Raw genomic sequence first — 144,179 nt, 5'->3', positions numbered from 1 at the left:
GAGGTAAGAAGAAAATGAAAATGTTGAGTAAAAGAGAGCGACAGAGAGAGAGAGAGAGAGAGAGAGAGAGAGAGAGAGAGAGAGAGAGAGAGAGAGAGAGAGAGAGAGAGAGAGAGAGAGAGAGAGAGACTGTGATGGTGTCAGCACCTGCTAAGGGTCCGTTGGCTGCCAGTGAAACAAAAAGAAAGATGGAGTATGATTTGCTACCCCCCTACTCTTTTTAATAAAGCCTCTTTAATAAGAGACTGACCCCCTCTGAACCATTCCCTGCATCTGGATGTGGTTGTGGCGTGTAGCACCTTGCCAAGGCTGGAGAGAGAGATGTAAACGCATGCTGATCTCTCGCCATGGTTTCTCTCAGTGCTAACAGAAGCCCATGCCATGATGGGAACAAGTGGACCAGTACCTCTTCACACCTTTTCTCCCTGCTTAATAGATACACACATGTACACTGAATGAAAATATAAACACAACATGTCAAGTGTTGGTTCCATGTTTCATGAGATGAAATAAAAGATTCCAGAAATGTTCCATACGCACAGATTTGTTTACATCCCTGTTAGTGAGCATTTCACCTTAGCCAAGAAAATCCACCTGACAGGTGTGGCATATCAAGAAGCTGATTAAACAGCATGATCATTACACAGGTGCACCTTATTCTGGGGACAATAAAAGGCCACTCTAAAATGTGCAGTTTTGTCACACAACACAATACCACAGATGTCTCAAGTTTTGAAGGAGCGTGCATTTGGCATGCTTACTGCAGGAATGTCCACCAGAGCTGTTGCCAGAGAATTGAATATTAATTTCCCTACCATAAGCCGCCTCCAACGTCGTTTTAGAGATTTTGGCAGGACGTCCAACCGGCCTCACAACCGCAGACCATGTGTAACCACGCCAGCGCTGGGGAAGTGTGCTCTTCACGGATGAATCCCGATTTCAACTGTACCAGGCAGTGTGGCGTTTTGCTGATGTCAACGTTGTGAACAGAGTGCCACATGGTGGCGGTGGGGTTATGGTATGGACAGGCATAAGCTACAGTCAACGAACACAATAGCCTTTTATCGATGGCAATTTGAATGCACAGAGATACTGTGACGAGATCCTGAGGCCCATTGTCGTGCCATTCATCCACTGCCATCACCTCATGTTTCAGCATGATAATGCATGACCCCATGTTGCAAGGATCTGTACACAATTGTCCTAGTTCTTTCATGTCCTTCACACTCACCAGACATGTCACCCGTTGATCATGTTTGGGATGCTCTGTATCGACATTTACGATGGCGTGTTCCAGTTCCCGCCAATATCCAGCAACTTCGACACAGCCATTGAAGAGGAGTTGGACAACATTCCACAGGCCACAATAAATAGCCTGATCAACTCTATGTGAAGGAGATGTCGCGGTGCATGGGGCAAATGGTGGTCACACCAGATACTGAATGGTTTTCTGATCCATGCCCCTACCTTTTGTTATTTTTTATTAGTTGTGACCAACAGATGCATATCTGTATTCCCAGTCATGTGAAATCCATAGATTAGGACCTAATGAATGTATTTCAATTGATAGATGTCCTTATATGAACTGTAACTCAGTAAAATCCTTGAAATTGTTGCATGTTGCGTTTATATATTTTTTTCAGTGTATATTCACATCTATTTAGAAGAATACAAATGTTATTTTTTTTGTGATGCACTAGATCCATGCAGGTGATGACATAATGGTGGTTATATGGCCAGGAAGAGACGGAGATTCAAATCCTGTTTGAAGTATATGTTATTTTTGTAGATGATGAAGATTTAAAACAATCTTAGCTTAGTATGTCAGTCAGATGCATTTTTTTATTGAGCTATATTCAAACTCAATCACGGGTAATGGCAATGAGACCAAAAAGACAGACATTTTTATTAAATCAATATAATAATATAGCCTACAAAAATGATAGTAACATATTTAGTAAATGGAGTTTCATGCAGTCAGAAAAATATATATAAATAAATAACAACGTGCAATGAAATGGTGCTCGCCCACCCTGATTACAGTACATGAAACATTATTTAAGATTGGTTGAGTCGAGTCGCTATCCTCAGCAGACAGACCTCCCTCTCTTCCCATTGGTTCCCTCAGAGTCTGAACTTCCTGGGTCAAGGGCTGATCCCTGTGTCCTCTTCTGGGTGACCCTTGTCACACTGTCACTGTCCGAATCTGACCTGATAATTAGAATACATGTAATTTTCATTGATTTTCAAGTCTTCCAAGGAAAACATAAAAGCACAAAAGCAAAACAAAAAAAACACGGCAAAAGATAGAATACCTCTTCCCTTTCAATCAGGATGTGCTGCTAAGGTCACGCTCTTTATTTCTCTTGCAGGGGACCCATGGTGGCACCACAGGGCTAAGGAAACTCTTTGAGTCCTCTGATCCTCTCTTCCTCTTGGAGGGCTGGTCCTCTGGCTGAAAGTCTCCTGGACAACTAGAAGAGGCTGATTCTCTGGCCCTCTGGCTGAAAGTCTCCTTGACAACTAGAAGAGGCTGATTCTCTGGCCCTCTGGCTGAAAGTCTCCTGGACAACTAGAAGAGGTTGATTCTCTGGCCCTCTGGCTGAAAGTCTCCTGGACAACTAGAAGAGGCTGATTCTCTGGTCCTCTGGCTGAAAGTCTCCTTGACAACTAGAAGAGGCTGATTCTCTGGCCCTCTGGCTGAAAGTCTCCTGGACAACTAGAAGAGGCTGATTCTCTGGCCCTCTGGCAGAAAGTCTCCTTGACAACTAGAAGAGGCTGATTCTCTGGTCCTCTGGCTGAAAGTCTCCTTGACAACTAGAAGAGGCTGATTCTCTGGCCCTCTGGCTGAAAGTCTCCTTGACAACTAGAAGAGGCTGATTCTCTGGTCCTCTGGCTGAAAGTCTCCTGGACAACTAGAAGAGGTTGATTCTCTGGCCCTCTCATGGGAGACTCTCCACACCATTGTGGCATCTTCAGCTGATCTCTCCTTGGAGGTTCTATCCTCTGGCTGGAAACCGTAAGTCACTGCTTTGTATGCCTCCCTGCTTCTTATCCAGGCAACCCATGATGGTACCACCACAGGCACAGGCCCTCTGGTGATCTCAAGGCTGGAGTTTTGGGGCTCCACATGGTGCTTTCCCACCATGACCCCCATGACCTTCAGGCCCACATGGGCCATAGTCTGGTCCACTGGCTGTTCCAACTCAGCCCAGTTCAGGGCATCGTTCCTGGCCACTGGGGCTCCACGGCCCTGGGTCTTTGGCGAGAGGCACCAGCAGAGGATGTCTGGGAGGGCGTGGGTTCTATGATGAGGCTCACCTCTCTGGACTCCTCTGACTTGTCTTGTTACTCGAAGTTACAGTCAGAGACGAAGCCACACTCACAGTCCGAGTCAAAGTTAGAATCATTGTCTTCCTTTTCAGACTGATAGTTGGAGTCAGACTCCTTATCAAAGTCATTGTAGCTCACCTCTCCGGAAACTTCTGACTGCTCATCTGACTCAGAGTCACCTTCAGACACATATCCATAGTCGACCAAGTCAGAGATAGAGTCAGACTCTTCCTTGTCAGACTGAGAGTCAGACTCGTAGCCTAAGTCATAGTGACGTGACATTTTAGCAATCCAAAGTTATTCAGTGTCTCAAAACAATGTGTCTTCCCAGATGGCGCCGGTTGTTTATGAGGAGACTCTTGAATATGTCTGTAGAATGTTGGGATGTACAATGGCATAGATGGATTCCATGGCAAACTGAGCTGATTTCCTTGTGATGAACTAGATCCATGCTGGTGATGTCATAATGGTGGTTATGTGGCCAAGGAGAGATGGAGTTTCATTACATTTACATTACATTTAAGTCATTTAGCAGACGCTCTTATCCAGAGCGACTTACAAATTGGTGCATTCACCTTATGATATCCAGTGGAACAACCACTTTACAATAGTGCATCTAAATCTTTTAAGGGGGGGGGGGGGGGTTAGAAGGATTACTTTATCCTATCCTAGGTATTCCTTAAAGAGGTGGGGTTTCAGGTGTCTCCGGAAGGTGGTGATTGACTCCGCTGTCCTGGCGTCGTGAGGGAGCTTGTTCCACCATTGGGGTGCCAGAGCAGCGAACAGTTTTGACTGGGCTGAGCGGGAACTGTGCTTCCTCAGAGGTAGGGGGGGCCAGCAGGCCAGAGGTGGATGAACGCAGTGCCCTTGTTTGGGTGTAGGGCCTGATCAGAGCCTGAAGGTATGGAGGTGCCGTTCCCTTCACAGCTCCGTAGGCAATCACCATGGTCTTGTAGCGGATGCGAGCTTCAAATTTCAAATTTCAAGTTTCAAATCCCCCCAAAATTTAACTTCCAAATCAAATATTTTTTTTGTCCCGAGAGGTAACTTCTTGTGTGGAGTTGTTCATACAACAAAAACACACTACAGACAGTAAAGGACAGGACATATATTACAAAACAAAACTTAAAAAATGTAGAACTCACACCCGGTACATAGTAATACTGTCTTTTTCAATCAACATCCCTCTCATTTTCAAGTGTGCATAGTGATATTCTACTCATACGAGTAAGATGTTTGATTCCCATTCTCCAGTGTTGTGATATAATACTATAAACAGAGCATTTAACATCTTTCAGTGCCATTCATGATGATTTTGCACATTGTAACAAACATATGGAGCAAATAAATGGTATTTTACTGTGAAGCTCGAGGAGTATTATTGACAGTCTGGAAGTTTTATTCTCCCAAAGACAAATCCCAAGTAATGTCCATAAAACCCTTGAACCGTGTTAGATTTACTACCAGACGTTTCAAACTGATAACAACATTCATAAAGATTGATGTGTGTTTGAAGAGTGGAATGTTTGCTTGACATATTGTTGTCAATGGGTCAGTTGTAATATTGATTCATAGTACTCTCATGGACAAAAATATAGTAAAATGTTTTTGATGAATGTATCTCAGACTACCCCCAAAGACACACACACACACACACACACACACACACACACACACACACACACACACACACACACACACACACACACACACACACACACACACACACACACACACACACACACACACACACACACACACACACCACTCTGTAAAGAAGGCAGAAATAAAGAGGAAAGCCCAAAATGGTTCTCACGAGGCATTGAGGAGAGACCACCATGTTTCCAGGGGTCTCCTTTTGGAGAGAGCCTGGTCGAGAGCTCTTTGAGAACACTCGCTGCCCTCGTCATTATTTCTCAATCTGTGCCTATTTATAGTGTAAGAATGTGGTACTTTATACAAGCCAGGATGGGGTGTAGCGTACACCTTGGCGTTTTTGTGGCTTGTAAAAATGTGGTCCTCGGTACTGTGTACTGGTACTGTCCACCTGTGCATGCTGCTTTTTGTTCCAGTCTGACTTTGTTCAGTATATTATTCAGCTGACGGTATTATTGTGGTGCCAAATGGATCGTTAAGTTTGAGCATGATGCGAACCACATCAATATGAGTGTTCATATTACATGTATTTATTTAGTATAGAAGTATCTGCCAAATGACCGTATTATTATTTCTAACTGACCAATGATGGCAATATAATTAAAGGTTAAATTAGGACTTAAACTTGGCCCTGAAGTTGGTTCCTTGGTTTGTTTTCAAAACAAATCTATCATAGGACCATTGATGGCAGGTGTTGATCCTATGCTCCATTGGGTTGGGTGTGACCTTGCTCGACAGAGCCAGAACCTTTTATGTTGGGCTTTTCCCACTCACTACCACTCTCTTTCTATCCCTCATTCCCTTTCTCCCTCCCTCTGTTGGCCTCCTCTCTTTCTCTGTGACTGGGGAGCTCCCGATCGAAACATTGCGTGCGACCATGGTGCTACAGGCTATGGTGAAGCAGTCCAATAGCAATTACATGGCTGGCTCAGTGTGTGTGTGTGTGTGTGTGTGTGTGTGTGTGTGTGTGTGTGTGTGTGTGTGTGTGTGAGAATGTGCATGCATGCGTGTGTGTGGGTTATTTTATGTAAGTGGTTGTGCGTTTGCGTGTGTGTGACTGATTGTGTGTATACTTTAATGTGGCTTAAAGCACTTTACCATCTGGCAGCGCCACTTTACCCAGCAGCTTCAACGTTGCTGTTGGTGATATGGCTATCCCTCTCCAGCAGCAACTTGGTCCTGACGGCCTATAAACAGAATTCCTGCCTGATTTTACAGTTCTTTCCTTCTCTCGGCATTCCTCAACAGAATTTGGATAAGGAGGGGTGGTAGGATATTTGGGATCTGGGCTGAAAAGTGGAATGCACCCTTACTCCGTTATGATCGGCTGATACTGATCTGGACAGCACAGCCACAACAAGAAGAACCCTGGCCCAGCATGACTTCCTAATGTGGATGCAGTGCACCAGTCCCGACAGGACTTCCTAATATGGATGCCGCACACCGGTGATTCTATCAGAATCGGTCCATTTCTTTGAAGTACATTTAGCACAAGGGCTAATGGAAATCCTGTCATACCCAATACTTAGCGTATATCATCGAAAAGGCGTATAAACAGAAAGCCACCCAAACTTTAGGTAAACAGCAGATGGCAAGAGAGTGTGGATGTTTTAAAGAACAGAGGGGTATGGATCAGTCTGCCAATTCCCCTCTCATCCCTCACCAACCATTTCACTGTAACAATCATTAGGAACTCACTGTTAGTACATCCATCTATTCATCTTCTAGATATAAAAGGACACCACATAAATATTGAATGGTGCTCCCAATTCCATATGGTCACATTGTTGGTCTTGGGATTCCGTGAGAGCAAGGGAATGGGTTTGATTGGCCGGTGCCCTGCTGCGACCCTGCAGAGCTGGCTTTTTATTGGAGGGTTTTTGAGGGGAAGCAGGAAGTTCCTGTGGATGCTATAAAGGCTGCTCATATAAAAGGGTAATCCCTAGATAATTACAGGTGGGCTGCTGGGTACAGAGACTCAGACTGAGGGGGAGGACCCTAAACCCAGCCTCGCCCCTCCTCAAAGGACGCATGGTAAAATGCTAATTGGCGAGAGCAGTGATGTAGTGGTAAAAAAATAGGTGGGTAAACGCTGACAGCCATTCATGCTGATTAAAGTAATGCTCCTTCTAATTTCAATGCAATAGGTGGGTAAGTGCTTGCGCCAAAAAAAGGTGCATAAAAGGCGTGCATTTACCCTCCCCGCTGGGCGAGAGATAAGCTAACACGCTACGGTATGGCTAGCTGACTCTTGCTATGGCTAGCTAACACATATTATGTCTAGCTAATGCATGCTAGAGCTAGCTAACACGCTAGCTAAGTAGAGACTGATCCCACATTCAGCTTAAAGTTAAAAAGTTAAAATGCTCATGTTTGACTGATTTACAATCTAGCCTACCTCCTCAAAGGATAGATTTAGCAGTTTCAGTTGATAGGTTGCCTTTTCGGTTGATGTTTTCAATCCCAGCGTAGCTGACATGAGTCGGTCATGGTCACGTGACGAGGTAGCCCCGCCTGATAACTTTAAAACCAGTGTCTGCCATCGGCCCCATAGGGAATAATGGTCTAAGACGTTGGTTGCTCCCGTGGGAGACCCAGGTTCGTATCTCGTGTGTTACAACGGCACCCAACGTGGGGCGGTCTCTAATGGGGGGGGGGTGAATGTAGTGGATTTGAGTTGGTCACGGTCACGTGATGAAGTAGCCCTGCCTGCAAATGTCAAAACCAGTGTCTAGCCATCTGCCCAATAGGGAATTTCCTAATGGCCTAAGATGTTAGTTGCTCCCATGGGAGACCAGAGTTTGTATCCTGCATGTTACACCAGTCTATGATTTGATTTTATGCTAATGTCCCTCCAGTTGGTGGTTTCACTCATTTTGCCATTAATAGTGTTTCTCCCTGTACTTTTCAGACTAGACATGTTGATATGGTCAGGCCCACTCCTCCTTTGTGACCAACACACTGTGCATTTCTCAGTTGTGGTGAGCAAGGGAAGTTCCCCACCATACCACACAGTAACATAATAGGAGAGGAAACACCCCCCATCTTCCACACACACACACACACACACACACACACACACACACACACACACACACACACACACACACACACACACACATATGAACGCATGCACACCACACCACAGGAGGCTGGTGAGGGGAGGACTGCTCATAATAATGGCTGGAATGGAGTGAATGGACTGGGATCAAACGTGTTTGAAACCATTCCATTTATACCCTTTCCATCCATTGCTATGAGCCCGTCCTCCTCAATTAAGGTGCCACCAGCCCCCTGTGACACACACACACACACACACACACACACACACACACACACACACACACACACACACACACACACACACACACACACACACACACACACACACACACACACACACACACACACACATCCCCCATTCTCTAGAAACTATAGAGGGTGAATTGTAATACCGTTTGCACAGGTGCAGAGGAGGGGTATGGGACTGAGGGGGCTGGGACAATGGGGACAGGTATTGAGGTATGTAGCTATGGTACACAGGCTGGTGTGAGGGGTTTCCGGTGCACAAGCCATTTACAGGGGGGTTGGTGTGTGGGCAGAGGGGGATGTGTCACACATGGTAAGGGTCTGGGTTGGCTGTGACACTTGTGGCAGGTGTCAAGCAGGGGGGTATGAGTTGTGAGACTTTATGTAGGGCAGCTGTGTGTTTGTGTGTGTGTGTGTGTGTGTGTGTGTGTGTGTGTGTGTGTGTGTGTGTGTGTGTGTGTGTGTGGTGTGTGTGTGTGTGTGTGTGTGTGTGTTTAACTATTCTTGTGGGGACCAGTAAACAAACAGAAAGTTGGTCCCCACAAGGTCAAATACTATTTCTAGGGGGTTTAGGGTTAAGGTTAGAATTAGTGTTAGAATTAGGTTTAGGCTTAGTTTTAGAGTTAGGGTTTGGAGATAGGGTTAGGTTTTTGGGTTAAGTTTAGGGTTAAGGTTAGAGTTAGGATTAGGGTAAGTGTACGGGTTAGGGTTAGGGGTTAGGAAAAATAGGATTTTGAATGGGACTGAATTGTTTGTGTCCACAAGGTTAGTTATACAAGACTGTGTGTATGTGTGTGTGTATGTGTGTGAAAGAGAGATATATATATAGTGTGTGTGTGGTGAATGTGTGTAGTGTTGACAAGCTGGTGAATGTGCTCTCACACCTTACAGGCTCAGCCCTAACCCTAGATGATTTACTGAGGACAGTGGTGTACGACTGTCCCTGCGGTTGGAACAACTGGGATCATCCTTCATAAAACCACGATTCTAATGTAACACACGTTTTAGGTACTGGGATGTGGTTGGGTATGGTACTATATATATCTGTGGACATTTCTCTTGCCACCCAAAATCACAGTTATATCACACCCTTACTCACAGTGTCTGAGAGTAGGAGTGATCTAGGATGTTTGCCTTTTAAATGATGATGAATAAGAGGGGAGATCTGATTCTAGACCAGCACTCCTACTCTGGCTCTGTTTAGACAGGCAGCCCAATTCTGATATTTTTTCCACTAATTGGTCTTTTGACCAGTCACATTATTCAGAGCTGATCGGATTGGTCTAAAGACCATTTATTGAAAAAATATCTGAATTGGTCTGCCTGTCTAAACACAGCCTCTGAGACGCTTTATGAATACAGGCCTGGTATCTAATCTTAAGTGCTCTGACCATGTCATCTAAATTGCCCTGAGGGGACCAATAAAGTTGTATTTAATTGAGTTGAAAAGGATCTAGAAATATTGGGGAAATAACTGAATGCTAGACTGGTTCCATGTTGGGGGGAAAGTAGATTCCGATAGATAGGAGAATACATTTTCTGTCCAAGTATTCCCAAAAAGTACTGGAGGCCAAGTGAAATCGACTCTAATTCCCTGGAATGCCGATTCCGCCTGAATACGCTGAAAAAGAGAGCTTAATTGTGCTAGTGGGAGATTGGCCTGGTGGTCTCAGGTAGGAATAATTAAAAGAAAACTGGGAGAGTTCCCAAAGGACAGGCTCACCTCCCACCAACCACCCACAGTTCATTACCACTGACTGACACAGGCTATGTCCCACATGGCAGTCCCTTTATAGTGTACTACATTTGTCCAGGGCCCATAGGGCTAGTGCACTATACAGGCGTAAGGGTTAGATTTAGGGTTAGGGTTAGAATTAGGGTTAGGGTTAGTGGTTTAGGGTTACGGTTAGGGTTAGGGGTAAGGTAAAATAGGATTTTGAATGGGAATAAATTGTTTGGTCCCCACAAGAATAGTAAAACAAACATGTTTGTGTGTGTGTGTGTGTGTGTGTGTGTGTGTGGTGTGTGTGTGTGTGTGTGTGTGTGTGTGTGTGTGTGTGTGTGTGTGTGTGTGTGTGTGTGTGTGTGTGTGTGGTGTGTGTGTCTGTGTCTGTGTCTGTGTGTGTGTGTATACATTTAGGTGGGCAGAGAGGAATATTTAGACAGAAACAAGTGGAAATTCAGGGGAAGGGGAAGGAGTAGATAATGAAGGGTTTGGAAGAGAGAAAGACAAAGTGGTGTGTGTATGGGTTGGGAAGGGGGCGGGTGACCTACAGACAACCAAAGTCAAAGGTCACGAAGGGGGGACACATAACGGAGTGGCGCGGTGGATAGTAGGATGTATGTACATGACAGACACAGGGTCATAGACACAGGGTCATAGACACAGGGTCATAGACACGGGGTCATAGATAGAGAGAGAGACAGTGAGAGAAACTGAGGTGGACTTGGGAAGAGGGGGAGTGAGGCGGTGGTGGTGGTGGGGGGGGGGGGGGGGGGGTGATCGTGGAGGGGCAGGAGAGTAACTAGGAGAGGAAGGAGAAAATCCAGCCTGTAATAAGGACTGAAGCGGCTGAAAACAGAAAGGCAGCTGCACGAGCCCTTTCCAACCGGGTTTTTTTACGAACCGGCTCAGGTGTGCCTCTCTTAAGGGTCTTTACAGGCCTGAAGATGCATTTAATGAGTCCCCCCCACCCTCCCACACACCCCTCCCTCCATTTGGGGGTGAGGAGGTGGGGAGGTAGAGGTTCTGGGAGATAAAGAGAGCAGTATCATTGCAAGAAGGGACAGAAATATCTAAAGATCAACTGGAAAGAAAATGACAGAGCTTAAACTGTCTCCTTCACTAGATGTGGTCATAGCCTCTGTACTAAACAGAGCATAGCTCTACAAGTCATTGACTTACTACATGGATGAGAAATCTTCAGTCTTCCTGTTTAATAAAGTAATGAATATAATGTTATCATGTTACTGTGGCCAATTTACCCAGGACTTTCATCTGAATATATACTTAGAGAAGATAGTCCAAATAGAGATATCAATTTGATTCATATTCATCTGTTACTAGTGGGAAGTCTGGGGGTGAATGTGGAGGTTGTGTGAGCTCATGCATGCGTGTAGACCATCTGGTAATGTCATAGAGTATAGAGCAGTGGGTGAAGGACCCTGGGTGACTTTCACTGCCTCTCTGAGTTGCCACCTGGGCTGCAGCTGTCCGGGGGCTGGTGCAACGTTGTGGTAGCGTTGTGTTCGCGATCGCGTTCCTGCATTCGACGGGTGAGGAAAGGCAGGCAGGTGGTGGTGGCAACAGCAGCAGGAGAAGAAGGAATGTAGTCTCTATCTCTCCCTCTCTCTGTATTTGTGATCCCGGTGCTGGGTAGCCCACAGGTATGTGTGCGGCTGTGGGGCTGATATCCCCCTCCCACTATCGTGGGAGAAAGGCTCTGAGACAGAGACAGCAGCAACCCTTGTGGTACATGATATTACAGACAAATAAACGTGGGCAAGAAGGAACCCATCTAACAATTATAGGGAGAGATAACAATTTTGTAACGTTACCCATAATGTTCCCCGGGTGTTTGAGCATCCAGTTTTCTGTTAGTTAGGGAAACATTGTATGTACACTATATATACAAAAGTATGTGGACACCCATTCAAATGAGTGGTTTTGGCTATTGCAGTCACACCTGTTGCTGACAGGTGTATAAAATTGAGCACACAGCCATGCAATCTCCATAGACAAACATGTGCAGTAGAATTGCCTTACTGAAGAGCTCAGTGACTTTCAACATGGCACCGTCGTAGAATTTCCAACAAGTCAGTTTGCCAAATCTCTGCCTTGCTAGAGCTGCCCCGGTCAACTGGTGCTGTTATTGTGAAGTGGAAACATCTAGAAGCAACAACGGCTCAGCCGCGAAGTTGTTTCATGAAATAGGTTTCCATGGCCAAGCAGCCATAGGAAGCCTAAGATCACCATGCGCATTGCCAAGCGTCGGCTGGAGTGGTGTAAAGCTTGCCACCATTGGACTCTGGAGCAGTGGAAATGCGTTCTCTGGAGTGATAAATCACGTTTTACCATCTGACAGTCCAACAGACGAATCTGGGTTTGGCGGATGCCAGGCTAACACTACCTGCTCCAATGCATAGTGCCAACTGTAAAGTTTGGTGGAGGAGGAATAATGGTCTGGGGCTGTTTTTCATGGTTCGGGCTAGGCCCCTTAGTTCCAGTGAAGGAAAATCTTAACGCTACAGTATACAATGACATTCTAGACAATTCTGTGCTCCCAATTTTGTGGCAACAGTTTGGGGAAGGCCCTTTCATGACAATGCCCCCGTGCACAAAGCGAGGTCCAAACAGAAATGGTTTGTCGAGATCAGGGGTGAAGAACTTGAATGACCTGCCCTAACCTCAACCCAATCAAACAGCTTTGGGATGTATTGGAATTCCGACTGCGAGCCAGGCCTAATCACCCAACATCACTGCCCGACCTCACTAATGCTCTTGTGGCTGACTGAAGCAAGTCCCCTCAGCAATGTTCCAACATCTAGTGGAAAGCCTTCCCAGAAGATTGGAGGCTGTTATAGCAGCAAAGGGGGACCAACTCCATATTAATTCCCGTGATTTTGGAATGAGATGTTCGACGAGCAGGTGTCCACATACTTTTGGTTATGTAGGGTATGTTAGAATGTTTTGTTGTTAGAGTTAGGAGAACATTCCGTTAAAGGAAAATTCCACCCAAAACCACTCATTCCTATAATTTACAGTGTTACATAACACTAGTATGTGAGAACAATATTTTTTGTGAACAAATGTTCCATTTTGTCGTTATAATAAGGTTGGTAGCAAAATGTGAAAATTGTGGAAGTCTCTTGCAGCGCAAGTTGACTACAAACCCCACAATGCAATGCTCTCTCTATGGGCTGGCTGCCTACCTAGCAACTGTAGCTAGGTAGCTAGCTAGCAAACGTAGCTACACACAATAACACCAAAGTCAATATCAGCATGTGAAGTAGCTTAATCAATCGCTTAAACAAACTACACAATCAATTTAGGCGTCTACAATCTCACCATGTTCAACCTGCAGATCGATGCGCCTCGCAGAGCGGAGTATGACATTTGCAATGGCACCATGCAATGCACCCTGGACTGAAGAGGCAGACAAATAGGAGAAATGTGTTAGACCCTCTGTTAAATAAAGAAAATTATTGAGGTAGGAATATCGCAAAAATATGATCAATGGCTCATTCGAGAGAAGACAACTTTTGACATCAGCCAGTATTGAAATGACATGTATGATAAACGTTTTCGCAATCTTAAAGTCTTATTCCTAGTAGCCTTTTCATGACCTAGTGGCCTCATTGGTGGAATGTTATGAATGTTTTTCCTAATTTCCTAATTAATAAACCTTTTTGTTATGCAAAAAAAATCACAAAATCCTGTGTTTCTATGTCAAACAGCTTTGTTATTTTTCAGTCTTCTGTGATGTATATAAAGTGTAATATTGGGATGCAAACTCAAAATGGAATACATAGTGTCTTCTTTTATAGGTGTCTTCTGTTTTATAAGCCCATAACCATGTGTGTGAGATGCTTTTGTTTCAAAGTAGATTTGTTTAAGACTACTGAAAAACACTCTGTGTGACCGTGATTTAACCCACTGCAGTAAAGGTTAACATTACTATTTTATATTCTGAGAACAAGGCAACCACGTTCTGTGTATGTTTGGCGTGACGTTGATGGAGAAATTCTCCTAACCCTCAGAAAACTGGACACATGAACGTTCTTACAACGTCCCATGAAATGTGTCTATAAAGTTAATATCTTACTGTATATGTTTAGATAATGGCAACCATGTTCTGTGTATGTTTGGTGTGAGTCGGTGACGTCGATGGAATATATTCCTAACCCTCAGAAAAATGGACACCTAAATATTCTTGCTACGTTCCAATGAAACGTGTCAAGAACATTAATATTGAATATTTTGAGAACGTGTTAACCACGTTCTGGGTAAGTTTGTTCGACATTAAGGGAATGGTCTCTGGGAAACAGTCCTTCCACATCACTAGTACATTCCTATTAAGACATTAGGCAATGACCTAATGAGACTTAAGGGAGTGTTCTCTAAAGTTGTGGGAATGTTTGTTGTTAGCTGGGAAGGGACTGTACAAAGGGTGAGGTGAGAAGGTTGTTGAGCTAGGTACTGAGGATTTCTAATGGTGTTGTTAGGTCTCCAACTCAAACGTCAATTAATTGAAGATATCGCAGACCAATAATAATGAAATCAATGGTAATATTACATTTGAGGTGATGCAACATTTTTTTACGAAACTGTTTCCCTGGCATGAGACAGGAGAAGTATGTTCCTGTGCTGAACATATAACTTTTTTAGTACTGAAATTCATCGTCTCTGTCATCTAAAGTTTTGTAATGGTGTCTAACCGTTCCAAGTCAAACAAAATCACTCCAAGCAAATTACTTTCCCTCTCTCTCTCACTATCCCTCTCTCTCTCTATTTCTCTCCCACTCTTTCTCTCTACCTCTCTCTCTCTCTGTCTCTCTCTCCTTCCCTTCAAGTCTCTCTCGCTATCTCTCTGGAGTCCCAGGCTCCATCAAATGTCTGTCCTCCTCAGGGAGATGTTACCTCTCAGGTATAAAACTGTGGGTGTGCACGCTCTTGTAACTTTCCATCTTTTTGGGTCCATCGGCGGAGAACCAGATGGCCCCGTAATTGAAAGCATGTGTCGGCAGTTAAAGACGATGAGAAAAATGAGAGAACACATGCATTACGCCGAGAAGAAATGTAAAAATAGTCTGCCGACAAAGGCATGTGATTATACTTGGCTAATCTCTTGTTTTCGGGGCATTAGCAATACACATCCATAATGGCAAGAGTATACACTAACAGGAACAGTTGATGGGGAAATGGTCGGAATCCACGTTTTTTTTTGGGGCCCCTGAGATGTCACACTGATTTGTGTTATTGGCAACGGGATGTAATGTAGTAAAATAATAACGGGTCATTAAAAGACAGGAATAAGGGTGGAGGAAAGGGATTTTTTCTTGATTTGCAATAAATGCACACTCATTGCTAGTAGATAAGGTAAGAGATAAATGACTGCTTACTAATAATGTAGCCAAAGGGCCTACTCTGAATGATAAATGCTTGCATGTAATTGTCATTCCGTTCATTCCTTGAGAACTGCTAATTCACTATACAAGAAGCAGCAGAATTTGAGATAAAAACACAATTTTTTAATGTGAAATACAAGGCTGCTATGTAATCATATCAGTTGAAACAGAAGTCTATTCAAATGCTGTTGCTAAATCATTCTTGAATTGAATCCCATGTACCTCCGCCTCCCATCCGACACGCTGTAGGTTTTCCTTGCAACTGATGAAAGGTGCTAACCACCGGGGTTATTGTAGCCCTGGCGTTAGCTCTGTTGTAGCTCAACACCTTCCTCTTGCCATCGGCCTGTTCTACCCCACCCTCAATGTAATACTACAGTATACTCCTGTGTCCGCACCACAAACTAATAGGTCTTTGGGGAAGTCTGAAATGTATCCTTTCGCTGATTTTAGTTAGGCAGACTCACCTGACCCCAGTGCAAGACAGATAAGGAGGGTAGAAGAGGTCCTAGTTTAGATGAAAAGACAGACTACTTGGCCAGAGAAACTACAGTCTGTTGACAGAGGCAGAGGACTCTAACAGATCTGATAGGCTAAGAGCGAAGTTGAGCACGGCCCTCGGTTCAGTAGATCTGTTTTTGCGTGCAACGATCATTCTCAAGAGGTGAAGTACAGTTGTGACCTTTAAAAAAAGCGAGTAAACAATAATGCATTTCAATCTCTTTCTCCTCTTTCTCTCTCTTTTCCATCTTTCTAATCTCTTGTTTTTAAGAATCGGTCACATTCCACGGGGCTTACGGAGCTCTTCTCACCTGGTTGTTATTACACACACACACACGCGCACGCACGCATGCACGTACACACGCACGCACGCACGCACGCACGCACGCACACACACACACACACACACACACACACACACACACACACACACACACACACACACACACACACACACACACACACACACACACACACACACACACCTCCCCTCTCTTCACCTCTCTCCTGAAACAATAAACATAACTTCTTCACGGCACCATGGCACACATTCCTAATGCCTGAGCCAGGCAGGAGGGCTGGGGGTGATTGGGAGATTGACCTCCTAAGGTAACCATCATTTGTAGAGGTCTTTTGGCAAAATGGCGGCTGGATAGAGGTTGAATGGCAAAGTTAAGTGTTTCTTCATGTTGGTATAGTATGCCGGTGAAGGTTGGAGTGATTTTGATGACCTATAAGACTGCCTCATCTCTGTGACAAGTGACTTTCTTGCGTCAATGGGATACATAAACATCTGAGACGGGGTATGAGTATGTTACCATGAAGTAGGTATCCTTCTAACCTCAAGGCAAGTGTCCCGGAGAACCTTAAGGTACCAGCCCATAACACTGCTGGCATTCTGAAGTAGCACATGTAAACACTCCCAAGCCATCAAATTCTCCTTATTCTGAAGAATAATCTATGGTGCTTTCTTTCTTTCTTTCTTTCTTTCTTTCTTTCTTTCTTTCTTTCTTTCTTTCTTTCTTTCTTTCTTTCTTTCTTTCTTTCTTCTTTCTTTCTTTCTTTCTTTCTTTCTTTCTTTCTTTCTTCTTTCTTCTTTCTGTCCTTCTCTCTCTCTTTCTCTCTCTTTGATGATACAAAGACTTCTCCTCACACCCTCTCTCTCAGCCACCTGGGCGAGAGAAGCCCCCCCCCATCCCTGAGTCTGGTATTGCCGGTACAGGTGTGCTGTGCTCTGCTGGGGCGGCCATTCACAGATTCACTTGATTGCTTCTTACTGACAGTCCCATGGCTCAGATAGGAATATTATTTGTGTTGTATTGTGTGGATTTTTTTTTTGTGCCTGCATTTTTATCATTTCTGCTTTTTTTCCTCCAATGTGTGAAGTCCACTGGTCATCTGGCCAGTAACATCAAAGCAAATAGTTTAGGCTGAAGAATCCATTGCGGTCGTAAGTGACTCGGGGGTACTGCCCTCTTGTTCACAGGCCCAGCAGACTCCAACAGAACCCAAGCCGAATGAAAACACCCCAAACTAGCCAATCGCTTGGTGTAATGAGAATAATTAGCAATGATTAGGGAAGCTAGTGTCATCAATCCCCAGTACGCCGTAACAAAACTCCCAACAAAAACCCACAACCCCCATTCCTTACCTAAGTCGAGCTTCGCTTCCGACGTGCAAAAGAAACCTTCGCAGATTCATTAAGTTATTATGGAAACAATATGCTGGTGTGGAATAAAGTAGGATCAAACTTCCCGAGCACTGGGCCCAAACCTCAGCATTAAAAAGAGGAAAAGCTTTAAAAGTCTGGTTACGAGTGCTGGCCGCGCCGAGGTCTCTGGGTATTGATCGTTCGACCAGTCGCGCGTGTTTTCACAATGAGGTACCTGTTTTCCCTGCGCTTTAGGTCCTCAAAAGTAACGATTTACCGGCACAGCGCACCGGTCCAAAACTCATCAACCTTTTAGCCTGCAGGAATTTCTCATTATGGCCACTCAATGGGAGAGAGGGAAAAGGGCATGGGCCGCGCCAAGGACGTTCAGGCTGCCAGTCTGGCTTGGTCTCTGGTTCCGAGCAGCTGGCGGTCGCAGCTGGCACAGCTGGCAATGTCTTGGTGTGGCGGTTGGAGGCTTGAGTGCCAAGCTAAACCTGAGGCCTTCCTTCCTCTGTGCTCTGGGCCTAGGGGTTGTAGAACCTAAAGCCGCGGCCCTTAATGTGGCCTGGCCTGAGGGAGACACAAGCCAAACAGGGAGGAAAAGAGGAAAAGGGAAGGGGAGGAGGAGGAAACGGGCTTTCCACTATTCCACTGCAGTGTGTCGGACAGTGTGTCCACCATGCTCCAGCTGCTGGAAATTACATACTGTACACAAGTTACAACAGTCTGCAAACCACCCTTAACCCTTAAACAAATGAGCTATTATGTCATGAAGTCAATGTTAGCTTAAATCAATGCTATCATTCACACTAAGTTGTGGTTAAATGACGAATGACTGAACGGTCATGTTAGCGGTGTGAGAAGAGCTTTGTTAATGGTGTGACACGTGAATCAGCTAAGCTACAGCTAGCATTAGCCTAAATGTAGCATCTGTGTGTGGAGAGACGGAATGCTCGGACGCTACAGTGTGAAAAAAAAAACTAGCATTAGCATCGCTAGCACTCTCCACCTCCCATCCTGCCAGCGCTGTATATCCTGGTTTATTGGCCTCGGGCGCGACCAGCGAGTGGCATCTGTCATCAAAGTGCGCCCCCTCGCTCCGCGCCAAGGTGGGTTTATTTGGTTTGATACGTTGGTGCGCCGTCTGTATTTTCACAGGTGCCCATGTTGTTGCACCTAGAGCCTGACTCCTGCTTTCCCTGGCACACACAAGGCCCACAGTTGTCCAGGACTTCCTCTGTTGAAAGGGGGCATGCTTCTGGTCCCCCTGGGAAACATTCCCTTTAAAAATGTTCCTCTCTCACTCTCATCAGGCCTGCATCTGCTCCACCATTGATTATTTGGATTAATTATTGCGTTTATAAATCCAGGACTGAATGTGTTTGTTGTCACTGTCAGTGCGAGATATATTTGATGTCGATTTTGACTTCCTCTTCCCTAGTACTTCTGTTTTGACTCACTTTCGGTTGACTTACAGTACTCTCCCAGTGTCAGTCAGGGTTTGAACGATTAAGTCCATAACGTGCCATAGAAGAAAAAAAAAACGCTCTCACTACCTGGACATGCGAACTGGCTGTTTTAAACATTACATCGGCATATTTGTGTACCACAGTCCCATGTCCGATCTTGGCTCGGTGGAAGAGTAATGGGGCGGCAGCTCCCATTAGTAATGATGGGACTCTGGGTATACTATAGTGGTATAGGGCTGGATAAACTGACAGGCCTGGAGCAACAGGCCCCAAGCCAAGTCATGTCTGCTGTTCAGCCCCAAGCGGTTTGGGTTGATGTGGGTTAGCTGAGAAGAGACTTACTGCTTGGCGTGGAGCTCTGACTGAATGCAGTGGTCTTCCTATGGTGGTGAAGGGACGAGAGAGGACGTTGCCCTTAGCCACTGATCTCAGGACAGTTTAGCCATTTTCTAACCTTAATGGTTTAGGTTAGGATTTAGAGAGGGTAAGCTGATCCTAGGTCTGTGCCTAAGGGTATCTTACGCATCTTTCTGGTTTTTCGGGGCGAGTCTGTACAGTGTTTCACAGGAAGAGAGGCTTTACTGAGTAGAGTGCAGCACACACCATAGGATTCCTCCACGAAGAAGGAACTACCCCCGTGAGCTTCTTTATCCATGCGGGCCTCCGTCCGTATGAGTGCCCCCCATTCCTCCGTCTCGCCCGCATGTCGCATGGACAAACTCATCATCCGGATCCTCCCCTGTGGTGCACACTGTATGGGAGAGTCTCCTGGTCTTTGGCTCGTTAAAGGATAGAGGGACTGGGAATTTGGGTATCTCAGAGGCCTGAAGTCAGAGATAGCGTATTGTTCCCATCTGTGTGGTCGTCCATGATCCCAGCCTGCTTCTAGACTCCCAGACAGACAGACACGTGACTGAGATGGTCTCAGAGGAGCGCCAGATGAGATATCAGTCTGCTCTCATCTCTCTGTCTCAGCTATATCTGGGAGATTAAGCTCAGTCCCTTAACAAGGAACCTGAAACGGCACAGGTCATGTTCTACTCTCTTTTATGAGTCTCTGTCTCTGTCTCTCTATCTCTTTCTCCTTTTTCTTTCATGTCATCTGTCTTTTTTCTTATTCTCTCCACCTTTCTTTCTAGCCCTCTTTCACTCTACAGATATGTAGGCATCCCTCACCTTTCACAGGACATCACATGGTAGCAATCAGAGTGGGCTTTGGCAGACAAATTAGCCTGGTTAATGTGGACCGGAGATCAGTTCGGGGGCGGGAGAGCTGCCGGTAAACGCCAACAGATGGGCCTGATGCATGGACCAGCATAGCAAAGCATAGCAAAGCATAGCATAGCATAGCATAGCATAGCATAGCATAGTGTAGCAGATGGAGATCTGTGAAACTCACTCCTCAGCCTGAAGTGTCTACACTTGCGTTGCCGAATAGCTAGCTTTTCGGGGGCGCGACTGGGTAAGATGCTTCCGCAGTTGCGATCATGTGTGTTTGTGAGGCAGAGGTCGTGGGTTTGAACCTCTGTTTGAGCTGAATTAGGAGGAAGTGGTGTGATGTCCTTATCAACGGTGCCCTGACCCAGATCTGGGGTGGGGTGAATGTAGCAGATGGAAATCTGGGACACTCACTCCTTAGCGTGAAGTGTTCCTGGGATCGAGCCTCGATATGAACTGAATCAGGAGAAAGTGGTACTCGCTAAGCAAGCAATTTGATGTTCTTTACAATAACATAGAACAGTCAAGGAGGGATAAAAACAAGGGGAAGCACTTAGGTCAATGTATTTATTGTAAGTAGGGGGTGAATAGTTTAAGAGAGAGAGAGCGAGAGAGAGAGAGAGAAAGAGAGAGAGAAAGACAGCCAGACAGACAGAGAGAGATGGAAAGAGAGAAAGAAAGAAAGGCAGACAGAGACAGAGAGAGAGAGAGAGAGAGAGAAAGAGAGAGAGAGAGAGATGGAAAGTGAGTTGCTTAGAGTGATTTTGTTTGACTTGGAACTGAAAGAGTCAAAGAGTCAAGTCAAACAGGACGAATTGATTAGAAACTTTAGATGACAGAGATATAGTGCATTTGAGCACTGAAGGAGATGTTCGGCACAATTTTGGGAATTGGACAGAAATGTTTTTAGCCTAACTCAACTGCATGGTTCTGATCTAAGATGAGATGAGGCACCACTTTAGAGTTGGATTCCTTTCCCGTGCAGTCATCATGCAAAAGAGGTATTGTCAACACAATTCATCTCTGGCTCTTCTTTACGGAACACCATGCTATCCTTGAGAGCAGAGAAACACGCACGCACTTGAACATCACTCTAGATGTTGCCAAGATGTTCGTCAGATAGAAGATGTCCTGGAGAATAAAGTGTTCGCTCCTACTTTCACTTCTAAAGTGAGTCAGATTTAGTTAGAAATGTCTGTGAGATGACCACGTTTAGTTATTCACTGTTAAATTACACATATGTATCTAAACGTCCTGGCTCCCAGTGGAGGCCAACTAGCAACACTTCCAATCCATCCAACACAAAATGAACCTCCTCCAAATGGTATTATTTATTCTTGTAGTCCACCATTTTGTCTTTCATGATATTTCAAGTATTTGAATAAAACATGGTTTCCGGAGTTGAAGCAAACATATTATCTAAACCTGTTACGTGACGGTTTTTCCATCCTTTCTTTTTGGGTTTCCTCCGTATTTCATTTTTTGAAGTTCCAAGTCACTTTTAACCCTTGGCACCTGATCTGACGGTCAGCTTCACAGCGGAAAAAGTCACAGATCGATTATTTCTCTTTTCCTCTCTCCTTCTCTCTTCTGGTCCAAACCACCTTATGTTTTAGAGAGTGTGAGTGAGTGCAGTCTGTTTGGCTTTGTTTGTGCCTCTCTCTATCCAGAGGCTGGTAGAAACGAAGCCAGGTCCACTCTCTGATCCGGACCCAAATCTTTACCCAAAACAAGATGGCCGCTTAAGCTCTCAACCCTGGATGACCGCTCTCTGCCAAAGCAAACACCCAAAAGTGTTAGAGGGATTAATATCAGGAGAAGTAGAAGTGTGCCCTCACGTACCAAACATGGAAGACCAGTAATTGCAGACTTTCTAACAAACCAAGTTGAGAATTCTCTAACTAGAGCAATTTGTGGATCACAGTTCTGAATAGGCTGTAATAGGTCAAGTAATAGAAATATGACCAGCACAAGTCAACCATTCTGAAAAACCACAGGCATGCAAGTGCACACACACACACACACACACACACACACACACACACACACACACACACACACACACACACACACACACACACACACACACACACACACACACACACACACACACACACACCCTCTAATGTTACAGGCTTTGAAGAGGCAGACTCATCCCCATTTTCAACAGTACCCAATCAAACACAAAGCTGAGGACAGGATTAGGACAGAGCTAGCCTCTGGTATACAATGCGCTTATCAAAACCCTCATAGGACCACACCGGTTTTAAATTACTCACATTTCTCCTCACTTTCACTCACTCAATAGCTCAATAACATTTGTTTCTCTATTAAAAGAGGCCCAACAAAGGAACACAGACTCGAGTTATGTACCCAGAGTCACCTTAATGCGACAGACATTGTTCGGTTGTGTAGGGAAAACTGTCAAAGAGCGATGCCATTATTAGCATGGCTCGCAGGCCCGTGAGGATTGCGTTGGTTCGCTGGGCGGAATGACAGGGTTTTTGAAGGGATGCCTCTGAGAGAAAAAAAGGCATAGAACGTTTTTCAAGGTTTCTGAAATGGAAAGATGGAAAATTGAAGGAGGACAGATGTGTGAACAGAGGTGTGGTCATCGTCATGCATCTTGTCAGTTACAGAGAGAACAAGGGTGTCTTGAGTGGACAGCAGCTGCTTTTACTCAGGGAACAAAGGAAGAGACGTGGATCATGAGAGAGAAAGAGAGAGTGATAGGGAGGGAGGAGACACTGCATATTTATGACTTGGGTCTGTACGGACTTCTCACCACATTTTTGCGGTTTCCAGGGGTCTATAATATTACGTGACCCACAAATACACTTTAATACATACATGCACGTATGTATGCTGCTAACGCACACAAATACACGAGTGCAAGGACGCACGCACACTTGGACACACACACACCCCAAGGACACTGAGAGGGAGAGTAAAGAGAAGGAAGATAGGGAGAAGAAAAAAGGCGAGAGAGCGAGGGGGTAGAGGAAAAGGGGAAGAGAAAGTGGGAGACTGAAAAATAGAATGAAAAAGAGTGAAGGTATAAGTGAAACACACACAGGCACCATGCTGAAAAAGACCATTGTTTGGCTTTGAAGCCGAGTGGTAATGAGGTCCCATTTAAGCCCAATGAAGCTGGTTTGGCAGGTTATGAAAGCGTGATCGGTTAACCCCCCCTCTATGGCCCCCAAGCAGTGTGTGAGGGTGTGTGTGTGTATGTGTCTGTGTGTGTGTGTGTGTGTGTGTGTGTGTGTGTGTGTGTGTGTGTGTGTGTGTGTGTGTGTGTGTGTGTGTGTGTGTGTGTGTGTGTGTGTGTGTGTGTGTGTGTGTGTGTGAGCAGGGGGAGATTTGGCATGAATCCGCCTAGCACCGTTCCCCCCTCTAAGAAGCAGCAACCCTCTCCCACACCAGAGTGTCTGGCCTCACTATGCAGTCACCCACTTAACGTGGGTTTTTCCCAGGGGACCCTCTCTCCTCCAGCCCACCTCCTAACCTGGCGAACAGTAAGGTGGTCTTCCAACATGGAACACTAAGGTGGTCTTCCAACATGGAACACTAAGGTGGTCTTCCAACATGGAACACTAAGGTGGTCTTCCAACATGGAACACTAAGGTGGTCTTCCAACATGGTGTAAGAGTGTATTCACTGTTTCTTACTTAAAGGGGGACTGCCTTTAAAAAGCAATGAGTCCCTTTGAAAACGGTCTATGTGGCATCGATATGAGTCAGAAACAGTTATTCTAGTGTCAAAATTGACTGCAAAGTGTAAATAGAATAATTTTGTCTCATCTAAAACGGAGTTTGGAACATCTGTGCGTCACACCAGGTAAATGAAGGTTGGGTTTTGATTTGGCAATGTCCATTTGCCCACTAACATGGGGTGAACAACTGCGGTGATTGCTCTCTATCCAATAGCAGAGACAGTGGACAGCAGCTCCGACTGTTAACATAAGACAACACTTAAAAAAAAAAATACTTGAGAAATACTGCACCAAACACCTTAGTTAGATGTAAAATTGCACAACTAAAACATCCTCGGCCAAAACATCAACATTTATTACAGATTTCTCAGATTCATTCTGGGGATTTTGAAGAAATGAAATAGGCGTCTACAGTGTCTTGTGGGGGACAAACAGTAACCAAATGTGGAATTGGTCAGGAAACACACCTCCAGACTGAAATCTTGTTTTTCTAATGAGCAACAGAAAAACACACGCCAATGTTCGGTGTCTCTTTAAATGCTTTACTGCCCAAGATTGCCCAAGATACATTTTAAGAAGAATCAAGCGAAGGTTCTACCTGTCAATGAAGTCGTCAAGTGTTAGTGTCAGGTTGTCAGTGAAAACAAAACAAACATTTCCTGGGTCGTGTTCATAATGTCTCACTGTTTCAAAATGTGTTGCAATGGAAAACTAAAACAAACTTTTATTATTGGACAGGTTCAGATAGTACCTCCCAGTTTCACTCGCTTTTGGACTGCTTTCTTCTTTTTCGTGCCTACTGAATACGACCCTGGGTTACATCTCTGAACAGAATCAAACAGCCAAGGTAAACCTGTGAAATGTTCGAACGCACATACATCCTCCCAACCAACATGACATCATTAACGGAAAGGAAAATAAAAAAATCCCATGTTTTTCTAGCACCTCCATAACTCTCCATTTAACCAACCCCCACACAGGGTTGAGCTCCCCAAATCATAATGACTCCCCTATTCTTAACATTATTAAATTGAGGGGAAAAGAGTAACAGCCCTATTTTTAATCATGTTGCGGGAGCGTTTGCCAAAGTAAGCCAGGTGAACGGCCCTGATGGGGGTCTTGTCAACACATCGCTGTCGAGGGCAGCGGTTTGGACTCCGGGAGCTATTGGGGGCTATTGGGGTTTTTAGCCCTCGACCAATCATGGGCTGCGATTAAGTATCCCAAAGGTCCGGCCTCAAGAAGCCATGTCAGACCTGAGAGATGATGTAGGATTGAAATGGCTGGAGTCTGTAATGATATCAGTGATGGATATAGGATAACCTGTTATTCAATGCTTATTCACTAGTACTTAACAGTTAATAATCCATAGACTAAGCATATATAACCATTTCTATTAATAAGGGTTGCTTCTGGTGAATGTCTAAAACAGTTTCTGGAAGAAAAAAAAAATCAATCAATACACTGAACAAAAATATAAATGCAACATGCAGCAATTTCAAAGATTTAACTGAGTTACACTTCATAGAAGGAACTCAATTGAAATAAATTCCTTGGATCCTAATATTTAGATTTCACATGACTGGGCAGGGGCACAGCCATAGTTGGGCCTGGGAGGGCATACAGTAGGCCCACCTACTGGCCCACCCACCCACTGGGGGTGGGTGGGCCTGGACGATCCCGCAGGTGAAGAAGCCGGATGTGGAGGTCCTGGGCTGCTATGGTTACACTTGGTCTGCGGTTGTGAGTCTCTAAAACGACGTTGGAGGCAGCTTATGGTAGAGCAATTAACATTAAATTATCTGGCAAAAGCTCTGGTGGACATTCCTGCAGTTAGCATGCCAATTGCACCCTCCCTCAAAACTTGAGCCATCTGTGGCATTGTGTTGTGTGACAAAACTGCACATTTTAGAGTGGTCGTTTATTGTCCCCAGCACAAGGTGCACCTGTGTAATGATTATGCTGTTTAATCAGCTTCTTGATATGCCACGCCTGTCCAGGTGGATGGATTATCTTGGCAAAGGAGAAATTCTCACTAACAAAGATGTAAACAAATTTGTGCAAAACATTTGAGAGAAATAAGCTTTTTGTGCTTATGGAACATTTCTGGGATCTTTTATTTCAGCTCATGAAAAATGGGACCAACACTTTACATGTTGAGTTTATATTTCTGTTCAGTATATTTGGAGTACTGTACTTTATGGGGATGTTTTGATGGACCGGCAGTCTCCCTGTGAGAGTGAGAGCAGTGCTCCCTGGGCCCACGCCTTCAGCCCAGCCTTTGGCTCTGTTTCCAGTCAGGGGATTGGCCGGCTGGCCCGCCGGTAGCCAGAGAGGCCAACCAGGGCCCACTGGCGCGTGTCTGAGATGTCATGTCAGGAAAGTACTTCCTGTATGGCTAAGCGAGGTTTCAGCACGTCATTTGTCACCCCTATGGAGGTGGAGAAGGACTGAGCACGAGTCCAAGTCTAGCCAGTCTACCAGCCCTTGGGAAAGCAGCAACAGAGGGGAGTGGGGTTCCTATACCCTTGAAGAGAAGGAGTTCCAGGTAACTCCTTTTTGGAACACCACAAGTCCAACTTCTCTTGGAGTGGGAAAGCACAGGGGAAGCGAGTTGAAAAGAGGGGGGAGAGCAAGGGAGGAAAGGAGAAGATAAACAAGAGGACAGGAGAGGAGAGCGGCCCAAATATACCTCCAAGTAATACCTCCTGCATTCCCTACTCCCTTCTTCACCTCTTGGAGGACTGTCTGATCTCAGCCCTATCCCAGAGGGCCGTGCCTTCTGCGAGTAACAGGAGCTGGAGACTGATGGGGCGGCCGCAGGGTAAGGTGGGATGGACATCCGTCACAGATGCAGACGTGCCGCAGTGTGGCCGGACCTAGAAACACTCTTTCCACGCTACGATACAGCTACGACTGGAAGTCACTTTTCCGTAGCAGGTTACAACTTACGCAGCAGGTTAGGAGTATTAACGTAGCAGGTTAAGAGAATTCAGGTTAAGCTTAGGAAAATGGTTTCCTAACCTCCTGCAAAAATCACTTCCAGTCATAGCTGTATCGAAGTGGCGTGAAAAATAGTCTGTCCCGTCCGGACCGTCATAGCGTCAGTCTGTCTTCATCTCAGCTCTGGCCCTATTTCTGGTCCAGTGAGAGAAAGTAATGATAAATTACTGCTTTCCTGTAATTAACTAAAAGGATGGCTGTGGTCTGTTTGGTTAGAGGGTGGAGAGAGGAGAGGAGGCTGGGGGAAGAGGAGAGAGGAGGGGGGAGGAGAGAGGAGTTTCCTGCCATGTCCCAGGCAATGGTGTTGGGTTTCCTCTGAGGTGTGGTGGAGGTGGGGGGACTGAGATGGAGGTGAGGGTTGGCGGGGAGCGGGTGCTGCCCCACTGTTTATTTTCAGAGCTTCAGCTCCTGCTCTGCCCTTGGTGGGGAACCACCCAGCCTCCCCGCACTACCTCCCTCCTAGTCTCCCCACCTACTGTAGTCTGGCCCGTCTTCAGTTTGAGTAAAAACACCAGAGCAGGATCAGACTCTCACCCACATGGCCAGCCCAGTGCAGCACCCAAAATCAGAAAGGTTACAATACAGGCCACTTGACTAGCCATGTAGTCATCAGTATAAGAGCACATGCACCAAACACATGGAAACGCACACACACGGACAGTTGGGTCTGGGCCCCGATGGCAGCATAGCAGCCGTTGATCTAGATCTGCTGCATGATCCTCAAAATGACAAACGATACACATATTTCATTAACTAATAATTTATTTGTCATTTACGATTAAAAAGTCAGTGGTCATTGCATCAGAGGAAAATGTACAAGGAAGACTTCATAATAACACGAGTGATGAAGGAAGGTGGGGGGGGGGGGGGGTGCATGGGGCGGAAGGCAACACCCCATCGGCCCTCAGAAGGCAGGTGGACATCGTCTGTGTGAGTGGTGCTCTATAGTGTAACTCTGTGACCAGAATGTCATGAGGACAGGAGGGGGCTTCTGGCAAATGGGGAGACATTTCATAGAATTTTGCCCTTTCAATGCTTTCTTGAGCAAGATTTCACATATTTCATAACACCTGGCAGCAGTAGGTCTACAGTCATTGTTACAATCATTTTGGGCTTTGATATATATTTAAATGTTCTACGTATAATCATTTAGCTTGTCTCTCTGGCTTGTTACTTACTGGCTTTACAAAGACAATGACAGAAAAAGTATTGGCACTTCAGTCCATATTATACCCAATGGGCAGACTCTCTCCTTCAACTCCCTTAACCTTAACTCACTATTCCTCACCGTCCATTTGTGTATATCTCATTATGTTTTTACTTTATAAGGTACTTTAATGATCTCTCTCTCTCTCTCTCTCTCTCTCTCTCTCTCTCTCTCTCTCTCTCTCTCTCTCTCTCTCTCTCTCTCTCTCTCTCTCTCTCTCTCTCTCTCTCCTCTCTCTCTCTCTCTCTCTCTCTCTCTCTCTCTCTCTCTCTCTCTCTCGTGGACGTTATAAATACTGCGGGAGGGGAACAAAGAGGGCAAGTTACGACCCTGGTTCCACTGCCAAGCTGTGGGGCTTGTTAAGTAAAACAACAGGGTGGCTCGCCCTAGGAAGACTACAAAATGCTTTCGAGGGTACGTTTCAATTTCTAAATAACATCTGCAGGGTTTAGTAAAGCTTGTTATCTGTCGTCCAATATTCAGGGTGGCACAGCTAAAAGAGGAAGAAAATAGAGACTGAGGTAAAGGGTGAAAAAGTATAGTGATTTTTGTCTTGCTGGATATTATTCATAGCCTGGTCCCAGATCTGTTTGTGGCCAACTCCTATGGAAAATTACCATAGGAGTTGTAGGAGTTGCCAAGACAGCACAAACAGATCTGGGACCAGGCTATACAGTATGATGAAGTGTCGAGGTTCATACTTGAGCTACTAGGCACTGTAGACAGTGCAGTATAACCCTGTGAGGAAGCGGGTTGGTTCTGGGTTGAGTCTGAGAAAAGGTTTCTGGACACGTAACTTCGACATCCATCAAACCTGCCCATGCTTTCCCCACATACCAGGCCAAGAAATGGTGGCTACTGTAAGACCACCTGTTTGACAGCTTGTCATGGACGGAAATACATAAATAATCAGACGATTTGGTTCTGCATTTTTGTGAAATTCCATCTAGGAATTCCTCTAAGGAAACACTACTTTTACTCGGAAATGTTAGTGGTTCCGTCTGACCTCTTCGCTGTTCTAAGAAATAATGTTACATATTACACCAAAATGTATGGAAAACAACCTAGTTAACTTTGGTCATGGATTGGTTTTGGATTGGTTTTCAGAGCACTGTGCTACGCGACATGTTGAATGAATACTGTATGATGCAAACATTGACGCATATGAGGGAGGACCCACAACTGTTACACATAAAACCTACAATCTAACCAGACAGACCTTCATGTGAACAACTTCTAAATCCATTCAGCGTTTTTTTTTTTAGAATGACAACGCTCGGTCTACATTCTCAGCTTTAACGACATAATCTCATAAGAAAGTACAATCATACCATGTGTCTTTAAGCGGTTTTTACATTTGACATTTTCTCATTTATATACATTCTTTCAGCAAATGAAAACAAGACCTACACCACTGAAGGACTGCGGCTGGCTGCCTTTGTCCCACTACTGTCACGTACACTACATATACAAAAGTATGTGGACGCCCCTTCAAATTAGAGTCCACATACTTTTGGACATGCAGTGTATCTAAGACACAGAAACACACATGTTGCAGAACAGAAAGGAACTGGGGCCTGACAAGAGAGGGAGAGACACACTCTTCTGAGGGGCTTGGAAATGTGACAAACCAAACATAGCACTGCAGCCAACCAACCGCTAGCATGAAATTACTGTCAGCATGCTAACAGCTAGCTAGCATGACCCCTTCACAATGTGTTTACGTTGTTCTATTTTTGAAATCAATCGTAATACGCTTTTAAAACGAACTAAGGACAAAGACAAAACAGCAACTTTTGAGAGCAAACATACGTTCCCTTGTGGTTTCATTTTTGTCCTGATTTTCTCATTTTCTTGATTCAATTTAGAAACAGGCTGATGCATTATTGGCCAACGAAGAGAGGGAAATGTCGGCAAGGCCAATGAGGGGAGATGACTAAGGAGGTTTCCTCTGGATTTGTGATGTTAACATTTGTTAATTCCATGCTCTGCTTACTGTAAATTTTTCACTTCGCATCGGACAGACCAGCCAAACCACAAACATGCAAACATACAAAGACATGAGGATTGAAATAGACTATCGCATCATAATACAATCAGGCAGTGTGTATGTAGCCTAGAACGTTCCGGACTCTTTCGGTTTGTCAATAAGCTACAGTTGAAAAGGTAGAGCTTAATCCAACCTTTGTCTGTTCTTCGTGAAATGGCACTCTTTATTTTGAGCTCTTCTTTCGGCAAGCGATCACTAGCCCGTCATTGGACACTTCGTCGAAAGTGGCAAACATTTAAAAGACAAGAGAAATAATAGAATTGAACCAACAAACGATATCGGTCACACAATGACACCCGCAGGACTTTCTATCAACAAACAGTGGAAGACATGACGCAAAATATCCCCCCAAAAGTTTCCCTAGTATCAAGGGCATTGTTCTGTTCTGAAGCTGGCTACTTTCCACTCTGCTGGAGTCTCGCTCAAGTTTCTTTTTCTTCACATGAGTCAGATAGTAATGCAGGATTCCATTTCCTACTCGTGGTGAGAAGGCTTGTGTGTGGGGGGGGGGGGGGGGGGGGGGTCTTCACTTAGATAGTGAGACAGTGGGGTCTGTAGAAGTATGGGAATCTGAGAGCAGAAGTACATGAATATAGAATAAAAGAGAAACATTATTAGGGTTTAGTGTTTGCCACTGTCTGTCTATGACTGGAGCAGTAGAACCAGTGAGTGAGCGGTGGGGTCACTGTCAACAGCTGTATAGTCTAGACTAGAGTAGCAAATGCCTCAGTCTGAAGTTGTATATATATTGTAATGGCAGTGGTGGTAGAAGTGAGGTTTTGCATTGGAGTAGGCCCCTGTGGGGACAGCCTTTGTTGTGGTTAGAAGGATCCTCTGAGGACGAGGATGCAGCCGTTGTGGGTTCTGGTCCAGAGATACTACTGCAGAGAGTTCATATCTACATATCTTACATACGGAATAGGAGTACAAGACAAAATGGCCGCTCTAGGCCAGTAATCTCAGTTGCGTAGAGAAATATGGGGGTTTAGAGACAGTGAAATACTGGGTGGAGGAGGCAGACGAACTGAGGTTGTGCAGTTTGTCTTCTCCCCTGCATGGGGCACTTTGCTACAACACTAAAAAATCTGTTTCTCTCTCTGATTATCTGAGCTCCATGGATACTCCTGGTAATAGAATGGGAAATGTGAGCTTCGATAGTTTCAAAACACTAAAACATGGTGGCAGGACGGGGGACTGAAGCAGTCTGAATGGGGAGGGGGAATGGGAGAGGGCAGGGGTGTGGGGGAGTGTGGACATTTTTGCTGTCGTTGTCGAGAAAGGGAATGATATCCACTCGTCTACACTTCGTACCCTTTTTAATGGTCCCTTTTTAAGGCAGACCAATAGAAAAAGACAGTCACAGTCCCATGATTAAAACAGAAAATAAAAAGGAAATAATTATACAATATACACAAAGTGGTCCTTAAACAGGCAATATACATGCAGTCTCTGTAATGTGCAGTGTACCCCGTTTTGGGGGGGGGGGGGTCAGGGTTTTTAGGGGGTTAGGGGGGTCATGTTCTATCCTGCGAACTAGCCGAGAGCTAGGAAGGGGTCGTGGGGAGGTAGGAGTAGGGGTGGGGTCATGGGGGGGTTGGCTGAGGATGCGCTGCTCTCTCCCCCATCATGCTTTGCTGCACTTGCCCTTCTTCTCTTTGCGCTGGAACTTCCGGAGGCGCCGCGTCCAAACGTCTCTCCACTGGATGACCAGGCTGTTCTTATCGGCCAGGAGCCCTACGCGCTCTGCTCCTGCAGCAGCCCCAGCAGCCCCTGGTCCAGCCCCGGGCCCCCCGGCCCCAGGGCCCCCCGGCCCGGTCTCGCTGGTGCCCATCACCAGGAAGCGCTTGCTCATCTGGATTTTGGGACACTTGCAGGCCAGGTCCTTCATATGGATCCATAGCACGTTGTCGCCCCGTTTGAGCGGCTCGCCGCGGCTCTTGTAGACCGAGACCACGTTGACCGAGAACTTGGCCCAGTCGCCCACCGTCTCCATGTCCAGCACGTTGACTTGCACCGCTGATGAGGCACACAGACAAACCAACCATTACAACTGATGCAGGTACAGTCCTAACACAACTGTAAACTAACTGAAAATACTATTTAGCAAAAAAAGCCTGTAACATATAGTATAATAACATGTAATACCATATAGCTACTAACAATCAAGTTTTGGATTGATGGGCTGGCAATTTACTGTTATAATTCACTGTTCTAGTATGGGTACTACTTTTTTCATGCTTGATAAATAAATCGGATGCATTCAGTTGTTCAATCGCTCACCATAGTCTTTCTTGCAGTATTTCTTCATGTTGATCTTCAGATTTCCTTTCACTGGTTTGCAATAGGATTCACAATCTGCTGAAAAAAGAAGAACACATTTTAAACACCGGATACATTTTTAGTCTATGCACCACAATTACATGTGTGCGGGGTTTTCCCTTTTTCAAAACACCAGCTACCTGCACACTAGCCAGTCTTACATTTGGAGTCCAACTTGCTGGGAATTACACACTTGGGACAATTACACACATAACAGGACAGATCCACACTTAGGAGAATTACACACATAACCGCACACAGCAGTTACACATTTGAGATGATAAAGTGAACATGATGACATGGTTACATTCTTAGAACAATTACACACTTGAGATGTTTACACACTGTGTTACACACACACATACAGAGAGGTACATAAAAACGCATGTAGCACACGCACATAGCGCACACACACACACACAAATAGACACAAACATGCATGTACGCATGCACGCACATACCTACATGCAAACACACAGGCATGCACACACACATATATACACACACACAGCACGAGTGCCTGGACTCTGAGACAGGCGGCTGGATAGAGGAAATGTTAGGTTTGGTCGGGTTTGCTGGAGTAATATACGACCTTAAACAAATCACACGTAAGCCCCTGCAATAACCGCTGGGGGAGTCGCGGGCGGGTGGAATATTACAGAGGGGGAAAAGTGTTCCGTTTGACATGTCTGCCTGCCTTTTGGGGGACCCTGAGAAAAGACAGAGCGCGGGTGGAAGTGGTCATGGCTGGATGGCTGTGAGTAGCCCACAGCAGCCTCTTAGCTGCGAGACTACGACCAGAGAGAGACCACACAGCTGACCGCTGTACATATGGAGGAGGATGAAGCTGCCCTGTGGTCGATGTGCTTTTCTCTGGGACTTGACTGGTGGGTGTTGGGTCATAGGTGTGTGAACTAGAGCGGTTGAAAAAAACATTTGCAGTAAACGACCGACTGTACATACCGCAATACAGGTTTGATTGAATTGATCCCTTACAGATCCATATAGGACATGAGAAAACACACATGAATGGACACAAAGGAGTGAATAATGTGGGCCAGCCAAACCACAACGTAACACCCAGTGGTGTTGTGGGACAACCCAATGTAAGCTTCTGTGGTAGAACCTCTCCCTAAGCTATGACGGGGAACTCACTATTAAAATGGCCAATTGGCTTTAATGTCACTGCAGTAGGAGTTGTGAGGAAGAGACAAAGGGTCAAACATGTTCATTAAACCACCACTCTACTGTACTTGATTTGGGTTTATAAAACCTTTTTTGGGTTGGATACTTCAATATAGAGCTGGTTTAAAAGGTCACTGAGGGACAGTTGCTGACCAGTCTTGTTTTCTAGTGAACATGCCAGAGAGCCTGGTATCTGATTGAATTTTACTCTGGATTTTGAAGGGGACACGTGCAAAGGTCCCGAAGACACCGGGTTTCGTTTGCCGCTAGAGTGAAATCCTGGTATATGCGGTCTCCCTGGTCTCCCTCTCTAGTTGCCTTCTAAGTAAAATCATTCAGAAGTTGTGCAGGGAAGCGGTCTCCTCCTCCAAAACAAACAAAATAAAAGTGATCGCTCGCAGGAATACTGCCCCCCAAAAAACAGTTTCTGGGTCGGTCGCATGCGAGGAGGGAGCCGTGTTGCTCGTTTCGCTGAGGGTTTGGAGAGAGCCAGAGCAGGCGAGGGCAGGAAGAGGAGAAAGAGAGAGAGGGGGCCGAGGAACCAGTAAAAATGTCAGGGAGGCTTGGCCCGTATATTAGAGTGATGGAGCTTTTATTAGCGACAAGCGGAGAGAGAGGCCAGAGCAGCTGCCTAGTTCCTTTACCTCTCACTCACAGCAGCTTTCAATAAACTTCAGTTAAACATACCTGGGTTAACGTGTGTGTTTGTGCATGTTTCTCTGTGGTGTGAGAGAGAGAGAGAGAGAGAGAGGGGGAATTTGGTGTACGTGCGTGGGTGTGTGAATGTGTGTGGGTTAGGGAGAGGGCGCAATGAATGAATTGATGAAGTAGGCCACACTGAATCAGTCATGGGGAGAGCTGAATAAATCTGTTGAATGTCCATCTATAGGAGTGAAGAGAAAACAGACTGAGTGATATGCTAGAGCAGTTCAACCGGCCAGTCAAGTAGAAAATAACAGTTAATCCTGCTCCCTAGCTTTTACCCATAGGATCTTGGGCTCCAAAGTGTTTTTTTTTTTTTTGTGTACATATACGTGTGTGTGTGTGTTTGTGTGTGTGTGTGTGTGTGTGTGTGTGTGTGTGTGTGTGTGTGTGTGTGTGTGTGTGTGTGAGTGTACGTGTGTGTATGTTTATATATTTGTACATTAGTATGTGTGTGTGTATATACAGTATTTGTGTGTATGCATATGTGTGTGTGTGTGTGTTGTGTGTGTGTGTGTGCCTGCATGGTATCCTGGTACAGTGGCAAACAGTGCAGCCCTCGGTATCAGTGGTGTGTGTTTTCCCATGAAGAGTCACTTACTGATGGGCATTCACCTGGAAAAGACCCCATGAATCGCCCATTGACCCAGAAGAGCCACGGCTGAAAACACACACAATCGACTTGGCGGCTCCGGTTACCCTTGTTCCCCCGTCCCTTTTCACAGTGCCGTGACAATGACAAATTGCGTCCACCGCCCCCCGCACGCACGCACGCACAGATACACACACTTTCAGGTTTTGGGTACCTGAGTCCCCTAAGGAGGAGGAGAGGTTGGTTGTTATATGGGGTGTGGGTTAAAGGAGAGATGGAAGAAAAAATGACCCTGTATGTTGTACACTTGTGTGGGGATGAATTGACGATAAAGAACCTTGTTCTTATTTGTTTCTCACAGTGGAAAAGCCCTTTCCCAGGGATGCAGAAACACACAAAGGAGTGTACTGTGTGTGTGAGGGTTACAAGCCCAAGCAGAGACTGGGTTGGTGTAAGCAATGTGGGGAAAATTCCACCTAGCCTATCAGAGGGCAAGGCGGAGCTGCTAGACCTATCAGTGGGCTAGGTTAGCCGTGGTCTGGCAGTTGATGGTAGTGTGAGCCGCTAGCAAAACTAATAAGGTGACACCACAACGTTCACATCCGAGCTAGACATATTGCAATTCCTTCAAGTTGAGACCCAGTCGGTCTTTGGCTAGATATCAAAGGTCACCAGTCTAAATCCCTTCCTCCCACAAACTCTCCCTCTGCGGTAGGTACATGTTATTCCTTAGTACTGATACAGGATTTTTTTAAAATCCATCCGCCTAATGGTTAAGGTTAGGATTGGGGATAGGGTCATCTGATCCCAGATCTTTAGATATATAGCAAATTCTACATCAAGCACTCCCGCTCAACTCATATGCCCCCCTTCGGCTAGTTTGCATGCATCCCCTGCAGTGTGAGAAGTCCCAGGCCTTACAGAACATCTCTTCTGGCCTGGGCCTTCCAGAGAGGGTCGTGTCTCAGCCGAACCAACTGTGAAAGCTGAGGAGGGGGTGCTGTCGTTGTGGGAGGTACGTCTGTGGTCGCCACGGCGTTGAGTTAAAGCCTGTGATGAATCACCGTTTCCAAATCAACACCGGGCCACAATTCCGCCGGGGAGGCGAAGGCGTTAAAAAACAGGAGGGGAGTAATTGACTGGAGAGAGACTGGATGGAGTGAGGACTGCCAGGAGTCAGAGGCGGAAACGCTCTCCCCCAAAACGACGGTCGCCAACACTCTTTTCACGCCTCGAAAGTTCCCCGCCGAAGTTTCCCCGGGCTAGCAAACTGCAACTAATCACTTCTGTTGCAGCCTTTCCGTTGGCTTTGTGGTCGGCTGGAGTCGGGCTTCAAGCACAGTGGAGCAAAGCTAACTCGCTAAAGGCTAGCAGGCAGACGTCGTGCCAAGAATGCAGGTTTTAAGACAATGGAAAATCTCACTTGGATCCAGAGCAGTCGTTTCTTCACGGAACATCAAAAGAGAGGCCCACCCCCTCCATGAATATTTATTAACCCAGTTTAGAAATGGAGGCCAGAAATATTAAAAAGGTTGTGTTTTTTTTATGTTACCAGGTGTCAGATGTAGGGTGGAGGAGTGACTAACCTGCCGGTTCCTCTGTGCTGCTGCTGACCATGGCTGTAGGGTTCACTACTGGGATCTCTGAAACACACACACACACACACACACACACACACACACACACACACACACACACACACACACACACACACACACACACACACACACACACACACACACACACACACACAGAGAACAACAGAGTTTTAACTAGAGTTTTATGGAAACAATTTATACATTTTATGTAGACATGGTGTAATTGCTGGCCATATGCCTACTCTTTGCATGTGTGGTCAAGCCAATAAAGTATGCCTGAATTAAATCACAGTTATTTGACGTGGGAAGAATGAGAGGGAGGGTGTAGGGTGGAAATATCAACCTAAACACAGCGATAAAGATACTGATATTGGCACACACACAAACACAAACACACTGTAGAAGCATACTTTGTCTGAGCCGAACTCTCTTCCTCTGAAACAGTAGCACCATGGTGCAAGAGATCTATGCATTCAAACAGGGACATGGGGAGAGCCACCTTCAGACAGATGCAAACTCCCTCAATACGCCTGGTTAGCTCAACCAGAACCCCTCGCCAGTCTCCACCAAAGCCAAAATAATTCAATTCTTTAAAGAATTCCCCACACAACGAAGGCCCCCTTTTCAATACAAATGCTAATGCAAAGCGATGAAACGCGAATGCTAACAACAAATCCACTGCCTCAATGATAACAACAACAGGATGATTGGGACGCTGGCTTAGCATCATTAGCGTGCACCCAGAGGGATTTGCCTTTCGACTGGGGAGTTAGAGGGAGGAGGACCGGGTTGGAGTCAAACAAACAGACAAGGAGCTTCCTGGAAAGAGCGTTTTTGAGAGGCAAGTGACAGTTGGCTTGCTTCGAAATTATGGACACCCCTACCAAGAACAACAAATAGGGCATTGAGCTTTGGACTGCTTGGTAAAGGCAGAGAGGAAAGGAGAGCAGCTGGTGAAAGGCACGCCAAGCTGTGGGCTCCTCCTCTGAAGGTGGAGGGTTGAGAGTGGATATTGAGATGATAAAGGGATATTCAGATGAGGGGCAGTGTTATCATACTAATTGGCTGTTAGCACGCCTGGTCTTTGTGTCGTACTGTGTTAGAGGGCAGAAGGGCTTGACCGGGGAGGAATGATAGTACCAATCAAATGGAGGGCGTTTTGGGAAGAGATGCTCTCTGGCTCACAGGGGAAACCTCAGATGGCATGCACATGCATACACACACGCGCTGACACACACACACACTGAGGCCAAGAAACACTCTTTCTCCTCACTGGGTGTCTTTCAGAAAGTGTCTGATTGGTTTTGTCGGCCGCGACCGCTATTGTTTTCTCCTTTTTGCCCTCCGCCATCTGCTCTGTAACACCAATGTGAGTCCAACAACATGGCACCGTGTGGCACGACATGGCATAGCGGGGTAGGGTACGGCATAGCTTGGCGTGGTACACCATAGTTTGGTGTGGTTGGTTCAGGGTTACACAAGCCTAGTGTGTGTGTGTGTGTGTGTGTGTGTGTGTGTGTGTGTGTGTGTGTGTGTGTGTGTGTGTGTGTGTGTGTGTGTGTGTGTGTGTGTGTGTGTGTGTGTGTGTGTGAGTGAGTTTGGATCATTGTGCCAAACCACATGGCACAGCACGATGGCAAGCTGCCCTCTATTCCTCCTGCCCGCAGGCGGTGGACTAGTGATCTAATTCATACACACACACACACTCACAGAGGACGCACACACACACACACACACACACACACACACACACACACACACACACACACACACACACACACACACACACACACACACACACACACACACACACACACACACACACACACACACACACACACACACACACACACACACACTGTACTGGCATGTGACGGTGCTAAAGCCTGAACGGTAATCAGGTACTGGGGTCTCAGGGTGGCACTGATCTACCCCAGACCAGACCACCATGACCTGCCTTCATCTGCGGGACTGGTGCCAGCTAGGAACTTCTCTGTCCCTACCTTTGGTTTACCAGGGCAGGTTAACTGAGAACATATTCTCTTTTACAACCTGCCCAAATAGTGAGCAAATGTTCCTGGGGTTATTGTGTCTAATTCATTATTTTTTAAACAATGGCAGCTGAAGACATTGAAAACTCTGACTTTCTAATCGAACACAGGCAATGGTGGATTTATGGATGGGCTAGCTTACCTCATGCTAACCGAGTGCTGCAGTGTGTACCTGAGTTATCTATCATAATTGGCTTTTAAACTAATGTAAACCCACTAACGGGATAGCTAGCTTGTGACATCCCAGGGAACATGACTCTCCACCATGCCGTTACCTGGCTATAGAAATGAGACGGGGAATGAAGCAGCTGTACCTGCCATGTTACATGTGTGGTTGTAAACCCCTCGTTGGCGCTGGCACATGGTTCATGGTTTCTCTAGTATGCAGTGGTTCCCAAACTGTGGGGGCGAGGGGTCGGCAGCAGGGGAACTCAGTCCGGCATTCAACTTACTCTTGAAAGTTGTAATAGTAGAATGCACAAGGTGTAATTTTGAAATTGGGTAATGCATCATCAGTTTTCCTCTTGTCAAACCAGTCATTGCATACCTTAGAGAGCTATAATGTGTCAGAAATGTCCAGATCAACTAGCCCATGTCAGCTAGGTTTTTAGACCATACATTCTGTTGTAATGTTTGATTCAGTCAAATATCACATGAATGCACATTAGACATGGCAAAATGTATAGAATTGCACAGAAAGGAGCTTTAAAACTGTAAAATGTTCTCTGCACCCCATGACTAAATGTGTAGAATTGCAGGAAATATGCTCTAAAATTGCAAAATTGTATCTCCGCCAACAACAGGGGTGTGAACAGTTTCTGTTATGAACACTGCGTGTTATGAACAGTGCGTGTTATGAACAGTGCTTGTGTCCATAGAAATAGATGTTGGGCTCAGGATGTTCACAAATACTGGTAGACCTGAGTCTGGGAACCCCTGCAGTATGGTACGGTTTCCCTATTATGTAACATGGTAATGGTATTCCATAATGTAACATGGTAATGGTATTCCATAATGTAACATGGTAATGGTATTCCATAATGTAACATGGTAATGGTATTCCATAATGTAACATGGTAATGGTATTCCAGTACGTAACAGGGTAATGGTATTCCAGTATGTAACATGGTAATGGTATTCCATTATGTAACATGGTAATGGTATTCCAGTATGTAACATGGTAATGGTATTCCATTATGTAACATGGTAATGGTATTCCATTATGTAACATGGTAATGGTATTCCATTATGTAACATGGTAATGGTATTCCAGTACGTAACAGGGTAATGGTATTCCAGTACGTAACATGGTAATGGTATTCCAGTATGTAACATGGTAAAGGTATTCCAGTATGTAACATGGTAATGGTATTCCAGTATGTAACATGGTAATGGTATTCCAGTATGTAACGTGGTAATGGTATTCCAGTATGTAACATGGTAATATTATTCCTGTATGTAACATGGTAATGGTATTCCAGTATGTAACATGGTAAAGGTATTCCAGTATGTAACATGGTAATGGTATTCCAGTATGTAACATGGTAATGGTATTCCATTACGTAACATGGTAATATAAATCCATTATGTAACATGGTAATGGTATTCCAGTATGTAACATGGTAATGGTATTCCAGTATGTAACATGGTAATGGTATTCCATTATGTAACATGGTAATGGTATTCCATTATGTAACATGGTAATGGTATTCCATGATGTAACATGGTAATGGTATTCCAGTATGTAACATGGTAATGGTATTCCAGTATGTAACATGGTAATATTATTCCTGTATGTAACATGGTAATGGTATTCCAGTATGTAACATGGTAATGGTATTCCAGTATGTAACATGTTAATGGTATTCCATTATGTAACATGGTAATGGTATTCCATTATGTAACATGGTAATGGTATTCCATTATGTAACATGGTAATGGTATTCCAGTATGTAACATGGTAAAGGTATTCCATTATGTAACATGGTAAAGGTATTCCATTATGTAACATGGTAATGGTATTCCAGTATGTAACATGGTAATGGTATTCCAGTATGTAACATGGTAATGGTATTCCAGTATGTAACATGGTAATGGTATTCCATTATGTAACATGGTAATGGTATTCCATTATGTAACATGGTAATGGTATTCCAGTATGTAACATGGTAATGGTATTCCATTATGTAACATGGTAATGGTATTCCAGTATGTAACATGGTAAAGGTATTCCATTATGTAACATGGTAATGGTATTCCAGTATGTAACATGGTAATGGTATTCCAGTATGTAACATGGTAATGGTATTCCATTATGTAACATGGTAATGGTATTCCGTTATGTAACATGGCAATGGTATTCCAGTATGTAACATGGTAATGGTATTCTGTTATGTAACATGGTAATGGTATTCCAGTATGTAACATGGTAATGGTATTCCAGTATGTAACATGGTAATGGTATTCCAGTATGTAACATGGTAATGGTATTCCAGTATGTAACATGGTAATGGTATTCCAGTACGTAACATGGTAATGGTATTCCAGTACGTAACATCGTAATGGTATTCCAGTATGTAACATGGTAATGGTATTCCATTACGTAACATGGTAATGGTATTCCAGTATGTAACATGGTAATGGTATTCCAGTTTGTAACATGGTAATGGTATTCCATTACGTAACATGGTAATGGTATTCCAGTATGTTACATGGGTATGTTATGGTTTCCCTGTATGGTTGGTTTAGTGTAAAGCCTTTAGTTGATGTGGTGGCAGAGACTGGTGTGGGCATTCTGGTAAAACCCTGATGGGGGGGAAATGAAACCAACCCCTTGCCCTTGGAGTGGGCATGACAACACAGATACAAACAGAGCCCGGGGTTGAGATGGACAGGGAGGTTGAGTGTGTGTGTGTGTGTGTGTGTGTGTGTGTGTGTGTGTGTGTGTGTGTGTGTGTGTGTGTGTGTGTGTGTGTGTGTGTGTGTGTGTGTGTGTGTGTGTGTGAGTGTGTGTGTGTGTGTGTGTCTCTGTGTGCCACCACTGGGGAGGCCTTGCCTTGGTCACGCTCTGGTGCACCCACACACGTCAGCGCTGGTGGATACATTACTGGCCAGGACCACAGCAACACACAGTGTGTGTGTGTGTGTGTGTGTGCAGGCTCGATTCCCACAGGCTCCATGTGGCTACTGATAGCAAAAGCAGTACACTGCCTTCCCCTGGTGACAAGTAAATATGTGCTTCTGTTAAATGCATGTCAATGTGTGTGTGTGTGTGTGTGTGTGTGTGTGTGTGTGTGTGTGTGTGTGTGTGTGTGTGTGTGTGTGTGTGTGTGTGTGTGTGTGATATTCTCAAGGGTCCACGGTTGAGCGGTGTGTGGCTGTGAGTGTTTGCAAGCATGTGTGTGTGTTGGTGTGTGTGTGTTTGTATGTGTGAGCTAGGAGTGTTGTGAGTCTGTGACCTGTTTGTGTGAGTGTGCAAATGTGACCAGCAAGATATGAATGTGAGCGTGTGTGTGAGTGTATCTGTGATCTACTCACTGATGCAGGGGGCCACAGGTGAGCGGCTCTGTTGGTAGCCCTTTGCACAGCGGTTGCAGGTGATGCCCGTCACGCCGTCCTTACAGGGGCACTGGCCCGTCGTCTGGTTACACGTCTTACCTGCCGCACCCACCGGGTGGCAGTCACAGGCTGGAGAGAGGGAGGGAGGGAGGGAGGGAGAGGGGGAGGAGGTGAGAGAGGGACAGAAAGAGACAGAGAGAGCGAGACAGAGAGCGAGAGAGAAAGCGAGAGCAAGGGACAGACAGACAGAGAGAAACAGAGAAAGACAGACAAAGACAGAGAGAGAGACAGAGAGAGCGATAGAGAGAGCGGGAGTGACAGCGAGGGACAGACAAAGAGAGAGAGAGAGACAGACAGAGACAGAGAGAGAGAGAGCGCGAGAGAGAGTGAGCGGGAGACAGAGAGAAAGAGAGAGAGAGTTTCAGAGAAAGACAGAGAGAGAGCGAGAGAAAGCGAGACAGACCGAGAGAGAGAGAGAGCGAGAGAGAGGGAGCGGGAGACAGAGAGAGAGTTCCAGAGAAAGAGCGCGAGAGTGAGAGAAAGCGAGACAGACAGAGAGAGAGAGCGAGAGAGAGAGAGAGAGAGAGCGAGGAGATGGTTAGATGTGGCCATTTGAGAAACATTTAATTCGCCTAAGTCGTTCATCATACATATTCAGTGTCACTTTCAAGGTTTATTTGTGACTCGACTCAAATCAGATGGCATTTTGAACCCTCTTATGAATAGGCTCTGTAGCACAACACATCCTTGTTAATCATCATCTGCCATTGAAGTATCCAACTGTATTCCAGATGCAACAGGACTGAGTGTTCCTTTAGTCTATTTCCTCTATCCTTCACACTCCAGGTCTGGGATTCCTTCTGCTCAATTGGGCTACCCTGCTACTGTCTCCTCCAGGTTTAGGGACCTGGCACTGCCTGGCAAAGATGTGTGTGTGCATATGTGTGTGTGTTTGTGTGTGTTGACAGGGAAGAAAAGCCTCCATTTGTCCGGTCTCTTAGGTGCTACGCTGGTGCCTGTTTGTGTGTGACACCCACTCTGCCGTTTCATCACTTCCCAAAAATCTGCCTGGCGCCCGCTGCGTGCCATCGGCAACACGCCACCCAGAGAGAGTCCCCGTTCCCCAGGTCTTTTATGTGCTGTTATGGTATGCGCCGTCTGTCCGAACGCACCTTGAGCAATACGGGTCTTCTTCTGTTTAAAGAGCTGCTGGGATACAAGACCCGGCCTGTTGGTCAGCTCCTCTCTTACAAGAGCTCTTTACAAGGTGACAGAGAGGAGAGGAGAGGAGAGGAGAGGGAGAGGAGAGGAGAGGAGAGGAGAGGAGAGGAGAGGGAGAGGAGAGGAGAGGAGAGGAGAGGAGAGGAGAGGAGAGGAGAGGAGTGAGAAGAAGAAGAGGAAGAAGAGAGAAAGACATGCAGAGGGGAAGAACAGTGAAAGGGAGAGAGAGAGGGCTAACATGTTCCAAACTTTGCCTCTGGTGTGCTCATCAGCATAAACAAGACTAAATCTCCCTCACCTCACCTTGGCTCAACCCGGCTCAACAAGGAAAACAGACATGTCTTCCTTGGGAAGCCGCACACAGACAAACACACTTATCAAACGTAGAAGATAAACCTCTCCATCCGCACGCTATCAAGTATCACTATTACACGTTACACTGATCAATCTGAGACTATCTTGACACATAAAAACGCACAACTTTAATATCCCCGTAACATTTTACTTTAAAGGGTGTGATTGAACCCTTTGTCTTGGCTTGGAACTGCAGCTCCTCTGTCCAGAGAATAAAAAACAATGCTTTTGGAAAAATTCAACAACAAAAAAAACTCTGCCCCCTCGATTCAATGCTAACATTTAGCATTTTATCTTGTCGATCAGTTCTGGCATAAATAATTGCATTTGGCCAAAAACAACTGGCCCCAAAAAAAGTGCCGACGGGGGAGGACGCCTCCTTCCCTCTACTTTGGGCTTAATTAGGTAGAAAACAAGCTCGCCAAGTTGCAAAATTGCAAAAGCAAACTGCATTACTTAAGTGTAATGTGATAGCTGGTAATTGTCCTCCTGCTTTTATAAAAACAACAAGAAAGGGCGAAACGAGCCTTTGGGGAAAACCCAGTAACCCAACAGTCTCTGATAGGGCTTGCCAAGGAATGGCAGCTGCTAACATGAGGAGTTTTCTTCAGGGCCTTGCTGTGTTGTTCCCTCAGTGTGTGTGAACATGTTTATTTGTGCTGATCATTTTGCCATCACAACTGAGGAGTAAGGACTCTACCACCTGTTGATTTGGGAGGGGTGTGGTGAGGTGGAGGGAGTCTGGACCATGAGAATTAGGAGTGTGGGGGGGGGGGGGGGGGGGGTTAGTGCTTTGATCTTCAGATGCACATGTGGCTGTTCCGTCCGGGTGTCCGGCTGGGGTGTCAAAGTGTGCACGCTCGTTTGAAGCTTGCGCTCGCTTCGTAAATCTGATGGCTCGCGTTGCATGTAAAATCTCCACCACCTGACCCAGCTTCAAACTCACAGAAGGCTTTGATTGGTCGTTGGTTGGCAGTGTTGGTAATATATTAGTAATATACGTTTGCATTGAGTGGGTTGGCGCACAGGGAGGTTGAAAGTCAAATGTGTGTCCGGTCTTCTGGTATGACTTAGTTCCTGTTTCGCTCCATGTCTACCATGTGACTTCTCTCCTGCCAAAATGTCCTTCTCTCCTGCTCTTGTTCCTGTGCCCAGGTGCAGCACGGACGGGGCCGCGGCTCCATTTGGAATTTCTGGCATTCCTGGGATTGGCGCCCCTTTATTCAGTATGTGTTAATAAAACACAGCTGATGAGTCCACTAAAAACCCACAGTTGGAGTCCAGAGACATAGGTTGTAGAACAACACAAACGTCTCTGATTTCATAACACAGCACTACTCTATGCACAATAGCGATATAGAAAGCAATGCTCTTCACTCCAAACAGAGAGACTAGAATAATCTGGTTGTTTATAAAAAGAAATATAGCAAATCATGTAGAAACTGGTTTGCTGTACTAAATGGGGGGACAGAAGTGTAAACTTCCCGTCATTTGATCTGTCTGGTAAAGTCTGTGCCAGTCTGGATGATACCTGCATGCCTAGACTTGTGGGACGGCAACAAACAATCATTTCTGAACCAATCCATTGTTTCGCTGATTGTCTAATAACAAAGGCAACTGATACCAAACGTTGTGTTACTAACACAGAAACAAATAAAGGAGATGTCAGAATATGGCCATCTTATATTGGTACAACCAAAACATATTTATCTGCTTGTTTATGAGTTGAACATAATACCTCATTAAAAGTAAAATATGTTGTTATAATGCAAATACATGTTCATTCAATCCATGTAACCGCTTTAAAATGGGATGAAAGTCCTCTGTACATCTACTGTTATTTATTGTGTTAAAAGTCTGTTAAGCTCAGAAAAACAACAGATGAGTGCCAGGATGGTGTCCCCTCCCCCAGCCACTCTCCTCCGTCCTCACACCGTCTTTCTGAAGTTTTACGCGCAGGGGCTTGGGCTAGTTAAAAAGCTGTAAAAATGTCCTCAGATGTTGATGACTATTTAAGCCTGTGTGACTGAAGGTGTGACAGACAGACACCGCCTTGGGACTTGTAGTCTTTGGACAGCAGGCGTTTGCTCACTCTTGAACTCTGAATAGATCAATGGCGCTCAGTGTGTGTGTGTGTGTGTGTGTGTGTGTGTGTGTGTGTGTGTGTGTGTGTGTGTGTGTGTGTGTGTGTGTGTGTGTGTGTGTGTGTGTGTGTGTGTGTGGTGTGTGTGTGTGCGCGTGTGTGCAGACAGTGTGTGTGTGTGTGTGTGTGTGTGTGTGTGTGTGTGTGTGTGTGTGTGAGTGTTTTAACAAACCATGTGAGTGCGTGTGAGTAACTGAGTAAACGGTCCTTTCAAAAGGGGTCCAAGTATTTCACCTTTTCTAATTGGGCGGTTTGCTCTGTAGACATCTGGCCGATACTGGCATGAACGTTTCGGTTTTGGAATGATTTATCTTGGATTTCCTAATTCCCTTGTTTCTACCAAGTTATTCTATAAGAAATGATTCGCATATGGCCCACTTCAGAAGCTACTTGGAGGACAAATCTTAAATACATTCAGTATAAAGTATATTTGAGGCTTTTTGTTGGCAAGGACTGCTGACATATTCTACGGCCTAAATGTAAATTCCTTTCTTTGACATGAATTCTAGTCGATATAGATGCCAAGACTAGGACATGTTTGGAGACACATAAAGCTCTGACATTGAAGACCTCGTAGGCAAGACTGGTTACACCCGCGCTGGTTATGGCATGCATGTTTCTTTAATTTGCCGGCTGTTATGCACGTAGCAGCGTAAATCCACGGATGGAGAGTGGCAGAGGCCGCTGCCCAGGCCTGCAGGAGCTTGGGACACCCCGAGAGGCACTCGGGGCTGGGGCAGAAGGCCGAGGGCACTGGGGGTGGAGGGGGGTTGGGACATGGGTGTGTTTGTGTGTGTGTGTGTGTTACCTAAGCACAAGGGTGTAACTGGGAACAGATGGGAGTGACGCTGCCACTTGACCCATCCATCAGAGTCTGGCCTGTCCATTAAACTGGCAATCCTTGTAGACTGTGTGTTGGACACGCACTCATGCACGCGTACATACACCCACACCCACACACACACACACACGTGCGCACACACACAGCAGGTCTGACATGGACACTCGTCCACAGAGGAGGTCTGATTGGAAGCAGACATTCCACCCCCCACCCCCCCAACCCTCCAGACCTAACCGCCCATTCCTTAGTCCCATTCAAAAAACACCTGTATTTTATTGCCGTTACTCCATTTCAGACGTGACACCGACCATTTTTGATCCCTGACCCTTCTCCTGGCCCTGTCACAAGAGGAAAAATATATAAAACACTGCGGCAGAAAAAAAAGGTAGAACGAATTGGAGGATTAGAGAGAAGAGATGAGAAGAGAGCATGCTCGGACAGAGAGGGAGAGAAAGTGAGAGAGGAGGAGAGAAAGGGAAAGAGACAGGTTCTAGAAGGGGCTAGGATTGCTCTGATCAATCATGGTGCCAGCCGCCCAGGTTGAGGGCCGTTTCCACGGGAACATTCATTTCCGTCACATCTTGCTATCCGAGAAGAAGGCGATAAAGTTTTTACCGCCACGCGGGTCTGACCCTGAACTGCTCCGCTTTGATAAAAACAGATTGCACAGCCTCCAGGGCCCAAGCACTGCCGCACTCGCAGGCATGGATTGAGTGTGTGTGTGTGTGTGTGTGTGTGTGTGTGTGTGTGTGTGTGTGTGTGTGTGTGTGTGTGAGATGGGTCTTGCAATAGCAACGGGGACATACATTTCGATACAGCTGCTGCCAATATCAACACATCTGTGGGAGTCTTATCTATACATGTGTTACTTGTAATTTGTTAAGGGCAAAAGACTTCTGCTAAAGTCAATTACTGTGTCACATTGCAGGTTGTGCCATGGTCAATTGCTCTGTGAGTGGAATAATAGAATGGGTACTGTTGTACTGTACTACAGTGTGATGAAAAATGATTTAACATGGACAATAGTAACGTGCTGTCCCGTACTTGACTCCTTTTGGTTTAAAAGCTGCTTGGGTTAGCCCTGGAGTGGAAAACTGACCAGGAGTCAAATACGGGAGATTCTCACCATGAAATCGGCAACAAAAGCCCTTCACGGCTATGAGTGTTGGCAGTTCTCATCATCCATGTTGTTTTCAGTTCTCTATAAGCGATCCCTTAACATCTCACACTAACCTACAGAACAGAGAAAGAATGCAGTTTCCCTCTGCTATTGATTTGCATATTTCCCCGAGCAACAAGCGCAGGAAAATTGGGTTGTTCTCCAAAAAAAAGCTCTCGGCGTAAGAACGAGCCAGAAAAATATTCACTGCAAATTCAAAACATTCCACAATTCAAACACCACTTTTTTCACGAGAATTAACTCAATCAGATACTAATTTAATGTGGCTTGTGGTCCAGAGGAATATTTTTTTCTGTGGATTTTTGCAAGAACTGCTTCTGTGACAAATTATTTACTTACAGAGGCATGGTATCAGTTTGGAAGTGAGGATGCCAGCCTAATTCTTAGAATAGCGTTACCATTTCAGTCAATGCTATAGGGTTATATAAAGTACAGTATATATTGCACTTTTTAAAAATAAATAGCAATTTTTTATAATTTTTTTTTTTATGAATCTACTGAATCGACTGAATTGAAAAGGACTATTGACACTACAAACACTATTGTGAAAGATACGCCTATAGAATAAAACCTATTCTCCATACCTTTGCAGGCACGGCGGTGTGTGATGGGCCTGGCCATATCCCGGTAGAAGCCCTCCTTGCAGTAGTGGCAGTGGCGTCCGGCCGTGTTGTGGCGACAGTTCATGCACACGCCTCCGCTCTTCCTCCCCGACAACTTGTACAGCTCCATGTTGAAGCGGCAGCGCCGGGCGTGCAGGTTGCAGTTGCACGCTACGAGGGAGGAATCAGGGAAGGGGAAAAGAGAGGAGGGGAAAGAAAGGTTATACGTCTTGAGCGTTCAGTGAGAATAGGTGCACTTCTTCATAATCAAAACACGTCCGAGGCACTTTCAAACAGGAAAAGTTGAAAAACCTTTGTTAAATTGGCATAGCCACAGTTTGAAAACAAGGCACAACACTATAGGTATAGTGTGGGTATACTTCATACATCAAAATAATTTCCAAAGCACATTTTGAAAACACTCATTCAGACATATGAGCAGTAGATGAAGCATTTACTGTAAGACCTACAGTGTACTTTACCAGTATACCGTGTAGGATGTAGCTTAGTGTCAATACCTTTATGATTCAATCAGAGTAGAGGGTGTGTGCTTCGTGGCTGTTACAGAAGTCATCAATCATGAGGCATATATTTTCAGAGCTCATTTTCCCCATTCCATAATTAATGACTGGACCCGCTCTTGGCACGCTAGTTATTAACAGACCCTTTTAATATCATGAATCACTGATGAGCAGAACTAACCTCTCCCATCTAGTCTAAGACCTCTGTAATCCGATAGAGGAGTAGGAAGGGCCCATGTACTGTAAAGTCTCGAGCTATGTGTCTTATAGCACCACAAGGATTGATCACTGTGGAAACTGTCTGTATGCCAATCAATCACAATATATATTTACATTTAGTCATATGTATTTCATGTATCGGGCGGCAGGTAGCCTAGCGGTTAGAGAGGCGAGCCAGCAACCGGAGGGTTGCCTGTTCAAAACCCGGGTACGACTAGAACATCTGGTGGGAAGTGAGCTGGCAACCAGAGGGTTGCTGGTATCAAATCCTAGATGCCATTCCCTGCCGTGCCCTCGAGCAAGGCACTTAATCCCCCACAAAAACAGCTCCATGGGCGCCCAGTGTGGCAGCCCCCCACACCTCTCCAGAACCTGTATATGTATATGTGTCTTTCGGAGGGGTTCAAATCAAATCTTATTGTATTTGTCACGTGCCCGAATACAATAGGTGTAGACCTTATAGCGAAATGCTTACTTACAGGCTCTAACCAACAGTGCAATTTCTAAGTTAAAAAATATATGTAATAATAAATAAAGGTATTAGCTGAACAATAGGTAAGTAAAGAAATAAAAATAACAGGAAAAAGACAGTGAAAAATAACAGTAGTGAGGATATATACAGTAGCGAGTTTATAACAGTAGCGAGGCTATATACAGGCACTGGTTAGTCGGGCTGATTGAGGTAGAATGTACATGTAGATATGGTTAAAGTGACTGTGTACAGTGAGGGAAAAAAGTATTTGATCCCCTACTGATTTTGTACGTTTGCCCACTGACAAAGATATGATCAGTCTATAATTTTAATGGTAGTTTTATTTGAACAGTGAGAGACAGAATAACAACAAAAAAATCCAGAAAAACGCATGTCAAAAATGTTATAAAATGATTTGCATTTTAATGAGGGAAATAAGTATTTGACCCCTCTGCAAAATATGACTTAGTACTTGGTGGCAAAACCCTTGTTGGCAATCACAGAGGTCAGACGTTTCTTGTAGTTGGCCACCAGATTTGCACACATCTCAGGAGGGATTTTGTCCCACTCCTCTTTGCAGATCTTCTCCAAGTCATTAAGGTTTCGAGGCTGATGTTTGGCAACTCGAACCTTCAGCTCCCTCCACAGATTTTCTATGGGATTAAGGTCTGGAGACTGGCTAGGCCACTCCAGGACCTTAATGTGCTTCTTCTTGAGCCACTCCTTTGTTGTCTTGGCCGTGTGTTTTGGGTCATTGTCATGCTGGAATACCCATCCACGACCCATTTGCAATGCCCTGGCTGAGGGAAGGAGGTTCTCACCCAAGATTTGGCGGTACATGGCCCCGTCCATCGTCCCTTTGATGCGGTGAAGTTGATGCAGAAAAACACCCCTAAAGCATAATGTTTCCACCTCCATGTTTGACGGTGGGGATGGTGTTCTTGGGGTCATAGGCAGCATTCCTACTCCTCCAAACACGGCGAGTTGAGTTGATGCCAAAGAACTCCATTTTGGTCTCATCTGACCACAACACTTTCACCCAGTTGTCCTCTGAATCATTCAGATGTTCATTGGCAAACTTCAGACGGGCATGCATATGTACTTTCTTGAGCAGGGGGACCTTGCGGGCGCTGCAGGATTTCAGTCCTTCACGGTGTAGTGTGTTACCAATTGTTTTCTTGGTGACTATAGTCCCAGCTGCTTTGAGATCATTGACAAGATCCTCCCGTGTAGTTCTGGGCTGATTCCTCACCGTTCTCATGATCATTGCAACTCCACGAGGGGAGATCTTGCATGGAGCCCCAGGATGAGGGGGATTGATAGTTATTTTGTGTTTCTTCCATTTGCGAATAATCACACCAACTGTTGTCACCTTCTCACCAAGCTGCTTGGCGATGGTCTTGTAGCCCATTCCAGCCTTGTGTAGGTCTTCAATCTTGTCCCTGACATCCTTGGAGAGCTCTTTGGTCTTGGCCATGGTGGAGAGTTTGGAATCTGATTGATTGATTGCTTCTGTGGACAGGTGTCTTTAATACAGGTAACAAACTGAGATTAGGAGCACTCCCTTTAAGAGTGTGCTCCTAATCTCAGCTCTTTACCTGTATAAAAGACACCTGGGAGCCAGAAATCTTTCTGATTGAGAGGGGGTCAAATACTTATTTCCCTCATTAAAATGCAAATCAATTTATAACATTTTTGACATGCGTTTTTCTGGATTTTTTTGTTGTTATTCTGTCTCTCACAGTTCAAATAAACCTACCATTAAAATTATAGACTGATCATTTCTTTGTCAGTGGGCAAATGTACAAAATCAGCAGGGGATCAAATACTTTTTTCCCTCACTGTATATATGATAAACAGAGAGTAGCAGTAGGGTAAAAGAGGGGTTGGCGTGTGGTGGGTGGCGGGACATAATGCAGATAGCCCGGGTAGCCAATGTGCGGGGGCACTGGTTGGTCGGGCTAATTGAGGTAGTATGTACATGAATGTATAGTTAAAGTGACTATGCATATATGATAAACAGAGAGTAGCAGCAGCGTAAAAGAGGGGTTGGGGGGGGCACACAATGCAAATAGTCCGGGTAGCCATTTGATTACCTGTTCAGGAGTCTTATGGCTTGGGGGTAAAAACTGTTGAGAAGCCTTTTTGTCCTAGATTTGGCACTCCGGTACCGCTTGCCATGCGGTAGTAGAGAGAACAGTCTATGACTGGGGTGGCTGGGGTCTTTGACAGCTTTTAGGGCCTTCCTCTGACACCGCCTGGTGTAGAGGTCCTGGATGCTAGGCAGCTTAGCCCCAGTGATGTTCTGGGCCGTACGCACTACCCTCTGTAGTGCCTTGTGGTTGGAGGCCGAGCAGTTGCCATACCAGGCAGTGATGCAACCAGTCAGGATGCTCTCGATGTTGCAGCTGTAGAACCTTTTGGGGATCTGATGACCCATGCCGAATCATTTTACTTTCCTGAGGGGGAATAGGCTTTGTTTTGCCCTCTTCACGACTGTCTTGGTGTGTTTGGACCATTCTAGTTTGTTGGTGATGTGGACACCAAGGAACTTGAAGCGCTCGACCTGCTCCACTACAGCCCCGTCGATGAGAATGGGGGCGTGCTCAGTCCTCCTTTTCCTGTAGTCCACAATCATCTCCTTAGTCTTGGTTACGTTGAGGGATAGGTTGTTATTCTGGCACCACCCGGCCAGGTCTCTGACCTCCTCCCTATATGTTGGGTTAAAAGCCATGTGCAATTGACCAACAAAGTGATCTTAATCTTATTCACAAATGCATTTGTCAAAAAGTACTTGCAGCAACCCAAGGCTAAACATCAAGGGCAAGCAGAGGTGGCAGTGGCATGAAAAAACACTCAATAACCCTTCAGCTCCACTATAAACGTTGCTTTGCCATCAGCATCGTGTCAAAGTGAAGTTCTACCTGCTACACAGAGCATGTTGTTGAGAGTAGAGAGGAGCGCAGGGAAGAGCATCTTTATTCTATTTTCCCTTACTGTAGTATACCGTATTCATCGATTGTGCGTAAGTACAATCGTTTTTTTGTCCAGTTTTGCTCAAGTACTCTTTGAATTATTGCTGGTGGTTGTACAAGTAGATGAGGTGTGTACTAAATGATCCTCTAATTACATAAATTGCTTCTTTTTTTACATTGTGAACCTAGCTAGTCAATGTAGCTAGCTAGCTAGTAATAGTAGCTTTTGGACTTCATAAATCTTAGTAAAATAGCCAGTGCTGTATAGGTGAAGCCATATGCAACCAAAATCAACTTTATTTCTCATTACTTCAAGTCACAAGATAGAATGAACCCGCACACCAGCCATCAGGAATTGAACCTCTCCGATTCTTGAGCTTTGACTCTGCCATTGTACGTGACACAACGAGAGTGCAACATGGGCAGTGAAGCAGCTTTCAGTGATTTCAAAGGAAGCATTTCCTCAACGGCTGACAGCAATGCCGGACGCCCGATGGCTATAGCGTAGCAGGGCCGTTAGGAAGAAACATTGAGAGGATCCAAAATGCTCTCTGCCAGTCATTTGGATATGAACACTCTTTGATCTCGAGGGCTGTGTTTGAAATGCCACCCTATTCCCTATATACAGTAGTGCACTACTTCAAGGGTGCCATTTCGTTCACAGGCCAGGTAGGGTGTGGGAGACCTGCCCCTGAGATGGGAGAGACCTGGTCCAAATCCTTAACTCCAGTCAGGTTCAATTCAAACATGAACTCAGATTCCTCCAACACTTGGCCAAGTGTTCAAAGAACATTGCCAGAGCGTTTGGTGCCAGTTCAAAGTGATCCACGGAAACGGTTTGCGAGAAGCAAACAACAACAAAGAACTTGGATCCCAAAAAGTATCAGCAGAGGACACTTCTCTTGGGGGAACAAAATAAATGTAATCAGATGTAATCAGATGTGAGTGTATTGACTGCGGTGAGTCAAAACAGGGTTCTATATCAATGACTGTTTCGTAAGGCGTAGACCACAACAGTCTGCACTGAATAAAAGCATGGAGCCATGAAGTGTTGCCAGTCACAGTGTGTGAGAGAGAGAGTCTGACTGTGACTGACTTCTCTAAGGTCAGTGTTGTAACAACATCCAGCACAGGGATTGCCACCGCGTCAAGCGGTGGAGGGCTTTTCATTTGATAACAAAATGACCTTTGATGGGACCATGAGACACTTGAATGATAATAATAATAACTGGAATTTCAAATCAAATTGTACTGGTCACATACACATGGCTGGCAGATGTTATTGCGAGTGTAGCGAAATGCTTATGCTTCTAGATATGACAGTGCAGCAGTATCTAACAGGTAATATCTAACAATTCCACAACAACACCTAATATCTAACAAATTCCACAGAGCCTAATACACACAATCTAGTAAAGGAATGGGATGAGAATATATAAGTATAAAAAACACTGCTCAAAAAATAAAACATCAATAACACACTAAAATAACACATCCTAGATCTGAATGAATGAAATTATCTTATTAAATACTTTTTTCTTTACATAGTTGAATGTGCTGACAACAAAATCACACAAAAATAATCAATGGAAATCCAATTTATCAACCCATGGAGGTCTGGATTTGGAGTCACACTCAAAATTAAAGTGGAAAACCACACTACAGGCTGATCCAACTTTGATGTAATGTCCTTAAAACAAGTCAAAATGAGGCTCAGTAGTGTGTGTGGCCTCCACGTGCCTGTATGACCTCCCTACAATGCCTGGGCATGCTCCTGATGAGGTGGCAGATGGTCTCCTGAGGGATCTCCTCCCAGACCTGGACTAAAGCATCCGCCAACTCCTGGACAGTCTGTGGTGCAACGTGGCGTTGGTGGATGGAGCGAGACATGATGTCCCAGATGTGCTCAATTGGATTCAGGTCTGGGGAACGGGCGGGCCAGTCCATAGCATCAATGCCTTCCTGTGACATCGGGTGTTGTAGGTGTCCTGGAGGGCAGGCAGTTTGCCCCCGGATGATGCGTTGTACACACCGCACCACCCTCTGGCGTGCCCTGCGGTTGTGGGCGGCGCCTTCTTCACCACACTGTCTGTGTGCGTAGACCATTTCAGTTTGCCGGTGATATGTAACTTTCCACCTTCTCCACTGCTGTCCTGTTGATGTGGATGGGGGTGCTCCCTTTGCTGTTTCCTGAAGTCCACGATCATCTCTTTTGTTTTGCTGACATTGAGTGAGAGGTTATTTTCCTGACACCACACTCCGAGGGCCCTCACCTCCTCCCTGTAGGCTGTCTCGTCGTTGTTGGTAGTCAAGCCTAGTGTCGTCTGCAAACTTGATGATTGAGTTGGAGGCGTGCATGGTCACGCAGTTGTGGGTGAACATGGAGTACAGAAGAGGGCTGAGAATGCACCCTTGTGGGGCCCCAGTGTTGAGGGTCAGCGGAGTGGAGATGTTGTTTCCTACCTTCACCAACTGGGGGCAGCCCGTCAGGAAGTCCAGGACCCAGTCGCACAGGGCGGGGTCGAGACTCAGGGTCTCAAGCTTAATGGTGAGTTTGGAGGGTACTATGGTGTTGAATGCTGAGCTGTAGTCAATGAACATCATTCTTACATAGGTATTCCTCTTGTCCAGATGGGATAGGGCAGTGTGCAGTGTGATGGCGATTGCATCGTCTATGGACCTATTGGGACGGTAAGCAAATTGGAGTGGGTCTAGGGTAACAGGTAGGGTGGAGGTGATATGATCGTTGACTAGTCTCTCAAAGCACTTCATGATGACAGAAGTGAGTGCTACGGGGCAATAGTCATTTAGTTCAGTTACCTTACCTTTCTTAGGAAAAGGAACAATGGTGGCCATCTTGAAGCATGTGGGGACAGCAGACTGGGATAGGGATTGATTGAATATGTCCATAAACACACCAGCCACCTGGTCTGCACATGCTTGGAGGACGTGGCTAGGGATGTCGTCTGGGCCGGCAGCCTTGCGGGGGTTAACAAGTTTAAATGTTTTACTCACATTGGCCACAGAGAAGGAGAGCCCACAGTCTTTGGTAGCGGGCCGTGTCAGTGGCACTGTATTGTCCTCAAAGCACGCAAAGAAGTTGTTTAATTTGTCTGGGAGCAAGACGTCGATGTCTGTGACGGGGCTGGTTTTCTTTTTGTAATCCGTGATTGTCTGTAGACCCTGCCACATAGGTCTCGTGTTTGAGCCGTTGAATGGCGACTCCACTTTGTCTCTATACTGACGCTTTGCTTGTTTGATTGCCTTACGGAGGGAATAACTACACTGTTTGTATTCGGCCATGTTTCCAGTCGCCTTGCCATGATTAAATGTGATGTTACGTGCTTTCAGTTTTGCGCAAATGCTGCCATCAATCCACGGTTTCTGTTTAGGGAAGATTTTAATAGTCACAGTGGGTACAACATCTCCTATACACTTCCTTATAAACTCGTTCACCGAGTCAGTGTATACGTCAATGTTATTCTCTGAGGCTACCTGGAACATATCCCAGTCCACGTGATCAAAGCAATCTTGAAGAGTGGAATCCGATTGGCCAGACCAGCGTTGGATAGACCTAAGCACGGGCACTTCCTGTTTTAGTTTCTGCCTATAGTAGGGGAGCAACAAGATGGAGTCATGGTCAGATTTCCCAAAAGGAGGGCGGTGGAGGGCCTTGTATGCATCGCAGAAGGTAGAATAGCAGTGGTTGAGTATGTTACTCGCTCGTGTACTGCAATTGATATGCTGATAGAATTTAGGTAGCCTTGTTCTCAGATTAGCTTTGTTGAAATCCCCAGCTACAATAAATGCAGCCTCAGGATATATGGTTTCCAGTGTCCAGTGACGTTCCTTGATGGCCGTCTTGGTATCCGCTTGCGGGGGGATATACATGGCTGAAACAATCCGGCAGAATTTGAAACAAGCCGGCACTGGAATTCGGTTTCTCAACTGCTACTCAGCAAAGGGATTTCTGGCACAGAGAGATGGGAACAGAGCTCTTTCTCACTACAGTTTTACAGAGTCGCAGGCTCCAGGAAAAGAGCACATTCACAGACTCCTTCTCTTGGCTATTACGCAGACAATTTGTATGGAATTCTGCAGTTAATTAAATACTAGTTAGGTTTGAATCCCTCTCGGACTTGTCCTTTATCTGTAGCTATGCCGCTGCTGGTGTGTTTTAGGAGGCTGGTGGCACGGGGTCTGGGTTTGACCCTTGACCTCAAGCCATTTTAAGGGTTTGGGGAAGGGTGCACTGCCGCTACCTCACTTTCCAACCATGGTGAAATGTCTGGACCATAGACATGACATTATTGGTCTGGACACTTGGATGGATGGCATCGCGGTACTGTAAGAAGAACTGGGATGGGTGAAACCCACAGTAGACTAAATTATATATTTTTTAAAACAGTATATTAAAATACAGGTATTAAGGTGTGTGTTAATCCGTGTGTGTGTATGTGCACACGTACATGTGTATGCGAGAGTACTGTGTGCGTGTGTCAGTGTGTAAAAACAGCATGTCCAATTTCTCCTTAAGAGGATGTGACAAAGAACATACCCGCTGGAACAAGGGCAGGAGGGTGGTATAGAGGTTGGAAAAAGGAGAGGAGGGGGTGGAGATTGTGATCAAACGCCTCAAACACACACACACACACACACACACACACACACACACACACACACACACACACACACACACACACACACACACACACACACACACGCTGTGAGCACTTGTGTCCATTAACACCTTGTAGTGGGACATGAAAGCAGGGGGATCACTGGCACCCTTTTCTCCAGCCTTAATCCTTTACTGCCACACGGCCCACCTTCATAGCAGATATAAGTGGAGGAATTTAAAGTTCAATTCAATATTAGGACTTTTCTACACAAAGCTGGATCAACAGATGGTCTAAACTGACATTTTGTATATGAATGAATTCAACAATAGAAAAAACGGTCCAAGCGTTCTAGAGTTGCTATCCAACATAAGAGGAGAGATCAGATGTCAGATTAGACCTGTTAAGAAAGAGAGAGTGTGTTTGTGTGTTGTGAATCGGTTGCTTGCACTACCGACTGGACCTGATGCTTCAAACAGGACTTGTGCTCATTATTCCGCCCTCTCTTTAAAAAGAGCTTGGGAAGTGGGGAAGAAAGAGAAATGAGAGAAAGGAGAGGAGAAAGATGGAGAGAGGAGTAGAGGAGAGGAAAACAAGAGAGGAGTGGAGGAGAGGAAAAAGATAGAGAGAGGTTGGAGGAGAGGAGAAAGATAGAGAGAGGTGGGGGGCTGTTAACTTCACCTCAGTGCCTGCTCTAGGATTTGCTGCGGCACTTGGAATGTTTATGGGTTTGTTTTGAAGTGCTGTGCACACAACCACTAACATACACTCACACACACACACACACACACACACACACACACACACACACACACACACACACACACACACACACACACACACACACACACACAGGTACACAAAACATACACGCACGCGCACACAGCAGACAAACTCCCTCTAATTAGGCTCAGCAGGGATAACTGAAAACCGGCGAGGGCCATTTTTCAATTCATTAACACATCAAAGCTCCACTGGAGCTCTCCAAAAACACTCGCTAATTGTTATCTGTTGGAGGAAAAACCGGAGGGGGTTCGAAAGAAGGCTTATGGGGGAAACAGCAGAGGACCCTGGGAGGCAAGGGCCTGAGTGAGCGTTTTTTTATAGGTCAGAGTCGAACGCTCCGAACTAAGTCACTGTTGGTGCTGCTGCTGTGTCAAATTCCACAGACAAACGAAGACAAAGCCTCAGAAAATAGACAGCTGCTGAGACAAAGGATACGGGAGAGGTGTAGGGAGAGAGGAAACTAACAACACAGCAGGAGAGAGAGAGAGAGTTGTCTCATTGCGCCCCTCTACACTGAAACATTTGGGGTGGATCTCCACTTTCTCACTGTTAGTGGTGTCTAGTTCTTCTACTCAGGTCCATTCTGGGATTGGAATCTTACTGAAATATGAAATGATGAAGTCCTGGGTCATTGTCATTAGGCACCAAACAGAAGAAAACAAACTGAAACAAGGAGAGACAACCTGGAGTTATCCAATAAAAAACACTTCTTTTCGGGAGGGCCCTACATTGTGTCATAATGAATACAACTCTGTTGTGTTGGAACACACCTGCCATTGAATAACCTGTAAAAAATAAATATTCATGTGCCTATTCTGTGCTAGATGCTTTCTCCATTATGCTTTCAAGTCCATTATAGAACACAAAGGAACATGAGCAGACGCACGCACTCACAGTGCTTGTTCTGAATTACTGCAAAGTAGCGTGCATTTGTACTCCCCAGGCCTGCTAGTAGTGCTCTGGTGTCCAGTAAATCGGATAATACGTCTGCTGGAGAATGGAGAACTGAGAGACAGAGACAGAGACAGATATGGAGCGGGAAAGAGAGTGAGAGAGAGAGAGACAGATATGGGAGAACAGCTCCCACCATCGTTTTCTCACAGCGGGTCCTAATTGGTTCCACTCATTCCAAACGTGTTATTTCAGTCCGGCATCAGTCTGACTACCATATCAAACCCTACATATCACAATATTTACTCCACTCACACTTCATTAGTAGCCTTGTTAGTTTGGTTTGTTTATGTGCAAAGTACACATAAAGTACATCAACTACAGTTCTGCGTGTCTTAGGGTAGGTAAACCATCAGAAAAGACGAGGAAGTTTGGCTTGTTTTTTTAATGGCAGACGTTCATTGACAAATGGTCCGCTTGCTCGCTGAAGCCGAACTAGAAGGTGTCTACACACAAACCGGTTCAGCCTATGAACAAGTTTATTAAACGTCCCATGGCAAATTGGCTCCGAAAAAAGTGCTATCCTAATAAAACTAAATTGCATTGAGTGTGCAATGTCTCAACTCCAGCTCCATATGCTAGGGATCTAACCTAATGTTTTGGCCCAAGCCAAGCCAGTGCACCCAGCCAATTGATTTTGGATGCCTGTACGAACCCAAATCCCATGGCTAAAATTGGTCCTTGAAAATCGGAGGGCCTCTTGCCCCCCCCCACCACCTTTCCCCAGGCCAGGCCCCCGTCCAAACCTGGAGCCCCCCTGGGGTGCCCTGGGCCTGGCTACCACCGCCCGCTATGTGGGCCCCTGCCATCCACAGTGAGTCTGCCTGTATGTTTATGTGTGTGTGTGCTTGTGCGCACGTCTGTGTGTGTGTGTGTGTCTGTGTGTGTGTGTGGGCCAGGCTGCAGGCAGGTCCATGATTCCCTGGCTGGGGTATGACCACAGGCACGCGCCTGCCTGTGGATGGGCTCCGTGCCGCTTGGCCTGGTCCAACCACCTGCTCCAGAGCACCGGGGGAGCACCGGTTCATTATCTCCTCATTAGAGCCAGGTCCAGTGTACACACTCTGACAGGCACACATACCCACACACACAGATACTCACACACACACACACACACACACACACACACACACACACACACACACACACACACACACACACACACACACACACACACACACACACACACACACACACACACACACAAACAAACACAAAAACATACAGACACACACAGGGACACACATATGCACCCACACTCAGACCAGGAACCAATGACCACACACTGAAGACAAGGGACCGGGGACCGAACACAACTTAACACCAGAAAGCAGCGGGACATGAGACTATATCAGACAACCACAGCGAACCACAATGACCAGAGACTAGAGATGAGGGAAGACTAGATACTGTGAGTGTAGACTAAGGCTACAGACCAGACACTACTAGGGTCTAAAGCCCTGGGGAAACAACAGCCCCATGTCTATCATTTATCTAAGAGAGACACTTCTGGCCCAGTAGCACGAGGAGGGGTTGTGGGCACACACACACACACACACACACACACACACACACACACACACACACACACACACACACACACACACACACACACACACACACACACAATACACGCCTGACGTTTCTCAGTTTCTCCCTCCCTTCCCCTTGACCCTCTCTACCCTCATTTTGCGGTTAGCCACACGCCGTCGGCTTAAGAGCCAGCTCTCGGGAGCCCTTTTGAACTGAGAGTCCCTTAATTCTCCCCCTCTCTCTCTCCCACTCTCTCTCTCCCTATTTCAACACACACCCCTTTCCTTTCGTCCACTTTTTCTCTCTCTCTCCCTCTCTCTCTCTCTGGATGGCATCAACAGGGGGAAGAGTTTAACAAGATTAGGCTGGAGGGACGCCAGATTGGGGCCTGTTGTCAGTTGGAGTCTGCCTAAGCTCTGGTCTTTCTAGTCCACTTCACCTCGCCACGTATAAACATTGTTATCTCTGTCCCCTCTCTCTTGCTTTCTTTCTTTCCACTGGAAAGACCCAGTGGTCCAGGCGGGGAACCTATTACACAATCATGTTAGCACCAGGTAGGACTGATACAGTGAGATGAGGAAGATACCCGTTTTGGAATAGGATCTCTGCATGTAAGCCACTGTATTTGGCATGAGAGGCGAAACTGAATTCTAAGGCTTAAGGTGGACTGCAGTTGCTGTAAATGGTTCCGGAGAGATGGATCATATTGAGAGAGATGAACTGTAGGCTGTGGGTTAGGTGAAGAAGTGAAGGGTAAACTGATGGTTAAAGAGTTGAGGCAAAAGGTAATACTGACATTTGGGGTTAAGTGTTGAGGTGAACCGGAGGTGGAGTGGGTAATAACTATAAATAACTGAGATATTTCACTCTAATGAGGAGAGAGAGAGAAAGTGGAAGAAAGAAAAGAGGTGTGTGTTGAAATTGAGAGAGAGAGCGAGAGGGGAAAGAGAGAGAGAAAGAGATGGGGAGAGAGAAAGAGAGAAGAATGGTACGTTGAAATGGAATTTGACAGAGAGTGAAAGAGGAGAGAGAGAGAAAGTAGAAGAGAGAGAGAGAGAGAGAGAGAGAGAGAGAGAGAGAGAGAGAGAGAGAGAGAGAGACAAACACAGAGAGCCACATGTGTCATTATGGTGGCCAGACCACCATGACCTCCAACAAGCAGATCGCCTGGCCAGATGGCACAAGGAAGAAAGGGGGTACGGGGCTGAAAAACAGAGACAGAGGGAAATGAGAGACAGATAGAGCATTAGATATGTACTTGTCAAATATTCTGCATTAACATACAGCCCTTAAAAGAGCTTAATCCCCCCAAAAATTGTGAAATATCAAAAAATATATATAACCCGTCAATTAAAAAAGACTAGAAGTAGAGAAGGGATTTAAAATACACGAGAGCTGTCTCTGTAGCATTACCCATCTGCCTCCCCATCTCCCCCCAAAACAGAGAGACACATACTAACCCCCAATGGCAGAGGATACGATATTATGACGATACTTTGGTGGCGAAACGATATGTATCGCGATTCTCACAATTCTATATGTTTTGCGATTCAATACTGGGATTTAATTGCGATTCGACGTTCCAAACACATTGCTCACCATATGTCCGCTGCAGCAGGACAAGAGAGAGCCATGAGAATACACGTTTTGATCAGTCATGGAAATAAAAGTGCTGAAAAGAAATTGGCTCTCTTTTTAAAAAGAAGATGGAGAAAAAGCTATGAAGGAAAAATACTGGATTTTTTGGGGCATGCACAGCCAACTAAAATAATAATATTGTGATATTGTCAAAACGATATTATATATCTTCCAAAATAATATCCCGATTTAAATAACTATACATTTTTCCCTCATCCCTACTGGAAAACCAAAAAAATCCAATTCTCAAATGGGTTCAGGTTGAATCTCTTCTGTTTTAAAATTGTGCCTACTGGACTTGACTCTTGTTTGATCTTTTCACAGCCAGTCTGCATCAATCCCTCCTCTCACCTCAACGGCTAAAGATAGACGTACCCCCCCCCACTCCCTTTGTAACATTCGGAGCCTTCAATAAACCAGTCTCTGCCCGTTCCCTTTTCATAGAGACATAGAAAGAGACATAGAAAGCCCTGTAGTAGAGAAAAGAGGAGTCTGGCAGAGGTTTGAGCAGCAGTCAGAGAGAGAGAGAGAGAGAATGAAGAAGCAGAACTGGGTTGGAGTGTCCCAGTGGAGCTGTTCCATAAGGAGGGGAAAAGAGAAGGAAAGGGATGAGTCTTCAGCCTGAAAACTCCAGTGCTCCACATTTAAAAAACCACTCCGCAAATATCTGTAACTGTCCAGTCAGACATGACAGACACACACACACACACACACACACACACACACACACACACACACACACACACACACACACACACACACACACACACACACACACAGCTCATAGGTACTGTATACATCGTTAGAAATATAGATCAAGTATTCTAGAGTTTACTATAGACAGAGTATGTACACCCATACACATAGACCAGATGTGTATACTACAAAGCGGGATCAATAAGTTAGCCATAGCCAGCTAACTTTGAAAAACCCACAGCTAAAGATAGATATGTTTTTTGTTGTTGTCGAGTCGATTAGATGATTTTATGCCCATTTCAAGCTCGTCTTTCTAGAAAATGTTGGCCAGTTAGCTGCCTATCTCAGGTATAGCCCTCAAAATTCAGTTGGTGGTGCAGTAACCGAAAAAGGTTGGGAATAACTGGAATAGGCTATGGAGACACAGCCATACAAAACACGGATGAAACAGGCTCGACAGCAAAGGCAGACAGATGTACGTTTTTCAGACCGATAGACAGATATGCTCTGCTCTCCACATACCCACAGATTCTCCTGCCACGATGAACAATGGCTAGGAGCCCAAACCCACATATTTTTACAGGAACACTTTAAAAGGAAGACTCCGCAGAGACCTCAAACAGAAAAAAATGGCCCAAACTGAAACTGTTATTAGAAATAATGGTACATTTTATGACATTAGGACGAAAAAAAGTTTTAAAACCCAACCTCAGCATAAAATAGTACCCCCTTGCTTAAAGAACATAACTCCCAGAGAGTCAATTCTACGCTGGGGGAGGTCACCGACTTTGACAAGATTCAATTATGGCTCAGAACACCCCAATGGTGGGCACTTCTGGTTGTGATTGCTAACATATGTGGGATGGAGTGAGATGGGGGCATGGGAGTGAGGGCGGGTGGGCACGCTACCTAACTGGAGCCCCAGCCCAGCAGTTTGCCTTGGCACAGTGATGAAACGCCACATCTCAGATCACACACCCAGATTATGCGTGGCTCACACACACACACACACACACACACACACACACACACACACACACACACACACACACACACACACACACACACACACACACACACACACACACACACACACACACACACACACACACGAAATCACACTTACAAACATACAAATGCACAAATATACACACACCATTCCAGTGTTTCCCCTAGGATTTTTGTCAGCAGCGGTGGCAAAGTTAGCGTGGAGGGGCAGGAGACGACTCAATTGGCCACGGCTACTACCACGCCCAGTCTCCTGCCGTAAATGTTAGAGGCCCTCCTCTTGGCCACAGAGACAAAATGTTGCAGTTCTAAAGCTAATATCCTGCAATTCTACACATTTTGCCATGGCTTATGCCATGTTCTTATCCTATCGGAGTGGCTCCAACATTATAACAAAATCAACGGTAGCCCACGCCATGACATTTTTTGAATTTCTAATTCTCCCTGACAGTCTAATTTTTATTCTGGTGGTTGTTAGTTCTCTTATTTAAAACTATATAACTCCATTATCTTTTCTACAATCCTGGTTTTAGTTGTTTAAGTTCACACTGAAAACATTTTACCATCCTGAAAAATGTATTTTGGGGAGTGGCGGCCCACCGCTGCTAAATGAATATAGGGGAAACCCTGCATTACACCACAGGCATTTACAGAAGGTTCCCAGGATTCCAACATTACTCTGCTAATGTTGTGGATATTTTGGTCTTAAAACAATGTTTTTTGTATTTTAGTGTCTTTTCATGCTGCCAGAAGACCCAAATGGGTGGCTAAATAGAAAAAGAAACACTAAGCAAACTGAAATGAATCAGACACAGCCAATCAACAATGGAAACCAATCCTATTGGCTTAGCCAAAGCTGTAGAAACAGGACGAAAAACTACTAAACAAACCAAGACATTGCGATATTGACATACGTCTGCAAAAAAATCTATCACTAACGATAAGGAAAACCAAACCCTTACATGATGCCCCAATCATGATGCACATGCGTACAAGCCTTAGCCACGATCGTGGCTCACGCTAACCACCTTAAAGGCACCATTTCATAGGGCTGTTGATTTTAGAACAACATTCCTCGCCCGTGTAATTTATTTGAAAGCACAGGAGGTTTCGTTTTCGTCCCGTCCCCCCCTCCCCCAGCCCAACTCATTTGGGTGTCACGCTGTAAGTAATTGAAGTGTCGGGTCCCGGCGAGCCCTGGGCGACAGCAGAGGAGGGGTTTGCAGTCAATTAGTGAAAGCAGGAACATGGCAACATACATGTAACAACACAGGTCGAGGCACTCAAAGAAAGCCAACAGTGTCTGTGCTTCTGACACACACACATAAGTTATTCAATTTAATGCGTTATGTTATTCAAATTCTATATGACCTTGCAACCCGAACCGATGTGTGCGTGTGTGAGAATGAAGTAATTTTATGATCTGGTGCCTAAATGTGGTGTGATGAATATGTTGTGGAGAAGGAGAGGAGAGGTGACCTCTCACTGCCCTTGCTAGAAGCTGTGGAAGGATGGGGGGGGGGCATGGCTGTGAAAAGATGGAGCGTTGCTTTGAAATTATAATCAGCATCGCGTAACCATCTGCCCCATGTCAGACAGAGAGAGAGAATGAGAAACAGAGATAGAGAGAGGGAGAGAGAGAAAAAAAGGAAAAGAGAGTTGGATTTTTTTGGCATTTGGGGCTCCTGTGTCCTTCAGTGTTTCCAGAGTTCCAAACAGATCTGTGTGCTTAGGTCTTACAGCTCTGTCCCAGACGATGTGATGCGTGTGCGCTGGGTCTGGGTCTGCCAGAGGTAGAGCCCAACCAGACACTCACACACCCTCCTGGACCGCCCTGCTTTCTCCAGCAACCCATCTGTCAACGCCCCCCTAATTCTTGCTAATAGTTTCCAAAAAAACAGAGGTCTACTAAAAATACTGAGCCCCCTCAAAGGCAGAAGGAGTCTGGCAATGGAACTTCAAAAAAGTCTCTCCTCCATCTCTCCCTTCTCTCTCTATAGAACTCCTATTTCCAAATCAAGCTTGCCTCATTAGCATGGCAGACGTGATCTAATATTGATCTAGAATAGATCATTGTATAAGCATGATATAAGATGTTCAATAATTCAAAGAGGAATTTTTCTGGACAGACTACGTGTATTTAGTCTGTCCAGAACAATGGATGTATCAGTGGAGGCTGCTTAGGGGAGAATGGCTCATAATAAGGGCCCGGAACGGAGCAAATGGAATGGCTTCAAACACCTAGAAACCACGTGTTTGATCCAGGCTGCATCACATCCGGCCGTGATTGGGAGTCAAATAGGGCGGCGCACAATTGGCCCAGCGTCGTCCGGATTTGGCCGGGGTAGGCCGTCATTGTAAATAAGAATTTGTTCTTAACTGACTTGCCTAGTTAAATAAAGGCTAAATTTTAAAAAAAAAATTTAAAATGTATTGGATACCATTCCATTGATTCCGCTCCAGTCATTACCACAAGCCCGTCCTTCCCAATTAAGGTGCCACCAACCTCCTGTGATGCATACTGTACGTACTGTTCAAGTATGTGATGCACTCTCATTATCTCAGCAGCTTTCAGACAAATGCTAGGCACATTGCTGAAGTCATGTGCTTTATGCTCAGTTCATGTGCTTCATGCTCTAAGTATCCAGTCATGGCCTGTCGGGTCCATTAGAGCTGGTGGGGTCTGGCCTGTACTGTGATTCCCAGTGTGGACTTCTGGATTACAGAGGGCTGAGCCTAGCAGAACCCGGCATGGTCTGTAGACTCTAGTCTACACTAATGAGAAGGAATAGCATGAGAGAACAGGCTGGCTGGCCAAAGAGCAAACCTGGGCAGGGTAAGGCCGAGCAGGGCTGACACTGGCAGAGAGAGCCAGGACTGTATGGCCACACAGTAATAAAATATATAGTTATGTAGTCTGACAGTCAAAAGCCACCACCGTACTTGTTAACTGTTCTGTCCGACAAAAACTTTGTGATCAAAGTCAAATTAAACAGTCAACTTCATTATAAGCCGTTGCGTCACACTATAACGTGCCAGTCAGGCTCTCATACCACCATATCATCTCAGTAATGATATAGCTCTGTAACTCTGTACTACCAGCATGCCATAACCATAACACCATCACCACCATCACACTAACGCACCATCCTATCGTAGTAAGTAATCTAACACTTGTTATTCACCTGTTCCCGACCGCATTTTATCTTTTGGCTCTGAATGAGACCAAGCAGACTATTTTTCCATGACATCTCCTTTAGAAAAACAGGCCATCTCAAACTCTCCTATTTTAGCTTCGATTGCAAACTGCTATGGCTCTGGGTTTGTAAACTCGTGTCTGTGGGCAGGATTCATGGAGGGGCGGCAGGGCGGGCGGGGAGCGTGTGTGTGCTGGTTTGTGTCTGCAGACGGTTCCTGGGCCTGCCAAAAACCCAGACAGTAATCTCTGCGAAGCGCATGTCAAACATTAGCGAGACCCGTGAACAATCAAACAGGACTAGAGAGACAGCTCGGCTTGGCTCACACCACCATACAAGCTCTCGACTCAGTTCAGAACTGGGAAGGGGATTAAAAGTATCTTTTAATAATCTCAATGAATGATAACGATTAAGGCAAGAAGGTCAAAACGCTAATGGGGCACGATGCACGTGTTACAAAAACATGTGGACTAAGTTGTGTTTTCTCTTCAGCAACACAGCTGTGCTGGTTTCAAATGGTATCAATGGAAGACATTTTTTGTTGTTGAATATAATATACAATATAACATACACTGAGTACACAAAACATTAAGAACAGTCTCTTTCCATGACAGACTGACCAGGTGAATCCAGGTGAAAGCTATGATCCCTTATCGATGTCACTTGTTGGCTGCAACTCAATATCAGGAAGGTGTTCCTAATGTTTGGTATTTTTTATTTTTTTGTTAGAATATAATAAAACATATATTTATTTAATGGTAGTCAACCCCCCCCCCCCCCCCCCCCCCCCCCCCGTCAGCCCTGGGACCCATGGCCCAGAGAAGGGCTCCGGTGACACCTGGGGACCCCGGCTTCTCCAGCGTGCCAATCTCACACCCTCTCCCAGACTGAATACACACACCTCGGCCCGGCGCCACAGACGGCTGCTGCTGCTGACGCGGTGGTGTCCTACAGGGCTCGTTTGTGCGGCCCACTGCTTTCTGCAGCGCCAGAAAGGAAAAAGCCAGCCGAGGACCAACAAAGGGAGGGGACACTCTTAAGAATGAGCTTCAGTGTGCCGTGGGGACGTTTTTTTTAAACGTAGTCCAGCACACTTTTGAGGACATTTTGGAACCAGCACTGTGGCGGAGTCATTCTAGAATGAGCCCTAAAGGGCCTTTTGGAACATTGTAATTAGGGACATGTTGGAAGGGACCGTGGGTTTGGCGTCCCCTCTGATCTGTGATCAGGTATAGCGTGCAACATGCGTTAGGTTTTGACTGCCCTGTATCAGCGCTGGGATTAGGTCATCAGTGTTGGCCGCGGCACACATGGCATTTAGTCCAAGAGTAATGGACGGAGGTGACATATCAATCCCACTGAGGAGGGATCTACGGGAAGCAGGTGGAACGTTTCCCAAACAGCCACGGGACACATAACAGGAGAGGGGTGGGGAGAGGGGAAGAGCGAGGGAGTTACGGGATAGAGTCGGGTGTGGGGGCGGTGGTAAAGGTTGAGAGTAAGTCAAGCGAGTAAGAGTGTAGGAGAAGGAGCTGGACAACGGGGCGCAGAGAAAGCGAGACAGTGAGAGCGTGAGGGGTGGAGATTTGGGGGAAGTTAGAGAACATAATCAAGGGTAGGAATGGAGGGTGCTGGGGTATGAGGCGGGTGTGACTATAAGGGCACAGGGTTGAGGGTCTGGGGTGGTTGTCAGGGGACAGAGTGAGGGGGGAAATAGAAACAGACCCGCTCCTTGGAGCAGCACTGCAATGGCCCCAGCTATGTTCCTCTGGCCCTGTCACTCTCTTGGCAGATCTGGCACCGCTCAATGCTAAATATGATTTCAGGCCAGCAGCGCTGGCAATTACAACATGTTAGATAAATATACACTGTTTTTCAATGTTTTACTCCTGTTTTTTTCTTTACTCGCCTGTAATTTTATTTAGTTACGGGGAAGGTTAAAAGTGGGACAGTGGCTTCTAATACTGTGTTATTTTCCTATGGCTACACATGTTTATGACAATTAGAATTGACCTGAATTGGGTTTCACCTCCGCCCGTTTTTTAAAGTATCACTACTGACACGCAGTAACTGAATTTGACATATTAAAAAAATCTGTGTTCACTTTATCATACAACGCAGTAATCCCATAAAAAGGTAATCTGATAAAATTACTGCAATTTCACTTGCCAAGCTTTCAGAGAGTGTCTGGATGGTTCTTTTTTGAATACATGTCTTGAAGTAATGGCAATCACTGCCAAATTACATTCTTGGATGACTTAGTTGCCGTGGTGTGCCAACAACTCGAGCTGTTGTCATTCGCTGTTTAGACTTGTTCGTGAGGGGGCGTGTTTACTTCAGAGGGGAGCCCAGAAAACATCAAGTTGGGTTGAGTGTTCAGGAGTCCTGTATATAGAGCTAATAAAACAGAAATCACAAATACTGTTGCTGCGTTTCGGTGTACTGTAAATCTGTTGGGCAATGTAGGGTTGGGGATGGGTTGCATTTGGCATTGGCCACCGGAACATTCCACCCTCATCTTCAACTGTGTCAACAGCAAGTCATCCAGTGTATTCAGGCAGCACACACATCTAGCCTTACTATAGTCAAACTCTTATTTTAAATTTACCTCCAATGCTGGGACCTGTACAGCAACCTCAGAACACAGATTGAGCATTAATCAAACTCTTTAATATAGCTTCAGGGAAAGAGCTGTTGAAATTAGAGAGAAAATGGGGGATTAAAATTAATAATACCAAAAATGACTATTTCGGTTTTAAGCTGAATCCACCCAGAAACACCACCATGTGCTGTTTTCAAATATAAGTTAACGTTACCCATGTTTTGTCCATATTTAAAGGGGGGAAAATGGTATGCTACTTGTCGCATAAAGGAACTGCCACCTGTAATTCAACAATTTGCTCATTATTCACAGGCTTTTGGGAGGATAATGTGGAGAAGGAGGCGAGAGAGAGAGAGAGAGAGAGACACAGAATCCCAGACAGACGTGTTTGTGTTGGGCCCGTCTCGCCTCACAAGCCCACTGATGGGTGGGTGTGCAACAGGGCTCAATCCCTATCCCGCACATTCCCTCATTAGGAATTCTGAGACGCATTCAGGAGCTTGTCACTGGAAGAGAATACCTCCTTCACTCAAGGGTAGGGCGGGGAGAGAGGGAGAGAGGGTGAGAGAGAGAGAGCGAGAGAGAGTTGGAGAGATAGAGGGGGTGCTTGGATATAGAAAGATAAGTAACAGAGTAGACCCTGTTCAAAAAATGTCATGGTCCTTTCAACATGGTGGCCATTGAATTGATGAGTATTCTCACGGACCAGATATTTCTATAATGAGTGATTTGTACTGTTCAAAAAAACAAAGTTGCAGGACACAAATACATGGTAAATCCACTACACAGATCATCAAGCACCTTCCTCTGTTCAAAAACTGCATGAGTACTGAAGAATTCCAATCCATGCTGACACAAACATTTCAAATATCTCTGTGTGTGTGTGTGTGTGTGTGTGTGTGTGTGTGTGTGTGTGTGTGTGTGTGTGTGTGTGTGTGTGTGTGTGTGTGTGTGTGTGTGTGTGTGTGTGTGTGTGTGTGTGTGTGTGTGTGTGTGTGTGTGTGTGTGTGTGTGTGTGTGTGTGTGTGTACGTATGAATTGTCTAACATTGCCATATTAAATAATCAATTTCTAGTTATGAGGTGTGATTGAATTAATGAATCTACACATTCAACAATGCAAATGCAAAGAGGGTAAAAAAATGGTTGAAATTCGCAAAATTGAAAAGAACAGAATCAAAACTGATAGAAAATGCTGATTAGAGCTGTGACTCACGTAGACACTCGTTGGCCTCGCGGGCGCTGGCCCTTTGCCATGGCCGGTCGTAGTGGAAGGGCTTGCAGCGGTCGCACTCGGGCCCCTCCGTGTTGTGCTTGCAGTCGCACACCAGCTTGCCCTCCTTGTCTTTGAGGCAGCGTGAGGCGTGCCCGTTGCACTTACACCTCCCGCCCACCTGGAAGTCCCCCACCGCGTAGAAGTACGCCGGCAGAGACGTGGACGGTACCATTGGGTCTTCGTCCATCCGGCCTCCCCCGCCTATCCCCCCTCCTCCTGCCCCTAGCTCACGTGGCAGCTGGGGCCGGCTGAAAACTACGCGGATGTCAGTGACTGTCACCCAGTCCTGGAGCACAGGGCTGTTGTCAAAGTCCTTCCCGGAGGGCCGCCCGTCCAGAGTGCTGAAGGCAATGAGCCCCCCGGATAGGGGGTAGAGGTCGGTGTGGCCATCGGTGCACAGGCCCTCCTGCTCGTTCTGCTTGGTGATGGCCGCCTTGTTGGGCCGGTTGTACATGCGCCGACACTGGGACGAGTAGTACTGGTAAGGCGTCCAGCTCTTGCCATAGTCCATGCTCTTGTAGATGGCCAGTGACTCAGGGCGGGGCGAGCAGAACTGCAGGCTGACGTAGGTGATCTCAAACTTCTTGCCCAGCGACAGGGTGAGGGTGACGTTGTGCGGCGAGGTGTGCAGGTTCTCCGATTGCCAGCAGGTGAGGTTGTGGGCCGAGTTGAGGTCAGTGAGGTAGGAGGGCGGATGGGCACGCCGCGGGTCTGCCGCATCGCAGATCTGGCAGGTGCGCACTGAGGGCCGCTCATCACCGCGCTCCACCACACTACAAGAGCGGGACGGCGTCGGCCGGCCGCACACACTGGACACGGCCACCTCCTTGCCAAAGGCGGCGTTGATGAACTCTGGGATACAACGTCGGGCAGCGCCCGCATCGTCATAGCATGGGTCTGGGGGTGTCTGCTGCCCAGCGAAGGGATTGGCAGGACCGTTAGCGGAGGCGGGAGAGGCGGAGCATGCCAGGAGGCAAAGCCCCAGCAGGCACCTCCAGGCTTCCCTCATCCTGCGTGTGTGTGCGTGTGTGTCCGAGGGAGTGTTTGTGTAGGTGTGAGGGGGGAGTGGAAGGAGACCCTTCCTTTAGGGTGACCGTGACCACCGCAGCCTGTCCTGTGAAACAGAGGAACAAGAGAAAGAAAAGAGAGAGGGAGAGATAAGTGCCAGGGCTTGCCATAAAAGGATTCAAATCAACAAACAACTTTTTTTACCTCTTCTTATTGATGAAAATATTCACAGTTCAGTAATATAGATATTCTCATGCTATTGTGGACACGTCCAATCGTCCAAAACACTTCCAGTCATCTTACTGTCATCAATTCAACCCTACTATATCCATAAGCTTGCTCATATGAGCTAAATGTCATGTTTGTGACATTTCAAAACACCTCAGGGCCTTATAATGAGTAATGGAGTGTTTTCATTAACTAAAAGCCTGTAAAAGAGGTAGTGGGAGAGATGGGGGGGAGAACGAGTGAGTAAGAGAGAGAAAGAGAGTGACCATATAAAGAGAGATGTTAGATGTTTGGGGCCGGCGCGACCAAGTCCTGAATTTCAATGGCACGACTCTTTCAGCACCTCCATTCAGGTCGTGGCGAGGCATTCTGGTCGTGCTTCGGCGGCGCGCATGGCAGAAGTCACCAGATAATCCCCCGTTCAAAATATACGGGCAGAGCCGTCAGCCGCACGTGCCTTAGCCAACTCCCCAATTCAACGGTAAAAGAACACTGACCTAAAGAGGAACTAAAGACGAACAACTAGCTGTACACAGTGTTGAACACAATATAGTATTTATTTCCCAACTAGGCAAGTGCAGCTCTATATGCCTTTTGAACATAAAACATTGGACATATACCGAGGTACTGTAGCTATATGTGGGCTACGATGGCAACAATGTGTTCTTTACAGAGGCAGATTCCTGGAAAGCTCCATTGGCAGAGCTGGCTGTAACAAAGCCATTGGTTTGGGCTGAAAGGTCTCTATAAATCTCAGACTGTCAGTGTACCTGGATGAGATCATTCAAATGGGCTCCACACCAGATAGGGGCCTCTCATTTCCAAAGAGGGAAAGAGGGAGAGAAGGAGCGAGAGAGAGATGGAATGAGAGAAAGATGTAGGGTAGAGCGAGAAAGGGAGGGAGAAAAGAGATGTATACAGCCCGGGGCTTTTCCTCCCTAATCCCCCCCCCTTATTTGCCGGGGTGTCAAGCCTGGAAGGACCCCATTTGAGACAGACAGCCGAGAGGTTGAGAAGGCGCCCCGATCGTCTTTGCAAGGAATTTATTAAGCTACAATGAAACTGTTGCCCCTCCTTTCTCCCCCCCCCTTCTCCTCCTCTCACTCCTCTTATTCGGCATCCCTCCCCTCCTTGGCTAAACAAAAGCCTGCATCTGCCTTGCACTTCAGTCGAGGAGGAAGGCAGACGGAGCGAGTTAAAATGAGTCGAAAAACAAAAGTTCTGTTCTTTTCTTTTTTAGGGGTTCCAAAGCTAGCAACTCTCAGAACACTGGAGAAAGAGCCCAGTGGTCCGGTAAATAGGGGTGCTCTTTTCTACTCAAGCCTCCACCTCTCCTCTGGCTGGAGGTGGTGTTGTGTGTGTGTGTGTGTGTGTGTGTGTGTGTGTGTGTGTGTGTGTGTTGGTGTGTGTGTGTGTGTGTGTGTGTGTGTGTGTGTGTGTGTGTGTGTGTGGTAAGAACGGAAAGAGGATCATCAAAATGTAAAGAGATAGAGATAGCGAGATGGAACAGAAATGTCAATGGTTTTCTATTCCAACTTCTTTATCTATTTATTTTAACTTGGCCGCAAAACATGCATTCTTGTGCATTTCTGGGAGACGGGTTTACATATATTTCCCTAACAATGTTCTATGGGAACAAAGTAAACTCTGATTTGACTTTCTCGCGAACAGTCTTTGGACCTAGAAAGGCGACACACAAATAAACAAACCAACTATTTCGCTTCCCAAACATTAAACTGTACTTAAGGCCAAATTGAAGTACGGAATGGAATGCTCTCACAGCCATCCGAGCACCTAAAAAAAACCTGTCCACCTCACATCAAATAAAATTCCATGTAATGAAAAATGGAGAGTAGGAATGGAACGAGGCTGGTTCATAAATGATTTGGCAAGGAGTGCAGGGTGGAAGACTATGATCAATGGGACATGTCTGAGGGGAAAGGCTAAAGTGGGTGAGCAGGCGGGAGTACATCATTGGAGGCACTCCATCATCAAAGCCTGGCAGCCAGACCAGGCAGCCAGGGCAGGCCCACAGGAGGAGACCGCTGATGGAATTAGCAACTCATTAGCATCGCGGTCCAGCTTCCGTCAGCGCCGTGCCCGTCGGAGAGAGGGAGAGGTGAGAGATGGAGGGACAGAGAGAGAGACAGGGAGGGGGGATGCAGTGACTATTCCAGAGACGGACAGTGAGAGAGAGGGAGCATGGTTGGAAAGGCAGAGAGGTACAAAGTGGGGTGAAAAGTGTCTGAGAGTGATAGAGAAAAATAAATAACTGAAAGAGGCAGAGAGAAGGAGGAAGGGAGAGAGAGAGATGGAAAGAGAACGAGTGACAGTGATAAGGCAGAGACATCTAAAAGGGAGAGCGAGTGAGGACAGAGATGGAGAGAAGTAAAGCGAGGGAGAGGGGGAAGTGACAGAGATGGAAAGAGGGAGTAGAGGGAGGGAGATAAAAAAGGAGGGAGAGACAGGGGGAGACAGATTAAGGTGGAGGACAACATCGTTGGTCTGTGGCGGACTAAATATGACTAAATATGGTGTGGTCCACACACAGCTCTGCTCGGCCTGCCGGGAGATTCTTCCAGCGGTCTGGTGCTGTCAAGCACGTCTGGCAGATGAGACGCATAGGTTAAACAGAGGAGGAACAGTGCCATTGCCACTCTAATTCCACCTCAACAGTTCCCCCTGAAAAGAACACTCACTAGCTAGTTAGGCTCTATCACAACCGGCCGTGATTGGGAGTCCCATAGGGCGGCGCACAATTGGCCCAGCGTCGTCCGGGTTAGGGTTTGGCCGGGGTAGGCCGTCATTGTAAATAAGAATTTGTTCTTAACTAACTTGCCTAGTTAAATAAAGGTTAAATAAAAATAAATACATTTAAAAAACCTAGCAACTCTGTGTTAGCTTTTCAAAACATAAGCTAACAGTGAAAGCATACACTACAGCTAACAACTCAAGCTAACCGCTACATAGCCACTCTAGTCTAGCTCGGAACAACACTATGTCCTTGGTATGGAAACGTCACTGACCGACATTGTTCAACTTGCTTGTTCTCTGTAGAACTTTGACAAGTGTGTGTGCCAATTCCACAAACTTCTCAGCCGAAACGTCAGCAGAGAGGCATAGGCTGACTTCTCCGAAACACTCGGGTAAGTTTGAGCTTCAGCAAGAAATGATCTGCTGCTCTCAGCATTGACAGAGTTTTTCACAAGCCACAAGTTCTTCTCGACAGGGGCAGACACTGTATCTCATTAAATGTGGTTGAAGTAGCAACAGCTGTGTGAATGTCTGTGAGGAGTAGGGAATACCACACAGAAACGCTTTGCTATTTGGCTCTAACTACGGCTAACTACCAAGGAGAGGCTACTTCTTACAAGTGGAGTGCTCCGCATGTCATGTGCTAGGCCTACAGGTTCAATTGAAATCTAATCGCCTATTCACACAAACCTGCTTTAAAAAAATTACAGTATTTCCACCCACTTGGCTAAAGTGCCTAGTCATTCAGTAAGGACTGAAATGGCCAGTGCTTGCAATCTAACACTGCACACGACAAGATGCTTTACTGCTTCTGAGTCCCGAGAGGTTAACCAATTTATTTCCCCAGGTTGATATATGGCTTTATGTGCATGGAATACATGACAAGTTATCAGCCGCTTGCTGATTCTGGTTCTGTAAGGTCCTGCAATGTCACAAGGAATATCAGGGTGTTTATGTGATTGGAACTGATCCAATAGGTTTTGCCTAAGAGGGTCAATCAACAATAGGGGGGGGGGGGGGGGGGGGGATAGAAGAGAGAGGAATAGGGTGGTCCTGGCCGCGAAATTCCGGGGAGCGTTTTTTCAGCTTTCCCGTCACCAGGAGATCATCCCATGTTGAGTTGTGTCTCTTTCAAGCGCGGCTCCTCTGTCAGAGTTCACGGATTAGGAAAACAGGAGGTGCTGAGAGGCTTTATTTGGCTTGGGCGTGGGGGACCGGGGGGAGGGAGAACTAGAGGGGTGCAGGGGGAGAGGGACAGCTGATCCACCTCGTAGCCCAGTCAGGGACTCCCATGCTGGGGCAGTGTGCTGGGGAGGTGGCCCTCTCACCACGAGGCTGAATGGATCTCCTTGGGGCTCCTCCACTCAGATGACCCTGGGAGGAGGCTCGGTGCCCCAATGGCTGTCTGTCACTGGGCCAGTGTACAGTAATCCCTGATTGGCCTGTTAGCAGCTGTGGCAACTGTGGAGGACTTTTTAAATGTGAACAAGAGGGCACTACTGTACACTGTCTATCAGAGTCCAGTCATAATTATGGGAGATGCAGCGTATGCATTTAAATGGGTGGGGTTGATTGACTGTGCAAATCCCCTACACACACACACACACACACCACACACACACGCACAGGGTAAATACACGTGATTGACAGTCCACAGGCAATAGGGTATTAGTGGCACAAACCAAATCCAATGATGGAACAAGTGAACAAGAGAGCAGGAGAGGAACAGGGGCAAGAGGGGGTCAACTCTCACAGCTGAGGGTGTCATTAGCAAGGGGGTCACTGACAAATTTTGAAAAGTCTCACGCCTGCTCTGAAGTGGAAGAGAAAGAGAGAGAGAGAGAGAGAGAGAGAGAGAGAGAGAGAAAACGAACAAATTTTAAAATGTATGCACTAACTACTGTAAGTCGCTCTGGATAAGAGCATCTGCTAAATGACAAAACTGTAAAGGGAGGGAACCTCCCCCATAGAGTCCAGCACTGGGGGACTATCTCTGACACAAAGAGACACACAGTGTGCCACAGAAGGTGGCTTTCAGGGGCAGAGAACAGTTTCTCTCTTTCGCTCTCCATTCTAAGACAGCGAGAACGCCCAGGAGAGGAATGCAGCCGCTGCGGCCCAGCCTACTCTCCAGTAGTTATTAAAACAGAACCTGATCCAGAACTACTAAGAGTAGAGGAGAGGAGGCAGGTCAGGCTACTTCTCACAGATCCAGACAGGAAGCTGTACTAAGCTTGGGGTTCTCTGTGTTACACTCCACTACAAAGGGAGGCAAAAAATGCTGATATCACAAGTTAGGGTTATTTTCTGTTTATTCTGTGAATTTGGTGTTTTTGGTCTGTGAGTACGAGTCTGTGGCTTGGAAAGGGAGGGATGTGAGACTGCTAACATGGCGCAAGGTCGACTCATGGGTGAAACAGTGTCAGAAAAATGTGAATTTGTTCACATCAAGACGGACAGACAGGCAAAGTACTGTACTAACACTTGCTTAGGACAACGAACTCCAGCAAATACACTAGCAAACATCAGGTAAATAGAGACAACATACACAAACACCCAGCCAAACGAGAGGAAGCCATAAGATGCCCAGATGCAAAGATCTAGGATCCGCATTCCCTTTCCAATCCTAACTTTCACCATTAGGGGGAACAAGGCATCACTGACCTTAAATCAACCTGACCTGGGGATGCGGTTGACCCTGGATGCTGATCTACCTAATTTACTCTGAAGTAATGTGCGGTAGCCTATAGAGTGGCCTGACTGACTCCGTGATGTCGTGGTTCAGTACCATGGAGAGATCCCGAGAGGAAGTTTTAGGCCTCGAGTCCCTGACCTCATACATGACTCACTGCTCCGGGTACAAGTACATTATCACTGATCTAGGATCAGTTTGCAGCCACCCAATCATAACCAATACCATAAGGGGGGGGGGGGGGGCGTTAGACTTAGACGACACAAACCTGACCTTTCATCCTGCTCCTAACAGACTCACACACACTAGGTTTAAAGTGGCTTCCTACTTTGGGCTTATTGAGATTGGAGAAGAGATAGTGCGTGTGTGTGTGGGGGGGGGGGGGGGTCAGAGAACAAGAGAATGATAGAACATCTGTAACCAGAGAGTGAGAGAGAAACCGAGAGACCGAGAAAAAGAGCGATACAATTTAATACTGCCTTTCCAAACTATAAATTGTTGCCATCCTAAAATAGGCCTACAAATCCCCCACCCCCCACCCCATCTTGGTTTGAGGACATGGAGATTTTAACTGTGGAGTCTGGGAAAGAATAAGGGCTTGAGCTCATCCCTGAGTTTCATAGAACACATACCTTTCATATGAAACATGTTTTATACGGGAATCAGGGAGAAATATACCTTGGCTAATGAGGAGATAGAGGCTTGTTCATTTCATAACGTGCTGGCGGTTTGGCCTTTGCCAAAAGCATTTATAGCCTGTGTCAAGCTGTGATCCGCTTTTAAAAAAAGAAATATATTTCCCCCTACATGTGTTCTCAAGATGGGATGGATGACACCCACTGCTGTGTGAGACGTCAGAGAGAAGACAGGAGACTTCCCGTCCGGATCTTCTAAATGAAGATCTCACAATATGGAGACATCAGTGACAACTCCATGTGTAAGGCCTACAGGCCTATTCCAACATACTGGGTCCGGATGACAGGCTTTAAGTGAGGATTGAGGAGCCACCTTAGATGTCTTTCATACATGGCTTTTCATTGACGCTACGAGGAGTTTTCGATTTCCCATGTGGGGGGGTGTAACCATGGTTCGGTCGGACGTGGTGGTCAGAAGTGCCAGGTGAGCTGTTCCTGGATCAGAGGGAGTGGGAAGTGGTTTGTAGAGGGGGGGTTGAGGTGTGTGCTTCAAAGCCCTTTGATGGCTGGCTCTGCGGTAGGCAGGCTTGTGGTTTCTCCCCGAGCCCTCCAACAGGAAAAAAGCTTTTTCCATTGTACAAGAGACTTCCCCACTGCCAGAGCTAGCTGGGCCACTTTGAACTGACGGGGGATGCCACAAATAATTTTATTAAGTGTTCAAAATGCTCTTAGCGCTCACATACATACACACACACACACCCACATACATACACACTCACACAAACGCTCTCATTCACACATAGGCACGGGCATGCACACCACACACACTCAGACAAACACATGCGCTCTCATTCACACACACGGAGACTCATATATTATCAGGGGTGCCAGGGTTTTTGAAGGCAGGGGCTGAATCATCAGACAACCCACCCTTCCCCTTATCCCTCGCTATCCACCTCTCTCCATCTACTCCTCCCATTCTCTCCCTCCCTTTCCACACAGAGCTCGATGGTGATGTCCATTTTCCAGGCTGGAGCAGGGTAATGGTACACTGCACAGCGGTGAGTTATGGCCGGGAGGGGAGGGAAAAGAGAGAGAGAGAGGGAGAGAGGCCCTCCCGGTCCACCGAGCTGGTCTGCTCCTTCATGTTGCCATGGCAGCCCCCCGGGGGCCAGAGGAAAAGAGATGATAGCCAGGCTCTGTTTATGACAGTCACCTGCTATTTTACTGGCCCTGTTTCCCTGTGTCCCCCTAACCCCCTGTGCCCACATGCTGACTGGCTGTCATTGAGATGAGTTGGAGCTGGGGCTATGGGGCGAACACATGTGGTTGTCGTACCTTTGGGAAGGCCAGACATGCGGTGCCTGTCGACAGCGAGTGAGTCGACAACAACTCACCCCAAACCAAAGGAAGTATTGGATTCCTTCAGATAGAACTAAAACACCTGCATGTGTACACTAATGGCATTTTCTTTATTGATAATTGAGATAAAACAAGAGTTCAACCTTAAAATGGTTTAGATAGCAGGGTGGTCAAAACACCCTGAGCACAAACGCACACGCACAGACCTCACACACCCTTCTGCATCTGGAGGAAATGTGTGCTGCTGACACATGCGGACTTGGCAGGGAGCGGGGAGTGGTGGGATGGAGCTTCGGAATCTCGGCCCGGGATCATCCCACGGGAAGGGGGGCGCGAGGCGTCACACTGACGAATGACGAGCAGCAGTTAAACAGGGGCGTCCGGCTTGCACCGACACCGACACACACATATAAAATACAGAAGAGACAATGTTTTGTCTTCCCTCCCACCTCCAATGTAAAAGGTGAAAGGGAGATGTGGTGTGGTTGGGTGCTAAGGATGGTCACTCATCACACTGCCACCAGTCTGTCTGTCTGTCTGTCTATCTATCTATCTATCTATCTATCTATCTATCTATCTATCTATCTATCTATCTATCTATCTATCTATCTATCTATCTATCTATCTATCTATCTATCTATCTATCTATCTATCTATCTATCTATCTATCTATCTATCTATCTATCTATCTATCTATCTATCTATCTATCTATCTATCTATCTATCTATCTATCTATCTATCTATCTATCTATCTATCTATCTATCTATCTATCTATCTATCTATCTATCTATCTATCTATCTATCTATCTATCTATCTATCTATCTATCTATCTATCCCCACACTCCATCTCCCTAGTAAAGAGTTACATTTCTGTGTGCAGAGTGCCAACAGTTAGAACTGAGGAGGAGCAGAGGTAGGCCCATTCTGATTCCTTGTGAAAAGCCACTTTTGAAGGCCTATGCCAAACCATTAGACACAGCATAAAAATAATGCAGTAGATTTGGGGGAAAGAGAACTATATGGGCATTCCCCTTTTGGTGCTAAAGCCAAAGATAATGAATAGTTTCAGATATGAAATCAGATGAATCTGCGATACTCGGGCTCACTGGCTGTTCTTCCATAAAGGGTCAAAGTTGAGTCAAATGTGTGGACTTAGCTTAACACTCCAATCAGCTTGTTTCGTTTGTTAAGGATGACAAATGTTGATCTCTGCAAACCAACAGCTGTCTCAGGCCCGCCGAAAGAAGAAAAAACAAGCGGGGGGAAAAGAACCAGCAGCATTCCTTTCCCTCCTTCAAGCTGTTCAAACCAGAGAAGAAAAATATATTGGACGTGTTGACTTTACTCGTTCAGGTGGACGGAGCCAAGAGTCCCAAGGAATCCTGCCTTGAAAAGCACAGACAAAATGATCTGCTTACGTTACAACAACACACACACACACCACCAGAAGGAGTTTATAAACCTGCTGGAGTGAGTTCCTGTGGATTAGCTTACACACCCGTGTGCCTGAGCCCTGGTGACTCCTGGCTCAACCTTTGACTGTGTGTTATTGATGGATCATAACATGATGCAATTAAATGACTATGATTAATTCACAAAAACAAGCACAGACATTCCTATATGAATAACAGTGCAGTTGTTGCATTTGACCAGACAATCCTGCTCATAAGGTTGCCACATTCCACAGTTAAAACCATATCAACATTTTCTTTATCTGAGTGAACAACTTAAGGGTGTATCAACAACACCATCTTTCTGGATGGCTTCCAGCAATTTGCCAGGAGAATGAGGATAAGTGGGTCAAGTGGCTGACACTCTTTAATCTCTAATAGGGGCATACCTTAGCTCAATCGAAGCATTTAAGATAAGGAATCTATTGCAGTTGTGGTGTAACTCTTTCTCCCTGCAGCTTGTCTGCTTTTTACTGCTAGTCTGTAATATGTAGCCTATAGGCTATAGGATGTGAGTGTTGAGAAAAAGGGCCTCCTAATTATAATTGCGAGGTGAATAGTTTCATAGGACTCATGCTCAGTGCCATATCAGCCAAATCGGGCTTGCCAAGACAAGAAAACTTGCCAATCATTTTCGTCGAGAATTTTTTTTTAAAATTGGACTCATATAATATAATCACATAGAAAATATTTGGTTCTGACTTGTATCTCGCAACAATGTTATCCTTCAATTCATTTCATTACTGGTGGGGTTTAAACTTGTTGGTATCAGCATTGGTTAATCGGAATCCTTGTGATGTCCCTACCCTAAACCCTAACCCTAACCTTAATTTACCCTTACCCTAACTTTAACCATAATCCGTACTAACCTTAACCATTTTAAATGTCAACTACAATGGGGTATGGACGTCCCAAGGATCCCGAGTAGCATGGACCTATACGCTTCAAGACAGAAAAATATAACTTCCTAATCTTCCATTCTCGTGTTTTTCTGTACGAATGCGGTGGCGTCAAAGTAAAGGGAAAATATTAGAATTGACAAACGCATTGGGAGACTTGGCATACGGTGTAGGCTACATTCGAATGCGGGATACGAGGAGTGCCTGGTTTGGCATCTCTATTTAGCCTAGATTGGACTGATATTAAAACACATGGACTCTACCTACTTCTTGCAACCTATATTAAATTCTCCGTTTAGGCTGTTTTTCTCGTTCTTTCCTTCGACCCACGGGGCAGCTGTAAACTAAGGAGAGTTCACACCGCGCGCTAGATCTCGCTCACCGCGCTCTTTGATCGCCCACCTGTCCGCCTTGCCTCTCCATTTCAGTGCGCCCAGAGGTTTCCTACAAAAACCACTAACCTTAATATCACTACACTATACTTGTATTACTATAAACAATACTAATATGTATTCATCTGAACAAATTATAGGCTGGATATTGCCCCATCATTTCAAGCGTGACATAATAACGGCTACCTTAACTTTTTTCCTACAAAATAATAACTATAAACCGTATTGCAATAATTAAATAATGTGAATTGAATTCATAAGGAGCAAACAGTTATTGAAGATATTAATTAGACAACTGCGTAATTAACAGTGCTTTACGCATAGTGGATCAGCCTAATAATATATCAGAAGAAATACAAAATCCCACAGTGAAATACATTTGATACAACTTCATGAATGTGAGCTAAATAATGGAGCATATGAAGACAGACAAACATAGGCTACTGGAAACGACTGAAATTGACTTCGTAAACTCACGTGTTAAATGCGTAAAATGAACATCAAACTTACCCAAGAGCGGTGTATTGGCGATTCTTAAAACGACAACACAGTCCAACGTTTCAGGTCCAAAACAATCAAAAATAAATGTGCATCTGTCAGAAGAAAATCTTCTTCCCAAACGCAATGGACAAGTCCCGTCTACTCAGTCTCGAGCGTTTTGAGGACGGTACATTATACAAAGCTGTTTAGAAACAGAGGCACGTTCAGTATTCTCCAAAAGCGACAGATATCATGGGCAAGGCAAGGGGGACACAGTACAGAGGTGAGACGCTGCACTCGCACGCGCCGTTCAGACCAAGTGAAAAGAGACCCATACATCCATAGGTTGAAAAGCAAGCGAGGGATAGGCTACTCCCCATTAAAATCAATTCCAGATTTTCTTAACCTTGCGCGCAAGAGCGTCTTGGATCACAGTCGCGAAAGCAGAGAGAGAGAGAGAGATACATATTTGAATTAAGGCAATGTGCATCTTTGCCTCACAATAATGTGGAGTAAATAACTTAAGTATAAAAAATACACTAACGATATCAACCTTTGTAAGTGTTGTCAAACGAAGAGCTATAACTAAACAAACCAACGCGTATCATTTTACAACCATTATAGGCCTATACCTCAGTTGCTATAATGCTTGTGTTACTGTGAGCGTGCTAAAATGAATGCCCGATGCTTGGTGTTTTCGCTGGCAACCATATGGCGGTCGTAATGAGAACACAAAACATTGAACTTGTTGAAACTCAGTTGAGGGGGCTCGAGGGCTTGCAGAAACTAGAGGCAGATGCGATTGTTATAACGTATTAATTATAATAATAGCCAGAACCAGCTTGGTCATATTAGTGGACGCCAACGCTCCAAAACAGCCACATATAGGACATGCTTATTATGACAGACAAGGGGGCACCTAATTAAATAAACGGGTATTATATTTTGCTTGCAGCGCCGGTCTTTGGTTGAGGATCCAAGAACAGGCCTATTGTGAGGACGTTTAGAGATTCGAGGCATTTTCTGCAGGTCTATGCGTTCTCATTTTCAGAGAGGTCCCTTCAGGCCCACAGTGTCCCTCATGCGCCACTATGGCGAGGGGTAAGAATAACAGCATTGCATCAATAAAGACCCCCCTCATTCATAATTCCTCGTGGTTAATTTGTTAATAGGCCATAGATTATGTGGCATATGCTTTGTCAGCGTGAGTAGGCTAAACGTTCATTATGTCACTGTGCGTTCGTGCATAAAAACCGAGTTGGTAAACGGAAAATATTTGCGCCATTAATTTAACAACTCTCGACGGGACTATCATGTTTGGTTTATATTCTAAACCTTTCATTTACAGTGCACGCATATTCGGTCCGGTGTGTTATTGCAGGTGTAGCAATGAATAATTACACACACCGTTATTTCGTGCCCCTGCACCCCATGTGGTTCTTTCAAATCCTTAGTGCCTCCTGACTCCATTGTAAGCTGATCAACATTCTTAGTGTATTTACTGCACCATCCACTGGGGGTAACAGCACCAGGCTATACAACAACTGATTCATTTGTTCTTTTAGAATTTTTGAACCAAAACAATGGATCTTTTAATATTCTGTAATATGGTTCTTAGCCCTGAAAAATCTTACATTATAAAGTTTGAGCATGATTTAAAGAGCGCGCGGTGTGTGTGTGTGTGTATGTGTGTGTATGTGTGTTCGCATCTGTCTGTCTTGGTGGAGGAGAAGTACATAACAAATACAGAGGGCAGCAAAAGTGTCTCTTCGTTCCTATTTTTCCAGGCTCTGTGCCTGAGTTTATCCCAGTCTCATCTTCCTCTCCTCCCCTACTTTCCTGAGTCCTATCTCCTCTTCTCGGTGTGAGAGGCTAATATACTCTATATACAAAACTATGTGGACACCCCTTAAAATTAGTGGATTCGGCTATTTCAGCCACCCCCATTGCTGACAGGTGTATAAAATCGAGCACACAGCCATGCAATCTCCATAGACAAACATTGTCAGAAGAATGGCCTTACTGAAGACCTCTGTGACCTTCAACATGGCACCGTCATAGAATGCCACCTTTCCAACAAGTCAGTTTGTCAAATTTCTGCCCTGCTAGAGCTGCCCTAATCAACTGTAAGTGCTGTTATTGTGACGTAGAAACATCTAGGAGCAACAACAGCACAGCCGCTAAGTGGTAGGCCACACAAGCTCACAGAAAGGGACCGCCAAGTGCTGAAGTGCTGCATACAAATTGTCTGTCCATGGTTGCAACACTCACTACCGAGTTCCAAACTGCCTCTGGAAGCCATGTCAGCACAAGAACTGTTCATCAGGAGCTTCATTAAATGGGTTTCCATGGCTGAGCAAGCCTAAGATCACCATGCGCAATGCCAAGCGTCGGCTGGAGTGGAGTAAAGCTCACTGCCATTGGACTCTGGAGCAGTGGAAATGCGTTCTCTGGAGTGATGAATCACGCTTCACCATCTGGCAGTCCGACGGACGAATATGGGTTTGGCGGGTGTCAGGAGAACGCTATCTACCCGGATGCATAGTGCCAACTGTAAAGTTTGATGGATGAGGAATAATGGTATGGGCCTGTTTTCATGGTTTGGGCTAGGCCCCTTAGTTCCAGTGAAGGGAAATCTTAATGCTACAGCATACAATGACATTCTAGACGATTTTGTGCTACCAACTTTGAGGCCAAGAGGCCTTTTCTTGTTTCAGCATTACAATGCTCCCGTGCACAAAGCGAGGTCCATACAGAAATGGTTTGTCGAGATGGTGTGGAAGAACTTGACTGGCCAGCACAGAGCCCTGACCTCAACCCCATCAAATACCTTTAGGTTGAAATGGAACGCTAACTTCGAGACAGGCCTAATCGCCCAACATAAGTGCCTGACCTCACTAATGCTCTTGTGACTGAATGGAAGCATGTCCCTCAACATCTAGTGGAAAGCCTTGCCAGAATTGTGGAGGCTGTTCTAGGAGCAAAGGGGGGACCAACTCCATATTATTGCCTATTATTTTGGAATGAGATGTTCGACGAGCAAGTGTCCACATACTTTTGGTCATGTAGTGTTGTTAACAATAGGTGAACACATGAATAAACTCCCCTCTATTGTCTTATAACCAATTGCCATATAACCTGAAAGTATTTAAAATGGTATTTTCCTTTCCTCCCTTGTCTTCAACCTTTTCTCATTCCTCTTCCTCTCCAGTATTGCTATTCATCTCCTCTTTTCAGTCCTCCTCTCCCTTCTTCTCCTTTACTTTCCTTGCTTCCCTCGACCCTTCCTTCACATTATCCTCTCTTCTATGGCATCTCTCCCTTCAACCTTTTTGGCAGTTATATAATCGGAATATTTTCCCTATCATCAACATGGAACACGGTTAATACAGCTATGAATACATTTTCAACTTAAAGCTGTATATTTGTTATATAGGACCCTTCATCTCTAAGTTTATTACCATCCTTTGTTTTAAATACACACATCTGCAAAACCTTGATCAAGAAATAGGCCCATTTACTTTTTCCACTCACTAAGTTGACTTCATCTCTATCATAATAATATTATTCATGGCTGTGTATGTGTGAAGGAATAGATTGCTTAGAAAGATTTACAATCTTATTGGATGGTGTTATTGTCAAAATGATGTCATTTTAAATCTGCTTAGTTTGTTAATAATATCAGTAGAGGGCAGTAATAATTTGAAAGCATTTAACCCTGATCCATCAATGTGTTAACCTCAATCATTACCTTATGATGGAACAGCAATTTGATTACATGGGTGATCATGCCAATGTTTTTTTTTAAACCAAGCAGTCATACATTGAATATGAAATTGGCTACTAAACAGTGCTCTATGATGTAGTTTAGCCTACATGCATATAGTTTAGCCTGGTCTCCATGCAGTAACCATTTAACAAGCAGTAACATTTTAATACTGTAAATAGGCCTATGAACCAATGCATGCACACAGCATGAAACATGCATCAGTCAAACATCTCCATCCCACTGTAACTGTCCCATTTGTCCTGGACAAAGGAACTAAACTAGGCAGGCACTAATCTAGGTAGATTATCACTCTAATTACAAGTGGTGACAGATTAGGCTACATCAAAGGAAGAATGAAAGCAAGAGTAAGAGCAGGCAACACACTCACTTGCTGTCACAGTGAATCCAAGCGGGGAGCGCTCTGCAGTCCTTTGTGTTGCTGCACTTGGATTACTGATTTTGTCTCAAAAACAAGCTCCAGGGATTTTTCCAAAGCTCCGTTCTACAGCGTTGGGTTCCCTGCGGCGGACACATTTAAGAAAATGTCAGCCTCCGGCTTTTGCCTAGCTTCATTTTTGGCATCTCCGCTGCTGAGCGCAAGAGCCGAAGGTACCTTCCTCTGAGGGAATTTCCACACCTACATGTAAGTGGGTAGAGTGCGCCCTCTTCTGACCGCGCGTCGCACATGCAACTGTAGGCCATTCAAAACGCAACCGCTAATAGTCCTCTAAATGCAACTAAACTCGAAAGCAAACTCAAAAGTAAACAAAATAGGCTACCAACAAGGCAAAATACACAGACAAATTGGAGACCTTATACCCACCTAACTCACGGTGACAATAAATACTGAAAGAATTGCAAAACCTGTCCTGCATCTTGTCTAATTAGTGAATCGATGTCAGGTGTGGACACAACTGATGATATGGGGCGAGCTCATAAAAGAGCGGGAAGATCATTTTCCCGCTCTTCAATCTGTCTTGACAATAACACAAAACAGGACTGGAAACATATTCTGGACAGTTGATAACGTTAGGCCTATTATAGACTTAAGTCTACATTTGGAGGTGAGAGAGAAATATCAAACTCCCTGTAAAATATTTAGGTAGCACTAGGAAAAAGGACTGCCTTAAATTAGTATTACATATCATTTAACTTTCCCGTAAAACATGCCAAGACCCCTTAAAATGAATTAAGTCGTCCTTAAACAATTGGCCTCTTAAATTTCCCTCAGTGCCCTTTATTTTTCAATTTATGGGCATATCAAGGATATCAGGAATTGTATCCTTAATAATGCCTTACTACAAAATGTTTGATCGCTCCCTTGCTTTTGGTGTTTAAGGATAGTTTAAGAGATATATGGAGCATGCCGTTAACTATACATTCATTTAGATTGTTTTTGTTTATCCTTACATTTTCAGATTAAGTGCCGATTAAGGAACACATTGCGCTTCTTAAAAATACTTCATCCTTTCGACTAATTATGGCACTGCACATTCAGTGGCGATTTTAGCATGTTAATCTTGGTGAGGCAAAAAAATAAAACATATTTTAGATGCATGCCAGCAAAGCCACTACACAACACTAACCAATACATTAATTGCACTATAACGGTGACAAACGGTGCCCACAAACTGTTAGGGCCTACATTAAGACTTCCCAACAGCAGAGTCCCAAAAGCAGTCCCAACACCTTACCACTGCTACACCTACATCAGCGGAGACTTGTCTGGCAGCGAAACAGTTCATTCAGTCTAATTTACAGCCTTAAAAAAAACATCGCTGATATGGCGGACTTGCTCTACTGACAATTGAGATCTATAAATGATAAGAGGAAATCCGTAATTTATATTAATACATTATTGAGCGAACTAGGACAGACGTAGTCAATATAACTATTTGTTCAGCACTTTTGAAATATCACCAAAATCTGTAATTCTCTGGATTTATGGGCTTTCAAGAAAACTGGAAACTCTGAAAAAAACAAGTTAAAATCATGATGACATCAGTGATGTTCAGGTCGGAGCTCTAGAAAGAGGCCCAAATCTAATTTTATTGGTCACATACACATGTTTATCAGATGTTAGTGTGGGTGTAGCGAAATGCTTGTGTTTCTAGCTCCAACAATGCAGTAATATCTAACAATTTCACAACAATACACACAATACACACAAATCTAAGTAAAGGAATGGAATTAAGAATATATAAATATATGGACGAGCAATGTCAGAGCGGCATAGACTAAGATACAATAGAATAGAATACAGTGTATACAAATGAATGAGTATTGCAAAATATGTGAATACTATTAAAGTGACTAGTGTTCCATTTATTAAAGTGGCCAGTGATTTCCAGTCTATGTATATAGGCAGCAGCCTCTAATGTGCTAGTGATGGCTATTTAACAGTCTGATGGCCTTGAGATGGAAGCTGTTTTTCAGTCTCTCAGTCCCAGCTTTGATGCACCTGTACAGACCTTGCCTTCTGGATGATAATGGGGTGAACAGGCAGTGGCTCAGGTGGTTGTTTTCCTTGATGATCTTTTTGGCCTTCCTGTGACATCGGGTGCTGTAGGTGTCCTGGAGGACAGTTGTTTCCACCTTCTGGAAAGCTCTGCGGTTGCGAGCGGTGCAGATGCTGTACCAGGCGGTGATACAGCCCGAAAGGATGCTCTCAATTGTGCATCTGTAAAAGTTTGTGAGAGTTTTAGGTGCCAAGCCAAACTTCTTCAGCCTCCTGAGGTTGAAGAGGCGCTGTTGCGCCTTCTTCACCACACTGTCTGTGTGGGTGGACCATTTCCGTTTGTCAGTGATGTGTATGCCGAGGAACTTGAAGCTTTCCACCTTCTCCACTGCGGTCCTATCGATGTGGATAGGGGGGTGCTCCCTCTGCTGTTTCCTGAAGTCCACAATCATCTCTTTGTTTTGTTGACGTTGAATGTGAGGTTATTTTCCTGGTTATTTTCCGAGTTGGATGACCGTTCAAAACATATTTTCCCAGTCAGAGCTAAGTTTTTTCAGAGTTCCCAGTTGTCTTGAACTCACTGAAGTCAGATTTCCCAGTTCTGAGTTTCCAGTTGTTTTGAGCGCGGCAGAAGTCATGCTGGATTGACAGTATGGCCAATGTTGAATGTTTATCCTTTTAAGCTTGGAAAAGAGACCCTTTAACCCAGACTTGGAACCACACACCCACTCTACTGAATAGCAGGCTAGTGATTGCTTTGCAATGCTTGCAGTTAGCCACTAATTCATTCCAAACCACTCATTGTTGAATTTGCGATTTCCAACGTAATGTTTATGTCCAACAGCCGATGAGCACCGATATGTTTTATCTACAATTTCTCTTCATTATTTCTCTTCATATGTCAAGGATTAAAAAAAGCATTTGCCAGTAGGTTGTCGCCTTGATTCATGATGATGACTGCCAGCTTACTAGCTGATATTTTGAAAGTACGATGTTTACATGATCAGTCCAATCAAAGTTAGTGTAGATATAACATGTTTTGATGTCATTTTATCTGTGGCCAATGACCTTGAGCCTTCTTGGATGGGTACATCTAATGTAACTCTATGGCAGCACCCAAGGAGCTCTACCCTTAGATTTGTCGGTGACATAGTGTCCCCATGAGTGACAGAAAACTGAGCCAATCACGGCGCAACTAGAGAACATTACCAACCCCTACGGTACGTATTTTCTGCTGGCTGCCCCACCACCACAGAAAGCACTGAGCTAGGCTGAAACTAGAGGTCGACCGATTATGATTTTTCAACGCCGATACCGATTATTGGAGGCCCAAAAAAAGCTGATACCGATTAATCAGCCGATTTTTTTGCAATTTATTTGTAATAATGACAATCACAACAATACTGAATAAACACTTATTTTAACTTAATATAATACATCAATAAAATCAATTTAGCCTCAAATAAATATTGAAACATGTTCAATTTGGTTTAAATAATGCAAAAACATAGTGTTGGAGAAGAAAGTAAAAGTGCAATATGTGCCATGTGTCACAGGCGTCGTATAGAGGAGACCAAGGCGCAGCGTGTAGAGTGCTTATCGTAGTATATTTTAATGGAAATGAACACTAGACAAAAATAACAAAATGACAGCCAACATTTACGGCAGGTTTACAAAACTAAAAAGAAAGCTACTACCCACACCAACACAGGAAAAACAGGCTGCCTAAGTATGGCTTCTAATCAGAGACAACGATAGACAGCTGCCTCTGATTGGAAACCATACCTGGCCAAAACATAGAAAACAAAAACATAGAATGCCCACCCACCTATCACACCCTGACCTAACTAAACAGAGAAAACACAGCTCTCCTAGGACAGAGCGTGACACCATGTAAGAAAGCTACCGTTTAAGTGCCTTGCTCAGAACATGAGAACATATGAAAGCTGGTAGTTCCTTTTAACATGAGTCTTCAATATTCCCAGGTAAGAAGTTTTAGGTTGTAGTTATTATAGGAATTATAGGACTATTTCTCTCTATACGATTTGTATTTCATATACCTTTGACTATTGGATGTTCTTATAGGCACTTTAGTATTGCCAGTGTACCAGTATAGCTTCCGTCCCTCTCCTCGTTCCTACTTGGGCTCAAACCAGGAACACATCGACAACAGCCACCCTTGAAGCAGCGTTACTCATGCAGAGCAAGGGGAACAACTACTCCAAGTCTCAGAGTGAGTGACGTTTTAAACGCTATTAGCGCGCACCCGCTAACTAGCTTGCCATTTCACATCGGTTACACCAGCCTAATCTCGGGGGTTGATAGGCTTGAAGTCAAAAACAGCGCAATGCTTGAAGCATTGCGAAGAGCTGCTGGGAAAACGCACGAAAGTTGTGTTTGAATGCATGCTTAAGAGCCTGCTGGTGCCTACCACCGCCCAGTCAGACTGCTCTATCAAATCATAGACTTAATTATAATATAATAAACACACAGAAATACGAGCCTTAGATCATTAATATGGTTGAATCCGGAAACTATCATCTCGAAAACAAAACGTTTTTTCTTTCAGTGAAATACGGAACCGTTCCGTATTTTATCTAACGGGTGGCATCCCTAAGTCTAAATATTCCTGTTACATTGCACAACCTTCAATGTTATGTCATAATTACGTAAAATTCTGGCAAATTAGTTCGCAACGAGCCAGGCGGCCTAAACTGTTGCATATACCCTGACTCTGCGTGCAATGAACGCAAGAGAAGTGATACAGTTTCACCTGGTTAATATTGCCTGCTAACCTGGATTTCTTTTAGCTAAATATGCAGGTTTAAAAATATTTACTTGTGTATTGATTTTAAGAAAGACATTGATGTTTATGGTTAGGTACACGTTGGAGCAATGACAGTCCTTTTTCGCGAATGCGCACCGCATCGATTATATGCAACGCTGGACAGGCTAGATAAACTAGTAATATCATCAACCATGTGTAGTTAACTAGTGATTATGATTGATTGATTGATTGTTTTTTATAAGATAAGTTTAATGCTAGCTAGCAACTTACCTTGGCTTCTTACTGCATTCACGTAACAGGCAGGCTCCTCGTGGAGAACAATGTAAAGCAGGTGGTTCGAGCATTGGACTAGTTAACCATAAGGTTGCAAGATTGAATCCCCGAGCTGACAAGGTAAAAATCTGTCGTTCTGCCCCTGAACAAGGCAGTTAACCCACCGTTCCTAGGCCGTCATTGAAAATAAGAATGTGTTCTTAACTGACTTGCCTAGTTAAATAAAGGTGTAAAAAATATATCTATTATAATAAATATAATATATCTATTATTTAAAAAATTAAAAAATTGGCAAATCGGTGTCCAAAAATACCAATTTAAGTGCCAATAGCTACTACTGTAGCTAACAACCTAACTGTTAATTTTAGCTAGCTAGCTAGGGAGCCAGCTAGGTAACAGCTACTGTACAGTAGCAAGCTAATGTTAGCTTGCTAGTCTGCCTTTGATTCAAAAGAGTGTTTAACCAGCTAGACTAAATATATTAGACTACAGTTAGCTAGCTTTTCCTGAAGTCTTCTTGTCCATGTTATAGGACCTGTGAGAAGTGCAGTGGCTTGACAGCAGATGCATTGAGGAACAGTTTGGCAGAGAACCATCCTCAAATTGGTGACGCTCTTCAGTGAGTTTGACTAATGTTAGACAGAACTGGAGTTGCTAGTGGCCAAAGGTTTGCTAGCTAGCAAATATTAAGCAAAAGTGACGATGTAAAACATATGTTGCTGGTATTGGTATCTAAGGTAGCCAGCTATGGAGCTACTATAACTGTTAATTATTTTCCAGGCCAGGCTGTCACAGGGGATGACCTGCTGGAAATGGATACTGGTGATATCCTGCTGGTTTTTCCCAACAATTTTGGGCTCAGGAAGGCTCTGCGGCGCCTCCTTGATCAGGTAATTGAAGCAAAAATGTCTGCAGTCTTGATGACTCCCAGCTTGCATTTGCATAGTTTTTATTTTAAAAATATTTAATTTAGTTGTTTGCATTGTATACCAATTTGCAGAGTAACAAATCAGCGGAGGACTACATGAAGTCCAAGAAAGGAGAAAGAAAATAAATTATACCATCATCAACAGTATTTATTTGGTAATTTCAATAGACACATCTAACTTAGAAGACAATTTGCCTTTAATATATTTTGTTTGTTTCCTGTCTCTTGTTTTATGGCAATTCTAAGAAGACAGCAAGGAGAGAGAGGACCACCACAGAGTGTCACCATGAGTAATAATATTAATGTAATTATGGAAGATTATACAAGGGGTAGTTCCGACCTCACAATCTGATTGGTTAAGAGTCATTGGCTATAGGGCCTCCCGAGTGGCTCAGTGGTCTAAGGCACTGCATCGCAGTACTAGCTGTGCCACTAGAGATTCTGGTTTTGAGCCCAGGCTCTGTTGCAGCCAGCCGTGACCGGGAGACCCATGCAGCGCACAATTGGGTTAGGGGAGGGTTTGGCCGGCAGGGATGTCCTCATCCCATCGTGCACTAGCGACTCCTGTGGTGGGCCGGGCGCAGTGCACGCTGACACTGTCGCCAGGTGCACACATATTGGTGCGGCTGGGTTAAGTGGGCATTGTGTCAAGAAGCAGTGCGGCTTGGTTGGGTTGTGTTTCGGAGGACACACAGCTCTTGACCTTCGCCTCTCCCGAGTTCGTACGGGAGTTGCAGCGATGAGACAAGACTGTAACTACCAAATGGATGGTATGGTGGTGGTATGGTAATAAAGAGTTGTTGCTTTGTTAAACAATGTGTTAGTGTTTTAATCAAATTCCCCTTAAATTGTTCTGAAATGTATGTTAATCTTAACAGAACTGCCCAAATCTTGGAAACATATGGGAGAATTATGGAATGGGCCATCATCATTAAAAGTAAGTGGTCTTTTTCAGATGTAGTTTCTTCTGCTTAGATGAACAAACATCTACTGCACATGTCTACTCAGTGTTTTCTCCAGGATTTCTTTGTTGCAGTTTTCATAAACAAATGTGAGAGAAAGAAAAACAACGCATTCAAGAGTAGGGAAAGGCAGGCGTTCTCTCATTGAACCGCATATCAGCCAATGAACATGAGATACGCTTTTCTCTGCGCCCAGTGCACAGACCTTGGTGACTTTAACAGGTCGTATTTCATTCATTGTTGGAAGTTGAAAGAAAACAGAGACACTTTTGGAAAGCTTACAATCTCTTCATTTTAATAATACATATGAGCCTTTCTCTTGGAAATGAACGATAGGAAAATAATGGAGCAAATCTCATTTCAAGATGTAGCCTATAAAATATTTTTTTTTTGTTGCTGTGGCGGCGCATATATAGCTTTGGCAGACCGCCGCTACCGAATAAGTTTGGAATAAACACTGGGTTTACTTTAAGCAACTTGTTAAAATCATTTCTAGTACATTTTCCTTTTGTTTCATACACAGCTAAAGACAACACCACAAAGCTGAGGATAATTAATGTCACCCCATTTTTCAGGAGTAAATATGAAGAAAGTTTGGTACCCAGACCTTTACCAACACTTATCTTATACAATATACAATATGCCATATGTCAAGACCAAGTCAGCACTTTTTGGGGTTATTAAAATAATTACATTTCATTATACATCTAACAGTTGTAAAGCAATGTGAACAAGACTACATATTTTAATGCAACCGCTTCATCTGTGTTATGTGTCAGTTTTACAGGAGGGCCAGTATCTGTGGTGGAAAAGCAATTGTGTGTGCCCTGAAAGAAGAGGAGAGGGAGTGGAAGAGAGAAGGAGGAGAGGGAAAGAGAGGGGGGAGGGGGGAAGATAGTAGGGAGAGGTGGGGAAGAGAAAGTGCAGAGATAGAGGTGAAAACTGAGAGAGAGTGAGAGGGTGAGGTCAGAGAGAGAATTTAAGCCCATTTCAGGGAAGCCGCAAAATAAAAAATAAATAATAAGGCCTTCACCTGCTAAATAAATTCAGATGAATTCAATTTGAGACCGTCTTTTATTTTCTTAGAATCTAAATGATAAGAGTATGACTGTTTTTTAACTTCTTTAAAGTGAATTGTGTTTGGTGTTTCTCCAGGGTCATTCCATGTATTTGAATTCAAAACACCTTACAGTACTTAGAAAACTTACGCATGTTTAAAGTGAATTGAGTTTGGTGTTTCCCCAGGGTCATTCCATGTATTTGAATTCAGAACACCTTACAGTACTTGGAAAACTTACGCATGTGAACATACCCATATTGCATTTTAAAATAGCCTTGATTTTTTCCCTCTTTAATGGTTTCAATTTTGCAATTAAGGAAATGAAGGTGAAATATGCATGATTTGTAAGGGGTAAAACCCCTGAAAACCCTGTAGAACAGCGCTTAATCAGGGTTTACAGAGTCTAAGGGGCAAAACATACATTAACACCTATGGTTTCAGTGGCATTTTAACCCTTAAATACTCTGTTTAAGGGGTATTGTAAGGTGCGATAGTTAAAAAAACCTGATGTTGCACATTTGATCACAAGTTAAGGCACACATTCAGGGGTACTGAAATGGTATTAAGGGTTTTCACCCCTTAAAAACAGCTTAAAGCATGCACATTCCACCTTAATTTCCCTTCCTTCTAAAATGCTACCATTAAGGAGAAAATCAAGGATATTTTAAAGTGCAAAATTAAGGGATTACGTTTCCTAGTGTAGTGTGAATAATCTGTGTGACTAAGAGACTAATCCATTTCTAAAGGAACTAGGGGCCCTTTCCCATCCTCTGGAAATCATTATGCAGCATTATAAATGTCATCCATCAGGCCTGTGCAGGAAGAGTCAGCCCCAGAGAGTGATCCCACTGTAATCGTGTTGCTCATGTTTGTTTGGCCCAAAGTGCCAGAGCATCATCAGATCTGGAGTTTATCAGCACAGAGCACAATTCCCAACCTGCTAGATTGGTAAGTTAGTCTAGCCTGTTATCTAAACTTGTAGTAATCAGGGCAAGCCCCGAGGGGGGCCCCCATTGATTTTGTTAGTCACTGTAACTCAGATATCAGGTAACTACACTGAACAAAAATATAAACGCAACATGTAAAGTGTTGGTCCCATCCACCTGACGGGTGTGGCATATCAAGAAGCTGATTTAAACAGCATGATTATTACACAGGGGCACCTTGTGGTGGGGACAGTAAAAGGCCCCTTTAAAATATGCTCTTTTGTCACAACACAATGCCACATGTCTCAAGTTTTGAGGGAGTGTGCAATTGGCATGCTGACTGCAGGAATGTCCACCAGAGCTGTTGCCAGAGAATTGAATATTCATTTCTCTACCATAAGCTGCCTCCAATGTCGTTTTAGATCATTTGGCAGTATGTCCAACCGGCTTCACAACCGCAGACCACCTGTAACCACGCCAGCCGAGGACCTCCGCATCAGGCATATTTTTGTTAAGAGTGTATATTTAACAGTCTTATGGCTTGGAGGTAGAAGCTGTTCATGGTCCTGTTGGTTCCAGACATGGTGCATCAGTACCATTTGCCGTGCGGTAGCAGAGAGAACAGTCTATGAATTGGGTGGCTGGGTGAGTACCCTTGGCGAGTACCCATTACTCACTGGGTGTGTATGAACAGCAGGGGATGAGGTTATTTGCATTTCAATACCGTCAACCTACTTACACTTACTTACTCTTCTTTGCTCCCTGTGGATCATAAGATTGTAACAAGCTCACGTCATGCCAGCTGGCCCTTTGCAAAGTAGGCCTACTTCGTCCCGTTAATAAAAAACAGTGACACCAGTAACTGGTTAGGATTCACAAAGCCATGCGAATATTTCTGGACTAGTGCTATTTCATTTCAAATGTTAAAAGTTATGCAATTTTGAATGTAAGCTTATGGGTTTAGGCTAAGCATGCAATTTCCATATGCTGTCCACATATGCATTCTAAGGAGAAAGGAGGGTGAAATTAAAGGTAGACTCAGTGGTATGATGTAGATGCATAAAGTAAACCGCATAGTGGGTCAATTTACGCAACAACTAAGTTTTTTTAAAGTTTTTTATTTCACCTTTATTTAACCAGGTAGGCCAGTTGAGAACAAGTTCTCATTCACAACTGCGACCTGGCCAAGATAAAGCAAAGCAGTGCGACACAAACAACAACAACAACAACACAGAGTTACACATGGAATAAACAAATGTACAGTCAATAACACAATAGAAAAAAAAGTCTATATACAGTGTGTGCAAATGGCGTGAGGAGGTAAGGCAATAAATAGGCCATAGTAGCGAAGTAATTACAATTTTAGAAAATTAACACTGGAGTGATAGATGTGCGAATGATGATGTGCAAGTAGAAATACTGGTGTACTAAAGAGCAAAAAAGTAAATAAAAACAATATGGGGATGAGGTAGGTAGATTGGATGGGCTATTTACACATGGGCTGTGTACAGCTGCAGCGATCGTTTAGCTGCTCAGATAGCTGATGTTTAAAGTTAGTGAGGGAGATATGTCTCCAACTTCAGCGATTTTTGCAATTCGTTCTAGTCCTTGGCAGCAGAGAACTGGAAGGAAAGGCGGCCAAAGGAGGTGTTGGCTTTGGGGATGAGTAGTGAGATATACCTGCTGGAGCGCGTGCTACGGGTGAGTGTTGTTATCGTGACCAGTGAGCTGAGATAAGGAGGAGCTTTACCTAGCAAAGACTTATAGATGACCTGGAGCCAGTGGGTCTGGCGAGGAATATGTAGTGAGGGCCAGCCGACGAAAGCATACAGGTCGCAGTGGTGGGTGGTATATGGGGCTTTGGTGACAAAACGGATGGCACTGTGATAGACTGCATCCAGTTTGCTGAGTAGAGTGTTGGAGGCTATTTTGTAAATGACATCGCCAAAGTCGAATATCGGTAGGATAGTCAGTTTTACGAGGGTATGTTTGGTGGCGTGAGTGAAGGAGGCTTTGTTGCGAAATAGGATGCCGATTCTAGATTTAATTTTGGATTGGAGATGTTTAATATGAGTCTGGAAGGAGAGTTTAAAGTCTAGCCAGACACCTAGGTATTTGTAGTTGTCCACATATTCTAAGTCAGAACCGTCCAGAGTAGTGATGCTAGTCGGGCGGGCGGGTGCGGACAGCGATCGGTTGAAAAGCATGCATTTAGTTTTACTAGCGTTTAAGAGCAGTTGGAGGCCACGGAAGGAGTGTTGTTTGGCATTGAAGCTCGTTTGGAGGTTTGTTAACACAGTGTCCAAGGAAGGGCCAGATGTATACAGAATGCTGTCGTCTGCCTAGAGGTGGATCAGCAAGAGTGACATCGTTGATATATACAGAGAAAAGAGTCGACCTGGGAATTGAACACTGTGGTAGCCCCATAGAGACTGCCAGAGGTCCGGACAACAGGCTCTCCAATTTGACACACTGAACTCTGAGAAGTAGTTGGTGAACCAGCCAAGGCAGTCATTTGAGAAACCAAGGCTGTTGAGTCTGCTGATAAGAATACGGTGATTGACAGAGTCGAAAGCCTTGGCCAGGTCGATGAAGACGGCTGCACAGTACTGTCTTTTATCGATGATGGTTACGATATCGTTAGTACCTTGAGCATGGCTGAGGTGCACCCGTGACCAGCTTGGAAACCAGATTGCACAGCGGAGAAGGTACGGTGGGATTCGAAATGGTTAGTGATCTGTTTATTAACTTGGCTTTCGAAGACTTTAGATAGGCAGGGCAGGATGGATATACAGTGGGGGAAAAAATATTTGATCCCCTGCTGATTTTGTACGTTTGCCCACTGACAAAGAAATGATCGGTCTATAATTTTAATGGTAGGTTTATTTGAGCAGTGAGAGACAGAATAACAACAAAAAAATCCAGAAAAACCCATGCCAAAAATGTTATAAATTGATTTGCATTTTAATGAGGGAAATAAGTATTTGACCCCCTCTCAATCAGAAAGATTTCTGGCTCCCAGGTGTCTTTTATACAGGTAACGAGCTGAGATTAGGAGCACACTCTTAAAGGGAGTGCTCCTAACCGCAGCTTGTTACCTGTATAAAAGACACCTGTCCACAGAAGCAATCAATCAATCAGATTCCAAACTCTCCACCATGGCCAAGACCAAAGAGCTCTCCAAGGATGTCAGGGACAAGATTGTAGACCTACACAAGGCTGGAATGGGCTACAAGACCATCGCCAAGCAGCTTGGTGAGAAGGTGACAACATTTGGTGCGATTATTCGCATATGGAAGAAACACAAAAGAACTGTCAATATCCCTCGGGCTGGGGCTCCATGCAAGATCTCCCCTCGTGGAGTTGCAATGATCATGAGAACGGTGAGGAATCAACTACACGGGAGGATCTTGTCAATGATCTCAAGTCAGCTGGGACCATAGTCGCCAAGAAAACAATTGGTAACACACCACGCCGTGAAGGACTGAAATCCTGCTGCGCCCGAAAGGTCCCCCTGCTCAAGAATACATATACATGCCCGTCTGAAGTTTGCCAATGAACATCTGAATGACTCAGAGGACAACTGGTGTTGTGGTCAGATGAGACCAAAATGGAGCTCTTTGGCATCAACTCAACTCGCCGTGTTTGGAGGAGGATGAATGCTGCCTATGACCCAAGAACACCATCTCCACCGTCAAACATGGAGGTGGAAACATTATGCTTTGGGGGTGTTTTTCTGCTAAGGAGACAGGACAACTTCACCGCATCAAAGGGACGATGGACGGGGCCATGTACCATCAAATCTTGGGTGAGAACATCCTTCCCTCAGCCAGGGCATTAAAAATGGGTCGTGGATGGGCATTCCAGCATGACAATGACCCAAAACACACGGCCAAGGCAACAAAGGAGTGGCTCAAGAAGAAGCACATTAAGGTCCTGGAGTGGCCTAGCCAGTCTCCAGACCTTAATCCCATAGACCATCTGTGGAGGGAGCTGAAGGTTTGAGTTGCCAAACGTCAGCCTCGAAACCATAATGACTTGGAGAAGATCTGCAAAGAAGAGTGGGACAAAATCCCTCCTGAGATGTGTGCAAACCTGGTGGCCAACTACAAGAAACTTCTGACCTCTGTGATTGCCAACAAGGGTTTTGCCAAGTCATGTTTTGCAGAGGGGTCAAATACTTATTTCCCTCATTGAAATGCAAATCATTTTATAACATTTTTGACATGCGTTTTTGTGGATATTTTTGTTGTTATTCTGTCTCTCACTGTTCAAATAAACCTACCATTAAAATTATAGACTGATCATTTCTTTGTAAGTGGGCAAACGTACAAAATCAGCAGGGGATCAAGTACTTTTTTCCCCCATTGTAGGTCTGTAACAGTTTGGGTCTAGAGTGTCACCCCCTTGAAGTGGGGGATGACCGCGACAGCTTTCCAATCTTTAGGGATCTCGGACGATACGAAAGAGAGGTTGAACAGACTGGTAATAGGCGTTGCAACAATGACGGCGGATAATTTTTAGAAAGAGAGGATCCAGATTGTCTAGCCCAGCTGATTTGTACGGGTCCAGGTTTTGCAGCTCTTTCAGAACATCTGCTATCAGGATTTGGGTGAAGGAGAAGCTGGGGAGGTTTGGGCAAGTAGCTGCGGGGGGTGCGGAGCTGTTGGCCGGGGTTGTGGTAGCCAGGAGGAAAGCATGGCCAGCCATAGAAAAATGCTTATTGAAATTCTCGATTATCGTGGATTTATCGGTGGTGACAGTGTTTCCTATCCTCAGTGCAGTGGGCAGCTGGGTGGAGGTGGTCTTATTCTCCATGGACTTTACAGTGTCCCAAAAGTTTTTGGAGTTAGAGCTACAGGATGCAAATGTTTGTTTGAAAAAGCTAGCCTTTGCTATCCTGACTGACTGCGTGTATTGTTTCCTGACTTCCCTGAAAAGTTGCATATCGCGGGGACTATTCGATGCTAGTGCAGTCCGCCACAGGATGTTTTTGTGTTGGTCGAGGGCAGTCAGGTCTGGAGTGAACCAAGGGCTATATCTGTTCTTAGTTCTACATTTTTTGAAAGGGGCATGCTTATTTAAGATGGTGAGGAAATTACTTTTAAAGAATGACCAGGCATCCTCTACTGATGGGATGAGGTCAATATCCTTCCAGGATACCCGGGCCAGGTCGATTAGAAAGGCCTGTTCGCAGAAGTGTTTTAGGGAGCGTTTGACAGTGATGAGGGGTGGTCGTTTGACCGCGGACCCATAGCGGATGCAGGCAATGAGGCAGTGATCGCTGAGATCCTGATTGAAAACAGCAGAGGTGTATTTGGAGGGCAAGGTGGTCAGGATAATATCTATGAGGGTGCCCATGTTTACGGATTTAGGGTTGTACCTGGTGGGTTCCTTGTTTTTTCTTTTGAAGCCAGAAGGAGGCTAGTATCAGCTACATTTATGCCTTTACTAGACTATGGGGATATTTTATATATGAATGCTTCCGCTCAGTGTTTCAGATCAATTGACACCCTTTACCATGGCACTTTGAGATTTAGTTTAAACTGCAAAACCCTTACGCACCACTGCACTTTGCATACCAGGGTTGGCTGGCCTTCACTAGTCACTCATAGGCTCAGTCACTGGTATACTTTTATTTACAAAGCCATTTTGGGTTTACTACCTTTTTATTTGGGCATTTTTATTGTTCAGAAATGTGGTGGGTACTCTCTTCGTTCGCTGGACTTTATCCTGCTAACTGTTCCAAATGTCAGAACTGAATTTGGTTAAAGGGCTTTTATGTACTCTGCGCCATCGTCTTGGAATGCCTTACAAAATACTTTTAAACTGGAAGAACTTGTCCCGATAAGTATTTTTAAATCACTCATGAATGATCTTGAGACTGATTCCCTGACCTGTCAATGTTTTTAATTTGCTGTTTTTGATTTTGTTATACTCTTGTGAATTCTATGGTTTTTATTAGATTACTTGTAGTTTTTCATGTTGTTTGTCTGTAAATTTTGTAATGACTTGGTGCTGCCTATCTTGGCCAGAACGCTCTTGAATGAGCCCTTCCTGGTTAAATAAAGGTTTAATAAAAAAATTAAAAAGATTGAGGGCATCTAGCTTAGACTGTAGGACTGCCGGGGTGTTAAGCATATCCCAGTTTAGGTCACCTAACAGAACGAACTCTGAAGATAGATGGGGGGCAATCAATTCACATATGGTGTCCAGGGCACAGCTGGGTGTCACGAATCCCACCGAAGGTGGCTCCCCTGCCTGCTCGGGCGGCGCTCGGCGGTCGTCGTCACCGACCTACTAGCCGCCGCTGATCCTTTTTTCCTTTTCGTTTGGTTTGTCTTATTGTTTGCACCTGTTCCTCATTTGTCTTTTGATTTTGGTTATTTAAGCCTGTTTAGCCCGCCCAGTGTTGTGCGGGATTATTTTAGCGTCAGGTTGTGTTTTTGTCGTTGGATGTGCTGGCGATTTACAACTGTGATATTGTATGCTGGCTGTGCACCTGTTTTGGGCACTGAGCATTTTTTCCACGCCGTTTGTGTTGGCGTTGTTCGTGTTGTGTTTTTTGATTTAAATAAACACAAAGTTCCGTACCTCTGCTCTCTGTGCCTGACTCCTACCACCACTCCTAGCAATCGTCTGACAGAATCCCGCACCAACTATGGAGTCAGCAGGAGCAGCCTCTCCTCCTCTCCCATCGATGGAGGAACGGGTCCTTCACCATACCACCATCCTCCACCGAATCGGCTCAGCGATGGAGCAGATGATGGAGAGGATGGACCGATGGGAGAGGAGTGGCCTCCCTACCGCATCCCCAGCACCAAATCCCCCTCCACCATCTACCCCTCCACCGACGTCCGGACCCGGAGCCCTACGCCTGGCTCTCCCCAGGGAGTACGATGGAGCGGCGGCTGGGTGCCAGGGGTTCCTGCTACAGTTGGATTTGTACCTGGCTACCGTTTATCCAGCTCCCTCGGGAGAGGAGAGCGTAAGCGTCCTCGTCTCCTGCTTAACGGGACGTGCCCTGGAGTGGGCCAACGCAGTGTGGTATGGCCCAGACTCGGCAAGGGATCACTACCCCGAGTTCACTCGCCGGTTCCGGGCCGTGTTCGACCACCCAGCAGAAGGCCGGGCGGCGGGTGAACGGTGGTTCCACCTGCGTCAGGAGACGAGGAGCGCACAGGACTTTGCTCTGGAGTTCCGGACCTTGGCTGCTGGAGCGGGGTGGAACGACAGGGCCCTGATGGACCACTATTGGTGTAGCCTCCGGGAGGACGTCGGGCTAGCCTGTCGGGACACTACCCTGTCACTAGACGAACTAATCGACTAATCGACATGTCCATTCGTCTTGACAATCTGCTGGCTGCGCGCGGGCGTCCAGACTGGGCCCTGTTGGTTCCACCTCCAGGTCCTCCAGCTCCCATACCTATGGAGCTAGGGGGGGCCGCGTCCAGGGGAACCGGAGGAGGAGGCTCCCCTTGTATCCAGTGTGGTCGGAGAGGACACACTACCGACCGGTGCTGGGGGAGCTCCTCTGGGAATCGGGATGGCAGGCGGAGCACTCCTCGTCCATCTCAGGTGAGTAAGCACCAACCTCACCCAGAGCTCCCTGTTGGTCACATGTTCGTTTTAGTAACTTTCCCCTTGTTTTCTCCCTCTTTCCAGCATAAGGCGCTAGTCGATTCAGGCGCAGCTGGAAACTTTATGGATCGTGGGCTCGCATTAAGGCTAGGGATTCCCCTGGTGTCGTTGGACCAACCTTTCCCCGTGCACTCCTTAGATAGCCGACCATTAGGGTCAGGACTGGTCAGGGAGGCCACGGTGCCACTGGACATGGTAACGCAGGGGGATCATGGGGAACGGATTAGTCTCTTCCTCATTGATTCTCCTGCGTTTCCGGTTGTGCTGGGGATTCCTGGCTGGCCAATCACAATCACAATATTTTGTGGAGACAGGGGGCTCTCAGAGGGTGGTCAGAGGAGTGGTCAGGCAGGTGTAAGGGAGTTTCCATCGGTGCGACGACGGTGGAGAGTCCAGACCAGGTTTCCACTGTGCGCATTCCCTCAGAATATGCCGATTTGGCTATCGCCGACTGTAAAAAGAGGGCGACCCGATTACCACCTCATCGACGAGGGGATTGAGTGATAAATCTCCAGGTAAACGCTGCACTTCCCAGGAGTCACGTGTACCCATTGTCACAGGAGGAGACGTTGGCTATGGAGACATATGTCACGGAATCTCTGAGACAGGGGTATATTCGGCCCTCCATGTCACCCGTCTCCTTGAGTTTCTTTTTCGTGAAGAAAAAGGATGGAGGGTTGCGTCCGTGCATTGATTATCGAGGTCTAAATTCCATCACAGTAGGGTTCAGTTACCCACTACCTCTCATCGCTACGGCGGTGGAATCATTTCACGGAGCGCGTTTTTTTCACGAAACTGGACCTCAGGAGCGCGTACAATCTGGTGCGTATCCGGGGAGGAGACGAGTGGAAAACCGCATTCAGTACCACATCGGGCCACTATGAGTACCTCGTCATGCCGTACGGGTTAAAGAATGCTCCAGCCGTCTTTCAATCTTTTGTTGACGAGATTCTCAGGGACCTGCACGGACAGGGGGTGGTGGTGTATATTGACGACATCCTGATTTATTCCGCCACCCGCGCCGCGCATGTCTCCCTGGTGCGCAAGGTGCTTGGGCGACTGCTGGAGAATGACCTGTACGTCAAGACTGAGAAATGTGAGTTTTTCAAACGAGCCGTTTCCTTCCTGGGGTATCGCATTTCCACCTCGGGGGTGGTGATGGAGGATGACTGCGTTAAAGCCGTGCGTAATTGGCCGACTCCGACCACGGTAAAGGAGGTGCAGCGGTTTTTAGGGTTTGCCAATTACTACCGGAGGTTTATCCGGGGCTTTGGTCAAGTTGCTGATCCCATTACCTCAATGCAGAAGGGGGGTCCGGCGCGCTTGCGCTGGTCAGCAGAGGCGAACAGAGCGTTCAGTCGCCGGAAGGAGCTGTTTACCGTCGCTCCAGTGCTGGCTCATCCGGATCCCTCTTTGGCATTCATAGTGGAGGTGGACGCGTCCGAGACTGGGGTGGGGGCCGTGCTATCACAGCGCTCGGGCACGCCACCCAAACTCCGCCCGTGCGCTTTCTTTTCTAGGAAGCTAGGGCCGGCGGAGCAGAACTATGACGTGGGGGACAGGGAGTTGTTAGCTGTGGTCAAGGCTCTGAAGGTGTGGAGACATTGGCTTGAGGGGGCAAAGCACCCTTTCCTCATCTGGACTGACCACCGTAATCTCGAGTACATCCGGGCAGCTAGGAGACTGAATCCGTGTCAGGCCAGGTGGGCCATGTCCTTTACCCGTTTCCGGTTCACGATCTCTTATCGGCCAGGTTCACTGAACACGAAGGCCGACGCACTGTCCCGCCTATATGACACCGAGGAGAGGGCCATCGATCCGGCTCCCATTCTTCCGGCGTCGTGTTTGGTAGCTCCGGTGGTATGGGAGTTGGACGCGGAGATCGAGCGGGCGTTACGGTCGGAACCTGCACCATCGCAGTGTCCGGCAGGTGTTCAGTACGTACCGATTGGTCTCCGTGATCGATTGATTCGATGGGCCCATAATCTCCCCTCTTCGGGTCACCCTGGGATCGAGAGGACAGTGCGGAACCTGAGGGGGAAGTACTGGTGGCCCACCTTGGGTAAGGACGTGCGGTTTTATGTTTCCTCCTGCTCGGTGTGCGCTCAGAGCAAGGCTCCTCGACACCTGCCTAGAGGGAAATTACACCCCCTCCCCGTTCCACAGCGGCCGTGGTCACACTTGTCAGTGGACTTCCTCACTGACCTTCCCATATCTCAGGGGAACACCACTATCCTGGTCGTTGTGGATCGGTTCTCGAAGTCCTGTCGTCTCATCCCGTTGCCCGGTCTCCCTACGGCTCTGCAGACTGCGGAGGCCCTGTTTACCCATGTCTTCCGGCACTATGGGGTGCCCGAGGACATCGTTTCTGATCGGGGTCCCCAGTTCACGTCCAGAGTTTGGAGGGCGTTCATGGAACGTTTGGGGGTCTCGGTCAGCCTGACCTCGGGTTTCCACCCCGAGAGTAATGGGCAGGTGGAGAGGGTGAACCAAGAGGTGGGTAGGTTTCTAAGGACATATTGCCAGGACCGGCCCAGAGAATGGGCAAGATACGTGCCATGGGCAGAAATAGCCCAAAATTCTCTACGGCACTCATCAACCAACATGTCACCGTTCCAGTGCGTGTTGGGCTACCAGCCGGTCCTGGCTCCATGGCACCAGAGCCAGACCGAGGCTCCTGCGGTGGAGGATTGGGTGCAGCGCTCGAAGGACACCTGGAGAGCCGTCCAAGACGCACTTACAAAGGCGAGTGGACGGCAGAAGAAGAGCGCTGACCAGCACCGCAATGAGACCCCTGTGTTTGCACCAGGGGATCGAGTCTGGCTCTCGGCTAGAAACCTGCCCCTCCGCTTGCCCTGCCGGAAGCTGGGCCCGCAGTGTGTAGGGCCGTTTAAAGTCCTGAGGAGGATAAACGAGGTGTGTTACCGGTTACAACTTCCATCTTACTACCGTATTAACCCCTCGTTTCATGTGTCTCTCCTCAGGCCGGTGGTGGCTGGTCCCATGCAGGAAGGTGAGGTGCCGGAGGTTCCTCCCCCCCGCTGGACATTGGGGGGTCCCCGGCGTATAAAATACGCGCCATTCTGGACTCCAGACTTCGGGAGGGGGGGGGGGCCTACAGTACCTCGTCGACTGGGAGGGGTACGGCGCGGAGGAGAGGTGCTGGATACCCAGGAGGGACATTTTGGACCCCCCACTACTGAGGGAGTTCCACCGCCTTCATGGGGATCGCCCTGCGCCTCGTCCTCCGGGTCGCCCTCGAGGTCGGTGGCGGCGCGCTGCGGGAGCCGCGCGTCAGGAGGGGGGTACTGTCACGAATCCCACCGAAGGTGGCTCCCCTGCCTGCTCGGGCGGCGCTCGGCGGTAGTCGTCACCGACCTACTAGCCGCCGCTGATCCTTTTTTCCTTTTCGTTTGGTTTGTCTTATTGTTTGCACCTGTTCCTCATTTGTCTTTTGATTTTGGTTATTTAAGCCTGTTTAGCCCGCCCAGTGTTGTGCGGGATTATTTTAGCGTCAGGTTGTGTTTTTGTCGTTGGATGTGCTGGCGATTTACGACTGTGATATTGTATGCTGGCTGTGCACCTGTTTTGGGCACTTGGCATTTTTTCCACGCCGTTTGTGTTGGCGTTGTTCGTGTTGTGTTTTTTAATTTAAATAAACACAAAGTTCCGTACCTCTGCTCTCTGCGCCTGACTCCTACCACCACTCCTAGCAATCGTCTGACACTGGGAGCTGAGGGGGGTCTATAACAGGCGGCAACAGTGAGAGACTTATTTCTAGAGAGATTAATTTTTAAAATTAGAAGCTCGAATTGTTTGGGCATAGACCTGGAAAGTATGACAGGACTTTGCAGGCTATCTCTGCAGTAGATTGCAACTCCTCCCCCTTTGGCAGTTCTATCTTGATTTGTAGTTGGGGATGGAAATCTCAGAATTTTTGGTGGCCTTCCTAAACCAGGATTCAGACACGGCAAGGACATCAGGGTTGGCAGAGTGTGCTAAAGCAGTGAGTAAAACAAACTTAGGGAGGAGGCTTCTGATGTTAACATGCTTGAAACCAATGCTTTTACGGTTACTGAAGTCAACAAATGAGAGCGCCGGGGGACACGCAGGGCCTGGATTAACCTCCACATCACCCGAGGAACAGCGGAGGAGTAGGATGAGGGTACGGGCAAAGGCTATCAAAACTGGTCGTCTAGTGCGTTGGGGACAGAGAATAAAAGGAGCAGATTTCTGGGCGTGGTAGGATAGATTCAGGGCATAATGTACAGACAGGATGTGTGAGGCTCAAGTTCTCCTCAGTTTTAGTCCTGTGGCTACTGTACCATGCTGTAACAGTGTGAAGCGAACCAGTGCACGTGGGCAGACACTATGTGAGAGCGAAGTCCTGCGTCTCGTTCATCTCAATATCTGCGGTGCTGCTTGTTACAACGTCATTTAGCTGAGTCTGTCTTTTATAAAGCAAAGAGATATAATAAATTCCAACACGGTGATAATTGGGGGCTGTTGGCAACAAAGATAAACCAATCGTGCGCACATAAAGGCACTTCAAACAGGATAGAGATCCATTATAAAATAAACTCTCTTCTCAACACACCTACTGTTTATATCCAAGCCTCTCTGGGAGCCGACCCTGTTTACTTTCTCCGCTTGACTCATTTCATGTCAAGGCATCACACTGGCATTTTTGTATACATCCTCTCACACACACTCACTCACTCACGGGCTAAAGAGGGCCCGTTCAAAGGCTTGCTGACGTGTTAAGAGCGGGAAAGCTATGAATCACGATAATGGTGATAAGGTGCACGTACACCCACGCACGCACACACAACCTACACCACTTTAACATACACCTTAGTGATGACAAGTGTCTTTTAGCCACCATGGACAGAGAGAGGGATTGTGGCACTGATTGTGTTTTCCACACAATCCGTGCCACAATCATTCACTATCAAGCATGCTCTTACACGTGTTATTGTCTCTCTAGTGATGTTTCCAGACACTCAAGCGGAACAGTTCATCCGGATGCCTTCACAAGCCTGAGTGAGAGAGGTTTAGAGTTAGGCTACCTGCTACCCACTGGGCACATACTGGTTGAATCAACGTCGTTTCCGCGTCATTTCAAGGAAATGATGTTGAACCAACATGGAATAGACGTTGAATTGACATCTGTGCCCAGTGGCTAGTGCTGGTGTAGACCAAAGGGAGGTTAAGACTAAAGCGAAGGGCTCTTGTAGGTTAGAGGTTAAGCCACGAGGGCCATTTGCAGAGAGGAGTCTTCTTTCTTCCTTTCTGGAGATCACGGATCTAAAATATAATTGTCTCGTCGGCGAGGGCAAGGCTTTCACCCTGTTGCCTTCACCCATCAAATCTGGGCATATTAGTGATTACTAAGGAAGGAGAGAAGAGAGGATGCACTGTAAAAAGATTGGATCGGTGTCTATTTGCAAAGTTAAAGCAAATGGCCTTGTAGGGGAGGCTACAGTGAGGCCAAAACTAGGGCCTTTTTCAGGAGCTCACAGACCAATATTTAGCTGTGTGTGTGTGTGTGTGTAAAGGGGAGGAAACAGGTTAAAGATTGATTTTGAAGCCTTGAGACAATTGAGACATGGATTGTGTATGTGTGCCATTGAGGCTGAATGGGCAAGACAACATATTTAAGTGCCTTTGAACAGAGTATGATAGTAGGTGCCAATAACAGCAATGTTACTGGGTTTTGTGTGTGTGTGTGTGTGTGGCACACACAGTGGAGGGAGCAGCCTGCAAGCTCACTCAGGTACCACTCTGGTGGTATTTAGCCCCTTCATTTGTGTGGAATCCAGCATCATTATCCCAAAGTGTTTCCATCTGGAAGTGCTTGGGAGTTCCCATTTGAACTCAATGTGTGTTCTGAAGGCACCGAGAGAGTGCTAGAAAAACGAATGATCACGTTCTGTTAATTCCACTTTGATATTCATTGGCTCAGAATTTGGCACAATCATGTGGTTAGTTGTCTGATGTATAGCAAGAAAAATGCCACCCAAGGCTTACAATCGGAACGGATTCCTTTGGAATACAGTGAGTTAGAAATGCTGCTCACTGATGTTGGAATGCCTCGTATGTTTGTGTCTGCTTCGGTTGGATGTAATCGGTCTGTGGCAGTGTATATACTATGAACAAGATCTGGTTTGAAGTGGACGATGAGTGGTCCTTTGTAATACTGCTACCACAGCATTCATCATGACTGGAAATACCACGCACATTGTCACCTGAAATGCACACTGCATTACCAGGAGTTTGTTGAGGATGGGGCAACGTTACAGAATGTTCGGATAATCTGTATAGAACATATATTATTCTACATCCTATAGAATAGGAAATCATGTCATCTCTAAAACTGTAGCGAATTGAGGGGGTACAATAGATGGCACCTTATTGAACAAGCCCCTGGATTTATGCTAATGTTGCAATGGGTGTCAATTCAAAGTAGAGTGAAGTGGAGTTCAACCATTTCTGGACATAGATGCATAATGCTAGTAGATATTTTAGGGATGTTGAGCTGTCCGTTTGAATGATCAAAGTGGAACATTCGCCTTTCATGTATACGGAGCAGGACAAACTTAAATCTAGATACTGATCTAAGGTTCGTTTTGCAATATCCTCCCTATTGGTGAAGGTTAGAATATGGGGAGGGTAAACTGATCCTGGATTTGCACTTGCAGAAAACTTCTACCCGGCGCACAGGGAACGATGGAAGGGGAAGTGTGTCGACGTTTACGCCAGGGGGCACTGTTGCTCCAGGCAATTTAGCCCCTCATTGGTCTTTCTGTACAACGACAAACTGACTTGGTGGGAAAATGAGTCTCAAAGCACTGGTCTAAGATCAGTTGCCTCTCCAAATTCTAACCAAGGTTATGGGGTTGAAAGATTGAAGCACTGTACCTAGGCCTGTGCTTATGGTATATTTTCTATCTCTGTCCCCTGTAGCATTGCTCATTCTGTTGCTACAACTTCTACTGTCAATAAAAACATATATTATCTCTTGTAAAATAGATGTTATCTCAATAAGAATAACCTGAAAAAGACATGAAATAGACATTATTACTTATCCTGTTTTAGTAAAATGTTCAGTTTACTTTATTTGGTGGGAATTTGGAGTCTACAACCAAGTGGTCATAATGAAAGTCTTGAACACATCAGTGAACCAGTTGTAAGCCTGTGTGTTTTGACCCCTATGGAAGTTTCCTAGTAACTAGTATTGCTTTCTATTGACAGAAGGGGAGTTCAACCTTGCTATACAATGGGTGGTGGGTTAGACCCGGCGCCAGGATAAAGTAACTAAGGGGGGCAGTTGAAATCGTTGAGGGGGAAGCATTTTGGGGGGGGTTTCTTGCATTGGAATTACATTGAATTCTGCTTATATCACGGTATACCACAATAAACATCAAGTTCAAATGCAGAGACTCCAAGACCATTGATTGTACTTTTGAAGTTGGCGCGAAAGTTCCGCTGCGCTGTATCAGCACAATGGACAGCGACCTACACACTAAAGCAAGGCCGTTTTGGTAATGAATATGGGCTACAAGATAGATAGGGGTTATTCAGCTACGTGAATGCAGTGGTACACACAGCTGTTTTACCAAAATAATGCAAACTAAATGCTGAAAGTAGTATCCTAGTTATTCATGCACGCAACAACAAAAAATATGAATATCAGTTTGACTTATAATACTGACATAATTGCGAGTGAATGTGAACAGAATAAAACAGCGATATCAAGTAGTAGGCTTAGTAAACAAAATGTCAGATAAATAAAGGCATGACACAATCTATATTAGGCTGAATAAATTAACAGTGAACAAACACAGTAAACTAAAAGGCAAAACGAAGATCCAAATAACCAAAGCACAGCCTACTACAGTGAGATGCAGCCATGCACAGCTGTCTTGCCAAACAAATAGGCCTATAGGCCCGCTTCAAACATAGAAAACCATGCCTCTCATGAGTACAGCAACACGTTGTGATATGGCACAATACACTCCTGTGGATCCAATTCAACCCACGTAATCAACTAAGCAATGCCTGCCTGCCATAAACACGTTTACAATACGTACAGAAGCATTTACAACCACGAAAACCAACTGGCTACCAAGAAAAACATAATAAAATGTATTGCTTTTAAGATGATGGTAGCTAATGTAAAGAATTAGCTACATATAACATATGTACAGAAGTCCTGAATACAATGTTACATATAACATATGTAGCTAATGTAAAGAACAAGTTGCTATTAAATGAAAGTTTCTGGACAGAAAACCCAAGGCTAGGGTAGGTTTCTAGGCTAACCTAGCCCCTCTGTTCCAAGATCATCAGGAACAGTCAGAGGTGGAGGGGGCTGTGTAGCCATTATCCTGGCGGGGCATGTGGAAGGGTGGGTAGGCTCTGCACGTGGGAGCTAGCTGGAACTTGGCAGCATCATCGCTGCCCGGCTTGACTGCGGCCTCTGTGGTTCGATGCTGCTGCTCATCGCTCTCCTTTTGGCTTTGTTCGTGTACTTTGGCAAAGCCCATTTCTGATATCCATCGTGGCAGTGGCAGATTAGCTGGCTCGATCTAGCTAAATAGGCTAAGGCTAATAACACTAACGCTTTATACAGCTAGCTAAGCAGCAACCTAAACTCTGTAGCGGTGGGGCGTGAGGCAGAGTTGCGTGATGCAGCATCAACCGTAAACTTCACCCTGCCCTTACAAATCAAAACAAAATATTACAGGCGGAGCGGTATCACGCTATTCACTTAGCCTATGAAAGATGGCTTTTTATGGAAACCCAAAGGAGTCATACCTAACCACCCCAGTGGCTTTCCATAGCCCCCATAGGCACACCGCGGCACGCTCTGTCCATTGTGCTGACACAGAGCAGCGGAGATACAGATTTTGCACCAACAGGTCTCTCAACAATTAGAACTTTTTTGCTATTTGTATATAGGGACATAAAACTAAAACTGAGGGGCCACAAGTTTCAACTGAGGGGCCTAGGCCCTCTTTTGCCCCTTCGTGGAGCCCGCGGTGGGTGTTAAGGGTGAGTGTAATTACAGTGGAATTCGATACCCTCTCTCCAAATATCAAATGGATGTTACTTCTGTTAAATTCAAGGTTTAAACTTCTAGGAGATAGTGGGTGTTACAAGGCTTATATATCTGAGAAGTTTTCTTAGTCAACCTTGTGGCTTTTATCTGGCTTACCCTTCCAATCACACAAACACTGACCTTATGTGTTGAACTCTGCGAAAGTGTATGGTCACTAAAGTTATCTTCATATAGTTCATATATTTTTCCTCTTTTGCTTGCCTACTTTTGATGACGTACAGTGCCTTCAGAAAGTATTCACACCCCTTGACTTTTTCCACATTTTGTTGTGTCACAAGGTGGGATTACAATTGATTTATTTTTCATTTTTTGTCAACAATCTACTTAGGAACATTCAACATCGTAGTGGTAAGCAACTCCAGTGTATTTTGGCCTTGTGTTTTAGGTTATTGTCCGGCTGAAAGGTGAATTTGTCTCCCAGTGTCTGTTGAAAAGCCGATTAAGCCAGATTTTCCTATAGGAATTTGCGTGTGCTTAGCTCTATGCCGTTTATTTATTTTTTTAAACGACCCCCTAGTCCTTGCCAATGACAAGCATACCCATAACATGATGCAGCCACCACCATGCTTCAAAATATGAAGAGTGGTAATCTGTGATGTGTTGGATTTGCTCCAAACATTGTATTCAGGACTTAAAGTTAATTTCTTTGCCACATTTTTTGCAGTTTTACTTTAATGCCTATTGCAAACAGGATGCATGTGCTGGAATATTTTATTCTGTACATGCTTCCTTCTCTGTCATTTAGGTTAATACAGTTGAAGTCGGAAGTTTACATACACTTAAGTTGGAGTCATTAAAACTCATTTTTCAACGACTCCGCAAATTTCTTGTTAACAAACTATAGTTTTGGAAAGTCGGTTAGGACATCTACTTTGTGAATAACACAAGTAATTTTTCCCAAATGTATTTACAGACAGATTATTTCACTTATAACTCACTGTATCACAATTCCAGTGGGTCAGAAGTTTACATACACTAAGTTGACTGTGCCTTTAAACAGCTTGGAAAATTCCAGAAAATGATGTCATGGCTGTAGAAGCTTCTGATAGGCTAATTGACATAATTTGAGTCAATTGGAGGTGTACCTGTGGATGTATTGTATTTCAAGGCCTACCTTCAAACTCAGTGCCTATTTGCTTGACATCATGGGAAAATCTAAAGAAATCAGCCAAGACATCAGAAAAAAAATTGTGGACCTCCACAATTCTGGTTCATCATTGGAAGCAATTTCCAAACACCTGAAGCTACCATGTTCATCTGTACAAACAATAGTACGCAAGTATAAACACCATGGGACCACGCAGCCGTCATGCTGCTCAGGAAGGAGACGCGTTTTGTCTCCTAGAGATGAACCTACTTTGGGGCCAAAAGTGCAAATCAATCCCAGAACAACAGCAAAGGACTTTGTGAAGATGCTGAAGGAAACAGGTACAAAAGTATCTATATCCACAGTAAAACAAGTCCTATATCGACATAACCTGAAAAGCAGTTCAGCAAGGAAGAAGCCACTGCTCCAAAACCGCCATAAAAAAGCCAGACTACTGTTTGCAACTGCACATGGGGACAAAGATCATACTTTTTGGAGAAATGTCCTCTAGTCTGATGAAACAAAAATAGAACTGTTTGGCCATAATGACCATCGTTATGTTTGGAGGAAAAAGGGGGAGGCTTGCAAGCCAAAGAACACCATCCCAACCATGAAGCACGGGGGTGGCAGCATCATGTTGTGGGGGTGCTTTGCTGCATGAGGGACTGGTGCACTTCACAAAATAGATGGCATCATGAGGGAGGAAAATATGTGGATATATTCAAGCAACATCTCAAGACATCAGTCAGGAAGTTAAAGCTTGGTCGCAAATGGGTCTTCCAAATGGACAATGACCCCAAGCATACTTCCAAAGTTGTGGCAAAATGGCTTAAGGACAACAAAGTCAAGGTATTGGAGTGGCCATCACAAAGCCCTGACCTCAATCCCATAGAAAATGTGTGGGCAGAACTGAAAAAGTGTGTGCGAGCAAGGTGTCCTACAAACCTGACTAAGTTACACCAGCTCTGTCAGGAGGAATGGGCCAAAATTCACCCAACTTATTGTGGGAAACTTGTGGAAGGCTACCTGAAACATTTGACCCAAGTTAAACAATTTAAAGGCAATGCTACCAAATAGTAATTGAGTGTATGTAAACTTCTGACCCACTGGGAATGTAATGAAAGAAATAAAAGCTGAAATAAATCATTCTCCTTACTATTATTCTGACATTTCACATTTTTAAAATAAACTGGTGATCCTAACTGACCTAAGACAGGGAATTTTTTACGAGGATTAAATTACAGGAATTGTGAAAAACTGAGTTTTAATGTATTTGGCTAAGGTGTATGTAAACTTCCAACTTCAACTGTATTGTGGAGCAACTAGAATGTTTTTGATCCATCCTCAGTTTTCTCCTTTCACAGCCATTAAAGGGATACTTCGGGATTTTGGCAATGAGGCCCTTTATCTACTTCCCCAGAGTCAGATGAACTCCTGGATACCATTTGTATGTCTCTGAGTCCAGTCTGAAGGGAGTTAGAGGTAGTTTTGAAAGCCAATGGTAACTAGTGTTAGCACAATGACTGGAAGTCTATGGTTATCTGCTAACATGCATTTGTTCTGCACTGGACGCAGTATGGAAACAATGGAAAGATGAGACTCTCACGAACATGATGTTCTCCGTTTTGCTCTACGACCCCCACTCGTCTGAAGTCTCTACAGCCGATCTGCCAACTTCAGTCTGAACAGTTTGGTCTAAAGATTAATATGACCCCTCTGGGGAAACCTGAGATTCTCACGAACACGTACATGTCGGTTGTTTTGTTCCCACAGGCCTCACAAGACTCGTCTGAAGGCCCCCCGACATCAGTTGGAAAATGGAGGTACAGAATGGAGTTACTGTATATATGGAGACCATTTTGTGCCAAAAATAAGGTGTTAAATACATGTTTAAAAAAATATATATATATATATTTCCTGATCTTTCTTACATCTCTCAAATATAGGACAGACACTTCAGAACAAGCTTCATTTTGTTTTTTGGGCGGCGACTATCTGTTGTTCCATGTAGTGAATCTGTTATTCAATGTGTTTGTATGGGTTAATAGCAGTAAGGCCAAATAAAACATTTCATCAAATCATTAAAAATATATATATACAGTACTAGTCAAAAGTTTGGACACACCTACTCATTCAAGGGTTTTTCTTAATTTTTTTACTATTTTCTACATTGTAGAATAATAGTGAAGACATCAAAACTATGAAATAACACATATGGAATCCTGTAGTAACCACAAAGTGTAAAACAAATCAAAATATATTTTACATTTTAGATTCTTCAAAGTAGCCACCCTTTGCCTTGATGACAGCTTTGCACACTCTTGGCATTCTCTCAACCAGCTTCACCTGGAATGCATTTCCAACCGTCTTGAAGGAGTTCCCACATATGCTGAGCACTTGTTGGCTGCTTTTCCTTCACTCTGCGGTCCAACTCATCCCAAACCATCTCAATTGGGTTGAGGTCAGGTGATTGTGGAGACCAGGTCATCTGATGCAGCACACCATCCCTCTCCTTCTTGGTCAAATAGCGCTTACACACCCTGGATGTGTGTTGTGTCATTGTCCTGTCGAAAAATAAATGATAGTCCCACTAAGCGCAAACCAGATGAGATGGCGTATCACTGCAGAATGCTGTGGTAGCCATGTTGGTTAAGTGTGCCTTGAATTCTAAATAAATCACTGGCAGTGTCACCAGCAAAGGAGTGTGCAAAGCTGTCATCAAGGCAAAGGGTGGCTACTTTGAAGAATCTCAAATATAAAATATATTTTGATTTGTTTAACACTTTTTTGGTTACTGCATGATTCCATATGTGTTATTTCATAGTTTTGATGTCTTCACTATTATTCTACAACATAGAAAATAGTAATAATAAAGAAAAACCCTGCAATGACTAGGTGTGTCCAAACTTTTGACTGGTACTGTGTATATATATATATATATATATATATATATATATATACTTCAAGGGGTCTTAAAACTGAAAATCAAATAGCAAATGATCCTTGGTATGACCTTCTTAAAACAATTCCATATAGTTTAGTAGAATCTGTGAATCTGTGTTTGAAATTCACTGCTCGACTGAGGGACCTTACAGATAATTGTATGTGTGGGGTACAGAGATGATGTAGTCATTTCAAAATCATGTTAAACACTATTACTGCACACAGAGTGAGTCCATGCAACTTATGTGACTTGTTAAGCAGATTTTCACTCCTGAACTTATTTAGGCATGCCATAACAAAGGGGTTGAATACTTATTGATTCAACACATTTCAGCTTTTAATTTTTTATTAATTTGTAAAAATGTGTAGAAACATAATTCCACTTTGACATTATGGGGTATTGTGTGTAGGCCAGTGACACAAAATGTTGGGCTCTAAAAGTCCAGGGGTGTGAATACTTTCTGAAAGCACTGTAAATATTAGATAATTTGGACCACAATTAACAAGATGCATCTATAGCACATAGTGTTTTGAAACTGATTAACTAGCTTGCTAAATTGATGTGCTCGCTAAGTCTAGGGGTCCTAAGCCTAGTTAACTGGTCTGCTGAAAAGGAACTGATGTGAAAAGATCTGATGTGATTGGTCAAAAGACCAATTAGTGGAAAAAATATCAGAATTGTGCTGCCTGTGTAAATGCAGCCGATGAGTTGTAATGCTCACAGACACACAGGTTCATAGCAATGTTCCCATGGGGTCAAACTTGTGCACATTGAATTGAAAAGACTCCCCTTCGGGTCTCCCTTGACACATTCATTCTATTCACACAAACACACACACACACGTCCTCCCCCTTCCTTCCACTCCAAACCCCTGTGGCCCTATATGCCCATCTCCTAATTGGTGCTTTCTTCCCAGGGAGAGAGGGACGTGTGTGTATGTGTGTGTGTGTGTGTGTGTGTGTGTGGACGTCTCGATTCAGCTCTGTCAGGTGGGGTAAGGGGGGGACAAAAGGGGGCGCGGGGGCCCTTTCTCAGCGGGGCCGTTGACACCAATAAATCCCTGCCACTTCCTCTCCGGTGTGCCGGGGTTATGTCAGGAATGTCCTGGCCCTATTGTGTGCCGTCCCGCTCTGTTTTTGGTGACCCGTCACCAGGCATTCTCCAGCCCCTAGCCCCTGTGTTCAGCTCAGTGCCCCCCCTTCTCCTCCCTTACACACACACACTCACCCCCCCCCCCCCCTGCAGTGTGTCCCCGCGTCCCCATGCTCTGAATAGACCACCTCTGTTGAATACGACAGACAGGCAGGCGTCAGAACGTCAGGTTCAGTGGCCCAAGTCATGCCTGGGCATAATAGAGCTAGTTATTTTCACCTGTTTGGTCCCCCCTCTCTTTTTGTCCAAGGAAGAAAATAAAACAATGGACTGAGTGTTTCTCCCCCGTCACACTCGTTCGCTTTCAGAGCTTTTCAGAGAGGAGGAGGACGAGGGGGATGAGGATGGTTCTATAGAGACATATAAGTGGGTATACACACATGCACGTGCACACACACGCGCACACACACACTTTCTCATACACACACCCACACACTGGAATAAACACACACACTTCCTCATACACTTGCACATATTGTAATAAACACATCCATCTATGTACAGACCCAGCATACTTACATAGGCATGTACCCATTCTTACACACATGCCTTCTTCTAGAATGTTATTTACGATTTCATACAATCATAATAGAGTCATGATTCATCCTATCGTGAAATATGTGCTCTTTGCTGTAGCGTACACACACGTGTGATTGCAAAACTCCACCATCGAGAGGTTTGATTTGTTGTTTGGGGGGTGTGCACATGTTTCAGAGCGAGGCGCCATCATGGCCTCCAAAACTATTAGGTTCTGTAAATACACACTGTGGTGAAGTTAAATGTTCTCGGCACGCCAACAATGCGCACATAGGGGCACTGGGAGACGGCCGTGGGATGGAGGGTGGAGTAGGGAGGGGTGTTTGGAGGGGAGGACGGGACGTCTTCACTTCACTGCAGTCGGGAGTCGAGAGATGGATATGGAAAATATAGAATCTAATGGGGGAAGACTGAAGTGTGTATATCTATCTGCCCCCGGGGCTGGCGCATGATGGACTTGAGTTGTCTGGGGAACAACTCTGACGTGCTTACCAAAGTACCTGGGTCATTCCACCAATTCGGTGTCTTTTAAGAAGTAAAACGGTGGATTTCATCTCATTTAAACATTCTGTCATAAAGAGCACATGTTCAACTTAATAAAAAACATGTTTTCACATCTCAAGAGGTTAAATAAAAACAATACTATAGTAAGTGCATATTAAGTGCCAAATAAAGTAACAGGGTTGACCATTTCATCTTAAATCAGCCATTAATCCCCTCATTATTGGGGGAATGGAAGTGTGTTATGTGCAACTGAATGCAAGCTTCACAAAATATGTTTTATTGCTAAAACATTTCTAGCCCCTTGGTCGACTGACACGCCTGCGCATCATTCGTGACCTCATTCTGAATATTCAATAGATCCCTGTGTGTTTAAACTAGGGATTTACAGTTTCTTGCAGTGGTTGCAGCTCAATCCCCTCTTTCCATCAATATGAAGGTTGTGCCTAGTCCATAACACAGGGCTTGTGAAAGATGGGTTTTCTACACGAGTGGATCCGTCTATCTATGGGTAAAAGGGTTGACGTGTTATACTCTGCCTGGGCACACTCAGTTTTCCACCACAAAACACCAAACAATTGTCAAAAAGAGTAGAACCTGCTTTTACACTATGATTTGACTATTAGATGTTCAGTGTTTATATATGTTTCTATATAATATATATATAGCCAACTATTCCTAGTTATATATTAACTAGGAATAGTTTCACCATATTAAAATCGAGAGTTCAGTTCACATAACAGGGTTGACCTTAAAATGGGGGACAGATGAAAATGAAACACTAATCACATGAAATATATAATCATCTACAGAAATGACTTTGTCAAAGCATCAAAATGAATACTTTCTGAATTCACTGTACGTGGGTTGTTCCATGACAAGTGTGCCCTTTTGATATTTTAAGTAGAAATTGTGCACCAATATTGCATTTTAAAAGCCTGTTATATTAACCCCGTACGGTACATGTCCGCGCCCGCGTGGGAATTGAATTAGCATCACAAAAAAATCCCCATAAAAATCTGTCAATTTAAGCTACAGATATTTTTTGCATTAGATGCGTCTCAATCCGCCTATGTCGCACTTCTGCATCTACGGTGAAATGTGACAGAGCTAGAGCTGTGTTTGTCAGACCATGAGACATCCCGAAAATTGGTCTTCTCACAAAATAGTCAGTAGAGTAAACGGTCTACATTTTTTTGGTTTAAGTGGGTTGAAATCTTCCTAGAAGTGACACAGGGATGACGGATGGACATGTCAAAATGCAGAATTTTGGCACTTTAGCAGATTTATTTAATTCTCCATGTGGTCTATATTAAATGACACTTAATTTAATAAAACAGGCTTCTAAAATTCAATATCGGTGCATAATTTCTACTATCAAGGGATGCAAAAGGTACTCTTTTCGTGGAACAACCCACCTACAGTACCTTCAGAAAGTATTTACACCCCGTGACTTTTTCCAAATGTTCTTGTGTTACAGCCTGCTTTTAAAATGGATTACATTTACATTTTGTGTCACTGGCCTATGCACAATACCTCATAATGTCAAAGTGGAATTATGTTTTTAGAAATGTTGACAAATTAATTAAACATTTAAATCTGAAATGTCTTGAGTCAATAAGTATTCAACCCCTTTGTTATGTTATGCCTAAATAAGTTCAGGAGTAAAAATGTTATATATATTTTTTTTGTGCAAATGTTCGAATTTTTCTTACACTTTGACATTACAGACAATGTCAATTCAACCCATTTTAATCCCACCTTGTAACACAACAAAATGTGGAGAATGTCAAGGGGTGGTAAATACTTTGAAGTATGTTTGTTGTTAGAACTAAGTTTGTTGTGATTAAATCGAATCCTGAGATAAACAGAAAAACACTTTGCGTGTTTGTGTGTTGGTGTTGAGATGATGAGGTTATCTAACATCAGACATTGTGTGCATGTGTGCATGTGTGTGCATGTGTGTGACTCTGGGCTTGCCTGTTTGATAGGTCCTACATCGTCTGTTGCTTCACAGTTCAAAAACGTGAGACTCCATTTTTAGACAGTGTCAATTTTTTTAATGATTTGATGGGGAACCAAATGTCTATTTTTGTGTGTGTGTATGTTAGGCCTATAACACTGACACAAATACCACTAAGATACCAGACAGCCACTGGATTCACTAGACACTCAACGCGCCATGAACTTTTATACCAATTTTAAGCCATTATTGGACAAAACCACGATAAAGGCTACATTTTGACATGTTGTAGTGGCATGGAAAGCAAAAAGAACAGTAATTGAAGCCAAACCTGGATATGGAAAAGAAAGGAGTAACCATGGAAACAGAGCGCGGTGTATGCCCTATTCCCAGGCGGAACGCTGTTTCGCACAGCTCCAGACTCGACGGCTATTTTTAGCCCTTTCCTTTTGGCTTACACTATCTGTTAGCCTACATCTAACAAGAGTTTAAATAGAGAAGTCACAGAGCGGGACTGGGGAAATCTGACTCTGGCTCTAAGTATCTGATTAAAATGTATATAAGATCACAACGTAAAAAGCAGCTCACGTGTGATTTTTGTTTTTTTTATGGGACTTCCTCTGCTAGGCCTCAATGGCTTGGTAATGTAAGAGAAGTTTGCAGTTTGACATTTGAGGACATGAAAGTACAGGGTCTGTCCCAAATGACACTCGCTTCCCTTTAAAGTGTACAACTTTCGACCAGGACCCATACAACTCTGTTCAAAAGTAGTGCACTATATAGGAGAATAGGGTGCCATTTGGGACATTCTGTAGATGGGAACATTATTGAGTCTTAATCAAGAGATGGCTATTTGCAAATGGTTAGTATTTGTTTTTGTATTTATTATGGATCCCCATTAGCTGCTGCCAAGGCAACATTAAGGCAGTTCTCAATTTTTTAAAAATATTACAATACATTCACAACAGATTTAAAAACATATTAAGCATGTGCCCTCAGGCCCCTACTCTACTACCACATATCTACAACACAAAATCCATGTGTACGTGTGTGTATAGTGCGTATGTAATCGTGTGTTTGTATGCATGTGACTGTGCCTATGTTTGTGTTGCTTCACAGTCTCCACTGTTCCATAAGGTGTATTTTTATCTGTTTATTAAATCAAATTTTACTGCTTGAATGAGTTACTTGATGTGGAATAGAGTTCCATGTAGTCATTGCTCTATATAGTGTTGTGCGCCTCCCATAGTCTGTTCTGGATTTGGGGACTGTGAAGAAACCTCTGGTGGCATGTCTTGTGGTGTATGCATGGATGTCTGAGCTGTGTGCCAGTAGTTCAAACATGTCAATACCTTGGTGCATTCAACATGTCAATACCTCTCATAAATACAAGAAGTGATGAAGTCAATCTCTCCTCCACTTTGAGCCAGGAGAGATTGACATGCATATTATTAATGTTGGCTCTCTGTGTACATCCAAGGGCCAGCCGTGCTGCCCTGTTCTGAGCCAATTGAAAAGTCCTTTTTTGTGGCACCTGAACACACGACTGAACAGGTTTTGAACATGTTCGACAAAGCTAGGGCCTGTAGGACCGGCCTTGTTTATAGTACTGTTAAGAATGCAGAGCAGTGCTTTATTATGGACAGACTTCTCCCCATCCTAGCTACTGTTGTATCAATATGTTTTGACCATGACAGTTTACAATCCAGAGTTACTCCAAGCAGTTTAGTCTTATCAACTAGCTCAATTACCACATTATTCATTACAATATTTTTAAAAAAATTGAGATTTAGGGTTTAGTGAATGATTTATCCTGAATACAATGTTTTGATGTTTTTGAAATTCTGAAACTAACTTCAGCTCTTTGTTAAGTGTTGCAGTCATTTATGTTGCTGTGGTAGGTGATGTGTATAGTGTTGAGTCATCCGCATACATAGACACACTGGCTTTACTCAAAGCCAGTGGCATGCTATTAGTAAAGATTGAAAAAAGTAAGGGGCCAGGTCAGTTGCCCTGGGGAATTCCTGATTCTACCTGGATTTGGTTGGAGAGACTTCTATTGAAGAACACCCTCTGTGCTCTGTTAGACAGAACCCTTTATCCACAATATAGCAGGGGGTGTAAAGCATAACACACATTTTTCCAGCAAGATACAATGATCAATAATGTCAAAAGCAGCACTGACGTCTAACAAAATCTTTTTATCATAAATTTCTCTCAGCCAATCATCAGTCATTTCTGTAAGTGTCGTGCTTGCTGAATATCCTTCCCTATAGGTGTGCTGAAAGTCTGTTGTCAATTTGTTTAGTGTAAAATAGCATTGTATCTGGTTAAATAACTTTTGGAATAACTTTTTCTTCCCTCCAGCTTATCATGAGGTATTCTACCTCAGGCGAGCAATATCTCCAGACTTCTTTAATATTAGACATCGCGCATTCTAGTGGCCGGAGACTTTAATACAGGCAAACTTAAATCCATTTTACCTAACTTCTACCAGCATGTCACATGTGTAACCAGAGGAAAATAAACTCTAGACCACCTTTACTCCACACACAGAGTCGCGTACAAAGTTCTCCCTCACCCTCCATTTGGCACATCTGATCATAATTCTATCCTCCTGATTCCTGCTTACAAGCAAAAACTAAAGCAGGGACTACCAGTGACTCACTCAATACAGAAGTGGTTAGATGACGTGAATGCTACGCTACAGGACTGTTTTGCTAGCACAGACTCTAATATGTTCCGGGATTCATCCAATGGCATTGAGGAGTATATCACCACAGTCATAAGCTGCATCAATAAGTGCATCAACGACGTCATCCCCTCAGTGACCGTACGTACATTTCCCAACCAGAAGCCATGGATCACAGGCAACAACCGCACCGAGCTAAAGGCTAGAGCTTCCGTTTTCAAGGAGCGGGACACTAATATGTACGCTTATAAGAAATCCCGCTATGCCCTCAAACAAACAATAAAACAGGCAAAGCGTTAATACAGGACTAAGACTGAATCCTACTACACCGGCTCTGACGCTCGTCAGATGTGCCAAGGCTTGAAAACTATTATGGACTACAAAGGGAAACCCAGCCGTGAGCTGCCCAGTGACATGAGCCTACCAGACGAGCTAAATGCCTTTTTATGCTCGCTTTGAGGCAAGCAACACTGAAGCATGCATGAGAGCACCAGCTGTTCCTGGACGACTGTGTGATTCTGCTCTCCATAGCCAATGTGAGCAAGACCTTTAAACAGGTCAACATTCACAAAGCCGCGGGGCCAGACGGATTACCAGGACGTGTACTCAAAGCATGCGCTGACCAACTGGCAAGTGTCTTCACTGACATTTTCAACCTTTCCCTGGCCGAGTCTGTAATACCTACATGTTTCAAACAGACCACCATAGTCCCTGTGCCAAGATAGCGAAGGTAACCTGCCTAAAGGATTACAGCCCCGTAGCACTCACGTCGGTATCCATGAAGTGCTTTGAAAGGCTGATCACGGATCACATCAACACCATCATGCCAGAAACTCTAGACCCACTGCAATTCGCATACCACCCCAACAGATCCACAGATGACTCAATCTCAAATTCACTCCACACTGCCCTTTCCCACCTGGACAAAAAGAACACCTATGCTTTTCATTGACTACAGCTCAGCGTTCAACACCATAGTGCCCACAAAGCTCATCACTAAGCTAAGGACCCTGGGACTAAACACCCCCCACTGCAACTGGATCCTGGACTTCCTGATGGGTCGACCCCAGGTGGTAAGGGTAGGCAACAACACACCTGCCACACTGATCCTCAACACTGGGGCCCCTTTGGGGTGCGTGCTTAGTCCCCTCCTGTACTCCCTGTTCACCCACGACTGCGTGGCCAAGCACGACTCCTACACCGTCATTAAGTTTGCTGATGACACAACAGTGGTAGGCCTGATCACTGACAATGATGAGACAGCTTATAGGGAGGAGGTCAGAGACCTGGCAATGTGGTGCCAGGACAACAACCTCTCCCTCAATGTGAGAAAGACAAATTATCTGATTGTGGACTATAGGAAAAGGAGGGCCGTACAGGCCCCCATTAACATTGACGGGACTGAAGTGGAGCAGGTCGAGAGTTTCAAGTTCTTTGGTGTCCACATCACCAACAGACTCATGGTCCAAACACACCAAGACAGTTGTGAAGAGGGCATGACAACACCTTTTCCCCCGCAGAAGACTGAAAAGATTTGGCATCCCAAAAAGTTCTACAGCTGCACCATCGAGAGCATCCTGACCGGTTGCATTACCGCCTGGTATGGCAACTGCTCGGCATCCGACCGGAAGGCACTACAGAGGGTAGTGCGTACGGCCCAGTACATCACGGGGTCAAGTTTCCTGACATCCAGGACCTATATACTAGGCGGTGTCAGAGGAAGGGCCTAAAAATTGTCAAAGACTCCAGTCACCCAAGTCATAGACTGTTCTCTCATGCTACCGCACGACAAGCGGTACCGGAGTGCCAAATCTAGGACCAAAAGGCTCCTTAACAGCTTCTACCCCCAAGCCATAAGACTGCTGAACAACTAAACTAATCAAATGGCCATCCGGACTATTTACATTGAACTTTGTTTTTACACTGCTGAAACTCGCTGTTTATTATCTATGCATAGTCACTTTACAAATTACCTCGATTAACCTGTACCCCCGCACATTGATTCGATACCGGTACCCCCTGTATATAGCCTCGTTATTGTTATGCACATTTCTTGTGTTATCTATTGATTGATTAGATTTTTTTTTACTTTAGTTTATTTAGTAAATATTTTATTAACTCTATTTCTTGAACTGCATTGTTGGTTAAGGGCTTGTAAGTAAGCACTTCACGGTAAGGTCTACACCTGTTGTATGCGGCGCATGTAACAAATACAATTTGATTTGATAAGCAATTTCATAAATGTGTCAAGTGCAGCATCTGGTTGCTCCTCATCACACACCACAGACCAACAAATATTCTTTACATCAACAACATAGGAATCGCTACAAAACTTATTGTATGACCTCTTGTACACTATCTTAGGCCCAGCCGTTGGAACTTTGTTTTTCCTAGATATGGCTACTATATTGTGATCACTACATCTGATGGATTTGGATACTGCTTTCAAACAAAATTCTGCAGCATTAGTAAAGATGTGATCAATACATGTTGATGATTTGATTCCTGTGCTGTTTGTAACTACCCTGGTAGGTTGATTGATAACCTTCACTGACATTTTCAACATCTCCCTGATTGAGTCTGTAATACCAACATGTTTCAAGCAGACCACCATAGTCCCTGTGCCCAAGAACACAAAGGTAACCTGCCTAAATGACTACAGACCCGTAGCACTCACGTCTGTAGCCATGAAGTGCTTTGAAAGGTTGGTAATGGCTCACATCAACACCATTATCCCAGAAACCCTAGTCCCACTCCAATTTGCATACCGCCCAAACAGATCCACAGATGATGCAATCTCTATTGCACTCCACACTGCCCTTTCCCACCTGGACAAAAGGAACACTTATGTGAGAATGCTATTCATTGACTACAGCTCAGTGTTCAACACCATAGTACCCTCAAAGCTCATCACTAAGCTAAGGATCCTGGGACTAAACAACTCCCTCTGCAATGGATCCTGGACTTCCTGACGGGCTGCCCCCAGGTGGTGAGGGTAGGTAGCAACACATCTGCCACGCTGATCCTCAACACTGGAGCTCCACAGGGGTGCGTGCTCAGTCCTGTACTCCCTGTTCACCCACGACTGCATGGCCAGGCACGACTCCAACACCATCATTAAGTTTGCAGACGACACAACAGTGGTAGGCCTGATCACAGACAATGACGAGACAGCCTATAGGGAGGAGGTCAGAGACCTGGCTGTGTGGTCCCAGAGTAACAACCTATCCCTCCACATAACCAAGACTAATGATGGTCTGATGATTGTGGACTACAGGAAAAGGAGGACCGAGCACACCCCATTCTCATCAAAGGGGCTGTAGTGGAGCAGGTTGAGAGCTTCAAGTTCCTCGGTGTCCACATCAACAACAAACAAGAATGGTCCAAACACACCAAGACAGTCGTGAAGAGGGCATGACAAAGCCTATTTCCCCCTCAGGATACTAAAAAGATTTGGCATGGGTCCTGAGATTCTCAAAAGGTTCTACAGCTGCAACATCGAGAGCATCCTGATTGGTTGCATCACTGCCTGGTATGGCATCTGCTCGGCCTCTGACCGCAAGGCACTACAGAGGGTCGTGCGTACGGCCCAGTACATCACTGGGGCTAAGCTGCCTGCCATCCAGGACCTCTACACCAGGCAGTGTCAGAGGAAGGCCCTAAAAATTGTCAAAGACCCAGCCACCCCAGTCATAGACTGTTCTCTCTACTACCACATGTCAAGCGGTACCGGAGTGCCAAGTCTAGGACAAAAAGGCTTCTCAACAGTTTTTACCCTCAAGCCATAAGATTCCTGAACAGGTAATCAAATGGCTATCCGGACTATTTGCATTGTGTGCCCCCCCCAACCCCTCTTTTACGCTGCTGCTACTCTCTGTTTATCACATATGCATAGTCATTTTAACTATACATTCATGTACATACTAAGTCAACTGGGCCGACCAACCAGTGCTCCCGCACATTAGCTAACCAGGATATCTGCATTGTGTCCCGCCAACCGCCACCCACCACCCGCCAACCCCTCTTTTTACGCTACTGCTACTCTCTGTTCATCATATATGCATAGTCACTTTAACCATATCTACATGTACATACTACCTCAATCAACCTGACTAACCGGTGTCTGTATGTAGCCTCGCTACTTTTATAGCCTCGCTACTGTATATAGCATCGCTACTGTTTTTCCACTGTCTTTTTACTGTTGTTTTTATTTCTTTACTTACCTATTGTTGACCTAATACCTTTTTTGCACTACTGGTTAGAGCCTGTAAGTAAGCATTTCGCTGTAAGGTCTACACCTGTTGTATTCGGCGCACGTGACAAATAAACTTTGATTTGATTTGAACCAGGTTGCAGGCACTAGTTACAGTTTGAAGCTTTCTCTTGAGTGGGCAGCCTGATGAAAGCCAGTCAATATTTAAATCACCCAGAAAATATACCTCTCTATTGATATCACATACATTATCAAGCATTTCACACATGTTATCCAGATACTGACTGTTAGCACATGGTTATCTATAGCAGCTTCCCACCAGAATGGGTTTTAGGTGAGGCAGATGAACCTGTAGCCATATTACTTCAACAATATTTAACATGAGATCCTCTCTAAGCTTTACAGGAATGTGGTTCTGAATATAAACAGCCATACCTCCACCTTTGGCATTTCTGTATTTTCTGTAGATATTATAACTATGTATTGCTACCACTGTATCAAAGGTATTATCTAAGTGAGTTTCAGAGATTGTCAGAATATGAATGTCATCTGTTACTAGCAAATTATTTATTTCATGAACCTTGTTTCTTAAGCTACATGTGTTAACGTGGTGTAACGGCTGTCTTCAGGAAAGGACCAAAATGCAGCAGAGTTAGTATTCATCCTTCAATTTAATTGGAAAGAACACTATACAAAACAAAAACAAGGAAACTGACAGCCAATAGTCCTGTCAGGTGCAACCACACTAAACAAGAAACAATTACCCACAAACCCCAGTGACAAACAACTCCTACATATGTGACTCCCAATCAGGAACAACGATTCCCAGCTGTTCCTGATCAGGAGTCACAAGACACACACCAGACTGCCACGTCCTGACCCCCAAACTACTACACCAGCTCCATCTGCTGGTCAGGACGTGACAGTACCCCCCCCTCAAGGTGCAGACCCCGGAATGCACCTAACCACAACAAAAAACCACCAACAAACAAAATCCCCAACAAAACCCTAAAACAGTAACCCTAAACAATAAGGGAGGGAAGGGAGGGTGGCTGCCGTCAACGACGGCACTGTGCTACACCCTCCCTCCCCAACCCACCTATCCTGGAGGCGGCTCAGGCTCTGGCCGTTCCAGGCAGTCTGGCAGCTCGGGGCAGTCTGGCAGCTCGGGGCAGTCTGGGCAGTCTGGCAGCTCGGGACAGTCTGGGCAGTCTGGCAGCTCGGGACAGTCTGGGCAGTCTGGCAGCTCGGGACAGTCTGGGCAGTCTGGCAGCTCGGGACAGTCTGGGCAGTCTGGCAGCTCCGGCAGTTCAGCGCAGTCTGGCCACTCCGGCAGTTCAGCGCAGTCTGGCCACTCCGGCAGTTCAGCGCAGTCTGGCCACTCCGGCAGTTCAGCGCAGTCTGGCCACTCCGGCAGTTCAGCGCAGTCTGGCCACTCCGGCAGTTCAGCGCAGTCTGGCCACTCCGGCAGTTCAGCGCAGTCTGGCCTCTCCGGCAGTTCAGCGCAGTCTGGCCTCTCTGGCGACTGTTGACTGGCGGGCAGCTCTGACGACGACTGTTGACTGGCGGGCAGCTCTGACGACGACTGTTGACTGGCGGGCAGCTCTGACGACGACTGTTGACTGGCGGGCAGCTCTGACGACGACTGTTGACTGGCGGGCAGCTCTGGCGACGACTGTTGACTGGCGGGCAGCTCTGGCGACGACTGTTGACTGGCGGGCAGCTCTGGCGACGACTGTTGACTGGCGGGCAGCTCTGGCGACGACTGTTGACTGGCGGGCAGCTCTGGCGACGACTGTTGACTGGCAGGCAGCTCTGGCGACGACTGTTGACTGGCGGGCAGCTCTGGCGACGACTGTTGACTGGCGGGCAGCTCTGATGACTGTTGACTGGCGAGGCTGGGTTGACACACTAGACTCCTGATGCGCGGGGCTGGTATAGGACGTGCCAGCCCGGAGACACGCACCTCCATGCTAGTGCGTCTAGCGGGAAACACCGGACCGAAATGGCGCGCTGGCGGTCTTGATTGTAGGGTTGGCATCACCCCTTCCGGCTCGATGCTCCCCTTGCCCTGGCACCTGCGGGGCGCTGGTACTGGGCGAACTGGGCTGTGCGTCCGTATCGGCGAGATGGTGCGTACCACAGCGTAACATGGCGCCCTCCACCTCAATTGCACCTCCCTGTAGTCACGGGTAGCTGGCTTACGGCTCTTCCCTGGCCTGGCCAAGCTACCCGTGTGCCCCCCCCAAAAAAAATCTTGGGGCTGCCTCTCGGGTTTCCTAGCCAACCGTGTTCCAGCGTAACGTTCCGATGGTTCCTCTGTCCAGCTGCCTCCACTCTCCTGAGTGCCTCCACCTGTTCCCATGGGAGGCGATCCCTTCCGGCCAGGATCTCTTCCCAGGTGTAGACTCCCTTGCCGTCCAGGACGTCCTCCCATGTCCATTCCTCCCTTTTTCTCTCCTGTCGCTGCTCCTTCCTCTTCCGCTGCTTGGTCCTTGTTTGGTGGGTAATTCTGTAACGGCTGTCTTCAGGAAAGGACCAAAATGCAGCAGAGTTAGTATTCATCCTTCAATTTAATTGGAAAGAACACTATACAAAACAAAAACAAGGAAACTGACAGCCAATAGTCCTGTCAGGTGCAACCACACTAAACAAGAAACAATTACCCACAAACCCCAGTGACAAACAACTCCTACATATGTGACTCCCAATCAGGAACAACGATTCCCAGCTGTTCCTGATCAGGAGTCACAAGACACACACCAGACTGCCACGTCCTGACCCCCAAACTACTACACCAGCTCCATCTGCTGGTCAGGACGTGACACGTGGGCTATTTTTAACACTTTTCTGGGAAGTTTGAGTGTTTTCTTGCTTTACTGGGAAACTTAGCAGAGGTAGACATGCTCAGGTTATTTATGTTAGTGCGGGGTGAGCTGCACACAGTGGACTTCCTGCTAGTGGACTTCCACACCACCTCAGTGCTAACAGTATAACTCTGGTTCATAGGCATATGATTACTGCATACAATAGCTGTAGGATCTGCAGAGGCATTCAGGGCAGTAAGAGGGACATAAATTAGGTTACTTACATTGTGTCATCCAACGCCCCTGGGATAATGTACATTTGCTGAAGCATTATGACAACTCAGCGACACAATGGTAGGGATTAAATGAGCTGGTCTTGGGTCATTAATAAGTTGTTTTCTCAACGCAGCCTTATAATGCTGTAAAAGGATCCAGGAACTCAAATGATTTGGGTCGATCCCATCCTCCTTATAATACAAGCTTTGTATCCGATGCCTCACCATCGAACTCCCTATCACAATAGTCAGAATGATCCGGCCTCTGCCATGTCTCGAAGCTGATTGCGAGGCCAAAGCCACAGAACTCACCTGAGAAGAGGGCTCCTGAGACGTCAGATGCGTGCAGGCCACAACAGCCAAAGGGACAGAGCTCTGATCCAGAGAGCAGGGCCCAGTGGAGGGGGGCCGCGGTGGTCCTGGCTGTGCCCAGGCAGTTGATTGAATAGGACAGGGAGAGGTAGCTGGAGGGACATCCACAGCCATGGAGGGAACACCCAAGTCCCCAGCAGAAGACAGATGGTACAGGGGCTCAAAGCGATTTGAAAGTCTTAAGTCTGGATGCGGGAGAAGAAGGCAGGCGTGCTGAGAACGATTCTTCTCCTTTTTTCTGGTTCCGACACGCATCCATTTACGCTCACCTGGAGTTGAACAATGAGCAGCCATTTTCTGGTTGAAGCTAGTAGAGGGGTGCAGTGGTGGAAATGTATCATATTCCAGGAAGGTCCCATTATGATCGTCTTGGATGTTTTGATAGGAAGCATTTAAAGATGTCAATAGTCTCATGGAATCCTTATTCAGTTCAAGGCGCTTGGTCAAATTTTTTCTTTCTTTTTTTCTTTAGCTACATCAAGTTCAATACCTTTTTCACAAATGAAGGTATCCATCGGACCTTACGAGCATGTCACAGATTATACACTTAATAGCACGTGAGTCCCCAGCAGATTCAAAGGAGTTTTCACTTCTGAACGCTGACAGTCCCAGGGAACAAACACTTCCTTAGATGCTCCCTGCATGGCCGCGGGTTGTCAGTGGCAGGTCGCCGGCTGTTCCTTGCTACGCACCAGCCCGGCTGCGTGTTAGCGTTTGGTGTAGCCTCTCAGAGCTGTGTGGGGCGTATTCACAGTGTCTTAGCTTGGAGATGGAAACAGGAGTCTCAAAATGTCTGTGTCCAGTGGAAGGGAGTCCGTTTGAATTTAGAAAATGCTTCCTTGTTCAAATAAATACTTTTTTGCTCCATGAAGTAATCCAGACATATCTAGTATAGAAGACATATCTGGTTGGTTTATTTGAGACACACAAAATGCTGTATTCAAGTTTTAAGTTTTTATTAGTCATATGTAGGCCATGCTGCATGTTCATTTTAGTCATGGGGTGCTACTCAAATGGCATGTAAGGTTAGCAAGTTAAACAGCATGTATTGTTATGAGTAGAACCCAACATTTTTCCTACCCAAGTGACATTACCAGGAAAATCTTCACTGAGTGTCGCACTTTGATCTGTTTCACCTGTCTTGTGCTTGGATCCACCCCCACCAGGTGTCTCCCATTTGTCCCCATTATCTATTTTGTATTTATACCTGCGTTTTCTGTTTGTCTGTTGCCAGTTCGTCTTGTCCCGTAAAGTCCTACCAGCGTGTTCCCTGTGCTCTAGTTTTTGTTTTTCCAAGTCTTCCCAGTTCTGACCTTTCTGCCTGTCCTGACCCTGATCCTGCCTGCCGTGCTGTACCTGCCTGTCTCTGATTTTGGATTACGACCCTTTGCCTGCCTTGACCTACCGATTGCCTGCATCCTGTACAGTACCTGCCTGACTGATTTGGATTACAACTTATTGCCTGCCTTGACTTACCTTTTTGCTGTAATTAACTCTGCGACTTGTACTATCCGCCTCCTGAGTCTGCATCTGGGTCTTATCCTGAGCAGTGATAACTGAATACCAATTGGAGGTATACAGTGTCAATGTGAAAGTGAAGAGAGGGCAACTTGCTAGATAAACAGCATAGACAATAAAAGAATGTGTGCACACACACACACAGACACACAAATTATATGACAACACATTTTAACCCTGTATGTGAATACCATCATTTGATGGTTGGGGTCTCAAAGGAACTGCATATGGTGGCTGACAGACAGTAAATAGGGTTCCATCCAATTGGCGACAGATTTTCATGTGAATATTCTAAAATCTGCATGAAGAAATGATGTGCATTTTCCCAACGGTGGTGTGTTTAGACCAAAGAAACTTGTTGCAGATAAAAATGAGTGTGTGATGACGTAGTGCACACAAAATAAACTTTTTTGCTTAAGTGCTTATGTACTGGATAAAAATCGAAAGTTCAATGTGTTTCCATCACATTTTCAACTCTACCGATAGTATTGTCACAAAAACTGTTGCGTTAAATAGCAAATGTGTTTACTATGGTCATGGCAATTGCGCTGTAGCCAACAGCTCACAGATACAGCTCGCAGATATTAAACCTTTATTTAACTAGGCAAGTCAACTAAAAACAAATTATTATTTACAATGATGGCCTACCAAGATGCAAAAGGCCCCCTGCGGGGACAAGGGCTGGGATTAAAAATAAAAATATAGGACAAAACACACATCACCGTAAGAGATACACCACAATACTGGATAAGAGTGTCTGCTAAATGACGTAAATGTAAATGTAAATGTAATACAACACTACATAAAGAGAGGTAGAGACCACAATACAACACTACATAAAGTGAGGTAGAGACCACAATACAACACTACATAAAGAGAGGTAGAGACCACAATACATCACCCGAAGTAGTGTCAGTAAGAGTTTCCATGATTGAATTTTGGAATGTAGAGATTTGAGGGTTTTTTGCAGCTCGTTCCAGTCACTAGCTGCAGTGAACTGAAAAGGGGAGCAACCCAGTGATGTGTGTACTTTGGGGACCTTTAACAGAATGTGACTGGCAGAATGGGTGTTGTATGGGGAGGATGAGGGTTGCCGGAGGTATCTCAGATAGGGGGAACTGAGGCCTAAGAGGGTTTTATAAATAAGCATCAACCAGTGGGTCTTGCGCCGGGTATACAGAAATGGACAGTTTACAGAGGAGAATATCGAGAGCAGCGATGTGTCCTATAACAAGAATTGGTGGCAAATCTGATGACCGAATGGTAAAGAACATCTAGCCGCTCGAGAGCACCCTTACCTGCCGATCTATAAATTACTTCTCCGTAATCTAGCATGGGTAGGATGGTCATCGGAATCAGGGTTAGTTTGGCAGCGGGGGTGAAAGAGGAGCGATTACAATAGAGGAAACCAAGTCTAGATTTAACCTTAGCTTGCAGCTTGGATATGTGCTTAGAGAAAGACAGTGTATTGTCTAGCCATACTCCCAAGTACTTGTATGAGGTGACTACCTCAAGCTCTAAACCCTGGAGGTAGTAATCACACTGGTGGGGGGTGGGGGGGGGCACATTCTTCTTACCAAACCACATTACCTTTTGTTTTGGAGGTGTTCAGATCAAGGTTAAGGGCAGAGAAAGCTTGTTGGACAATAAGAAAGCTTTGTTGTAGAGCGTTTAACACAAAATCAGCTAGGGGCCAGATGAGTATAAGACTGTGTTGTTCAAACACTCAGAGCTGCTGCTTTCAAGGAGTAGGACACTAATCCGAACGCTTATAAGAAATCCCGCTATGCCCTCAGACAAAGCGTCAATACAGGACTAAGATTGAATCCTACTACACCGGCTCTGACGCTCGTCGGATGTGGCTGGGCATACAAACTATTACAGACTACAAAGGAAAACCCAGCCATGGGCTGCCCAGTGACGCGAGCCTACCAGATGAGCTAAATGCCTTTTATGCTTGTTTCGAGGCCATCAACACTGAAGCACGCATGAGAGCACCAGCTGTTCTGGACGACTGTGTGATCACACTCTCCGTAGCCAATGTGAGGAAGATAACATTCCCAAGGCCAAGTGTCTTCATCTGACATCTTTAACCTCTCCCTGACCGAGTCTGTGATACCTACATGTTTCAAGCAGACCACCATAGTCCCTGTGCCCAAGAAAGCGAAGGTAATCTGCCTAAATGACTACCGCCTCGTAACACTCACGTCAGTAGCTATGAAGTGCTTTGAAAGGCTGGTCATAGCTCACATCAACACCATCATCCCAGAAAAACCTAGACCCACTCCAATTCGCATACCGGCCCAACAGATCCACAGATGACGAAATCTCAATCACACTACACACTGCCCTTTCCCACCTGGACAAACGGAACACCTATGTGAGAATGCTGTTCATTGACTACAGCTCAGCGTTCAATGCCATGGTGCCCACAAAGCTCATCACTAAGCTAAGGACCCTGGGACTAAACACCTCCCTCTGCAACTGGATCCTGGACTTTCTGACGGGCCGTCCCCAGGTGGTAAGGTTAGGCAACAACACATCTGCCACACTGATCCTCAACAAAGGGGCCCCTCAGGGTTGCTTGCTTAGTCCCCTCCTGTACTCCCTGTTCACCCACAACTGCGTGGCCAATCACGACTCCAACACCATCATTAAGTTTGCTGACGACACAACAGTGGTAGGCCTGATCACCGACAATGATGAGACAGCTTATAGGGAGGAGGTCAGAGGCCTGGGAGTGTGGTGCCAGGACAACAACCTCTCCCTCAACGTGAGCAAGACAAAGGAGCAGATTGTGTACTACAGGAAAAGGAGGGCCGAACACGCCCCCATTGACATCGACGGGGCTATAGTGGAGCGGGTCGATGGTTTCAAGTTCCTTGGTTTCCACATCACCAACAAACTATCATGGTCCAAACACACCAGTTGTGAAGAGAGCACGACAACACCTTTTCCCCCTCAGGAGATTGAAAAGATTTGGCATGGGTCTCCAGATCCTCAAAAAGTTCTACAGCTGCAGCCTGACCGGTTGCATCATCACCTGGTATGGCAACTGCTCGGCATCTGACCATCAGGCGCTATAGAGGGTAGTGAGTACGGCCCAGTACATCACTAGGGTCAAGCTTCCTGCCATCCAGGACCTATATACTAGGCGGAGTCAGAGGAAGGCCCAAAAAATTAATAAGACTCCAGTCACCCAAGTCATATACTGCTCTCTCATGCTACTACACGGCAAGCGGTACCGGATTGTTTAGGTCTAAAAGGCTCCTTAACAGCTTCTACCCCCAAGCATATAAACTTTTATTTGTATCATCTCCATATAAATAGATGAAAGAGCATCCTACTGACTGAGCTATGTTGTTGATATAAATTGAGAAGAGTGTGGGGTCTAGGATCAAGCCTTGGGGTACTCCCTTGGAGACAGGCAGTGGCTGAGACAGCGGATGTTTTGACTTTACACACTGCACTCTTTGAGAGAGGTAGTTAGCAAACCAGGCTATCAGAGAGGTAGTTTGCAAACTAGGTCGTATGTAGGCTAGTCTACATGATGAGATTATGAAACCAAGATTATTTTTATTTATCAAACGGAAGTCAAGCATTGATCATCATGTCACCAGAATCAGACCCTCGATATTTATTGGAAAGGAGCATCAAGATCACAGGGGCACTTTCACCACCCTGTGAAGTTCATCATAAGTTATTTCATCTGTAGCCTAGTAAACTGCATGCTTTCCAGAGTCGTAGTGGGAGGACCACACACCATATCTTCGCATGACTCCAAGTTTCCTTCGATATGATTGTCATTATATCAATATTTGCGCATAAAGTCGTTTCCACCACCATTTCTCGCATAATACATGTTACCAACACAAAAAGATCCCACCATGAACGAATGACCAAATTATCTGTCTGCATTTATAAAATTGTACCAAAACCTCTTGTTTACATTACAGCTGTTGTGATTTTTTTTAATATGGTATGACTTTAACTGTGGATGGAAACGTGGTTAGTGACCCCAATTTGAGAATCATCCAAAGACCACCCGGAAGTCAGTAAAATATCTGTAAAACCCGTACAACCAGGAATACACACACACACACACACACACACACACACACACACACACACACACACACACACACACACACACACACACACACACACACACACACACACACACACACACACACACACACACACACACCACACACACACTGTGATACCACACACACTTCCTAACACACACAATTAAAACACACACATACACTGTACCTATACCCGGATCTCACCCCATGCACACACACACATTCCACACGCACACATCATAAACTTAAACACACACATACATTACACTAACGAAAACACCCATATTACACACATACCCCTGCCAGACAAGACACCACAGCCTGTGAGTTGCAGTCAGGGAGGAATTCCACTCGAACCCGCGGACGGTGGCGGCGGTGTGTTTGGTATCAGCTCTTGTGACAGCATCTCCTCCCCCCTTCCCATTATTTCCCCTCCATATTTCCTTCCCTCTTCTCTCCATCTAATACCCTGTCATCATCAACAACCTCAGGACTGCTGACTCACCAGCATCTACACCCATGGGTTTGGGGGTTACAGACCCTGTCTCTGTCTCTCTCCCTGTCTCCAGCCACAGCCACACTAGAGACCAGGGAGAGTGTGTGTCCCCATCACTGCAGACTGCAGCTATAACTCATCATGGTAATTGAGCTCATCCGATGATGAGCCTCATCATTTAGCTGTTCTTATCATTATCATAGTTGTTCACTTAACGATCCCTGGACCAAAATGATTAAATTGCCTGTATATGAATTATAAGAGAGAATGAGAGTCTGGGAAATGTTTTACAGTCACTATTTTCAGTCATAAGATTCTGGGCCCGTTTCACAAAGTGTCTCAGAGTAGCGCTGATGTACGATCAGTTTTGCCATTTCGATCATAATGAATATAGTTGTATGGATAGGAGTGACCTGATCCTAGATCGGCACTCTTACTCTGAGACGATTTATGAATAAGGGCACTGAATGTTTCCTGGACTAAAAACCTAGCCGGTTTCCTAATGTTGGACTAAAAAGCATGTTCAATAGCGATAGTTCATTGATAGTGTTTTATAGTCCATGGGAACTAGATACCAACATCTCAGGCAGAATCCAATATAATGGACAACTGTACCATTGCCCCTACTGATCAATAGTGGTAAAAGGTTAATACTTACCAAGGAACGTGTTGCATTCATAAACTTCACGGGTGACTCAGTCAACCAGACGAGCACTATAGCTAACCTCTAACTACCTACAGTGTAATCACACCCTGTCACTTCATGACCATAGTGAGTGTTATTTTCTATGGTAGATTAGGTCAGGGTGTGACAGGGGGTGTTTGTCTGGTTTTTGTATGTCTATGTTTTGGCTCTAGGTTTGTATTTCTATGTTGGTGTTATTTGGCATGACCTCCAATTAGAGACAGCAGGTTGTCATTGTCTCTAATTGGAGGTCCTATTTAAGTTTAGGTTTGTCCCACAGGTGTTTGTGGGTGATTGTTCTTCGTGAGGTTTATGTTCCTCCAGCGTCATGGTTTGTTGTTTTGCATTTACTTAAAGTGTTAATTGTTGCATTCGGTTTCACTGATTTAAATAAAACATGTGGAACTACGGAAACGCTGCATCTTGGTCCGCTCTTTCAAATAGCCGTGACACACCCTTTGACTTATTCCACATTTGTGATAAAAAGTGGGTTTAAGATGTATTTTATTGTAATTTTTTTGTCAACGATTTAGACGAAATACTCTTGGAAGAAAAATTCTAACATTTTGTAAAAAAAAGGTGAAGAATTAAACACTTATACACACAGAGTGTGCATAACATTTTAAACACCTGCACTTACCATGACATAGACTTACCAGGTGAATCCAGGTGAAGGCTATGATCCATGATTGATGTCACTTGTTAAATCCACTTCAATTAGTGTAGATGAAGGGAAGGAGATATGTTAAAGAATGATTTTTAAGCCTTGAGACAATTGAGACATGGATTGTGTATGTGTGCCATTCAGAGGGTGAATGGACAAGACAAAAGATTTAAGTGCCTTTGAACATGGTATGGTAGTAGGTGCCATGCACACCGGTTTGCTGCTGGGTTTTTCACGCTCAACAGTTTCCTGTGTGAATCAAGAATGGTCCACTACCCAAAGGACATCCAGCCAACTTGACACAACTGTGGAAAGCATTGGAGTCAACATGGGCTAGCACACCTTGTTGGGGGGGGGGGGGGGGGGGGGTGCAACTAACTCAATGTTAGGAATGTGTGGTTACAGCAGTGAATCTTTCTGGGTAAGTCTCTAAGAGCTTTCCACACATGGATTGTGCAACATTTGCCCATAATTTTTTCAATATTCTTCAAGCTCTGTCAATTTGGTTGTTGATCATTGCTAGACAACCATTTTCAGGTCTTTACATAGATTTTCAAGGACATTTAAGTCAAAACTGCAACTCGGCCACTCATTCACTGTCTTCTTGGTAGGCAACTCCAGTGTAGATTTGGCCTTGTGTTTTAGGTTATTGTCCTGTTGAAAGGTGAACTAATATCCCAGTGTCTAGTGGAAAGCAGACTGAACCAGGTTTTCCTCTAGAATTTAGCCTGTGCTTAACTCTATTACATTTATTTTTATCCTGAAAACTCCCCAGTCCTTAACGATTACAAGCATACCCATAACATGATGCAGCCACCACTATGCTTGAAAATATGAAAAGTGGTAGTCTGTAATGTGTTGTATTGGATTTGCCCCAAACATAACACTTTGTATTCAGGACAATTCTTTTTTTTTTGCAGTATTACTTTAGTGCCTTGTTGTAAACAGGATGCAGGTTTTGGAATATTATTATTCTGTACAGGCTTTCTTCTTTTCACACAATTAGGTTAATACTGTGGAGTAACTACAATGTTGTTGATCCATCCTCAGTTTTCTCCCATCACAGCCATTAAACCCCGTAACTGTTTCATAGTCACCAATGGCCTCATGGTGAAATCTTTGAGCAGTTTCCTTCCTCTCCAGCAACTAAGTTAGGAAGGACGCTTGCCTCTTTGTATTGACTGGGTGTATTGATACACCATCCAAAGTGTAATTAATAACTTCACCATGCTCAAAGGGATATTTAATGTCTGCTTCTTTTTTTACCCATCTACCAATAGGTGCCCTTCTTTGTGTAACCGATGTGAAATGGCTAGTTAGTTAGCGGTGGTGCGCGCTAATAGCGTTTCAATCGGTGACGTCACCCGCTCTGAGACTTGAAGTAGGGTTGCCCCTTGCGTTGCAAGGGCCGCGGCTTTTGTGGCGCGATGGGTAACGATGCTTCGTGGGGTGTCAGTTGTTGATGTGTGCAAGGGTCCCTGGTTCGAGCACAGGTTGGGGCGAAGAGAGGGACGGAACCTACACTGTTACATTTGCAAGGCATTGGAAAACCTCCATGGTCTTTGTGGTTGAATCTGTGTTTGACATTCACATGACGTAGTCATTCAAAAATCACATGAAACACTATTATTCCACACAGAGTGAGTCCATGCAACTTATTATGTGACTTGTTAAGCACATTTTTACTCCTGAACTTATTTAGGCTGGCCATATCAAAGTGGTTGAATACTTATTGACTCAAGACATTTCAGCTTTTTATTTTTTATTAATTTGTATCAATTTCGAAAAACACTTTGACATTAAGGGGTATTGTGTGTAGGCCAGTGACAAACAAATCGAAAATGTAATCCATTTTGAATTCGGGTTGTAAGACAACAATGTGGAAAAAGTAAAGGGGTGTGAATACTTTCTGAAGCCACTGTATGCCTAAATGGTATCAAAACACTGGCCTAGCTACAGTATGCTCCTAAGACAGATGTAACATGTCAATTAATAAGCAGTTTGCAGATACGGAAATAGTGAATGACTCAAACGACGCCTTCAGCCCATCAATAGTCTACGGCCCTACTCCATTGACATGTCACAGTGCACATGATAACGCTTACTTGCAATGTTGTTCAGGACCCCTTTCACTTTCATGCATCATCAATCTAATGTGTCAATCACATGTCTTGGACGTCTGGTTCCTCCTGCCATCCATTAGGATTTCAATTGAACTTTAGCTAAGATGTTTAGGTCTATTTATAGAGTGTTATGTTAAATAACATACTTCATGGGTAGCCTTGAGTTAATTTAGATACTGTATGTGGTTGTTGAACCTAGACTAGGCCGATACAACCGCTCTATATACAGCAAGATGCATTGTGAACTCATATGCTAAGTGCATTACCTGTTTTGGTGATGTAGTTTAGGCTAGGATCCAATGTAAGGTGCCCATATAGAACCCCTTTGTTGTTCGTGGTTGGCTACCACGTTTGATCCACAAACACGAATCGTGCCTTCTGTTGTTGCAATGCGTTCCATTGCCACAACTTCATAGGGAAACAGGGAAAGACAATGTGCTGTATCCCTTGGTTAAAGCTTTAATATGACACTCAGATCCAACTGTTCATGACTGTTGGAATTATAATGACTGAATAGCAAGATTTCAGACATCAAATGGTTAACACAAAATCCGTGCGTAATATGTGTTTTTAAAATGAACTATAACATACGTGCGTAATTTGTGTTTTTCATATCACCTCCAAGTTTATTGTATATAATTTGTCTTCGGGGGCTTACTTTTCTATAAGATGCTCACCTTACTATTATGGAGGAATATACATTCTACCGATCAATTATATGAAATAGCAAGGGAACTATATGGCACAGAGAAATCCAAATGAACAACGCCAGATTGCCTGACAGGGCTGCTCTAAAAGGTGTGCACCTAGCTCGTGGGAGCCATGGTGGCGTATAGCCTTTCACACGCTTCTAAAATACACTCTGGGCAGAGCCTGAAAGGGTTACTGTTTCCCAAAGTGCTTCATTCTGCGCAGTCGAGAGGGGGCGGCTGAGTGGCGCCGCCGAGTCAGAGACGCAGTTTCTAAAACCCTGAGACATCAAGAAAGAAGCTGACAGTAAGGAAAGCAGCCCCCCTCCTCCGCTGGCATATTGCCGCTCTCCTCTCCTTACAAAATCCCTTCAGTATATCTGTCACAATAACCGTGCGGCAAGTGTCAAACCCAACTCAGCCCGCAGACACAAATCACTTTAACGCGCACAAGATGGTGTGTTGGGGGAAATAATAGAGCTCCAGTTTAAGAACATTTGATAATGTTCTAAACATTGGTTAATAGCGGCTGTTTAAGTTGTTGATTGTATTTAAAGAATAATATAAAACCCCTACTTGGAGTAGGCTAAATTAGTCGTTGCTTTGATTTCATGTAGTAATTGACCATATCTCTTTAATTTGCAGGCAGCTCAGACGTTCTCCAATTAATAGTCTGGTAACGTCAAAAACAGTTGACCATTGTTTTATGGTCTTTGTTTTTTTCGAATGCTGTCATAGGGCTTGAAAAGGCGCCTGCCTGCTCTGCCTCAGTATGTATTTGTGCAGCAGGACTTCCAGTGAATAGCAGACCCAGACGGCACTGGCTTGCGTGTAACCCGCCATGTCATCATCGGACACCGTTTGAAATGTCTTAATCATATGTTACTGTTGTGTTAAGACCTTGGATGCGAGAAATGAGCGTTTGCGTAAGAGATGGGATGGATACGCATGGCCTCTCTTCTCCGCTGGCTCAAACAATGAATTCCAATTCTGTCGAGAAGTTTTAAGTATGTGTTGCGCATTACACAACATAGTAAATCACCCGTTTCTAAAAGCACAGTGACAGCGTGGAGCGTCAGTAACGTCCCCCATCCCGATTCATTTCAGCTCGGACTTACTGTGCATTTAGCAACTCCATTCCACTCCACGACCATACACGCCCCCCTTGGACAGGGCCACACTTTATAAGCAACTTGCTTGACACTAATACATGTTGAAAAGATAGACTTTATTGCTAAAACGTGTAACCATAACATTTACACTGATATGTTTACTTTTTATTTTATTTTTTAGAAATATTCAAGTAGACATCTCCCATAATTTCTGGTATACTCTGCTATTTTCTTTCCTTATGTTCTATACTCACAATCGTTAAAATAATAAATAAAACATACAGATTTGTTTATTTCTACAATACTATGTATTCCAAAAGCTGAGTTCACGCCTTATATATATCTTTATCCTCAACTTTCAATTGAATTATTATTGATATTAATATCATACAAAAACTCTAGGCAGCATTGCAGTGAATTAACAGTCAGCATCAATGTTCAGTTGAAAAAAGTGAACTTCTTGGAGAAGTTGTATATGCATTCCATCTTAAATTTTTCATAAAAAATAAAAGCTCTTCTTTCTGAAGTGCTTGTGTTCCCCCAAAAACACGTTTCAGGGATGAAATAAAATATGGTCCTGTTCATTAAAAAAAAATAGCTGCATTTTTCTTAAATATGTACAATGTTGGCATTTCAATTAAAATGCTATATAAAAAAATAGATTCGCTATGGTGCCCACCTCTGTCCAGAGTTTACAGTGCAATAGAAACCGTATATTTCCAGTCCACTTCCCCGACCCTACTACTTCCATTGAAACTCAGCAAGAGCACTTGCACTCCGAGATTATTGGGTATTGCACCGGTATCCACGTACAATATTTCTGTCTTAAAAACCCTTGACAATACCACCGGAGGAAAGTCTTGGTGATTGACTTGACAGGTTTGCAAAACATCCCCTCCGGGAAGGAACAAGAGCGCTCATTGAAACAGTTGCCCTCCTTGATGTAGCGTGGCCAGAACCTCAAGCCCAAATCCTTCCAGGTATACACCACCGGACAGTGCGTATACGTCCACAGCCACTGCAGAAATTTCCTGCGGGCTTTCTTGCCCACTTTTACCCGCTTCCCGTAGGGGGTCTCTGAGAGATCCAGCTTTTTAACCTCGTTGGGCATGGGTCCTTGAAGTTTCATCTGGGTTTCTTGCACGGAGAGGTTCACCAGCATGGGCGAGCTGATTGACATGAAATTGGGATCAAAGTTGCTGCCGAGCTTTTTCCGCAGAGTCCTCTCGGCCAAGTCCTGTTCCCGCGGGTCGTATTCCGGGTCGGGGTCCTCCTTGAGGTCTGGCACCGGAAGGTGCTCGCTGGGCGAGGGGCGCAGGCGTAGATAATGTTGAGAAACTCCAAGGT

At 45.1% G+C, this 144,179-nt stretch overlaps 2 protein-coding genes across 4 annotated transcripts in view; both read right to left on the bottom strand.

The window, feature by feature from the left end:
• Window positions 1-27,730: 27,730 nt before the first annotated feature.
• Window positions 27,731-87,349, bottom strand: ntn2 (netrin 2). Of its 3 annotated transcripts, none has more exons than XM_014158868.3 (7): window positions 87,143-87,349; window positions 71,022-72,195; window positions 48,572-48,760; window positions 42,228-42,377; window positions 36,628-36,684; window positions 32,524-32,601; window positions 27,731-32,259 (listed from the first exon to the last, which is right to left on the bottom strand). In XM_014158868.3, exons 2-7 carry the CDS (start codon window positions 72,088-72,090, stop codon window positions 31,868-31,870), a joined length of 1,935 nt encoding a protein of 644 aa, XP_014014343.1. In that variant the 5' UTR covers window positions 72,091-72,195; window positions 87,143-87,349; the 3' UTR covers window positions 27,731-31,867. The 3 variants fall into 3 exon arrangements, with proteins under 3 accessions (XP_014014343.1, XP_014014344.1, XP_014014342.1); XM_014158869.3 differs by lacking the exon at window positions 87,143-87,349 and adding an exon at window positions 83,016-83,646 and having other exon boundaries at window positions 32,524-32,598; XM_014158867.3 differs by lacking the exon at window positions 87,143-87,349 and adding an exon at window positions 83,016-83,645.
• A 55,580-nt stretch (window positions 87,350-142,929) lies between these two features.
• nog2 (noggin 2) overlaps window positions 142,930-144,179 on the bottom strand; it is a 2,696-nt gene continuing 1,446 nt past the window's right edge. The window contains exon 1 of the mRNA XM_014158870.3: window positions 142,930-144,179. This exon is cut by the window's right edge and continues 1,446 nt beyond it. Within this exon, the coding sequence (XP_014014345.1) occupies window positions 143,590-144,179 (590 nt within the window). The 3' untranslated portion in view covers window positions 142,930-143,589.

The sequence above is a fragment of the Salmo salar genome, chromosome 19, assembly GCF_965601325.2.
Source record: "Salmo salar chromosome 19, fSalSal1, whole genome shotgun sequence".
Classification (NCBI taxonomy): Eukaryota; Metazoa; Chordata; class Actinopteri; order Salmoniformes; family Salmonidae; genus Salmo; species Salmo salar.
Note: the sequence above shows the minus strand (reverse complement) of the source record. Positions and strands in the feature narration are given on the sequence as shown.

Coding starts and splice junctions, on each gene's coding strand:
- ntn2 (XM_014158868.3), bottom strand. CDS start 72,090: ATGAGGGAAGCCTGGAGGTGCCTGCTGGGGCTTTGCCTCCTGGCATGC. Junction 48,761..71,021: donor CGAGGCCAACGAGTGTCTAC/GTGAGTCACAGC, acceptor CCTCCCTCGTAG/CGTGCAACTGCAACCTGCAC. Junction 32,260..32,523: donor ATACTGCAAGAAAGACTATG/GTGAGCGATTGA, acceptor GTGCCTCATCAG/CGGTGCAAGTCAACGTGCTG.